This window comes from Lepidochelys olivacea (assembly GCF_965140295.1).
Source record: "Lepidochelys olivacea isolate rLepOli2 genome assembly, chromosome: 8".
NCBI classification, from domain to species: Eukaryota; Metazoa; Chordata; order Testudines; family Cheloniidae; genus Lepidochelys; species Lepidochelys olivacea.
The window spans coordinates 99,266,988-99,408,801 of NC_140418.1; the positions used below are offsets into that span (position 1 = coordinate 99,266,988).

Sequence of the window (141,814 nt, forward strand, 5' to 3'; positions counted from 1 at the left end):
CCTCACCCCTGCCTCCTCACCTGGCCAGTCCTGGTATCCACTGTTCAGGCTTCCCATCCCAGCCTGTCTCTGCACAGCAGTCATTGTCCCTCCCTCCAGGCTCCTCCCAGCACCTGCCAATTCTCTCCCCACTATCAGTATCCTTGCTCAGTGAATCCCAGCCTCCCCTCCACCCCAGCTTGGCTCTCAGTCCCATTGCCTAGTCTTCTCTGACATTCCCAGCCTCCAACACCTGTCACAGTTTCCCTCCTTCCCTCCTCTCCAGGTGCAGTTTCCCAGCTCCTTGTCTCCATCTGCTCCTTTCCCTCCACCTCCACACTCTAGGTCTTGTCCCCTCTGCATTGGAGTTAGGTGGCTTCCTTCTCCGTGCTGCCTGAGTGCCACTACAAGGGGTCATTGAGAGCACATAGGCTCTTTCCTTTCATTTTTGGTGCCTGCCCAGACTAGGTGGGAGTTGCAGTTGCAGGGATGGTCCAGCTTAGTCCATGTATCCCTCGGCTGGAGCATGTCAGTCACTGTGGGGATGCTCACGTGAAGTCGATTGACCATTAGGAGTTCTGCGAAGGTAGAGCATGCCCAGTGAGGATGGACTCAAGACATTTTAGCTGCTAAAATCTAAGAAGTCACTACCAACCATGTGCAAACTAAGATTTTCAAAGTTTTATAACCATGGCTAAATTTGGACAAATTTTCACAGGCACAGCGAACAGCCCTGACGAATTCCAAGGCCCCGCTCCAAAGCATATGGACATGGGAAGTTCTCAGGGAAAAGAAAGCCAGCATTTTTTTTAATATGGGCACAACAAGGTATTTTTCCCTAACTTGTTCTCAGAAATGTCTGAATTGTTTTGGCTGAATCTTTCCAGGAACAATCAAGCTGAGGCAGACACCCACCCTAGAAAATTTCAGCCCAAATGGTTAAAATTTGCCAAAGTTATAAGCAACTGAAAATAGAGTCTTATAATGGGAAGTGTTGGGCAACCTTAATAATAAATAGTATTAACAGCCCCACCTTTAATAAACCTTCTCTTCCAGTGTTTGGGAGGACTGTTCACGATGACCACACCAACTCAGGGACAGTCTCATTCAGTGAGCTGGGGGGGGGGGGGAGTTAAAATAAACAAACAAAAGGAACAATAATGAGTTTTGTCACCTAAAAACCATCTAACAAGCGTGGCATGAGCAACACTTCCCCTGCTGCTGGTGTCACCCTGACTTCAGCTTCTTTTGTCCACAGAATAGGTACAAACACTGCAGGCTCACACACACTGTCCTGCCAACATCTCTCACCTCGAGGGACTACTCTAAGCTATATATTCCTTAGTTAACTTGCTGAGACTGCTAACAGGATTGGCCCTGACTCAGCAGTCCATCCCTGTTGAGCAAAGCACTAAATCACATGCTTGAGAGCTTTACTCAACAGGGATGGATGTAAGCATGTGCTGGAGTAGGAGGGGGAGATTTTCAAAGGCACAAATGAGGCAAAAGAGACTCCAGAAACCTGGGTAAATGTAAATGGAGGAGCAAAGGTCCAGTCAGCTCCCATCTCCCCTTGGCTGACCAATAGAAGGCAGAGAACCTCTGGAGGAGGCGGGGCCAGTCCCTGCACTTCTGGGCATGTGCTCCCCTTGCATTCTGAGTCTGCCTTCCACACTGCCCTCCAATCAAGTTTCCCTGCTGTTGAAATGGACACTTCCCATTAGATGCCCCTTAGTGACGATCTGTGAGCATCACTGAAGCTCTCCCACCCTGGAATATTAGGTGTTGACATGGGATAATCTTAGAGAGGTCCAGAAGGAACTAGACTGAATCCTCCATTCATTTGCTTTTACAGAAATGCTCTCTATCTAAATTAATTTTTGATTCCCGGAAAACTGATGCACCCAACAATAACTGCATTTGCTTTGAGCCACTTTCAGATTTCAGTCAGATTTATTTATTCAGCCATTTTATTTTCTTTGGGAAAAATTGCAGAATACTCTCACTCTCTGCACTTTAGGAGTCCACAGATGGTCACCACTTTCCTTTTAGAAACATCCCATGGGGACAAATTCACTCTCCCAAGTGCAGGGATAACTATCCAGCTCTAGTCACTGCAGTTTCATTAAGTTTTATATTTAACTTTCTCCAAACACCTGGGACCAGAAGGAGTAGATTAGCGTCACAGAGCTGGAACACTACATTGAATTACCTTGTTGGTTTATCTGGTCCTAATAGCAAGAAAAATCCCGGTGCTATAGTTAAGGGTCTGTCAGCTTTTCCATTATCAACCCCCTTATTCTCAAGTGCTTATAAGTTAGCTGTAAAATTTTTTCCACTGCCCAAAACTCAGTTTATAACATAGCACAGACCTATATTTCATATTTTTATATTGAAAACAGAGACAGTTTGGTCATTTTAAACTATATAAGTACAAAAGTGTTAAAGATTTCCCAGCTGTAGACACTGAACAACCAGTTTTTGGTGTTTTAATTTTTTTTAAACTCGTAGCTGATAAGATCTCATTACTTTTGGCGTTTTAATAGGGACCATATTGTGATTTGAAAATCTAACTCTGCAAGCACATATTTTCGAAGATACATAAATATGACCGCTTCTAATGCAGCCTCGCAAATTATTGTGAAAACTTACCAGGCCAGACACAAAATCTGTTTGCCTGCCTTTTAAGATGCTTCTTGTGATAAACATCTAAGGACATTTTACTCACCCATCAAAAATAAAAAACCCAGCTCTGCCCAGGTGATTGTACAAGAAGCAATTTGCAAGGCTTTTGTAATGGATTCCTCCTTTATGGTCCATTAGTCAAATACTAAAAGATAAATTAGGCTGGTCCCATGGGAGTATTTGGGGATCTGGCCTGTTGTGAATAGAGCAAGAAGGATGAATGCAATGTCTATGGTAAGGAGGGAATATCATCAGTAGGCACAGCCACGTACTGAGCAACTCTCCACATGCTAGTGATTCTCAGGCAATGTTTAAAACCCAGTGAACCAGGTATGTGCCTCTGAGGGACAAAGGGCTCCCATGAGGGAGGAAGTACCAAACAATTCTCCAAATAAAAGTCAACTAACCAATTCACTAATAAATCTAACCTAAGCTAGACTGAAGTCAGCAAGAGGCACACGTTGTCAATCCAGACACAAGCCGAGGCAGTTGAGAAGGAACTGAGGGCCTGATATAGCCTCAGTGTGGAATGCGAGATTGTCTAGGGTGCCTGCGTGGGCTGAATGGAAACTGCAAATGAAAATCTCCACTCGAAGGCACGTGGCGTGAAGCGGAGCACCCATAGGGACACTACTCGAAGAACCACCCTTGTTATTCCAGGCCTATACCTCCTGACAGAACTCCGTCAGCACATCTCAGTCCAGACCTGCACCTCTCATAGCATTCCTGCTCGGAGACTCCACGCAGAGCTTAGCTCTGCCAGGGCAGCACTGTGCAGCACCTGTTATCATTCCAGCCAAGGTCCAGGGAGCTGGTGAAGATGGGCCAAGACATACTCAGGTTGGGGGAAGGAGAAGATGACTCGAGCTGCTGACTGTTGACAGAGAATGAAGAAGGCAGGACTGAGGAGCTGGGAGAGAAGGTGATAGTAGTCCAAGCAAGGGGGAATTCCTAGGGTTTGGCAGAGGGGATAGAGAGGAAGGGGCCATTTGAGGAATGCTTGGGTGGGAGAAGCAACAAGATTTGGCAAGAGCCTGGGAAAGGTGGGACAGGAACTGTGACATCCTGGCACTGCCTTATTCACCACTGTCATATAATTAGGATACGTTTTGCACAAAGTTTGCCTTGTGAGGTATCATTCTAAAAGTCTTGATCTGCTAGATAGTAATATCTCGTTGGATTGTATGTGCTATCGTCGTATGTATGTTACTAAAACGTTGTGAGACTGAAAACAACCCACAAACAGCCTTTCAGGTACAACAGTAAAAAGGTCAAACAATGTTAATGGCTTATTGAGGAAATGCACAATATGACCCCAGGAACTAGGTACAATCGAAACCTCTCACTATACAATGGGAACTGTTTGACCCAAGTCACAGCAAAAGAGCTTTCCAGCAAGTGGGAAGAAGATATAAAAGGGGGAAATGACATCATGATGGTACCTCACTCTCCCTACAACAGCACACCTGGAAACATCTGAGGAAGAAAGACTGAACTGGGGGAAGTGATGGTCCCAGGCTAAAGGGATTTCTAGCCTGTGTATGAAAACCCGGGAAACCCAAGCTGCAAAACAAAGGCAGCTTGTGCCTTAAGAGTCTGCCAACCTGTTTATCACTCAGGGTTAGAATTTGCTAATTCATATCCTACCTATCTAGTATGTGAAGTTCAGTTTGAGGTTTTATTTATTTACTAGGTAATCTGCTTTGGTCTGTTTGTTATCACTTATTTAAAATCTACCCTTTTGTCATTAATAAACTTATTTTATGTTTTAATCCAAACTAGTGCGCGTTTGACTAAGGTGTCTGGGGAAAATCTCAGCCTGGTTACTACAAGTGTGCATGGTCCTCTTCCCGTAGAGGCGACCGGCTATTAAACCGATATAGTAGCCAGATTTGACCATGGCAGGACAGTACTGCTCTGGGGTCCTAGACTGGGAGTTAGAGGGCCTGCATGTAACTGCAGCTGGGTGTGTCCCTACCTGCGTGAATCCTGGTGAAAGTGCAAGTTTGGAGGGCTCTGTAGCATCACAGCAGTACAGTGAGAGAGGATCCAGGCTGGCGGTTCAGGGGCTCAGTGGTACCCCAGTTCCAGGTGGAACCTGTCACAGGAAGATTCAGAGAGAGCCCCTCCTCCATTGAGAGTCTGAGTGGCAGGGAGGGTAGCAGCCGTGAGGGAGAGGGGAGAAGTTCAGTGTTTGCTGTGTTTAGTTTATGAAAATAGAAGGAGAACTCATTGGCCAAATAGGGCACAAGCCAGTTACTTGACAGAAAAGGGAAGGGGGCAGAAGGGGGAAAAGTTATCCTGTTCCTCTCAGCTCTTTACCCAAAGGGAAAGGAGCACCAATTAGAACAAGCCTTCTTCAGGGACAGCATTACTGATTGAACCAGACACTCTCATGACCCTCCGTTCCTGATCAGGCTGCAAGACAGTGTGATCTGGACTTTGAAGGGCAGAGGGGGTGACAGCACCCATTGGAGCTAGTTCTTTTAATCCTTATTGGCACTATACCTTCTATTGGGTTGTTTTTTTTCCCCCCCATTTTCACTGAGCTCCTCTGTATTTCTTGGCATGGAAAGAAAATATTGGGCCCAATCTTCTGGCACTTCTGACTTCAGAGAACTTGTCGCCTGTTGGTTCACGCTGCCCACTAGTCCCACAGCCCATCACTTCCCTCTTGTGTCTCAATGACATACTAGAGTAACGTTGAGAAATGCAAGTTTGTACTGCACAGGTAAGATACTCAAGGGCCTGCCCGGCTTCTGCAAGTCACGTCCACTGTCTACTCCTCGCCTTTTGGCTGCCTTCATTCAGATCAGCCAGGCTCTCTGGTTTCTCCCCGTTCCTGTCCCAGCAATACTGCTGGACTTAGGCATGTGTTCACAAGAGACTGGATCCCTCTAGCCTTCAGCTGCTTGGCATCTGTAGCTCTCTCCCCTGGAGATAGGATCCAATTGGATGTGGGACTTACTTTCTCAGAGGCTGCTCTTCTTGGGGGATGAGGTCACCTTGGCCAGCCAAATCTTTTGGAGGCATGATTTCATAGGTAACCAATGAATTCCCTCTGGTACTGTCGGACTTGGCCTCCCCTTACCCCGCTACAATTCCATCGCCATGGTAGGACTCAATTCTCACTTTCCTTGTAATGATGCTGGCAAGAGAAAAAGCCCAAAGCGGTATGAAAGAGCCCGTGGCCCAACTACTGGAGTTTCATCTGTATTCCATATGCCCTCTTTTGGCAGGCTTCCCACCAACTTATTTGGCCTACTCAGTGATGGCTGGAAGCAGGTGACTTGGCAACTTTAGCTGATAGGACAAGATCTGATGTTTATGTCTGCAAACCTGCCTGGAGCAGCGGTGATAGCTTGGTACCCACACACATCATAATAGCATTGATGCTTGGGCTCAGGATCGAGGCTGTTGTAGGTCTGTAGTAGTTTTTTGTTTGTTTTTTAATTCCTATTTTTGTCTTCGATGGTCACAATTTTTTAACAGTCTTGCAGGCATTCATTTGATTCCATTCTTTCTAGGAATTCACAGACAAGCGGTAACTCTGATGCTACATTTCTCAAATGCGAACATAATTTGCCAGGGTAAGGTGTGTAACAGGGGCTTTAACATGTAAGTCACACAAAAATAGTATGCCCCGAGGAAACCTTTTCAGGTACATGAAGGGATAGAGATAGGTTAAAGAGAATGTGCGGGGAGTAGACCCTATGACGATGGTGGATGCACATACTGTACACAATTCCAGCTAGCAATGGCCTTGATGGTATTATTACATACATAGGTTTTGTGATCAGTCATGTTATACCTAGCTGTATATAGGTTTTGAATCAGTGCACATCATCAGAATGAAATAGTAACCATTGAGTGCGCCAATGCATTTTCTTGATGCACCATTTCTCTGATTTTTAAAGGCTTTTACATTTCAGTGAAACTTCACTGACGTAGCTACAATTTTCAGAATGCTGCAAATTGCAACTTGTAGGGGAAGCATGCATCTTGTGTGTGTTTATGGGGATCAGATTAAGGGTTCATTTAGTGGGATCTCAGAGCGCCAAGACATTACAAGATCAGGTGTGTAGGGTAGTTGTTTTCTGTGAGATCCAAACCTCTCATGTGCACCTAGGTGTTTTATTGGCATATATCCCAAAGGACAAGAGAACAGCTCTCAGGACAATGAGATATATTGACAAAAATTGAGTCAAGATATGCACCTAAATTCAAGAGATCAGACTAGGCCCTTCAATACCACATCTAGTTCCATTACACATACAATTATGAGCTCAGCTTAAAAAAAACAAACAAACAGTATCTAGAACAATGAAGCCTCCAGTGTAAAAGAAGAATAAAAAAAGAACTAAGCTGCATTACCGTCAAAATGGTAAAGATAGTTTTGTCCATGGAGAGAATTTCTAATCAAGGCAACAGTAGCTCCTGCTGTTCATTTTTCACCTCTGTGCAGAACAGTGTTTGTTAATGAAATAATCGCCAAACAATTGCCATATCTGCCAAATTCTCAAAATTGTTGTTAGGGCTAACAACAAAAGTGTTTTGTGTGATTGTTTGTACTAAAAACTTAGAACACCTGGTCCAAAGCACTGGAGCCTTCAAAGGACTAAAATTAATGATTTTGTTCCGTTCAAATGGAAGAGATATGAAACATCAGACAATCTGCATTGTGAGATACAAGTGTTATTGCAAATGCACCACTATAAAAAAACTGCTAAAACTGGCTCACAGATGGACAAAGTTGTTATTGTTTTCATGATCTTTTACAATGTGTTTGCAGGTTTCCACAGCCTTGTTTAAATTCAAGCAAGGACCTTTTTGCACCAACTTTGCAGGATTTCATTTGTGAGTTGCACATTTAATCCTCCATGGCAGATGGTGATGAGTGGGAGTACCGCTGTATATTTGTAACAGATTCCTTATCGTGCAAAAATTAATTAAATGCTTCTTGTGCTGCCTTCAAAATCAGAATTGTATTGTTTATAAAAAGTTAATTCTTGCATATAATTTTGTGAGGACTTATGCAATGTAAACAAAATATAAAGATGGTGACATATGAGTACTTCTTTAATGCAAATAGATAGTAGTAACTAAATTCAGTCCTTTCACACTGTAAAGCGAATGATCCTGTACATTTAAAATTCACTTGAAAATTTTAAAAAGTCACATTTTGGACTTCAGTGTTAGTTTCCCCAGATGTTGCTATGAAAAACGATAGTAAAGCAGTTAATCGGTGTCATTCAGACTTGTCACGTTTTCCTTTAGCAGATTTCTTTTATCAAGAATTAATTTTTTTTTAATTTATAATTTACTTTCTGTACATTGGCCACATTCATTTGAAAGTTTTGGAGGGTTTTGGAGTAAGAGAATTTTACCTTTGATTCTTACTAATTCGATCAGTCTTGTGCCTTTGTGAATGCTCCTGGAAATTCTCCCTACACACTAATGACCACTTAAAACTGATGTTCCTTCCACACACCCTGTACTTGTTTCATTGGAGAACAACAAACTTGGAACAATTATGTGCACTCCGAACAAGTTGCAAATCTTTAAGCCACCCCCTCCAATTCCAAAGGTGGGGAAAAATATATTCTCGGTAGAAATGTTAACATGAAGGTCTCTTGGCATGACAACAGAACACGTACATTATGTGATAAAACGTTTACTATGACAGTATTGCACAGTATTTTGAAAAATGACCTAAACACACATGAACAAGCAAAGTGACTGTACGTAGCTAGTCTTGCGTGAGCATAATGTTCTGTGGGCCAAATTTAAGTCACTCAAGCACACTACGTGACCCAGCTGGGGACGGAGCAATGGAACTCCACAGGCAGAGATATGTATGGGGTGAAGTGGGTTATCTTCCATTTTCAGGAAGACACGTGATGATTTATCTAACCTGGCCCTCAAAAATACGACCACAGGCATCTTTTCAGTGAACTCCTCAGTATGATATCTAGGTGCCAAATAGAAGAATTAAAAATCTGTTGTCCATCCAGGTACAAGTTATCTTCTGTGCTCCTCCTCCAGTGAAGATGGTGTTTCACTGGTTTTCATGGGGGTGGGGAGGAAAGGGGAAGGCAGGTGGCGGGTTTGTTTACTGCTGCCTTTGTTGCGGCGGGGGGGGGGGAAGCTTTTGCAAAGAGGTGTATCCTGCATTGTGTTCTGAAGAGGCAAGATAGGAAACCCATCCAGTGGCAGAGAATTTTGCTTGAGGGCCATACATCAAGAACACCATATTCCCATCTCTTGAGAGATTTATAATAGCTATCGTTGTCCTTGTTGACTTTGGTATGATGCACAGGCAGAGATGCCCCTCTCAGGTAGTCAGGCCCAATTCACGAAGGGTTTTGAGGATGAGCACTAGATCTTCAGTGGGTATGGTATTGAACAGGATGCCAGGGCAATGCATGGAGGACCAAAAGGGATATGTTGCATCTGCCTCTTCCACTCAAGAGAGAGGATGCTGGGTTGATCAGGCAGCGAGACAAGGGTAATCAGAAATGAAATGTTGGATGCTTGGGCCATTTCTTACACATAATGCACTCAAAACAAAGGGAGCGCTGCATTCAGTCTGCACCCAGTGTGAAGAGCTGAGAGGATTGTCCAGTTGTTAAACACAGGACTGGAGTCAAGGGTCCTAAGTTCTATCCCTGTTTCTACCACTGATTACTGTGTGATCTTGGAGAATTCTAACCTTTCTGGGCCTCACTGTTCTCATCTCTGAAGTGAGATGAATACCTAGCTACCTTCACAGAGATGTTAGGAAGCTTAGTCAGTCAGCTGTAAAATGCTTTGAGAGCCTTGGGTTAAAGGTACTACAGAGGGGTGCAAAACATTATTTTTAAAACAGAAGGGTGGAGCTTTGTCCAATACGGCACATGAAACCAATTTTACTGGTGAGAGCTAGTGCTAAGCAGGGATTAATTTATTTTAAGCTAGTGCCACCCCTCAGCTCTAAACTCAAAGTGCTTTGCCTTACACATTTGGGAAAACAAAAACAAAACACCTTTTGCTGCATTTCTCCATGGGTAAGTAGCAGCAGATCAGTCAAGATGCGTAATAACATGCCAGCATTTTGAGATGAGAATGGGGTTCTTTGAATGAATGGTTATTTTGGTTTTGCTAGTGATTCCCACCCTCTCTTTCTTTCTGGACAGTATCTACCAGCATCCAATATAAGCAGTATTTCTTTCTTTTCTTTCTTTTTTTTTTTTTTAAAGAAAGCTTTTAGTTGCTACCAAGAAGGAAGAGCTAATTCACAGTCTATAATATTTAAAGGGGGGAAACAGAGTGAAACAGACTAAGAGTGAAATCCTGGCCCCATTCAAGTCAATGGCAAAACTCCCACGGACTTCAATAGAGCTAGGATTTCACCTTAACGCTAAGAACGCACAACAGATTCTTGGTCTCATTACTTTCCTGACCGTATAATATAAGCATACAAAGCAGAGAGCACATAAGGTTTGGGGTGGGGGGAGAGAGGTCATGAAAGCAATAGACAGAATGTTACAAAAGTACTTTATTACTAACACTATTACCTGTGTATTTTTTTTAAACTGAAATTTCAATTTTAGCTCAAATGGAAAAGGTCTGTACCACTGTAGTATGAAAAATTCTTCCTACCTTTTTAAGAACTTCAGTTTCAAAGTAAAATGGCAGCATTACAAAATGCTGTAGGAATTTGCTACTCTGGATTATATATTAGGATATGTGACATCCGAGAGTATTTAAACTATTTGATGCTGTGAAGCTGTTAAGAGGTTTTTTAGCAACTAACCTTTAAACAGAGCAAAACAATAACATTTACATTCTACTATATAATGCTCAGGTTAATTTAAGGATGAATCATGCAGACTGTATATTTAAAAACAATCTCATTCCATGGCCTGAAATTAATTATTCTAACCAACATAGTAATTCAATCATAAAAACATGAGTTTATTATTAGTGAAGCAGCTGAAGAACTGCATAGTCCATCCAACTGGTTGATACATTTTTTTCTGTACTCGGTTATGAAATGCAGTGTTGCAATTTTACAAGGTACATATTTTCAATTAGCGAGAGAATGTTACAGAACACAAACATGGAGTGAATATTTGTATTTAATGGAATTTAAACCAATAAGTCAACTGAAAGAGAGATCACCTCTGGCTTCAAAATGTCGTGAAAAAAATCAAATTTTGAATGAATGTGGTAATATATACATTTTAGAGCCATACAGCAGATATGTATACTTCATACTGTATGACATTCATTGCATATCCATGTCAAAAAGAAAAGTCAAACTAACTGATGGCTTAAAATTTGTATAATAATTAAAGTATTTAATATTTTTGCTTAATTTTGATATTGACTGAGTTAATACTTCCATTGTGTAAAAACATTGTGTACATTAAAAAAAATCACACTCAAACAAATTTAAAAAATATTTAAGTACAATTACTCTGCTGCAGTTGATGTTAGTGAAACCAACTCAATTTGGCCAAGCTAAGGTTTTGGTAGAAAAACATATGAACAATGAATATGCTTCAACTGTTTTGTTTAGTACCTTAGGATCTCCCTTAAAGAACTTTCTGCTGCAATTAGACTGTAATATCTCCCTGCTTTATTGTGTGGCTGTGGTTACTAAAACATCTGAACACGTTTAAAAATCTGGAAAGTCCATAGCCATTCTACACACTTTCATTTATTGTCTGGACAATTAAAGTACAAATAATTCAAACACAACAAGGTTATTAAAAAAACATTTACAATACTTTCCCTCAGAAATGATCTAAACTAGCAAGGTTAACATGAAGTCATTCATTATAACTAAAGTATACGACTGCCTGGTCCTAAGAAAGTTTTTTTTTTTAAATTATTATTCAGCTAGTAAAACACATTGTAGAGAAAAGATTCTGACATGCCTTCCCCACTAATGCTTAGCAAATGCATCAAAACCTTCCCAGCAAACTGCGCTCATTCATAGCAGATGATGTATAAAGGCTTCCCTGAACATTGAATGAGTGTTCTTTAGAACTAAAATCTTTTAAAAGTAAAAAAACTGATAAAATTATGATGCTGCCTTTGCTTTAGTTTTATCTGTCTACTACAAAAGTTTGCCTCTTCAGTGTGGAAAAAAACAATACTTAATCTACGTGCAGTTAGTGGGTATAGCATGGAAAAAATGCACAAAATAAGCACAAGTTATAAATAACCATAACGTTTTATTACCATTAAGACTAAACTTGTATTGAAAAGATTTTATATAACAAGACAAGAAAAGCAATAGCAAATTTAACTATCAACTAGATTATGCATAGCGAGTAACTGTTTCTAGTACTCAGGGAAGAGCATGACCCTTTTTTGTTTTAAATATATAACCGTACAAAGCACAAACATACTAAAATGATCAGTGCACTGGACATGGGAGAGCACCCCCTCAGTCATTTTGTTCCCTTAGCTCTGTTTTCCCCAATCTGAATTACATTAAAATAAAGACCCAGTTGTTTTCTTTTCTACTGTGCAGTAAGAAAAAATATTCACAACAAACATGACAATATATCAAACAATATTTCTACACAAGTTACCTTGATACCTCTGTCACTTAAGTATCATAAGAAAACATTTTAAGACATATACAAACAAAACTAGCAAAGTGTTACAACTTATAATAAATTAACAAAAAGAAAAATAACTTTTTATATATATATTTATATTATATATACACATACACACACAACAAAATGACACAATAATATGCTTCTTCCCATAGTTTAAGTAAACAAATAAGTAGACTAGCCAAACTAGCTATATTTGATTTTGGCCATATGCATCACATCGGCAATTAAATAAATAAGTGTTTCAAGCAACATAAACAGTGTTCCAAATGTGCCAACACAGCCCAATTATATCAGCATGGGCTATAAAGTGAATTTGAAAATTCTTAACAAATTTTAAGCAAATTATTTTTTCTAAACACATTACATTTAACTATGATACTAAGATATGTAAATAATTCTGTAGCACCTACTGCTCAAACCAAGGAAGTTTTTGATCAAAACAATTATTTTTTTTAAACTTTTGTTCTGCTGATATCCCATACTGATGACTTAAAGAAAAACTGTCTTGCAATTCATCTCCTTGCTTTTGGGTTTTGACTGTGGGTAACTGTGTGCCTGGGAAGAACACTCTCCCGTACTGTATTTAATATTTTTATTACATGCTATGAAAAGATACGAAGATCATCTGTTTGTAACCCATCCTTCAAAAAACAATCTACTAATCCAGTTTAAAACACACGTCTTGATCTCTAAAAAGTTACCAGTGCAGTATGAACATGACAAAGTTGTCAATTTCCCCTAAATTAGCCAGTCAAAATATTTTTTCTCAAATCCAGATTCTCTTGTAAAAATTCTTTATATTTTATAAAAATAGATTTTTCTTGAAACCCATTTTCAGCAAAGAGACCACCTCTTTGGCAACATTGTTAATGTTATTTAAATTGTTCTGTCATCAGGTATCCCCCTTTTACCCCATTCCCTAACAGAAGACTGTTTAGTTCACATGATATAAAAGAAAAAAGGAAAAATAAAAAAGGTTGCAAAAGTATGTGGTTTTTGTTGTTGTTGTTTTTTATTTTGCAATTTTTATTGTTCCTCTTTAATTTATATGGGGGGTTTACCAATCTGATTGGATCAACATTTGAAAAAAAAAGAAAAATCTTTTTTCTTTCTTTTAATCCCATTAGTTTGTAAAAATTGCTTTTGTTTTTTATTTTTTTCAAATGAGTGAATGGTCATCTTAAAAAGAGCCACCTTCAAGGAAGGTAGTAAAACTAGCTGGCCGGGTAAAAATCCCTGCACATTGTTATCTATGTATATTATATTCAACAACGACAGCTATGAAAGAACATTCAATGCATCAAAGGTTTTTTTTGTTTTTGTTTTTTTCTAAGCATTATAAAATCCTTTCCTGTTCATCACAGGATATCCAATGTTTTAATACTTAGGCAACACTGGCTTATAAAGTCCATGGTTGAATATAAGCCTTGCAGAGTTTTTGTTTGTTCGTATATATATTTATATATATATATATATATGTTTTAGTAAGTAAAGATATGAAATTCAGGATTTGTGGGTTTTGTTGGTTTTAAAGGAAACTTGCAATACTCTGTCTCCTAAACGGTATCCATTAAGGCTGGCAATTGCCATGGCAGCTTCATCATAGTTGGTCATAGTGACAAAGCCAAATCCCTTGCACTTGTTGGTGTTGAAATCGCGGATCACCTTGACGTTATTAACTGCTCCGAAGGGGCCAAAGAGCTGCCACAGCACACTTTCATCTGAGTCGGGAGACAAATTGTAGACAAAGATGCACCATCCAGTCCCAGTGTGGCCAGGAATATTCATTCCAACAAGGCTCGTCATCCCATCAATTGTGATCGGGGAAAACCTACCAAATAAAAAGAGGGGGCTATTCTAGACATAGCGCTTAGCACAAATTACACGGAACTGAGACTTAAAATAAAGCTCATTAAGGTTTCATGATCCAATCCTTGAGATGTAAACTATATGTCCATCTTTGCTCTCAGTTACACAGGTGCCAGTAACACCCACTGAAATGAATGGCAGCTGCGAACAATGTAAGAGATGAGAACTGGGCACAATCACATTTCCCTTCCACAATAAGTTCTAGTTTGCAGTGTCTGAGGTCTAATAAAGGGAATTCTTAAGGAACACCTAAATAAGCATGGGTCAAATCTTGCAGTGCTAATTAGGGGAATTCCACTGAATGAGTAAGAAATGCAGCATTTGGCCTGACATTTCTATCAACAAAACAACCCAGCTAAAGGATATGGATACAACTGCAAAGTTACCAATGATTTAACACTTTACATCCTACCAGACCCTCATGGAAAAATGGATCTCTTAGGGATTGGTTTTAAATGTGAATATGAAACATTGTCAAATTTCAGCAATATCTCTGCATTCAGCCTCTTTATATATCCTAAACGCATTTGAGAGATTTTTAAATGGAAAACAGGAAGTTTTGTCTGTTTCTAGTATACAGACTTTTATTCAAATATATTTTAAAAAATTCATTGTTAGTAACGTTATCTTAAAAATGTCTGTACATATCAATGAGCATGTGTGTAGTAATTGTAAAGCAGGAAAAACCAGTGCCTGAAAACGTTTGGTTAGATCATTCCCTTTAACAGTTGATAAAACATCATTTTTGAGGCTATCATCAATGGGTTACATTTAAAGTAACTTACATGTAAGAAAAGTCTTGCTAAAAATCATATTTCTACACTGAATTTTAAAGTAGGCATCCTCACTGAATTAATTCCTATACTGAATAATTCTTACCTTTGTTTTGCAATGCAGATGTACAGACTACAACCTCTTAAAAAATTTGTAATAATATTTATAATATTTTTAGATGCATTTAGTGAATAGAACTCCTTAACATTACTCTACTGTAAGTGGAAGTGAACAGACCATACAAGGAATTTTACAGTGTGTTGATTGCTTATCTTCTATGTGGAATTACACTTAGAGTCTTGATTGCCCTTTGACGTACATCCAGAACGCTTCCGGATATTGCACCTAAATTGAGAATATCACTCAATTTTTTCTACAGCCTGCAAACACTTATGCAAATCAGCAACTTTATTCACACGCATAACAGCTTGGAGGACTGGGCCCTCTGAGTCATATGCAGGCTTGCAAAAGTGTTCAGGGTTGCAGTAAGTCTGCTCTTGTTGATGTCATTGCAAACAATTCCCACTGAATTCCACTTTTGAAAAATCCCACCCATAATATCTGTAATGCTTTATTTTTTTTTTTTGGGTTGGGGGGGGAATCCTTAAACTAATTATCAGACTGACACAGAACAGTTTTGTTAGCGTAGACTTCTTTGTGCATTTCCTCAGCTGGTGCAAACAGACAGCTAAAGCTGTGTGAATAACTGATTTTTCAGTTTGCTAACAGTTGATTTTGGATTGAAACCTTCAGTTCAAACAAAACCAAAACATTTAGTTTCTGATTTTTATGTTTTTAATTTTTTTTTGCATTATAAAATTAAAATAAATTTCTAAATGAAAAGTTGTTCTGAATTAAAAAATCAAAATGTTTTGCTTCAAAAATGTCTAAATGAATCATTCTGATTTTTTGGGGAAACCTTTTAGGGCTTTTTTTAAAAAAAACCAAACACTGAAGCAATTCAGCAAAATCAATAAAAATATGCCAAATGTTTCTGTCAACACAAAGCCACCATTTTCAATTAAAAAACTCCCATTTTTGTCTGAAAAATGTTGTCCAGCTCTAAACAAAGCTGGAGCTATGCCTTTTTATACCAGCTGAGAATCTGGCCCATTAGATAGTAAGTTCTCTTCTCTATAAGGGATACATTTAAACAAATTGAGGGTACAGCTAAGTACTGAACAAATTCCTTTCAGCCAGCAGAATTTGAGTGCAATTCAGAAAATGGGGTCTTGAAGTTTGCAAACTTTAACAGCCTACATAAAGGCCAGCAAATACTATTTATGCTATTATGCTTCATATGCAGTGTGTTTGTGTAAGAATGTTTGACTGTGTACTTCCATATAAATGATGTTAATAGATTGGTTATATGATGCACATACAGTTGTACAGTACTATGCTACATTTGTGGGTCTAAGGTTGCCAAATGTTTACACTATACTGTATTGCACGAGAAATACGATTATATAATTAAAAAGACCTGTGATGCACATGCACCATGAGTCAAAGTTTCATATTCAACCTTAACATTATCATGGTTTCCAAATGTTTGAGAATTCAACTGCGCAAACTTAATCTTCCCTTAATATAAATTTTTAATGGAATTTCCTATGTTTATTTTAAAACTAAAAGAGAGCTATTTAGCTAGACATCACCAGAATGCCTTCTCCTTGCACTTTCAGAGGTCCACAAGAGAGCCTCTCTCCTCCAAACCTCAGGAACCGTGCAGCTTTTACCTGCTCATGAAACCTTAACTATAGCAACTGCTTCATCCCTCACTATAATATAGGCTGATGTGGTATAAATGTTTATTGACATGAGTTTGGGATGGCGTATTATTCACTAGCGGCAAAGCCGTGAATTACTGAAGTCACCCCCAATGAATCTTTCATTCCACGCCAAATCATCGTGTATTTTGTACAGGATACATATTTTATAGCAAAACTAATCTGGGGATGTTTTGGAGACAGTTTCAGAAGTTTTTATTTATACATCGAAATAACACAGAGTTTGCAAAAGGGTAAGTACAATTCTTCAGGACTTGCAGGGAGAAGAACATAACTAACACTTTTAAGAAACTTCAATAAACACTGAAAAAAAGCTTTTGTGATGTTTAATGCCTATGTCTCATGATCTATCAGTGCTAGAGACAACAGCCTTAGAACAGCGGAAAAGAGATACCTGGCTCTCTAACGATACTAGTCTGCTTTTCCTTGTCTTGATGAGTCACAATAAATCAGAAATTAAATCTTTCGTAGTCTAGGACAGAACATGGTTTGTCCTGTACCACAGGTCAGTGTAATTCTGGGTAGGAAATTAAATATTCAGGAGAGAAAAAAAAAAATCTCGAACAGTTATTTGTAAGTGGCAGCTGTCTGAAGCTCCGAAGAGTTTTGAAATGTTACTAGCAGGACTGAAAGAGATGGATTAGTGGGTAGACTGCAGGTGAGGCAGTGAAAGGGGTATAATGAATTGCAAAACCATGCAGCGAATTTTGATTTATGTGCTGATCATGGGATACATGATTTGGGTTTTTTGGGTAGATGTAAAACATCTAATTTGAAAGGTACTTTGGCATACAAGTAACCTTATGGTGTACATACTTGCCATTAAGTTGCACAATTGCCATTGCTGAAGTAGTTAAGACTTACTCTAGTGTCCACTTCTGAACAGTTTAAAGATATACTTACCATGACATGTATGGGATGAGCTTTATAAAAGAGCACCTAGTTTTCATGAATGTGCAGGGCTGACCATTTCTGTAGATTACGGTGCTTCCTCAGCTCAGAGCGCAGGGCTATAGGTGCACAGCTCTGCATAATGTCAGGAATGAGACTATGCCCCTATAGTTCTGTAAGGTTCCCCTGTGTCGACGTGCGTTGTTAACGAAGAGGAAACACTAACATATATCAACTTTTTTTTTCAGATTGAACACGGAACACACTCATTATGGAACATGAATGTTTCAAAATCAACTGAGCTTTAATTTCAATCTGAACACACAAACCTGTCTAAATTAAAACAAACACACACAGAAACAAACCACAAGCACTAAGAAATATTTGCAACAATTGTTAAACCTGTAACAAAAGAAACTTAGGGCTGATTAAGGTGCATACAGTTACATTTTTAAAGTTAACTTTGTGGTAGGACACAGCTAGAGGAAAGGATGAGGCTATTTAATTCTATTTTCCTCTGACAATTTTCACAGTATCAGATCAGAGATCAGCAAAAACTTCAGTTTCATAGTTTTGATTCAGGAAAATATGCCATTTAGCAGCACTATTGGTGTTAGAATACTTGTAGCTGTTGCACCTAAACCATCTGAGAAGCCCACCTGTAAATAAAAGAAAAGGTGAAAAAAACCCACACACAACTTTTGAGTGTGGCCTTAAAGTAACAAAACCAACTGAAGTCCAAACTTAAAAAAAGAATTTGACATGCTGGTGGAAGAAAAGAAGGAATTAAAAAAAATAAAGTTAGTGATTTAAAAAATAAATTGTAGCACCAATCTGTGCCAACATGGACATCTGGCAATCTGTGGAATTCTAATTACCTCTTTACGCCATAGGCCATATTAAGCAAATTGTCCAGCCTGAAAAGAGAAGGAGGGTCTTTGGGTTAATGTCTCACAGATGGCAAGATCGCTCAATGGAACTATTATTAATAATGTTCCATTTTCAAAGAAGAAATGTTCAACAAGTTTTTCACACATCTAAGGAGTTCAGAAAGCAGGAACTCTCTTGAGTTTCAGACTGTATTCAAATTTCAACCATAATATTTAATGCCATTTTTAACATGCTTTGAGATTTAAGACAGGTCAACTCTCACTATATAACTAGGACTCTGGTGGCACCTTAAAGGCTAACAAATTTATTTGGGTATAAGCTTTTGTGGGTAAAAAACCACGATGCACCAGATGCATCGTGGGTTTTTTACCCATGAAAGCTTATACCCAAATAAATTTGTTAGCCTTTAAGGTGCCCCAGACTCCTTGTTGTATTTGTGGATACAGACTAACACGGCTACCCCTCTGACACTACATAGCTACATCTCAAGATTTGACTGGGTGTTAAAAATTTCCCTTTGATTTTTCATTTGTAGATTATATTAGTGTGAAATAATAACAAGTACAATACTTCAACAGTTCACCTTTCATTGCAATTAAACTTGCGAATAAAGTGTTAGAATCCAAAATTAGAGGAATAGAAACACACTGGTTATAAGCAACTCTTGCTTCCCAGTTTTACAAAACTGGTTAGACTTTTTCTTTTGTTTAGACAAATATTTAGTAATAACGATCCCCAAAACCTGTCAGCGTAAATTGCCACTGAATTTGGGAGATTAATTGTAATCTACTTTATGTTTAATACACAATATGAAAAATCCTTTATCTACATAAGGAGTCAGTGGCTTTTATACCCTTACCAAAGATGTTTTAAATATACACTTGTTTTCATATAAACCAGGGAGGTGACTGACCTTTTCTGTGCTCTTCTTTAATTCATTTAATATTTTAAAATGGCAAATGTCACAGTGAAATAAATTTAAAAGCTAATATTTATCTTAACCACGCCAGTAAGTCCAAGCATTCTTATTTAATATTTTTTAAAGAAAGACCTTTTGCTGAAAATGCTAGGTTGCCTAAATGATATTATACATCATCAAAATAACAGAGAGAACCCAGTACTGCTAATGCTGTGTTACATATCAGATACAAGCAGTACTTTCAAAATGTAAATCATAAAACATCACACAGCATCTCAGAACTCATATCAAAGACTACACAAGGTCTCTTTATACCTTGAGCAGACATCTGAGGCTAATAATGTAATAAAACTACTGCTGAATAGAACAGTCAACTTTTGCCAGCTACCAGCCGATTCCACTCAATGTTAAACTGAAAGTTGCATCAATACCACAACAATGCTGCAGAAAAAGTAAGTTGCTAAAAAAAACCCCAACCAAACAGAAAAGTCACTTTCCATTTCAGTATCAATATAACCTTTCATTCCGTCATTCTTTTACCTAAGGCCTCATGAGATTGGATTGTATAGTTGAGATGTTTTAGTCAATATGGAATGATTATGGCTGTGTGCAGATTTTCCTGTTTACTTGCTTGGAAAGAATGTTCAATTTTACAAAGAAATTGAAGTCAATCTACAATTCCAAAATACATTTTCAACACAACCCCTACCCCAAGTCATCATAGCTGGTAGAGCTCCAGTTGTTTTGCAGATGGATAGTTACCTGAATCTCTGAGCCTGGTGGTGTAGTGGTCCAGGGTAGCGTCTGTTGGGAGACTGGTACAGCTGCGAAAGGAGTGCCTGGCTTGTCTTCTGGCTGGGGTTATTGGCGAACTTCACAGTAATTGGTTCTGTAGCACCACTAGGTTTCTGGCCATTTAGTCCCTTTATGGCTTCTTCTGCTTCTATTCTCTTATCAAAACGGATAAATCCCACACCTCGAGAGACACCTGGGAATAAAGAAAAGGCCTTGTTAAATAAAGGTTAAAAAAAAGTAAGCTTTTTTAAGCTTCAGGAGTCTTTCACATATCTAAGGAAACAAAACAACATGTTCATTTTGATCCGAGATCAGAACACATTACTTTGTGAGAAAAAAATTATTTTCCCCATCAAGGAAAAAAGCCCTGTTCTTTTAAGATCATTTACTGAACCTTTCCTCCTACATTATATTGTGATAATTGTAGCAGATGACAGACATACAAGTAGTAAATTGCTTGATACATTCCCCTTAAACATGGATTACCAGTCATTTTTAAAAGATTCTGCATTTAAAAAACACCCCCGTGCATTTGCTTCCCCTTAAAGTTACATATATAAAAAACTGTACATGTACAGTAACATCAGCATATATGTAAGATTACATTTTACATCCAAAGTCATGGCTTCTTAATGTACATCTGTACAGCTTGCTGCTTCACTATAGCCATTCTGCTTCAAAAGCATTTAAGTTTGCCATTTTCTGAAAATACTTAAATTTTAAGAAAAGTTTTTTTAACCTGTGACTTGATCAACCAGAATTCGTGAGGTGATGATGCGCCCATATTGTGAAAATAACTGTTCTAGTTCTTTCTGGGTCATCGTTTTTGGAAGGCCGCTAACATACAAGTTAGCATCTCTGATTGATGCTGAACTTGGACGGGCGTATGACACCTAGGGGATTAAAAATAAAGAATTAATACACTTTCCATGAATACATTTACCTCATACATTTAAATCAACAGATTATTTTTTGTCTTTACAATCCATAGCATTAATTTAAACAACCCTGCAATTCAGAATTTAGATGTTCTTTTAATAGCAACAAGGACTAGGAAAACGTGAGGGAAAACAAAAGGAAAGCAGGAGACAACTTGAACAAATGTAAGGATAAGGCCTCTTTAAGTGCAAGCACAAAATAGCTACTGTACAGTGGTAGATTAACTCACAACTTCCCACGCACAGTTTTGTAAATTTACCCCATGGTCTGTGGGTGTATAGATGATTTACTGTATTCAACACATAAAAATCTTTGACTGTACCTAGCATTCTGAGGTTCCAATGTGTTTTGTTTTAAGCATATGAAACAGATCAGGTTAGTTGCAGAGAGATCTTTTATGCTATATCTCTTTGCATTTTCCTTCTAAACTGGCAACATCTTCCCTTGCTGAATTATAATGTACTGGTGAAATCAGGCTAAACAAACATCTACTTTGGGAACCGTAAACAGCATATCCCCCCCCCATCTTCTTATCTGCCATTTTATTTCAAAAAGTCCCTTGCAATGTAAGCCTGAAACCAGACTGTGTAAAAATATTATGACCAAATAAGCAAAAATCCAGTTGATGCATTACATATGTATTGTGAAAAAATTATTACACCAGATTTCTGTTACGGGTTTAACTTTTTTCTACCAAAATGCAAACACAACCCAAATAGAATTTCAAATGGGTTTACATCTGCACCACGCTCATAAGCAAAACTTAACCGTTATTGTATTCAGAATTCATTTTTTATTTTAAAAGAAAAACACACTCTTAAAAACAATCTACATCTTAGGCTAACAAAAGCACTCCCTGATAAAGGTGTTTCTTGCATGGCTAATATGAAATAAAGATTGTGAAGAGATTTATTTTACAGCACATTTGAAACACTGTTCGCTTTAACTTTCTGAACAATTTTAATTTAGTCTAATGCAATATATTTCAATCTACACAGCTCTAAATTCCTACTGTCTACACATACAGTATATGCAGGTAGGCAGGGGAGGGGAGGTCCAGTCACGAATATAATGCATTAAGCAAGCCTGTCTCCCTCTTCCCAACACAAATGATAGATGTCTTTATGTGCTCCACACCTAAAAATAGATGTTGACTCAACACAGAAAAGTACGTGAATGACTAATATTTGCTTCCACAGCCTTTTGCATGTAACAGGAGACAAACTCTCGACTGATTTTACATTGTAAAGTTTTTGGTGACTTTTAAAAAAAACCCAAACTCACGTGTTTGTACATGACTTTTGTTAAAACTCACGTTAAACAATAAGACTAAAGGGAAATGGATGAAAAGGAAGGAAAATGCTGGAAAAGAGTGTAGCTAAAACATTTACACCCAAGATGGCAGGCACAGACAATGATATACCAAGGCACTGGCACAAATATCCAGTCTAACGGTATTCAAATATCAAATGAATGTGTATCAAAGCAGTAAAGAACATTATAGGTGGGATTTCAGTAAGTGCCCCCATGACTTCAGAGCTTGAGTCCCATGGACTTTCAATGGGTCAAGTGCTCCTAAGTCACTTACAGGCCTTGCAAACCCCCACCCTGGGTGTTTAGTGAGGCGCTGAGAGTACAGTCCATGTAGCTCAGCGCTCCTTCATGTAATTCCTACGTGATGCCTGGTGGTTTGGTGGAGAGGTCCTAGGATTTCGTAGACTGGCCTTTCATCTGTGGAGAACACAGTTAAAAACCTTGTCTTAGATCATACATGAGTTTGGTGGTTTCTTATTCTCAGTTTATGCATAATCACAAAACCGCCACACATTTTGGAGCAAGTTGTGGGATAACTGGAAGGCACTGCTTAAGGCGGATCCAGGATTAGAATAGCAGGGGTGTCACATGCTAACTGTGGAGTGCACTTACAGGGCAACATCTGTGAGATTTCACAGCACTTGTTCACACTACGCCAGCCTCCAGCTGGTATGATTAACCTCCGTTTTCAAGAGAAATAAACTAAGTCTTGGCATAAAATCCTGGCTCCACTGAAGTCAATGAGAGTTTGCCACTGACTTCAATGGGGCCAGGATTTCACCCTGAATTTTCAGAAAGAATCTATCACCTCAAAACAATTTTCTATAAACATCCTATCTTAATAAGGGCACTGTCAAGGGCACCACTCTAAAGCTACCCTTTGGAAAAATCTATTTGCTCCTAAAAACGGAGAACTGCAAGACACACAAAATTCTTGGGCAAACTGCCAAATCCAGGTCCTGGGTTTCTTCACTTTAGCACATTCAGCAACCCAGTGCCTTATTCTACCCTGAGCAGAAAAGGTATACAGATAGAGGAAAATATCACTTTTTGGGGCACTGAAAGACTGGGATTCTTGAAGATTTTAATACTTTGCTCTGTTCTTGTGAGCCATGCAGACAGGCAAAGTGGGTGGAGAGAGAGAGAGTGAACTTTGCACAATCTCTCTCTCTCTCACACACAAACACATCCACCCACACCGCATGTAAACCACATCATTAACTGAGATCTAATTTTAGTTCCACCTGCCTTAAAACAGTCAGGCTACAGAGGATACTGGGCAGTGAGCTGCCAAAGGATAGTCAGCTATCCTCAATCTCCAACACATAGGGTTCTGAATGTGAGAGGGACACAAGGCTAGTGAAGGCTATTTCTTCTCTTCAGTCTTTTCCCGACTTCCCTCCCAGGTCAATCAAGTACAAATCCATTCATTAGACAGACCCACCCTCTTAAGTTATTGTTCAATTAGTAGTGGGCACCCACGTTTTTATAAGGGGTTACAGGAAAAAATCCCATCACTTCACTGTGCTGTAAAGGGGTTAGAACAGTTATTATGGAGATGTGCCAAAACAGGCTCCCATTTTGTTACTGAACATTGCAGAACACTCAGAAAATGTGTCGCATGAATTCTTTATATTTACACTTATCTCCCATTAGGAACCTTAGTTTGCTTTTACCAGCATGAGGGATCTGAAACACAAAAGACTAGTTAAAAAAGAAAAAAAAATCCTTACTACTGCAAGTTCATATTAATGATTGTGAACAGGACAACTGCTAAGAGAAAGGGTGGTCCATGCACTTTAAAGCTTGGAAGTGGAGGGCTGTTCCACTCTATCAGATCATTTTCAAGCTGCTTAGGTCAAATAGCCAAGGGAGACAATGTGATATCGATGGATTTGTTTTATGGCTCACCAGTCTCCAATGTTAATTTGCATACGTATACACAAAATAATTATGGAGAAAATATTTTTGCTAGACTACTGCCAATCACACAAGAAATAAAATGCAACTTGTTCAAAGGACTGTCTCTTCATTAGACAACCTTCAGTTCTTAAGAGACTGCCTCAAATCCTCTCTAAGGATTATGGGACAATTGCTGGCTCCATCCATTTTGTGCTGCTCAGTGCTTTGTGACTCTGTGTTTGTCAAATGACACCACTGTACTCGGTGTTGGATCAATGTACTTCTCTACTCAAGCCACTTAAGAATGGAGTAATTTGCTGCAGTCTCTCTTTGCCAAGTGTGCAGTACAAACAACATGCCTCAGAGTTACGTGTTCCAGAATTTCATGTCCTCCATGGATGAAATTACGTAATATTTTCAGTCCACTGGCACAGAAAAATCTTCATGTTCAACAGGAAGAATAATTCCTCCTATTTCCTCATAGCCCTCAAGACCCTTAAGAATAAACTGATACAATCTAGTCTTCCTATTACACAGACCCTAACAAAAGCAGTAAAGGTGGTGTGAACTTGTCCCATTCCTCTCAACAAGGCCAGAACTCTGACGCTTAAGAGCAACAATTTAAATGCTGACAACCATTTCACTGCTGATACACTCAGTTAATGTGTCTATCCAGTTATTGGACATAAAGTCCATCATATTCTCATTATTTGTTCATCTGAAAGGCTGTTCTCCAGAAATAAGACTAGACAGTTTAAATTAACAAAATTACAGAATAGCCTCAGACTTCTTTTCCCCATTTGGTCTTTTAGAGGAACTTGTTCCTCTTGCACCGCAATAATGTTCCTTGTCATAACACAGTGGTTTGGAGTACACCAGCTCATCTCTATCTGGCTGTAAAAGCTGCTTTAAGTGACATAAGGTGCTCACTTCTTGTCAGAAATTAGTGCACTGCCTCTTGCACTGTTCCCAGTCACTGCTAGCTTGGAGCTCATGAGACTAGTGTTGAACATTTAACCTGTGAATGTCACATGTACAAATGCCCTAAGACCACAGGAACAGCTCTTATAGCACTGATTGTTCAAATACCTGAGACATAGCTATAATCTTTGTAAGTTAAGGTGCAAGCAATGTTTACTGTGTTACCAGCTTCTATGACTCTCAGTGCAGCCCTGGGATTTTGTAGACTGTCTGTGAAATGTGGTCTAGTGACAAAGACAGTTCACTCTATAATGACCTTATTAACAATTCTGAAAGATTCTACTTGTCCATTAGACGGATACCTAGGGAGGAAGGATGGTCTTCTGTTCAAATCATTAGACTGGGATTCCAAAAATCTGGGTTCAATTCTTGGCTCTGCCACAGATTTTCTGTGTGCCCTTGGGCAAGTCACTTAACCTTTTTTGTCCCTCCGCTCTCTATCTGTTAAAACGGGGACAATACTTCTCCTTGACCAACCACCATCTTATGTATTAGATTGTAAGCATTCTGATCGCAATTGTCCTTTATTAGGCATATGTCCAGCACAACAGGGTCCGATTTGGCTGAGGCATCAACCTGCTACTGGAATACTACACCATGCCCACTCTCCCAAAAAATCCCGCTAGTAGACCCCACTGGAATAAAAAAATAAATGAACACTTGGTACTCAGTCCATGTATTTTGTTTGTAGATCTCAAAGTGCTTTAAAAAGGTAAAAAGAAAAGGAGTACTGGGGGCACCTTAGAGACTAACAAATTTATTTGAGCATAAGCTTTCGTGAGCTACAATGCACTTTATCATATTCATTACTATCCACTTTCCCTTATTTCCATTTGTTACAATATTTTTTTATAGCTGCCTTCACTTCCCCTCTAAATCACATTTTTTTTTAAACCATTATGGCCTCCTTGTTGATTATGGGATTTTGGGCATCTCCTAAGGTGTTCTTAAATGATTGCCAATTATCATTCAATATAATTTCTTCATCCCAGCTGATTTGGCTCATAATTGTTTTCCACTTTGTGAAACTGGCCCTATTAAAGCGCCAACTATAAATATTGTTCTGGACTTTATTCTGGTTGCATATTATAAAAGTGATGGAGTCAGGATCACTTGAACCTAAGCTACCATTAGTTTTAATTCTGTGATCAGTTTCTCTTTATCTATCTTTAAAGAATTTCCCCATGTTGGCTGCAACACTTTTTAAGTTAGGAAATTGTCATATATAATGTTTAGAAATTCCAAGGAACAGAATCCTTGCCTCCACATTTCCAGTTGCATGCTCTAACTCTTGCAAAATCCAGATTTGTGAAAATACCCTGCAGAAAAAAAAAACCCCTACTGATTTGGCCAAATTCCTTGCATGTTTGTGTCATTCCTGTCCAAGAGCCAGAGCATCATCATCCCATAAGACTACTCTTTTTTCCTTGGGGTCTGAGTTGTTTTACACTTGGCATTTCAATGCAGCTTTATTGAGATTAATTATGATTATAGATAAGAAAGAAGGGTCTGTCCCATCACTTCAGGGAGGCTATCCATAGATAATGACCAGGCAGCACTCTGGGAAACATCAAGAGCAGTGCTAAGAGAAATAATTGCTCATGATGCGTCGAATGGAAAGGACTCCTTGGCAAAAGTGAAGCAGTTAGGAAGTAAGAGATCTCAATTAGAGCAGATGCACAAAACTGAGAGATAAAGACTCTCTGGTGCATGTTGAATGCAGCGAAGCCAAATTAGAATCTTCATGAACGTAAGCACTGAAAAGGTCCCTTTCGTTATAGCGACAATGCTACTATGGGCAGAAAGAAGGGTGAAAGAGAATGTTAATGAGCATCACAAAGTCCAGAAGGTTAGACAGACAGAGCCTTCTCTCAAAGACCAAAAAAACAGTAAGTAAGTTAGTAAGTTTTCTGAGATCTGCAGTATCTTTAAAGTTTTTTGTCTGAGATTTTATCACCATGGTTTTACAATCATAGCAGAAAGTCTCTCTTTTATGACTAATACTCATCTGCTACACAATGGAAAAAAATACATTTAATTTTAAAAGGAACAGGTGGGGAAAAGCTATCCGCCAAGTCTGCAGCCTGTAATCTGAATTTTCATAAAGAGAAACCAACAAACGCCCATTCATTCCCTTATCCCTCCCAATACTTATAAAGCTTTTCTGGGGTTGGGGAGGAAGAAGTAGGGTGTCTGAGTGCAGCTAAATGTACTCAACAGATTGGTTAAATGCACCTTAGGTGCTGTCACCCTATTTCAGAATGAAACGCCATCATTATTAAGAGAGCGTCAATTGGTATGTTCAACCACCACTTTCCAAGGGAGCACCCTGCTGCAATTATCTATGCTTTTGTCACCTGGAGGTTAGATTACCACCATGTGCTCTACATGGGGATTATATATTGAGACCATGTGGAAACTGGAGCTAGTGCAAAATGGAAGCACCCACTTATTTAGCAAAGCATCATGCAGAAGGCACACATCATCAGCACACTGTAATTAGCATCACCAGGCTGCCAATACATTTCTGGCTGGAGTTCGCTATGTTGGTTTTAACCCATCAAGCTCTAAATGGTTTGGGACCTGGTAACATGAGGGACCTCCTTTCTCCTTGTAACATACTGCTGCAGCTATGACAAGAAGCCCACCCTCAATCTGAAGGGGATTGGGTGCTGCTGGCAGAGCATTTGTGGCTTTGTAAATCCTTGGTCTGCCTGAGTCATCATTTGTTAACCTTTTGGGCATGCTTCATAGCCAACTTTTTCTCTTCAGCATGACTGGGTGTGAAGGGGATTGGGGACTGCTATTATTAGCTTGCCTTGCAGTAAGGTACAGGCAGGTCTGAGTGTGCAAGTGATTTTAAAATCTGGCATGGTGAAAAAAACTAACACAAATACATTAACATTTTAAAGTAATGCTGCCACATTCGCTGTAGAGAAACACAACAGTAAAGTAGCTAATCAATCTTTCTGGTCTTTGCCAATGTTTTATTCTATGTGTTTTAAGTTAACATCATCACCATCATCATCAACACCCCCAGTCCCGGGGACCTACACAAAACAGAGTTTAGCAATAGTAAACATTTCTAACACTAGAAAGTATTAAATATCAGCACATGTATACTGCACTATTAACTTTATTTTCAAAAAGCTTGAAATTGTAGTAACTTGAGATGCACAAAAAGCCTTTGACCACACTGAATGGTTTTGGGTGTTGAATCTGTCTCTAAGCACAGACGTTTAAAACTGGATTATACTGGCAGGAATCAGGAATTTAGGCCAGGCTGGTTCTTTATGTTAGCTCAAATTTTGCCTATTTGTCAGGACCTCCCCCTGCACCTCTTCTATTTGTTCTCATGAGATAGCACACTGCTTACTTCTGCCAGGGAGGGAGGAAATCTATTTCTCTCAAGGTAGGGCAACGGAAAGTGAATAGGACTGTGCGTTCGGTAGACAATACTTTTCTTTTGATTTCAAACCTCCCTTCAACGTTCTGTATCCCCTCCTTATTCTAATGCCCTTAAACATAACGTTCAGATCTTCTGAATCATTTGAGAACATTATGAAACACTTCCTCCACATCATCTTAAATGTTATGCATTTTATTCAGTGCTCAGGAGTTTAAGCAATCTGTAGGTTATGCAGAGTACATCTAGCTTCCTTTCTGATATTTCATTCAACTTCTAGCCAATCTTCAACATTAGCAGTGACCTTTACAAGTAGGCTTCCATTGCACTTTCTTGGATGGACAAAATTAATCTTTTTAAAATGGATACCATCTCCAACAGATGGATTTGTTTCAAACACGAGACATATCTTCATTAACCCAAAAGTGTTTTGTGGAACTACATAGAAGTTTTCACTGCAACTATATATAATGTCCCCTCCCTCACAAAATGATGACAATAATATAAAAGAGCTTTGTTGAAATATGCAATATGATTAGCTGAATAGGATTACCGCTCATAAAATCATCTACACCTAAATACATGAATATACATGCACATCCATTATCTGGACTCTTCCCCTGGAACAGATATTCTGCTAAACAATCTCCTCTAAGCTTTGTTTATAAAGGACATTGAACAAAACCTTTAAATATGAATATTTTAGCTCTTATTGATAAAAGGGATTACTTATAATACCACCAAAAGATTAAAGACAAAAATCTAAATCTTCAATTAATATATTCTGTACATTTGACAGCAGATTGTGCATAGTCAGTTTTGTTGATTCCCCTGCAGAGTCAAAAATTTCTCTTGTTTACATGGGTCTCTCATAAGTATCAGGTGAGAGAAGAACATTAAAAAAAACCAGCCAAAAAATTCAACTGTAAATCCATAAACATGAGAAGACTGGGATATAAGGACAGGTGTAGTACCTGAACTAATTTTGATTCTTTTTTTAAAGGACTAAATTTCAATTTGTTAGTACTTCATTAAACACAAGATTTAAAGCCAAAAATTTAAAAAACAAATTAAAAGAAAAACAACCCCCTCCCAGAGCCTGAGGTCCACCTGGAATTCTGTGCAGACGGCTGGATCTGTAACTTTTCTTGTGTGTACAATGTTTTTGCACTTGAACTTCTACCTTTGCTTTTAAAAATGACCCTGTTCAGGGTCAGATTGTTTCCCAGCCTTACACAGCTATGCAGGGGCAAGAGGATGAGTGAAAACACTATTCAGCCACATACTCCTAGATAGCCTCCCCTGACCTTGGTTCTGGGTGTAGGAGCACAGGAGGCTGTACAAGGACAAAATCTGTGTTTGGTAAAGAGGAAGAGATAATAAAGGAAACGTCTTCCCTGGGGAGGTGTCCAGCTACATTCCACACCTTACATTGCCACTGACCGAAGGCTCAACCTGGCCCTAAATAGGTCAGATTACATGATAATGACCCTCTCTTGGCCTTAAAAAAATACAATCAAATCTATGACACAATCTGCAAAAGTAATCAGTACTTTTGTTTTAAATTTTATGCTACTGTTTAATTAAATCAAATTAATTTTCCAGTCTGCAAAGGAACTGTGTATTAAAAAAGGAATTTTTAAGTACCGATTGCATTATTAAAGATCTGCAAATGGCACCGAGAGCATTAGTTAGGTGCGTTTATATTTTTGTGCATTAATCCAATATATAAATAAAAAGAATAAATATAATAAAAACAAACAAAAGTGATCCTGTTGTAAGCGGTGGCACAATGTGAAATGGGGAGTGGGATGGAAGGGACAGTGGAACAAAGTAAAGTCGTCTAAAACTTTATTGAATATGATTTGCTGCGGCTTTGCAAGAGTATTTGGATTCCAAGATGGAATTCAGAGGTAGTTTCCTCCAATATAGTTAACTGTCATGGGAGTTGGAGAGGATACTGAAAATATATTCTTCACACCTCAACAACTTCAACTTTGTGAAGCCTCCAAACTGTTCTACACTTGGAAGAAAGGGCCTATTTAAGAGAATTAATAAACACAGTAATAGGATAGGTTTACCATGGACTTAAAAGGGTTTGTGGGGACGGGGCGGGAAGTTTAATAAAAGGCCATTTTGCTACTTCAAACACTCTTTGGGTGCATTTTATTTGCAATAGATACAATTCCAAGCTGTATTCAAACTGCCCAAAAAGTATGCATCCCTTATTGTGTGTTATTGCTTGTATGATATTGTTACAGTCAACAAAGTGTGGACATTAAAAAATAAGGCTCCTTTAGATTAATTCGGGCGTCTTTGTTAATACCTATTTAAAATGTGTATTTTGAAGACTGTACATGTTCTACTAATCCTTGTAAAATGTATACAACTCCTATGCATATAAAACTGACTTGTTTCCTTGTTTGGTATTAAATTTTAACTGCTTTCAAAATTCCAACAGAATTTCACTTGTGAAATCAAAGTAATTAATAACTTATTTATAAGCAAAAAAGAAACCAAAAACCAGTAAACTGTTTCCATACAATTTTAATATGTATTTTAAAAAACTTATATTAAAGAAACACTGTTCCAGAAATGTGTGGTGTACCAAGTTCCTCCTAAAACAAACTTTTACTGCAGAAGTTGTAACTCCTTAGAAGGACACATAAATAAAATAACTGTGAATTTAAACTATTTAAGAAAAGTCAGAAAAGCATAACAAATTAAGTAGTTTCATGAAACATGGAAAAATTAAAAACATTCTTTTGCAGTTGACATTCCCCAACAGCACAGGAAACTCAAATACAACAGCACAGTTCTTCCTCAGGAGAACCAGAAAGTGAAAGCGATTAAAAATAGAAATTTAACTAAAAAAAAGAGTTTAGCTAGTTGGGACAAAGTGTCTAATATGCAAGTAGTAAATGCACAGCATTAAAAGTAGGAAGTAAACTAGATGTTGATTTAGTTGGGGATTGGTCCTGCTTTGAGCAGCGGGTTGGACTAGATGACCTCCTGAGGTCCCTTCCAACCCTGATATTCTATGATTATTTGAGTTTTAAATCTAAGGCATTTAGAAAACTGGTAAGAACATGTTTTTTTAAAATTATGATATTTATCTTGTCAGTGTCCCTTTAAGATAAATGTAGAGAGCAACCTGCAGCTCAACTTTATAAGTGGAATGAATAAATTGCTGAATCTCAGCATTAAATTTCAATCTGCTGCAGTTGATAAGAATAGTTTTATTGTTTTACTTTACAAATTTGGATAAATTAAATAAATACAAACCTTAACTACATAAAAACCTGTTGTAAGGATTTTGGTACATGGTACAAATACATACATGTGTGATGGTCTTGCTCCTGCAAGATGAATTTTGGAAAGAATATTTTATATATAATCTCAATAATTAGTCTCTTGTTCTCTTAAAGCTCAACATTTTTGCTTGTGATTGATTAACTGAGCAGATCCAGAGGCTACATGTCTGAAATCAGAGATACACTAAAAAATTCTACAGTGCAAAAATTTGCTCGGACCACTGAGGAAACCAGGGAGAAACTAATGGCATGTTTGCATAACAAACTGGGTGGCTTCTACTTGATCTCTAGTCCCTTTGGGGGAACGTGAATCAAACAAAGAACAGTGACACTGGAAGAATAACCCTTGAAAGAGAGTACTGTGGAAGTGAGCTGTAGCTCACGAAAGCTCATGCTCAAATAAATTGGTTAGTCTCTAAGGTGCCACAAGTCCTCCTTTTCTTTTTGCGAATACAGACTAACATGGCTGTTACTCTGAAACCTGTTTTTGAAAATGGCACTTAACTGGGAAGAAGTGTATCTTGATTAGAGGATGCCTTTTATGAACTGAATGTTTGATAATCACATGCCAAATTAATTGTAATTAACACAACATGTGTTGTGGTCATTTATGAATGATACAACTGTATATTACACCTTTGTTCTATGGATTTTTATGGGTTATGTTCTCTCAATGGCTGTTTTATCCTAACTTCAAATCCCATTACAACGCTTTAGAAAGCTTGACAAGGGTTTCCCCGCCCCCAATAAATAAAAATAGTAGCAGTTTGAAAGAAAAAAAGATTCCATCTGCCATACATCCTTTGTTTTAAGGAACTGCTAGTTAGCTGTGCCCTTTACATTAAAATACTAATGAGATTTCCAAAAACTGTCTTAACTACTTACTGCTCTTCCTAAATTTAGCAAAAGGCTCTTTGTATTCTCTTACCTTTATGGTTTTGGTCTGGAGTCTGAGTCCATTTAAAGTGTTAATGGCTTTCTCTGCATCCTTTGGATCAATATAGTTAACAAATCCATACCCTAAACTCTGCCCTGTTGAAACATAAGAAACAAAACAAAACAAAAAAGGACTCAGTATCTTTTCAGCACATGAATGACTTCCAAATGTGGAATCAAAATTCTCTTCTCCTGTTTGTTTTCACCACACTTCCACCTAGACTCTCTACATACAGCAGGGTGTCAGTTTTTCACCATTCCATTCTGTGGAAACTAACAGAAAATTTTTAAATAGCCACTCCAATGTACATACCTAAAAGGGAGAAGAAAAAAAAAAAGCCAAAAAAATGCTTTTCTACAAGTTATCTGAAAAGCATGTAACGTGTTGATATCAATGGAATTAGATAAACACAATTAATAGCTTTGTGTTGAGTTTGTAACAAACTAGAGGATCAGCTGTTCAAGCAACATGGTTCCCATTTAAAATGAAATAAAAATAAATGCTCCTCATGCCATTGTTTATAGAGTCTGTCTGGTTTTCATAATGTGAAAGTTCAGAAGCCTCATATTTTACCAGATCCCTCCAAAACACATTGATCAGTTGGTTGTAAAATCAACTTAAACTTTCTATATTGTGTTATTGACTTGTGACTGGCAATGCAGAACTGAAAAGAAAGGACAGACTATCACGTGCCAGGATAAGCTCTTACATTATGTTTTCTTTAGTATGTTGGTGATGCCGGCAAAGACAATACGGTACAACTGCTGCTGCATCCGGATGGCAGGAGCACATTTTAGCAGCCAAATCATTTCAACAGCTTCTGTTTTACTGGTAATGTCTGTGTTTATGTTTGTAGTAGGAGGAGGAGACCTGGTTTAACAACTCGGTTTAGTAACATGGAGCTAGTGATGTACTATTATTAACGCTATACATATACACATACAGCAAGGACAACTAAGTGTCTGCAATGGAGTAGGATAACATAACCAAAAGCTACGCCAAAAAATATTAGACCTTTCTCCCAATGATTTTACAATATGAATGTTAACAGAACACGAAAGACAACAGCAACACACAAGCAGATTTTGCACTCAGGCTTTCAAATTCCTCGGTCTTATGTGCCATATTTAAATTATTTTGGATATTTGGAAAATGCAATGATTTGTTGTATTTTTTTTAAAACCACAGACATTTACTGGGCATGTAGAGATAACAAGGGTTAAAAAAAAATTCTCAGGAGGCAGGCATTTTCTTGAATCTTACCCACTGTTATATACTTTAATGAATTTGGAAAATGCTAGGTCCAAATCCTACCTGCACATGGGGTCCAATGTGCAGAGGAATCATCCTGATTCTGCTCAAGAGGGGTAAGAGGAAGAAAGGTTGTGAAAAGCCCACACAGGGAGAGAGAGAGAGAGATAACAGACTGTGAAAACTGTACCCCACAAAAGCTTATGCCCAAATAAATTTGTTAGCCTCTAAGGTGCCACAAGGACCTCTTGTTATTTTTGCTGATACAGACTAACACGGCTACCACTCTAAAACCTGTACTCCATATGGGCTCTCACTGTAATAATGCAGAAGTAGCTACCCAGCTCCTTCTCACACACCTGCATGGAGAAAGCAGAGGTCACAAAGCATCCTGCACACGAGGACCTATGCCCTAGTCTGGTGGAGGGATTCCATCTCTGCTACATAAAAACCTTGTTACTTTGTCGCAGAGAGAAAGCGCATTTGGCCTACTGAATTTGGGGAGGAAAAAAAAAACAACCCAAGAAATGTTGTGTTGCATAATCCATATATAATAAGAGTTCCTCGGTCTTCTAAAAATCAGATCAAGGTGCTCAATTTTTAAGGCTTACACAGATATTGCAGCACACCTTTAAAAACCCACAGAAATGCTTTATTTCACAGCTACAATGACCACATACAGTGTTACAGACAGGAAATTGCTATTTTAAATTACATACATCAAGGGAGCGCTTCCATTCACTAAGACTAGAAGTACAAGCACAAAACACACCCATTCTTCCTGAATGGCTAAATTCATCTCAACAAATATATCTCAACCCCAGTTAGCCTGCATTAACCAAAAGTTAAACTGAGCAAAGAACCAGAAGCATAAATAGCATAAGAAATACTTTTGATGTCACCTCTCCCCACTGTTTTGTGTCTACCTAAGGCAGCGGTTCAACTGTGGGTCAGGACCCCAAAGTGAGTCAGGACCCAATTTTAATGGAGTCAGCAGGGACAGCATTAGACTTGCTAGGACTCAGGGCTGAAGCAGAAGCCCAAGCTCTCCCACTGCCCACCCGGGACGGTGGGCCTCGGCCCGCTCTCCCACACCCAGGGTGGTGGGGCTCAGGCTTTGGCCCACGCAGGTAGTAACTTTGTTGTCAGAAGAGGGTTGTCAGAAGAGGGTACAATGAAGTTTGAGAACCCCTGACCTAAGGTATTTATATGTACCCCATTGCAGCTGTAGGTGGGCCCCTCCCAATCTTTAATATGTTTGCCCTCAATACCTCTGGTAAGTGGGGAATGCACTGTGGGGCAGGGACAGTCTTTGCGTTGTGTGTTTGTACAGTGCCTAGCACCATAGGGTCCTGTTCCAGGGCTGGGGCTCGTAAATGCTATCGCAATACAAATAAATACAACAACAACAACAAATATCTAGCTCTTATACAGCACCTTTCATTGGTAGAGCTCAATAAAATAATTAGTATTTCACACATGGGGAACTGTCTGATGCAGAGAGAGAATAAGGTCCAGATTTTCAAAGGTATTAAGGTGTTCCTCTGCTCAGCACTGTGAGGCCTAAGTGACTTGGATAGCTAAGTTCCATTCTCAAAAGAGACAAGCTTTTAGATCCAGATCCTAAAAGGTATTTAGGCACCTAAGTCTAATTAAAGTCAATGGGATTTAGGCTCCTAGGTGCCTAAGTCACTTTTGAAAATGGGACTTAGCTGTCTAAGTCACTTAAGCATTGCAACATATAACATAGCTATCTATCTTGATATCTATGGATACGTTTAAGAATCTGGCCCCGAATGACTTGCCCAGAGTCACACAGGGCATAAGAACAGCCATACCAGGTCAGACCAAAGGTCCATCTGACCCAGAATCCTGTCTTCTGACAGTGGCTAAAGCCAGGTGCTTCAGAGGAAATGAACAGAACAGGTCATCATCAAGTGGTCCATCCCATTGCCCATTCCCAGCTTCTTGCAAACAGAGGCTAGGGACACTTCAGACCATGGTTTTGCATCCATGTGCATCCTGGCTAATAGCCATTGACGGACCTATCCTCCATGAACTTACCTCATTCTTTTTTGAACCCTCTTATTGTCTTGGCCTTCACAACATCCTCTGGCAAAGAGTTCCACAGATTGACTGTGCATGGTGTGAAAAAACACTTTCTTTTGTTTGTTTTAAACCTGTTGCCTAGTAATTTCATTTGGTGACTCCTAGGTCTTGTGTTATGAGAAGGAGTAAATAACACTTCCTTATTTACTTTCTCCACACCAGTCATGATTTCATAGATCTCTATCATATCCCCCATTAGTCATCTCTTTTCCAAGCTGAAAAGTCCCAGTCTTATTAATCTCTCCTCACACGGAAGCTGTTCCAGACCCCTAATCATTTTTGTTGCCTTCTTCTGTATCTTTTCCAATTCCAATAGATCTTTTTAGAGTTATGGCAACCAGCTCTGCATGCAGTATTCAAGATGTGGGCGTACCATTAATTTATATAGAGGCAATGTGATATTTTCTGCCTTATTATCTATCCCTTTCCTAATGATTCCAGACCTGAAGAAGAGCTCTGTGTGGCTCAAAAGCTTATCTCTCTCACCAACAGAAGTTGGACCAACAAAAAAATATTACCTCATTTCTCAGAGACATTTGCATAGATACCTTTTTAAGGAAGAGAATATAGATAAAAGGAACCTAAAAGGAACTTTGGGGAGGGCAGAGAGTGACATAAGACAGCTGACACAAGAGGAGAACAACACTGACCTGGAAACAAAGCTTCTCATGTCCCCCCATTCCTTTCTCTGGAGTTCCTTAGTTACATCATTAAGGTTACTTTGCACTGGCCATCTGCCATCCTCCACACAAAAAGATATCTACATGGATGTTTCCTTTACAGTGGAAGGAGGCAATTCACAAGAGCAAAATTACTCCTTTGCATGTTTGCATAATCTGGTTCAAAGAACAAAATTCCTCAAAAGAAATGATTGATAATGCATGTATAAAAGCTAATCATAAACTTCTATTCCTAAGCTACTGATGGTGTTTTTTAATCACATGTATGCTAATTCCTACATTAGCGGTATTATATTGTATAAAATTTCTCATAGAAAGAAAAATCTAAGTTGACCTATTCAGCATTCTAAACACTTAATTTCAGGGAGTCCAAAAAAGGAAAAATACTGCTTTACTATGAAATGAACCATTAAAACTCAACCCACCACAATCTTGATGCAGTTGTTTCAATTACCAAATTTTTGTTGCTGCATTCTGCCATATGATTTAGCAGTCTATACTTTATATCAATGATGTTGAAGGGAAAAAAAATTCTACCTCAGTCAACAGAATGCAGGCCAATAGAGTCAAAAGGAAAAATCGACAGAAAAATAATTTTGTGAAAACCTATGCTTGGTCATATGAGATTTCTAGCAGACACTGTAAACTTTTAGTATACTAAACATTCACAGCTAAGAACCAAAAAAATGGAACAAATCATGCTAAATATAAATTCTTTTCAAACTACTCTCAGTAGCAATAAATCTCATGACAATAAAAATAGATTCTAGATTCATGTGCACTGCAAATGGATACTGGAGGAGGGGAAGAGGATTTGTTCTAAACCATGGCCAAGAAATATGAGCTTTCATTTAATTTGATCCTATCTTTTTATTGCATGTTCTGAAAAGGAAACCATTTCTTAGGCCCTGATCCGGCAACAGATAGCCTGCAGTTGGGCATCTCAGTGGGGTTCCGCACAGGCAGTCCATTCACACATGACACATACAGCACCAGCTTAAATTGAGAGTCTTGTTTTCTGTACTTTGGAATCCACCAATTCATTAGACATCACAATTAGGTGGGGCTAGCATGTTATATTTCTAGATCTTCGTACTACTACTATTCCTGCTTGTTGTTCTCTCTCCCCGCCCCACCTTCACCTTCCAGTTTCTAGTGCAGCCATTCCTCAAAGCAAAACAAAAGAAGACAACGTCCTCTGAGCCAAGCTGGGCCTCTTCAGATTGGCATCCCGCATGCTGGATGCTCTTTTGAAACCCACATGTGAAGAAATCAGACTTTCTTTGGTCTTCAACGTGTGAGTAGCATTAAGCCAAAAATGTATGCCCCACCCTTTTTTTTTTTTAAAATAAAGGGAATTTCATCACATTCACAAAGAGTGCTAGGTTGTCTGCACTGGACACTAGAACCCTTTAGTTATTCACAAGACCAGGTATAGTATGGATACTAGTAATGCCCGGTTCCCTACACCACATCTTCCCTGTATCTCCCCCCATCTAGAGGTGAGACACTAACTGAAATCCATGGCTGTTCTCCCGAAATCGTCAATGTGAAAGCCAACTGGTGTCCATTACTTCGGCACTATTCTTGCAATGCAGTATCTCCCCTTCAGTAACTGGACCAAGACTACTAACCCGTTTTACATCAGCCACCGAACAGTCATCAGATGGTAACCACATTCAGGCACATGTCACCTGGGGGATTTAAAGAGACCCCCTACAGATGAAATGCTGTACATCACACATTGCTCGATTTCTTAAATCCAATCACTGCCCCCTGCCTCTGTACTTAATCCTGTGATATTTAGTGAAGGATTTGTTGCCAAACTTAAGTTCAACTTGCTTCCCTATTAGGCCAGCTGAGATGATGCCAATTATACCAGCTTCCATTGGTCCCTGTTACATTTTCAAACAAACACTTTCGTGCTTTCTCCCAGGCTACCCCTTATGCTTTGGAGGAACTCCCCATAAACATCTACAAAGCTACCTCACTAGCCTCCTTCAAATTCTCCTATGCCAGGATACCTACAAAAAACTTGATAACGGTTAAGCTTCTGGTATTCCGACAAAACTGTGTCATGCTGACCAATGTTGTCTCACTGTACTACCCTGTCAGTGTCCATTTGTTGTCTTTTGCCTTATCTTTAGATTGTAAGCTCTTTGGGGTAGGGACCCATCTTTTTGTTGGGTTTGTACAGCACCCAGCACAATGGGGTTCAGGTCCATGGTTAAGGCCCTTTGGTATTATAGTAATATAATTAGACAATCTGAACAAGAGCAATGGATCTTTCCACACACAGGAGGAAATCATTAATATAGTCCACAGCATTATCTTTCAAACTCAGGTCTGGTCTCCAAGTGGAAGCAGCAAACTCACCCGGGAAATGCAGAGGCAAGTTTAGGAAAAATAAAAAAAAAAAAAAAAAAAAAAGTATTCCTCTCCTCCATACCATTTTTGATTAATAGTTATCACTTACAAATCAGCAAAGGCAGAACATTTTTTGCATTGTCTACAGACTGTTCTGCTTTTTACCACATCCTAACGAAAGCCAGCAAGCAAACAAGAAAAATCATGAAATAGCCCTCTCAACATGTTTAAAAGTAGCTTGCAAAATGCCATATTTTTTTCTCTTAACAAAAATTAAGAGCAGCTAGGGCACTAGCTCCCTTTAAAACACCAGCAATACAAGAGACCAAATTATATTTAGCATTCCATCCTTCTGGATATCCAGTGCTTGAGAAACCCAACATATTTCTAGAGGATTTTAAACACATTCCTGTTTTTTCTAATTATTATTCTTTTTAAAAGATCAGCTTACTTTAGGGGGATGTGGAAAGAAGAGGGAGGCACAGGGAAAAATTAGGAATGGCAAAGAATGATCTTATCTCATTCGAAAACACTGTATTTTGGGGGAGACGACGCAGGATTCACAGAAGGTTACATGGATACTACAGGTTTCAGAGTAGCAGCCGTGTTAGTCTGTATTCGCAAAAAGAAAAGGAGTCCTAGTGGCACCTTAGAGACTAACCAATTTGTTTGAGCATGAGCTTTTGTGAGCTAGATGTATCCGATGAAGTGAGCTGTAGCTCACGAAAGCTCATGCTCAAACAAATTGGTTAGTCTCGAAGGTGCCACAAGTACTCCTTTTCTTTTTATGGACACTACAGAGATGGACACATTCAAAATGCACAGACACAGATGTGCTGACAAGTTCTTCATCATTTCAGTTGCCATGAGAGTTCCCCAAAAGCGAAACTGACTGCAATCACATAAAAAGGAGAGGGAAGCCATGGAGAGGAGATTCAGACCAAGGGAAGAGAAGAATTAAGCATAAGTCTTAATTTAGGCAACCACAAAGAAGAAGCAAATATGAAGAGTAGAGGCCCTTCAATGTAAGTTTTATGAATGGAACTTCTTCAAGTTTCAACTAGTCAATAGTGGGGCTTTTAACAAGCTCTGGCCTAGGCCTCATTCCAGATTTTTCACAAGGAAATCCTGGATACCAAAATTTTTCAGTCTACAGTCTCATACACCCCCCCCCCCCCCAAAAAAGAGAGGCCAGGGGGGTGGGGGGGAGGAACCATCTACCCTGAGGAAGATGGCAGTGAGTTCTGCAAGGTTCTTGTCCTAAAGGTCAGTTAAGTAGCATTCAGTGCTCCAAACTGTCAAAGACAAACCAGGAAAAATATCTAGCACCAGAAAAAAGCCTTGCAAGTTTACCTTCAAGTAGGATCAGCAGAAAAAACTACATTTATTTAAGCCAGCTGGGCAGAATGAGAATGCCTTTCATCCTGTTTTGCTTCAGCTCTAAGAGGAGCTTTGAGAAAGGAAGTAGGGTTCTACAAAAAGTCAAACAAATACGCACATCGCTGTTGAGTCTCATGAGCAACAGGTCCAGAAAAGTCAGCCTTTACTTTGGTATCAGCTGATGGAAGAACATCTCAGTAGGCATTTCACAGGGTGCAGGATCTTATATTAAGCCATCCCTCACCAAACTTTCACATAAGTATTTACTTATGGTTTATTGGTCAGATGGCCTCCATGAGTGGTTATACCTACAGAAAGAGGAAGAAGCCTACTGACTCTTTCATAATCTTAAGTGTCCCCTTCCTACAAAGACACTGTCCATATTCTTTTTCAGATTAATCTTTGGAGGTGAGAAAACCTCCTGTTTAGTCCACTTGTCCTCTGTATTCTTGCTGCTAAAATGTGCCCATTTTCACAGTAACTTGTTACGCCATCTGTCTTTACATCCCTTTCACAGAAGGGCAGAGGAAGCTGCTGTAATCCAAAGAATCTGTACTGAAAGAAGAGTATGGAAACACAATGCTAACAAGATCAGAAAATTAAGATAAGCCCCTCACTGCCATAAGCCAATATAATCGGACTGTGAAGGTCACTACTTGTCTTGTACCAGATGTAGCTTTCTAACACAGTGTCTAATTACCCTACAGGCTATTTAAAATAGACGTGAACTGCTTCAGAGTAAACAGAAGTTTGTTTAGGGAACCTGCTGCTTGCCCAAGAATGGAGAGACAGCCCGTTTGTACTACAGTCCAGCTGTCACATCTGCTAAAATTTAGCAAGCATTTTCAGGGTTATTCTCAAACCAAAAGGGGGAGAGAGATAAACTGTGAATAGTTTGGGTCCCTGACAAAGAAACAAATGTATTTTTGATGGGCACAGAATGGTACCTCCTGAAAGAACAGGCCACAGGAAATAGTCCAGTACTACTGATGCAATAACTATGCTCCATTTTGAAAGTGACTTGTAAGTGTTCACATATCTCAGATGTTACAGAAGGCAGGTTGGGCCCAAGCAGAGTAAATCCCAACCAACCTTCTCTGAAATAGAGAACCCTTATAGTTTATAGAGACACAGTGCCAGAGCCACCAAGCTAAAGTATTTTAGACCCTCTTAATATGCAGGCTCTTACAAGATGCAGTGTGCTCTAAACCAGGGGAACAGCAAGCTTTTGCTAGCTAAGCTGCAAGGACCCTTCCGGTGTCCAAGAAATGCTGAACCCTCTCTCCTGCAGATTGCAGTACAGCTACAATTCAAGAGCACTGCTTATTGCTGGTTAAAATGTAGATGCTAGTAACAAAAGTCGTAAACTAGAAAGGGAGGGTCTTACAGGTCAGGGATACCTGGGATTTTCAGGTAAAACAAATATGCTGCTCCCCACTCTCCCCTCCCACAAAAGCCACTAATTGTCTGGGAACATCAAAACTAAACTTAAGGGGAAGCTCACAGTTTAAGACCACATCTAGCTGGGAGCTTCAGTAAGGCACCAGTGTTTAAAACACAAACACGCTGACATAAAATACTGCTCAGAAGGGATGGTATCCCTCAGAAAATTCTCCCGTAGAGGCGCTGAAGCCCTGCAATTAGAATGGCAAAGGTTGCATTCTCCCATAAGAAATCTCACAGAAAGTGAATTTCTAGCACTATCTAAACTCTAGTAATGCCAGAGGGAATCTGATAAAAGCTCATCTGTGCAGGAGAAAGAGCTGGGTAGGGAGACTGGTCCAAAACTGTGAAACGAACTATCATAGGAACTAAGGACCATCACAAACCTCAAGACCTCTCTTTCCAAGTGCAAGGCGCATTCCTTCTCTAATATCATACACAAACTGCTGTGTGTTTAAAAACAAAACCCTACCAAACAAGAGACACTAAACAGGTCGCAACTGTCCCCCCATGGTACATATTTTAGTGCAATTGTTTAATGCACTGCTGAAAAGTGCTCAGATAGTATGACAATGAGGGAGGTACAAGAAGCTGTACAAAAACAGATGAAAAAAGAAAGATCAGAAAGTAAAAAGACTAGTTCAAAAACTCAGAAGATATCCTATAATCCCACGTGAAACAAATGTTTAAGACTCACCAGGTCAAAACCACCTCATGAGTTTTAGAGTCTCATGGAGCCTCACGCAGGGAATAACTAGGCCTTGAATATGGTGGCCCTAGATCAGGGGTGGGCAAACCTTTTGGTCTGAGGGCCACATCGGGGAATAGAAATTCTATGGTGGGCCAAGAATGCTCACAAAATTGGGGTTGGGGTGCGGGAGGGGGTGAGGGCTCTGGGGTGGGGCTGGGGATGAGAAGTTTGGGGTGTAGGAGGGTGTTCTGGGCTTTGACCGAGGGGTTCGGAAGGGGATCAGAGCTGGGCAGGGGTGCAGGTTCTGGCTGGGCGTGCGGGCTATGTGGTGGGGATGGGGATGAAAGGCTTGGGGTGCAGGAGGGTACTCTGTGCTGGGATCGAGGAGTTTGGAGAGCGGAAGGGGGACCTAGGCTGGGGCAGAGGATTGAGGCATGGGGAGAGTCTCAGGGGTGCAGGCTCCGAGCGACATTTACCTCAAGCGGCTCCCAGAAGCAGTGGCATGTCCCTTCTTTGCTCCTAGGCATGGAGCGGCCCCCGACACTCAGAGCGGGGCCATGCCGTGGCTTCCGGGAGCCATGTGGTGAGGCCCCTGCCCCGGCTGGAGTCGGGCCGAGCCATGTGGCGCAGTCCCAGAGCCCTGGCGGGACCACCGGAGCAGGGCCAAGCCGCATGGTGTAGCCCCCGACCCGGTGCCCCAGCGGGAGCTTGCGGGCCAACTTAAAACAGCCCGCGGGCCGTAGTTTGCCCACCCCACCCTAGACGAAGAGCTAAAAGAAAAAGATCATCCATTCAAAGCTGCATTAGGCTATAAAACCTGGCTTTCATAAACTACAGCAGGGAGATTACAACAACAATTGCTTTGTTCGCCTTCGTATTTTTGACACAATGTTTTAATGTATGATAATAGCTTTTAGTGGCTTGAATTGCAAAGATGTTAGGCCCTGGCAGCGCCCAGTGAATTCAAATGGAAGTTGAATATGCTCCGTGCCTTTGAAACTCAGGCTATAGCTTTATACTGCACAATGCTTTTCATCCTGAAGTATCACAGAACATCTATGAAATGAAGCAAACCAACATACAAAATGGGCCTGATGTTCAAAAGCACTCAGGGCTTGTCTACATTACCCACTGGATCGACGGGCAGCGATTGATCCAGCGGGGGGTCGATTTATCCCGTCTAGCCTAGACATGATAAATCGACTGGACGTGCACAAGTCCATGGGGCCGGACGAGTTGCATCCGAGAGTGCTGAAGGAATTGGCGGCTGTGATTGCAGAGCCATTGGCCATTATCTTTGAAAACTCGTGGCGAACCGGGGAAGTCCCGGATGACTGGAAAAAGGCTAATGTAGTGCCAATCTTTAAAAAAGGGAAGGAGGAGGATCCTGGGAACTACAGGCCAGTCAGCCTCACCTCAGTCCCTGGAAAAATCATGGAGCAGGTCCTCAAAGAATCAATCCTGAAGCACTTGCATGAGAGGAAAGTGATCAGGAACAGCCAGCATGGATTCACCAAGGGAAGGTCATGCCTGACTAATCTAATTGCCTTTTATGATGAGATTACTGGTTCTGTGGATGAAGGGAAAGCAGTGGATGTATTGTTTCTTGACTTTAGCAAAGCTTTTGACACGGTCTCCCCCAGTATTCTTGTCAGCAAGTTAAGGAAGTATGGGCTGGATGAATGCACTATAAGGTGGGTAGAAAGCTGGCTAGATTGTCGGGCTCAACGGGTAGTGATCAATGGCTCCATGTCTAGTTGGCAGCCGGTATCAAGTGGAGTGCCCCAAGGGTCGGTTTTGTTCAATATCTTCATAAATGATCTGGAGGATGGTGTGGATTGCACTCTCAGCAAATTTGCGGATGATACTAAACTGGGAGGAGTGGTAGATACGCTGGAGGGGAGGGATAGGATACAGAAGGACCTAGACAAATTGGAGGATTGGGCCAAAAGAAATCTGATGAGGTTCAATAAGGATAAGTGTAGGGTCCTGCACTTAGGATGGAAGAATCCAATGCACCGCTACAGACTAGGGACCGAATGGCTAGGCAGCAGTTCTGCGGAAAAGGACCTAGGGGTGACAGTGGACGAGAAGCTGGATATGAGTCAGCAGTGTGCCCTTGTTGCCAAGAAGGCCAATGGCATTTTGGGATGTATAAGTAGGGGCATAGCCAGCAGATCGAGGGACGTGATCGTTCCCCTCTATTCGACATTGGTGAGGCCTCATCTGGAGTACTGTGTCCAGTTTTGGGCCCCACACTACAAGAAGGATGTGGAAAAATTGGAAAGAGTCCAGCGGAGGGCAACAAAAATGATTAGGGGTCTAGAACACATGACTTATGAGGAGAGGCTGAGGGAGCTGGGATTGTTTAGCCTGCAGAAGAGAAGAATGAGGGGGGATTTGATAGCTGCTTTCAACTACCTGAAAGGGGGTTCCAAAGAGGATGGCTCTAGACTGTTCTCAATGGTAGCAGATGACAGAACGAGGAGTAATGGTCTCAAGTTGCAGTGGGGGAGGTTTAGATTGGATATTAGGAAAAACTTTTTCACTAAGAGGGTGGTGAAACACTGGAATGCGTTACCTAGGGAGGTGGTAGAATCTCCTTCCTTAGAGGTTTTTAAGGTCAGGCTTGACAAAGCCCTGGCTGGGATGATTTAACTGGGAATTGGTCCTGCTTCGAGCAGGGGGTTGGACTAGATGACCTTCAGGGGTCCCTTCCAACCCTGATATTCTATGATTCTATGACTGCCAAGTGCTCTCCCGTCGACTCTGGTACTCCACCGGAACGAGCGGCGTAGGCAGAGTCGACGCGGGAGCGTCAGCCAGCGACTTAACTTCATTGTCTTAATGAAGACACCACGGTAAGGAGAGCTAAGTACATCGACTTCAGCTACGTTATTCACGTAACTGAAGTTGCATAATTTAGATCGATTCACTCCCCCCACTCCCCGGGGTAGACCAGGCTTCACTGCTGACCAGTTTTGGAAATCTCACCCAGTATGTACAGGGAGCACACAACTGAAACAGGGGCACCAGAGCGAGGTGGTGGGATGGTGGAGAGTAGCGAGAAGGGGCGGAGTCTCGGTGGGAAGAGGTTGTACGGGAGTAGGGCTGCAGGGAGAAGGGGTGGCACGAGGGTGGGGTCCTGGGGAGAAGTGATGATGCGGGAAGTAGGGTCACATTTCAGGTGCCGATGGCCCCCCACTTTTAGGAACCTTCTGCAGCTCCTGAATTGAAATACAACAACTTCAAGAATGAAACGCACAGTGACCAAGACATAGCACAATCATTCAAAAGAGGAAATGAAGACTAGGGTGTCCAAATGGAAGTGCAAGGAAAGATTACTTTAGTTGGAATTTAACTAGGACACCAATTACAACATCCCTACTTTTGCAGAAAGCGTCCCATGGTCTTTTAGTGACCTTGAGTATTTGGGATTTCTATTTTACATCATATCTGAAATAAGTATGGCGCTGTAAGAACGGACGTGACTGTGTGTGATTACTGCATCAGTTAAGACTCGGAATATTCTGAATGCAGAGCTCAAAGAAGAGAGGTGTAGGTTGGAAGCGGTTGCAGCCAAGTTGGTTGGAGACTGAACCTATCTATTTCTAGGGTACCTATAGGCTCCCACTATTTTAGTGCCACACAATCTTTGGTGCATTAATCCTTACAAACACGCTTGTGAGGTAGAGAAGTACTATAATCCCCATTTCACAGATGGAGAACCGAGACCAAGAGATTCTATCACTTGCCCAAAATCAGGGAACTGAACCCTCATCTTCCAAGTGTCAGGCCAACACCCAAACCATTGACAAGTTGACGTTTTCAATGGAAAAAAACCACCTTTTTCTGACCAGTTGTAATCTGAGGTCAGTGTGTCTGATTTTGATTTTCACTACTGCCTCCTTACATCTCTCTGGCAGGTAAAGGGACTTTAAAAGTGGGTGTAAAATTTCCCTTTTACCTTGCCACAGCAGTGTAAATGAGCATCTAGCTCAGTATAGTTAAATTAAAAGGCACAACTGACAGACTGAATTTTGGAAGTCTTAACCTTTAAATTCCTTCTCATAACAATGTCCCCCAATCTGGAGATAGAAATACTGTACCAAGATTGGACAGAGCTCTTTTCTGCAACCCTCTAGACACCTGGCACTTTAAAGGAAGACAGGCATCACTAGCATACCTGAAACACATTTTAGAAAGTGAAAGAAATTAACACAAACAAAAACAGGAATGCCCAATTTAAGATTTGTGCTCCCCACAATGCTTTAAAATGTTTTATTTTGCTAATTTTTTTTCTCTTTCCCTCTCACTGACATTGTCCCAATGATCTGAGTCAATAATTAAAATCAATGATACACTAAGAAAAACCCTCATATGAGGTGGTTCTATAAGGGCTACAAAAGGACTATACGTATGAGAGAATTTGGAGTCCATTTCTTGAGGAAATATATGGATTTCCTCCCCACCCCCCGCCCTTTGTATTTAGTTCTCTCTCCCCTCTCTTTCTTTTTTTCCTTATTTTTTCCCTACCTCCTTGTAAGAAGTATGGGGTCCTGTGGACTGGTGGATTTGGTGGAAAGAACAGTTTTTTCAAGAACAGAATTGTGCTACAGCTGTCCACAAAAATCCACTGACCTGGAGTAATGCACAATTGGGACAGAAATCCCCATGAGTTATTACTTCTGTCCACTGCAGTGAATCTGACACAGAAGAAAAGCCAAACACAAAGGGACACAAATTCGTAACAGAGGTAGAAATAAAATAAGATTCAGCATGGAAAGATGAAAACCAATACACTGGGGGAAAATACTCATTCTCTCTCACACACGAGGAGATAAAATGGGAAGCAATGATGCTAAAAGACCAATAATGGGGGCAAAGCACATATCAAATTACACAAGTTTGCCACATGCAGTAGCTGCCCTCCTAGTCTCCACCTCAAAGGGGGCTGCATACACAACTGCATCACATCCTAGAGCAAGGAGGTGACAGCTCCCTTTCTCTACAGCTTTGGCCCAGCGAGGCCTAGAATAGTGCACTAATTTTGGGACATGAGGAAAATACTGACAAACTGGAGGCAGATTTCAGAAAACAGCAATGGATCTGACCAGGGGACTTGAGAATGACTTATGGGGCAAGACAAAAGGAGCCAAATATTTAAGTATTAAAATACACTGCAGATGTGCTAAGCGATGACTAAGAGGAGGCATAACAGCCTGCAAATATCTGAAGTGTGTAAAACCAAGCAGGGAGACGAATCATTTAGTGAGATATCTGTTGGTATAACCACAGGAAATGGGATGAAATTAAGAAAGGTGAAAAAAATAACAGGCTAAATTCCAAGAGAAAGACTTTCTGACAGCCATAACTGTTAGGCTATGGAACAGCCTCCCAAGGGAAGTGGGGCAAGCTTCGTCAGGGGGGACACTGCCTCCTCTGGATTCCCAAAGCTCAACACGGAAGGCAGAATTCATCGAACACCTTCAGCTTATTAAGGTGAATAATATGACACTGAACCCTCAGTTGTGATCACATCACTGCACCAATCAAGATGGAGGGAAACCTGGAGGCTGCACACAGAACGCAGACTTGATTTTGAGCTTTCATCGGCCATATCTTGCTCAAGTAACTAATAAGATTAGTGTATATAATTTACAGATACATGGACTGCACTGGACATAGGGTAAATTTTTTCAAAGTCTTCTACAACAAGAAGGGACTTAAGAGCATTTGGGAACCCAAATCCCATTTGCTAATGGGACTTAGGGCTTGTCTACATGGTGGGGTAATGCTTACTATGGGGGTGTGATTTCTAAAGAGCACTAACATGTTCCTTATAAATTGGTCTGCACGGACTCTGCAGGTGCACATGGCATATTTCCTACTGCGCTTTTAATGTAGTGCTGTTGAAACAGTATTACATTAAAGCACACTAGGGAATCTTTAGTGTGCATCAGCAGAGTCTACATGGGCCGATCAATGCACAACATATTAATGCTCTTCAGAAATCACTCCCCCACAATGGTAAGCATTACCACCATGTTGATAAGACCTCAGATTCTTAAGTCACTTCAGGCTTTCTTGACAATTTTATCCAGAGTCAAAGTTTACAAAAAACCAATTACTCTAGTGATTAAATGATATGTGCACTGTTATTCAAGAGAAAAGAAAAAGGCATAGGGGTAACTAAACCAGGTGAGTGATACAAGTTCAATCACTGCATTGTCCCTAATGACTGATCAAGGAATTGTACTGGCAGGGCTCAGCAGAAACACTGCCTTGAGAAATATTCTGCCTGATCTACAGAATAGGTATTTTTGCTGGAACGCCAAGAATGCATTCTGTCACGCAAGGAGAACAGGTAAGGAGAAGAATCACCAGAAGAGAGGTAGTCACCTCAGACCATTATATGTTGCAGTGGTGGCAGTGACACTTGCATTCAGAACCACATAAAAGTAGTGGAAAAAGAAGAAAATATTCTTTTACAAAGAAAGGATTGCTACACAGTATAACAAAATATTCTAGTAACCATGTCTCAAATCTGCTTGCTTGCTAATTAAAAAACCTAGTGCTTTTGTCATTGAATTATTGCATTCGGCTACATTAATGCAATGCTCCCTGTACCCAAACATCCTGTGTCAAACAACAACGGAAACGAGAAAAAGAAAAACAATCCAACACTGAGAAATTTCAGAGTAATTCTGAGCAATGACTCAGAATACCTATTCTGTTTCACAAACAGCCCACTAATTAAACTCTCTTATGAGCTCTATTAACCAGTTTTTCCAATGCACAGAGGAAAAATCATTTATTATAGACCGGAATACAAAATTTAATATTAACAACACAATCTGTATCTGCAGTATTTTAATCTGATCAACCCAAACATAAATACAAGCTGTAAACTGACATCTAAGAAGGTTCATCTGTAGTAGCTAGGTTTATGTAGGTTACTTAACACAGCATCTGGCAAGACACTGAAAGGTGATGCTGACTTTATCATACGTACATATTCCAAAATAAGTTTATCTATAAAATCTCACCATCCATAGAAGGGTAGACTACAATGAGCCTTAATTTACAAATACAATGGCCTGTCTAAGCTTTAAAAACAGCAGTACTTTTTCAATCTTCATGAACTGTGAAAGAAAAGGGACTACCATAGTGTTTCAAGTATTTATACTTGTTAGTAGTTAATACTCTTTAACACAGGAGTTCTCAGGACAAATTTTTTGGTGGCCACACTGGTGGCTGCTTTCACATTTTTTCCTAAAACACTTAAATTGCTTTAGGAAAACAAAATGAATACGGACACATACCTATTTAAATCATTGTAATTTATTTATAGCTAGCTGATAAGTCTGTTGTGAAAAGTGATATTAACAAGCATACAAGTATGCTTTTCACAGCAGACTTACTCAGCCCTGTCAAGCATGGGGACAAATTAAGCTCGGGGGGGGGGCGGGGGGGGGAAGGGTCAGGGGGAGGCAGCAGGGGCTAGGGGCAATGGGGGTGGGTGGGGGGCTGGAGCCCAAAGCCCTGTAGCCCGAAGCCCTGTAGCCAGATCCTGCCGCCCTGTTGTCCCACCACCGCAGGGTTGCTGAAGCCCAGAGCCTAAACCCCACCACCCCTGGAAAGGTGGGGAACTCACTGGCTGCCTGGTCCTCCAACATTGTGCCCCAGGTGTCTCCACAGGAGGAGCAGGGCCAAACCACTGCTGGTGGCCCAGGCAACAACCCCAAGGTGGTGCATCCAGGATTTACAGGGAGGGGCAGCTACTTTGCCTGTCCCCTGCCCATAACAGCCCAGGAGGCTGCGGCCACAAGAAAAGCCCCTGGTGGCCGCATGTGGCCACGGTCGCCGCATTTAAGAAACGCTGCTTTAACATACTGTGTAATGGAAGAAAACGGAAACATGCTAAAGCAGGGAAATGTTGCCAGCTCATTGTCCACATGTACTAAACTAACTAGGTCTATCACTGATATGTATGGATAATTTCAGTGGAAAGTCAACCACTTCTCATTAATTCTACCTCTGTCTAACATGCAGGATTCAAAGTGATACTTTCAGCAAGTTTATTAAAAACGTCTTCAAAGAAGAAATTCTACCTAACAGCAGCAGCAACAACAAAATTCCCATCCCATTCTCCTTAGACCCGGAATGACAGATTTGTTACCTTCAACTGTGCTCTTTTGCAACACGTTTTCCTGCTGGTTACTATCACATTTGTACCGCATTTGGGTATTCAACTGAAGACATACCCAATGGCCAGCACTGCAGACCCCAAGATAAAAGCAGCTGGCTGAAAAAGATGTTCCCTTTCACAACATTAACTTAAAAGAAGTTATCCAGTTTAATTTGTGTTTTATTTTCCTACTTTTGGCCCCAATTCAGCAAGGTATTTATACAGGGTTATGATTCCAATCTACCACGAAGCAAAAAGGCAAACAATCTGTGAGTCAAGCCCTATATATAAAGTTCCAGTCTGACCAATTCTTATTAGAAAGACAGGATTCAGGGATAGAAAGAAGTTTAAAAAGGTAGAGATATGGGAAAGAGAGACACATGGATAAATGGAAGTGAGGAGGCAGGTGCATGTAGGATTGGAGAAAAAAGGACTATGAATAAAAGAATTACCAGGGAATAATTTTTCCTTGGCATATGTCCCTCTTCTTCCATTGTGCCAATAGGGAGAGTCAGGATAGCCGAAAGATGTAACAAATAGTACCCTGAGGAGGAGGGCTTGCCTTGCTTACAACCCCAGGATATGGTCAGCTCCAGCTGATGGCACTTTATACATATGTGGAGACCACACAGACACTTTCTATGCCTGGGAAGTAGGTGCATCAGCCCTCTCTACCTAGGAAACTGTGACCCCTCCGGTAGAGTGACAAATGACCAGCTGGGGTGCTGGCGCTCGGCTTGCTTGTAGCAGAGTATGACGCAGCTCTTCAACCATCCGTTTTTGCGGCAGCCTCGAAACAGACAAACTAGCAAACTTTTCCAAACTCTTGTGACCACACACTGAATTCCCGTAATAATGAGAGAGCTCAATTCTCTCCCCCATCTGGTGGCTGTTTCATGGCTGAGGAGACAGTAGCTTGAAAGGGACTTCCAGGGGGTCAAATGGGAGACCCAGGAGCATTAACAAAAAATAGTAATCAGTGACTGATCCCATTAAAGGGGAAGTCTGTTCAGTATTTGTTCAGACCAGGATGCACTTGTCAAGGAGCAGGGATACCCATGTCTGACTAAGAAGATGGTCTGAAACGTATGATAATGCGCTCTCTCTCTCTGATCCTGTGACGATAAATTCTCCTGGGCTGAAATGGATCGCAAGAGACTGGCATCTGTGGCTAGAGAAACTGGGAAATGGGGGGGAAGTAAAGAGAGAGACACTGTGATGGGGCTAAGTGGGAGCACTAGGTAATGGGGGGATAGGGTGTTGGTGAGGGAGAAAGATCTACAGAGGTAACACATACGGTAGTATCTGGGCAAAAGGGAGGCACATCGGGGCTTACGGTGGAGAGAGGTTTAACGAATCAGATCCACAATGGCTGCGAAGTAGCCTAAAAGATGAAGAATCGTCTCTGTCTGGCGCGAAGGAGAGAGCCAGGACTTGAGACCGAATCCAATAGAGACTGAAGCCTGTTCTGAGAGGAGGGCTGTGACCATTCTGGAATCCAGGCTTATTTAAAGGTGCAGAAGGGTCTGAGAGAGAAGCGGATGGGACTTGGCCTGAATGATTATGAAACCATGGGATGCCAAGTATCGCAGTACTCTGTCCCGTGATCATTCCACCCGAGGAGCACAGAGCACCTGAATCAGGATGTCACTGAGATAGAGCTGCAGATGTTTCCATCAGAGCCACCAAGATCTTCAGGTGGTGATCACAGAGGGTGAAGCAGAGAAAGTGCCAGTGGACTGGGTGGTTGGACTCATCAAAGGCAGGCATGACAAAAATCTAATTGAGGGCACCCTTCTAAAGAGTGAAGAAAATGGACCCAGGTGGTTAGAGATGTGCAGGTTTAGGAGATGGGGGTAAGAGATGGGGCAGAAGTTCCTCCTCTTCACAGGCTTGTGCACAAGGAAGTAACAGGATTAAAATTTAACCCTTCTTTATCGAGAGAGAGAGAAAGCAAATGCTCCCCTTGTCCAGAAAGTCCAGAGTTTCACAGCACAGGCCTTAAACTTCTGACGTTTCCCAGCACCAAAGGGTTGGAAGAAAGCATTTGGACCTGGGAAGATGTCAATGCAGTGACAGTGGAACCCTGTTGAAATGATGAAGCCGGCCTCTCTCTGTAGCAGAAGATGGAAATTGGGCTGGCTTGATCTGGTCAGGCTCAAACAGAGTAATGCTGTCATCCTTGAGGAGGAGAAAATTTGAGGGATGGGGGCATCAGGGGGCCCATTCTGAAGAGACAGGCTATTTGTAGGCACTGGGACTTCCAAGAAATCTGCGGGGCACAGAGAGGAGACCTGGGGATATCTACTACCATAGGCAACAGATCCCAGCTCCCTGATGGTTTCCTCAAGCTGGTAACTCCCAGAGGCCCAGACGGAAGGAAGTCTGGTAGGGCTCCCTATGGGTGCAGAGAAAGTGTGTCAGCTCTTCAGGGAGATGTGTGGAGGAGAGGCGGCTGTGGTGTTGGCAGGAAGGAAAGCTGATGGGAAGTGGGAGCATTTCAGTGTCAGCCACGCTGTTTTTGTGCTGCTGGTTGTGCAAGCTGCTTGGGATAAGCACCAGGGACAGAAGCAGGGGTGCAGTTCAGCTGAGTCAGTTGCTGGGATGGATGGAGGATAGGAGGTCTCTAGCATGGCAGACAGTGCCCCACTGCAGCAAGCGGAGGATGAATGCTGGGCAATGTAGCCTTGGAGCCTCAAAAGGTGGCAGATTTCTTGGTATGCTGTCTATTGCTGCCCCTCCCCCTTGAACCCAAGTCTCATTTGGAAGCACGGGACTCAAGAGAGAGACTGCAGCTCCACTGCTTTTCTGGGAATCTTTTCTGTCCCTTTCCCCCTCTCTGTCCTTATCTTTCTATCCTCAGCTTTGGGCTTAGAAGGGAAGAAAAGAAGAAGGGTTAGGGAGAGGAAAAAATTAGGCATGGAAGGCCATGCAAAGGAAAAAAATATGGGAAAGAAGACGGTAGACTGGGGTCATGACAGATTCTTTGCCTTCTTGTTTCCTGATAGGTGGAGCCATATAATTCTGCATGTCCTATTTGTAGGACGGAAAAGAGGGCCATAAGACACAGATTTATTTCATTCGGTAGATACAATGGAAAACCCCTTAAAAGTAACATTAGACCTGGGAAGCAAGTTTTCAGAGGCACAGGTCTGTACTTAGTTGTTGACCTACACTATTATTGCCAATCCTTCCTAATTAGAGATGATGATCGGCAGGTGGGGTTGTTTACGCAAAACAAACAGTTATTACATAAAGAATAAGGTACACAAGCATTATAGGTATTTAAAACACTTCAAAACAATCTCAGTTTGAACCTGCCAAAGTTAATTACGAAGGTCTTTCACAGCACAAGTGTCAGGCTTTCCTATTTCCCCTCTCCCTTGCCCCAACATCTCTTTTCAAATTTAAAGCCATGGATCTTTTCCTATAGTCAACAAATCAAAATTCTTTTGTTCGCCTGTGTAGAATATGCATAAGACTACTGCAGTGAGGCGATAAAGAAAATGACGGATGCAAATGTGACCGTTTTTCCTCTGCATTCAGAAGAGACATCAAGCCATACCAAAAACATTTTAGAAATTCAGCACTATGATGCTGATTGCTATTTTTTCCCCTCAAAGCTAATGAATACACTTCAGATACTTAACGCAAATGTTTATTTAGATAATCAATATTTGGAGATTTTCTTGGATATGCAGCAGTGAGACTAGGTTTATCTATGCTCAAGGACAGAATGCACTTGGGGAAATACAGATATAAAAAGGAAATAAATAGGGCACCAAATTAAGAACAACATATCTGAAAGAAGGTTGCTAGTATCATTCAGTATCACACATTCAGAGGTTTAAAAAATAATGCTGTTTTTAGATAAAATGGATAATCCAAATTGTATCTCCACTATTAATATGTTAAATATGTTTTGTAACATTTTAATATTTTGACATACTACTACAGCATTTCTGACTCAGGAATTACTCCCAGAACCAAGATGTTTTAGAACAAAAATTAGAGCATGTTCTGTACTCCATTTGATCCACTGTAATAATTTTCCTTGTTCAGTCCTAACAGATAATATTTTATACTTCAAACCTAGCCTTTTGTCCTTCTGGGCACATCTGAGTTTTAGCTGAAGTTTGCATGCATTCTTTTTAATCATTGTTTCATTCACTGCATTTCAACTGCTGACACACAAACATAAAACTAACATTTAGAGAAATAGCCATAGCGACAGGACTAATCTACCAGTCACCTCACCAAAATTGAGCTAATTCACTTTATCTGGAAACAAATCCTGAATTAACGGACTCTGGCAGAGTAGTCACTCTGCTCTCCACAATAATGAAGTTCTTCTTTTTCAACAAATATTAATCAACCCAGAGTCCTGTGTTTTCAACAAAGCCACATATAGAAAAATTAAATGTTACATTTTTCAACGGAAGTGCAATCTGGCCTATTTGGGAGGAACTCTCTCTGACCTTTAAAAAACAAAAACAAAGAACCCAACCAAACCATCATTCGAGGATTGTTAGCTAATTATGTAATCACTTCCCATTGTGGTGGCACAAAGTTTCTTCTCTTTTGAATGACCACTGGGTTTTAGCGATATTGTGACCTGTACTAAGGCGCACTGGAACATAGCCATTGCCATACTGAATCAGATTAGTCTGTCCAATCCAGTATCCTGTCTCTAAACAGTGCCCAGAATCAGATGCTTCAGAAAAAGGTGGGGAAAAAACCCAAAAACAAACCCATAATGGATGAAAATGGAATAACCTTAATGGAGTTTCCTTCGTAAATCCTGTCAGTAGCTGACTTATGCCATGAAGCATGAGAGTTTATATCCTTTCTAAACAATTTTTAAAATATTATCTAATATAATCCCTATGTAATATAATCCCATATACCTAATGTACTTAAAATAGGTCATATACTGCTGGAACTGGTAATCTCAAAAGGGAAGACATTTTTTTAAATGTAACCACTGTTTTAGCTATACAAAGTCTTAAAAATAGTTTATATGCAAATTAGGGTTTCAGTTGTTTAGGATCAGATAAATATAACTAATTGTGAAGCACAGTACTGAATTATCCGCATTTAGCTCACGTATCTTTTTTCTTCCAGGATTGAACATTTGAGACAGTCTTTTTTCAAAGTGTTCTAGAGAAAATTGAAATAAAGGGCCCAAGACTACAAGCTCTGTGCTTGCATAACTTTTAGTCAATAAGTTACTCCTGGGAGAATTCTGTACCAAAAAATAAAAAATTCTCCATATTTTATTTGTCAAAATTGATTTCAATTATTTTGGTAATTTATTTCAAAACACCTGTCAGCAAGTATGTCTAACAATACAGGCAACAAAAAAGATTCCCCCAGGAGTAGAATTGAAGAAACTCCTATGATCACCCAGTTCATTTTTCTGTTATACTGTTGTCAGGCACCTCAGTGTGGGTGTGTTACACATGTCAGTTGGGTACATCTTGGGGGAAAAAGTCTGCTTTACCGGTCTTTTAGTCAATTCTTGTGTTTTCACAGTGCCCCCATAGGGTTAAAATATTTCAAGTTCCCAAATAGAGGCCACTACTGGGGGAAGGGAAAATACAAGTTGGGGTGGGGGCGTACTAGAGGGGTGTGTTTGCACTGGGAGGAGGTATTTGGGGGGTGCTGGAGGGGGCTGCACTTGGTCCCCACGGCCCAGACACCTGCAACCCCTTCCCTGCAGAGCCCAGCCGCAGGCATCGCTCTGTGAAGCTTTGTTACTGTCACACTGGACAGAGACCACCGGTACCCGCTGATAGTGGGTGGTGGCACAATTTAAAGGTTCATCTGCCCCCGGAACAGTTCATGTCATGCCCTCCTCGCCCCAAGTCTCCCCTCCCAGAAACCAGTGGCCCCTCCCTGCAGCTCACAGCTGTTGCTCCTGCCTCTCCCTACAGGGCGTAGCTCGCCAGCTCCAGTAGCTGCTGCACAGGGAGGAGATCTGGCCACACCATGTAACCGAGCAGGGCTGGCAAACCCGGAAACTGCAGGTGCACTTCGAGCTGGAAGCGCCGATTCTGCAGGGAAAAATTTAACTCTGCGCAGAACCTTAATTCTAAATTCTGTATTGTGCAGTAGTGCAAAATTCCTTCAGGAGTAAAGTATTCCACCTGCAGCTCCTGGAATCAGACCCCAAATAAACAGGAGGAGGAAAGACACCAGATTCAGATATCAATAATTGTACAATCTCTTTCCCCATGAATAAAGAGAAATATCTTTCTCCATGATAAAGCAGCATATTTTTACCATTCTAGATAAATATGTCTAAATAACTTAACTGAGTGCTTTCACCGCAAAAATCAAGGCTTTAGTATAAAAATACTGAATTTTTCATTAATAAAACAAAAAGCTCCCATTACCTGTTTCTAGCAATATTATTCTAAGTACAGGCTTCACCATGGTATCGTTTTCTACCTGCATGCACTCTATTACCTAAAAGATCTTTCCTGCCATAACTTTAAATACTATTTTTGGTACTGCTTTATAGCTTTACATTTTGGGGTGTGATTTTTGTTCTTTTCTTTTTTTTTTTTTTAAACTTCTTCAAAATTTCCCCTGTTCTCAAGATGCACATTGTGACCCCTTGCCAACCTACTCTACCATTCACCAAACCCTCCAATTAAGTTACTTAAAGTTTGAACATCCTCAGCTGCAGGTGGGCATGGTGAACTGGAAGAAGAATACTTTACTAGGAAATGACCTAGTAGAGTCTCCTTATTATCACCTGCTTATTATACCTCAGAAACTTCTCCCCTGCAGAAGAATCACCATTATGTAACACTTCTATATCTAGTTTCCCTCCTTTCTATTTCCCAGGCTCTCTGTTGCAATTTAACGCCAGCTAAAGGCTTCTGCTCTTGTGGCATCAGGACTCCTGATGAAGGCCCCAGCTAGGGCTTTCAGAAGTGATTAGTGATTCTGGGTGCTGGATTCAAACTGAAAAACTCTGAAGGGGCCCAATTTGGAAAGTGTCAAACACCCCCTCTATAAAAACCAAGCCTTATTAAGACATCACCAGTTGCACACCAAAAAATTTAAGCATCCAAAACTACTAGTCATTAAATAAAATCTAAACCCACCACTTCAACCACACACTGTGTTCCTCTTGTGTGTGCTGGTGAGTCACTAGCAAAACAGATGGCCAAGAAAAAGAAACAGCCACACCTGCTTGTCTATGGAGTAATCACCTCAATAGCGCCAGCCTCCTCTTCTCCTTGCCTTAAAGGCTTTTTAATGCATGCTTTATTATCAGGTTTCTCATTGTTTTAGTGCCTATGGGAAAGACCTGGAAAGGAGCAGCATTGCTTGCAACAAGGTTTACTCCTGAACCTTACAATGACACAGTACACACAATGCACAATTGGAAATTGTTTACACACACACACACACAATTGGAAATTGCTTCCAATTTCCTCATGTAGATAACTTTGGGGCAATTTGATCAGAGCCTTTTGCTTCTTTCCTCCCCTCCATGTCGTGGAAGGTGAGACAAGGAGAGCGGAGATTTTAAGGCCCATAATTTCCAGCTAGGATAGTAGAAGGTACACCCAATAACCAGTCTCTAACCATATGCAGATTGGAGCCTACTTCAGTGCTTTCACTCAATGGCTGGCACATTCTTTCTTTTCACTTGAACCATCAAGAGGTCAGTGGTTAAGACTCTTCCTGAACTGAAATCTTACAGCAACACTAGACAGATCCCAGTCTCTACCTCTAGTGCACATTAATAATCAGACATCAAATGACATGTGGCAACCTTTACACTTTGTTCACAGAGTTGGGTACAAATTTAAAAAATGGCGGCAGAGTGGGGTGGGGATGAACTTTCCTCACTAGATTATTCCTGATTGGACATCTGATTTCAAGATATAAAACAGGACTATTCAAACTCTGTTGTATGCTCCATGTTTTACACACAGCAATCCTGTAACACACTAGCATTCTACTCCGTAAAGTGTCTGGATCATTATGAGATTTTAACAAAACAAAATGTACAACTTGAAAATCACTTTTGAAATTTCTCTACACATTAACAAAATAATAAATCTATAAACACCAGAAATATAGTTATAAAAAAAAAAAAAGACGACAAACTGCCTTGGCCCAAAAGTTCAGCTTCTGATTTGGCACTGTGAGGGGTGGCGGGGGGGCTCTATTGTACATGTATAGAAGATTCTAAAGAGGTGTTTGCGGGTTTTTTCCCCCTTAAATAACAAGCATTATCTGAGTCACCAGTAATAACCAATTTGGGTTGCCTCATATAAGATTTTTCTTAGGGATGCTACATAGACTGGACCTTTCTGTTAGTATCTAGACCTATATTGGTTAACGCTGTCCCTTCAAAATCCCCTTTCGAATTCAGGGCCTGCTCCTGTTCCATTTAAGGAAATGAGAGCTTTGCCACGGACTTCATTTGGAGATAGATCAAATAAAAATATGAACCTACAATTTGATGTAATTTAGCCTAATTTTTAAGCACTGAGTTTCAAAGTCATCTAAAGCAGTACCTTTCCCCTGAAAGGCCAGCTCCTTTCACATACTTCTCTCTTTTTTCCCTTCTTTCTTTATCCTCCCGCACCCTAAGGTGCATGCATATGGCGTCCACCAGTTTCCATCATTTATTTTGGTCTGGTGCTCGTTTGGTACAGGATTTTGAGTGTCATGTTGATAGATTTAGCTTCTTTCTCTATTGTGCTACACAACGTTTCTGTAGGTCACCCTCATTTTCTCTTTCCAGTTGGTGTCCATTTTCTCTTTCCATGGAAGTCACATAGGTGGCATCCTTCTACTGTGTCCTAAATATGTTTATCATCGTCTTTTTTCTGTGTTTGATGGTTTAAATTGGTGTGCTCCACTTAGATTTTCTGTTGTTGCAATAAACTGTTTCCAATAGACTGAAAATCTTCTACTGGCATTCACTTTGGAATGAGCTGATTTTATCAATTGCTGTTGTGTATTTCCATGAGTCCGCTCTACAAAGGAGGACAGTCACAATGCTTGCGTTAAATGTTCATACTTTTGTATCAGTGCAGATCATGCTATTTTTCCAAATCTTTTCAAGTTTATAAAAGTTGTTTGCTGCTTTTGATATTTGTTGCTTACCATCTAGCATGGTGTCACTACCACAGCACATCTTGGTCCCTAGATGTGTACAATGACTTACTCCTTCCAGTGTTTTTCCATCTACCCCGATGGTTGCTTTTGGAACGTTGATAGCCATATAGTTCGTCATTCTCTTGTTGATGAACAAACTAATTTGTTTTGCAATGTCTGTCAAAGGCTGGGTCTTTTCTTCCATCACGTAATATGTTGAACTGAGCACAATAATGTCATCAGCAAAAACAAGGTAATCCAATTTCCCTTTATCATTTGTCCATAAAATTCCTTTGTTGCCTTCTGTGGTTATTTTCCTCATGATGCAGTCAATGACCAGTGCAAACAACAGTGGGGACATAACACACCCTTGCCTTACCCCAGCTGTCACTGCAAATCATTGGATGACGTTATCATCTCTGACAGCACATTCAGCATCATATAGGTCATTGATGATTCTAGTTATTTTTGTTGTTATTCCATAATATGCCCTTTTTTCCCCCACAGACTGTCTCACTTACATTAGCCTTCTGGAAAGCTATACAATTTATTAAAAGAGTTGTTTGTTACTGTGCACATTGTTCTATTTATAAGAGCAACAGGACTGGCTACATAATCTGAATGGTCTAAAACCTGCTTGTGTTCCCCACTAAGTTGGCAATCTATTTCATATACTGCTGTTCCAAAATGTTTGTGCTATTTAGTCTCCTCACTCAAGTCCCTTCTTTTTCATTTTTGGAAAGCAGCTGATTAAACCTGAACAACTGGATTGTTGGACGAAATATGCTGTAGCTATGAAATGGTACAGCAGGGACCAGTTTCACTGTTAATTTAAAATGCTAGAATTAATTAGGTAGTGCAAATGAAGAAATTAATAAGCACACTTTATAACCACAAGTTCTGCTTTTATTAAAACTCCCTGCCAAATGATGGCAAATATCTTTGGTCTTTTTGTCTTTCCCGGTCTCATTTCCTTACATTCTCTGCAACTAAAATACATTTTTCAGTTGAACCTCTCCCCCATAATTAAAATGTGTGCCTGAGTTGTATCTCCACTTTCAAATCATTAGCATCTTTTTAAAAAGCTACTGTATATCCTGCCTGTTCAGAAAAGCTACCAAACAAAACTGAAGTTCACAATTTTGGTTTTGAATACCAAATTAAAGGCTGTCTTGGAACCTGTCATTCCTGTTCAATTGAGTTCAGTGTACTACCAAATTAGCATTTTTTCCCGGTAATAAAGGCGTATGCTTGTTTAAACACATGCCTTTCCTAAGCAAATGGTAACATCATGAATTAGTTTTCTTAAAAAGCTTATGACTGCTCCAGAAGACCTGTATGAAGACTGTGAACAGATTATTATTATTATTATTGTTAACATACAGTAACTTTAATCCCTATTAAAATAATGGCGTAACAGTCCTGAATATAAATTCTCTCAAGGGGATCTTGTATGTTTAACTGACTTTGTTTAGCTCTGAACTCGTTGCAAAAAATATTTTGGGAGTCTAAATATTATCCTACTAAAGTCTGTGCATTTCCTTAACAAGGTGGGGAAAACTAGATAATTTGCCCAGTTAAATGTTCACCCTCCTATTTGAGATTTTCTAATATGATTTTGCCAGTCTAACAATTTTAGATCACATTTGAAATATGCCCTTCTATTTTTCTGAAAGCACTTGTTTAAAAATTCCTTAACCGCAACTTTAATTCAAAATTTGGATTTACTTTATTGTCGAGCTCAAATTTTGCTTTTACTTTATAATCGACGTTTTATTTTATCAGCAAGGAGAAAGCAATTTATTGTATATGAAAGAGGTCCCCATTCTTCACAGAAACTGTGCCAGTTTTTGTTAAAATGACTCACTTATCAGTCCCTACTTTCTATAGTACACCTTGTATATATTTTTGTTATTTATTCACTGACAAAACAAAGAATTATCCACCACAAAAGATGGATTTTCTGAACAAAAATATGTAAAAATCCACAAGCAGATTGAACATGAACTGTTTCAGAGCTTTGCTTAAGTCCACAAGCATGTCAAGAGAATTTACTGTGCACTGTAGTTAATTTTATTCCGCAGTACATCTTCAAAAAATTATGGTGCCTGATGTTAATAATAAAATAAAGCAGATAATCATTGAAAAGGCAGACATTCTGACAAGCTCTCACTCCTAAAAAGAAAAGGAGTACTTGTGGCACCTTAGAGACTAACCAATTTATTTGAGCATGAGCTTTTGTGAGCTACAGCTCACTTCATCGGATTCATATTCTCTGTGTATAAATAAAGTCTGCTGCAGTTTCCACGGCATGCATCCGATGAAGTGAGCTGTAGCTCACGAAAGCTCATGCTCAAATAAATTGGTTAGTCTCTAAGGTGCCACAAGTACTCCTTTTCTTTTTGCGAATACAGACTAACACGGCTGTTACTCTGACTCCTAAAAAGAACACTCACAGAACAAACTTGAAAGATATTTCAGCCTTGATTTTTATTCATTCGTATTTCACTGCTGAATACATGGGCCAAGGGTTGATCACACTTGTTAACTGGGTCTGTAGTATGAGTCTGGTCTTGTCTTTTTAGTTGTTTATGCTCATCTTGATGAAAACAACAACTGTGTGTGCTGGTGAGCCTTTGGTGGGGGGGGGGGACGGGACACGACACACTTCTGGTCTAGTGCTGTGTAGAATGACCAGAGGCCAATACCCACAATTTAGACATAGTTTGAGGAGTCTTGTTTTTGCATTTAACAAACATTCTAATCCCTAGTACTCCGCAGGCTTCAACGTTAAGTGGCCTGGAGAAATGTGACTGAAGTAGGTGGAGGGAAGGAGTGAAGTGGTCTTCCAGTCTTCTTGCTGGACACAGGGAGAGAAGACCAGCAGATAAAACTGCATGTCAGATTCCCCACTATTCTATTTGCTCCGAGGACTTTCTGATGTAGGGGAACCAGGTTGACATGTGGTGGCAGCTGTTTGGTGGCATGGTGAATTCAAGATGAAGGGAAAATAAAAACTCAGAAGAAACCATCAGGGTTTTCTATCAGCATAATCAAAGTGAACAAGAAGAAAGAGAGTACTTGTGGCACCTTAGAGACTAACCAATTTATTTGAGCATAAGCTTTCGTGAGCTACAGCTCACTTCATCGGATGCATTCAAGTACCAAGTACTCCTTTTCTTTTTGCGAATACAGACTAACATGGCTGCTACTCTGAAAAGTGAACAAGGTAATTCTGAGAAAAATTGAGTCTCCAAGAACCAAAGTCCATTCCCCAAACTTCAAACCACTGGGACTCTGGAATAGAGAGAAATTATCTGGTATAAAAATTTCAGAGGTGCCTAAGTTATTTGAGGCCCTAAGTTCTATTTTCACAGTTAGAAGCCTACTGAATTCCATGAGGCTTTGGAACCTAAGTGCATATATCAGTTTGGAGAATGGGACGGAGTCTGTAAATCACTTAGGCACTTTTGAAAATTTTACTCCAATCTTAATTTTTGGAAAACTGGTTGCCCATAAATCATTTCAGAAAGAATGATCCAATTCATACTGAAAGAAAATTTCTAGGGGGACAACCACCCAGAAGCATATCCGAAACTAGTACACGCATCTACTATTGAGACAGAATCCTTCAGATAGCATGAAACCAAGAGGAAACAGTACACACAGAAAAGAAAGTAAAGACTAAGACAACATCCAGGGTTTTCATCCTGCGAAAGAAACAACAGGTGGCATTTTTGTACCCATCTAAACTCAGGATTACGTTTAGAGAAAAACATCACTAATTTTGAGATGTCTAGAAAGCTAAAAATATGCGGTAGCTATTGAAAAATTGGATTTTTCATGATCAAAATCCAGACTGGAAGCACGAGACTCTAGTGGCACTTAATTTAAAAGTTATACTTGTTTGTCTGCTCACATCTAACACACTTGAAGTTACCTGTAATTTTAGTTCCTTAGATTGGAAAGAAAAACACAATAGTTTTGTAACTAATTAACAGCTGTGCTAGCAAATATCGAGAGAAATATATTCTAGTACAGTGTTAGGTTGCTGTACCATGAATGCAGCTCTGCTCTTAAGAAAAACACTTTGAACATTCCACAATCTAAATAAAGCACAAGCAAAGGCAACTCACTGACTCCTTTTTAATCCTCTTCCTCACACTCCTGAAGCTGTCTCCCAATCAGGATGTACTGAGGTAGATACATAAAAACCAATGTGCAAAAGAGAGTTCTGATTAACTACATTTTTGAGAATGCAATTTTCTTCAGGGCTACTGCCATTTATTATGTGCCTCAGTTTAAATTTGAACTTTGTTATATGGCAAAAAGGAAATAAAAGGAAGTGCTTTTAAATGTGAAATGATAAGTGGATCATACTAATACTGTCAGAGAATAGGCTATGTGAGTGCTAGAGCAACACTGTTTGTCTATATCCTCATTCTCATGATAAAACCAGAGTATTCATTTTGAGAAGAGAGAATTATATCCCATTTTCTACCCACAGCCCTCTATGTGTATGTTCTATGGGGGAAAAGCTCTTGCCCTTTTGGGAACCCTTCCTTTTCCAAGACTGTCAACCCTTTGCTACAGTTAAGGAAATGTGGTAAGAGCATCTGTAGTTACTTAGGGGCAGATCCTGCACAGGTTTACTTAGAACATGTATACGTGTAGAGCTCGCTCGTGCCTGGCTGCGGTATGCAGTACAGCAGAAAAGGAGTTCAGAAACCTGCAAATGGCTGAATATCACTCACACAGATCCTTGCGTAACCAATACCCTGCTATGAGCAGGGCGTGAGGGAACATGATGTTCCAGGACAGTACAGAGTCTGGCGGTGACTGCAATCTCCACATATGTATGCTACATCATGAACTATGATATTGGTGATGCACCAAACAGCAGCAGAAACTTCAGCCACTCCTCCTTTAGAGTGGGAGTAATAAAGCCACAGAGCCTTCACAAGCAGCCATAAAAGATGATGGTTCATCCCACTGCCTTTTTAAATATAGGATGTATTCCAGAGTATGACGATGGCTGCAGTTCTGCAGCAAAGACGGACAACAGAGCAGGTATTTCCTCACCTGTTCATGCTTCTCCTATGGGTGGACATGCACATTTCTTTTCTCTTTGATACAGACCTAGACTATAATGACGGGTTTATTTCTGAAATTTCTGCAGATAATCCTATCAACAGATTTTATTCCACGAGAAAAAGGGCTAAGACGAGGTAAGAGTATCGGAGAACAAAGCTATAAACAAGACCCAATCATCAAAAAAAAAAAAAAAAAACCACACAGCACAGGTTTTAGACTATCCTTTTTAAAGTTAGGAAAAAATAAATAAAAATGAAGGAGGACTAGGGAAGGAAATGGCATCAAATGGGCTGTGAACCTGTACAAAAGGCCCCTCCCAATTATGTTTTATAAATATATTATGAATTTTTCAGAAATCCTAGTTACTCTTTTTCTAGCTCTTTATGTGGCTTGGAACACAACTGGCTTCTCCTGAAATCTGTATATATTTCTACAGTAGACATCACTGAAGACTGAAGGTTTACCACCTGCAGGAAGTTTATTGGGGTACTGGCAATATTTCCCATTCTGGGAATATGCAGTAAAGGTAATTATTGTGGTGTCCACTGTATGTACTTAGGCACAACTCAACAAATCTATGAATATTTTAAAGACACCGAAGTTGTGTTGCCCAAAGGATTACATAAAGTAGAAGTGCGTATTTAAGCCAATGTCAAAAATATTTAAGAGCATACCTGTAATTTTGTCTCTCACAAGTTTGCAGGATTCTATTTCACCAATGCTCCCAAAGAGACTCCTGAATTCCTCCTGTGTCATATTCTGGGGTAAATAGTTGACTATGAGGTTCGTTTTGCTGTCATCTGTGGCAGCCCCTGTCTGCATGGGGGAAGGACAGTTTCTACTGTTGCTGGAGGGTCCATTGGTCGTATTGGAGGTAGGGCCATTCGACACCTGAGGCTCCATGGTGCTAATTATCTAAATAAAAAAAAAAAAACTGCCTGAAGTTTCACATACAATTGCTATTTTTAAAGATACTTACACATCAATGAGTAGGTAGCTTTCATGGCCAATTCAGACACTTTAACAAAAAAGAAAAAGAAAAAGAAAAAAAGAAAAAAAAGAAAAAAAAGACATGGGCTTGATTCCTCTGTTATTGTTGTAAAGTAGGTCATGCTAGTCTTTGGCTGTGAGCATATACTAAGAAGCAGTGGGAAAAAAAACCCTCCATTTTTTTGGTTAATGCAAAGCTAATTTCTGTTTTCATCACACAACCATTTTGATAAATGTATATTTAAGCATGAATTTAATTATAATTTAATGTAATAATCATGATTAAAATTACAGTTCCATTAAAGCAAAAGAGGTAAATATATAGGTCTATATTGAAAAGGTAAAATATATTGCCTATTTAATAACTGTATCACAAAGTGTGACACCAAATTAAGTGGGAGCTTTTAATCTGCAAATAGCTGTCGTTTGGATCACCTTCGAGTAATAACCCTCTGATCACACAAGACACACCTTTTACTGGCTCCAATAATTACTTTTATTCTCCAGTAATATTTTTCACTAGTGGACTAACTCTTCTTTACAGCACAAGACCCTAACCCTGAACCTTCATGGATGTGAGTATTATAGTGTTTGCTGTAATTGCAAAGGACCTTTTGGATTCTACCAGAGCCATTACTTTCAAATGGCTCACAGGGTAGGAATAGAGATAAAAATCAAAACACCTCTCCATCTTGAAATTTAAGGCCATACTTTTCAAAAAACAGATTCAAATGGTCTTTTTTTAATTACAAAGTAAGAGTCCAGTCTTGCAAACACTGATGCATCTGAGCTGCCAGTGGTACTAAACACACAACTGAAATGTATGTATGCATTTGCAGGATCAAGGTCTAATAATGCAAGAGCTTTTCATCTGGAAGCTCCATTAACTTTAACTTCAATATAACTGTACCAGTGCAATCCCAGGTATTGATGAGGAAAGCCAGGATTTGCACTGGTGGACACTACCTTAATAGGGGTAAACTCTACCAGTGCAAACTGTGTCTTTCTCTGTCTACTCAAGGGGTTGCACTGGTGCAGCTAAGCAGATGGCTGTAATTGTGGAAAATCTCCAGTGTAGGCAAGGTCTCTGTTTATTAAAGACAGCATCAGATATTCAGTGATATAAAGTACTATCAAGCAGGAGAGACTCCCACTAATGGAGGGCAAGGAAGTTTAAATGATAAAGGAAAAATCCAAGAGAGACTTAGATACCATACAGTTTGAACCCTGTGTCGATCTGATCCTATAATTACAATAATTACCTAAGACTTAATTTTGCTTTCTTTCTTTAAAGTCAGTAAAGTACATATTGTGACAAGATAGATTTAATAATTCCCTACAAAACCTTGGAGGGGGAAACAAAGTATTCTAAACTAGACTGACACCAGGCGAACTAATGTTTTCTACTTGATTTAAATTAAGGAAGCACTAGAAATAACCAAACCAAAATGATTGTGAATTTATGTGTTTCAGTATTGTTTCTGATACCTCACCTATGAAATATCCCCTTTGTTTATAACTGGACATTACAAATAGCCATTCAAAACTGTTTAAGTATTTGGCACAGCAAGTAACAGCAACTTTGTTTAACAGTTTTCAACGAATGAAGACCTTTCAGAATGGCTAACAAAAAGGCACAGCAAATATATGAAATAGAACTATTTGGAAAGTAAAATCAGAGTATGTAAGTAGGTGATGGCTTCATAACAATGACAACTTCTTAAAAACATCAACAGATTCCAGTCAGAACCACCACTGCCAAGTCACATGACCGTAAACTGCCCAAATCTTTAGATAACCCCATCTCTTGTTCTGCACATTTACCAACGATCAAATATGTTCCCAACTTCAATATAGATGATATCTATTTCAGATGCATATTCACTTATACATGCTATTAAAGGATTTAGAGTAAAGAGACTATGTACTCCATTCCATTTCTGTACCTCTCTAACCTTAAATCCAATACTTATTCCAGTCCCAGTAAGCTTTGCTGGTAGTCTACTGTAGAGGTGGTTATCTCTCGCTCTGGTGAACAAATGTATTCTGGAAGTTACAGCTCAATTGAGCATAATTCTTTCATCTATGTTGTATGCACATAACTGCATCAAATTGATTTAAAAAACACAATCTTGGCTCATACTTTCTACTGAGGTGCTGAGCAAACTTAACTCCTACTCAAGCCTACACAAGATGAGGGAGCTCTGCAGGATCAGGTCCAATGTTAGCATTTTAACTCAATTTTAAACATCCACAAATATTAGTGAAGTAGAGTCATCCTCTTCTGATAAAATATGTCTATTTTACATACTCGTTTTAGTGAACTATCATTTCTGCATTTTCACTGGTTAATTTCTACACTGTGCATTCTAATAGGGGTTATAATAGATTTGTGCTGTTACAAACGTTTATATCAATCACAAAATTCAAAACCCAATATTTTACCCAGTGAATAATTGAAAATTAATAAGATATATTTAGAGACTGGAAATTCTGAGTAGGTATGGTTAACTAAAGTGCTTTATGGACATATAAACCACTGCAATAGATTTAATTAAAAAAATAAGCTGAAATGTCAGATAAATTGTTTTAAGGCTTGATCCTGCGCTACTGAAGTTAATGGGAATACTACCATTGATTTGAATGAGAACAGGATCATGCTCTCAGAGCAGTATATTGAGAAGTAAAGGCTGACACTCTATTACTAGTAACAGAAGCAGGAGGCATGCTAGTTACCCTTGTTAAACATTTACCCCTTGATCTTTGATTTTAAAATCCACAAAGGATGATCACATTCAATGCTAGCTACTCTAGTGGTTACAAATGTTGCACAAAGTGTTATAATCTTTAGAATTTTATCTTCAACACCAAGCAAAATGTATAGTTCACCCTTAAGATTTTTAAAGTTACAATATAATGGTAATTATCAAGTCTGAGTCTGAGCAAATACGTTTTCCCTTGAAGATATCTTCCTCACTGCTAGTATCTCAGCATTCATTACTGTGGCATCTTAGGGCCGGATTCTCTTCTCACTTACTCTGGTTCAACTCCATTAACTTCAAAGAAATGTCTCCTCATTTTCACCAACGAAAAGGAAAATCAGGCCCAAGATTTGCTTTCTACTGAATTACTGTGATGATGTGAGTTTCTAAATGTAACTTCGTCTTCTCATTCTCTACATGAGAGATCAGGAAGAAAAAAAACCTGATGGGAACTCAAAATATTTTACCAGAAACGTTCATAACAAACATCTGAGCATACTGATTTTTCATTAAATAATTTAAGACTTTCCTTCGTGTAGAAGAGGTTTCTGAGAATTTATGTATAAAAGCAGTTATATACCAGAGAAAGCACTCCAAGTTGTTATCAGCATGAAGGGATAATGTTTACTTCGGCTATATTCTCTGACAAACCATTTTTAAAAATTTTAATTATTCATGACAACAAAAACAACAGTCCTAATACTCCTTATCAGACATACCCCCACTTAGCACTTCTAAACTCAGACATTCTGTAGGTTAGTTCTGTGTGTTACAAGCTAGCTGTAGTAGAGCTTACTATCCCTTCAATATCAAAATGTTGTTGGAACTGATTGTGTACTACTTAAAAATAAATATATTATTTATTTTAAAAATGCTCTTCATCAACCCACTTATTTCCTCTCCCTATGCTCATCACTGAAAGAAAGATGTTAACTTATTATTCACCACATCATCAACATTCTAGAAAAGGGTCTCCTGAAATTTCCTGGACACACTTTTTGCTTTCACGGTGTTTGAATTACTATAAAGGTCCTTGCACTGCATTATTATTATTTTTACCAAAGTTATCTTTTACTAGGGTAGAATCACTATGGAGATGTAGCTCATTTCCACAAATGTCTTGCAGGGAGAAGAACCATACGTTCATCTTCTCAGGTCAAAAGGTCTATTCAAATATTGACAAAATGAGTGCAAAAATACAACAGTCACTTAGCCTCAAAGTCCTCCCTCCCCACACACACTTTCCCTGAAACAATGTTTTACATAGTTATGTTTAAAACTTAAGCCACTGATGTCTAATTCAACATTTCCGATGTTTTTGTAGAATAATTTATTTAATGCAATTTAGGCAGATATTGTTGGTTTTAAAATTACACTGCAAGAGCAATTCCCCATATCTACATTCACACAAATACTGGTATTATGAAAAGGTTTTTTTTAAGGAATTAGCAGGCTGGGCCATCTCTAACAATATTATTCTCCATACACAGATTACCAAATATGTCCCTTAAAAAAACCCTGTCACTACAAAGGTGCCTTTTAAAAAAGCTGTTGGTTATAGTCCAAGATGAAGTGCCCTTTAAAGTAGATGAATCCTGGTTGGGTTTTGTTTTGTTTTTTCAACTGTGAAATGACCCTATATCCTTTGTCTCTAAATTATTCAACCAGAGCACTTTCTGTTGTAGTCTTCTGGTATGGAAAAAATTAGAGAGATATTAATTATTATATGTGCATAATATCCTATATTAATTAATAACTATATGTGCATAATATCCTGGAAAAAAAGTTAAATTATAGATACTGTATACATTTATAATTTAGAAGCCAACATTAATTTGAATATTATCTATGTAAGCCCAAGCAAAAGTTAATTTGATTTATACTAATCTTCCATGTGACCAAAACAGAATTTCAAGTTTGATTATTATTTTAGGTATATCAATCTATTTCAAATAAAGGCAAGCCTTGTCCTCAATTCAGGATGCATTGCATCAGACCCCCAGTTTCTAAAATTATTTCTTGGTGTACTACTTTTCTCAGTACGGTGATATATCATCAAACTACAGGGTATTTTAATTTGACAGGTTGCACAAAGAAATACTTTGTTGCTTGGGAAGACTGCATAAGCTCTGCCAGTGTTTTGCAAAGCACAGCTAATCACAAAGCATGGCATAAAACCCCCAAAGAACGTCAACAACAAAAAATCCACCACAGCAGCTCCTACATTCTAAATAATATTTAAGAAATACTTTTTATGAATCTTCATATAAATATTTCTAATGAATACAGTGAATTTAATCTTCCTGCTAAAATATTAGTTTCACCAATAATGCAAAGAATACCTGCATGTATAATTTAAATAAAACTATTATAATGCTTAAACAAGCTACTGGTAACTGACATTAATCTTTAGTTGTTAGTACAGTAAATATGTTACATCCATCTACCATTACAAAGAACAGTTAATGAATCATTTAGAAAACTACCCACAAACCGATTAAGACAGCCTTATCTTCCTATTGCATGCATAAACAGCCAATGGCTCAATAAATGTGAATATACATTTTACATTTACAAAATTTGTTCTCTGTAGTCTCAAAAAGAGCCCATGTGCTGAACTGAGAAGAGTGTTGCATACATACACTGAAAACTCTTTATAGTAACAAATCATTTCCTTAAAGCCCCACTCTTATCTGAATTACATGTGTACACATGCTTTTTATAGGTAACACCCTGGGAATCTGCTATACACAGCGAACGATACAATAATAGAGTTTCCAAAACTAAATATTTGTTTATAAAAGCCAAAGGGCAGTGTTTTGCAAAGATTCCACAAGCAGACTTTTCCTAAGAAAGCAAAATCTGAGAAAAATTCTAAGACTATGAAAAGTATACAGTTCATATGGACAGATTATTTCTAGCACTCAGAAGTAAAAAATATTATCCGTACATAATAAATTGTTCACAGCACCTAAATGCCAGGAAAAATGATCATGGTAAATTATACCTCATGAAGAATTCATAAGGTCTAATTTTATATTATTTCTAAGCATTCATTAATAAACAAACTCAGAACACTCACCCATAAAAGAGAATTTAGATAAATAATGCAAAACTCTTAGATAAAATAAGAGAGCACTTTAATTAGCATTGCAAGTTGTTTGCTTTACATGTGAAAACAAATGGTGCTATGGTGGAGGTCCCATAGCCATATTTAAATAAAATGTTAGTAGACGTTCACAAGGATCTCTCTTTGACACGGGATTACATCAATGTGAGCTAGGCACCTTTTCGTTCACGCAAGAGGGTCTATATGGGGCAATTAGAGTGCAACACTTTACAGTGCTCTGCAATTCACAACCCCATTGTCCAGACTGCGGCGCCATGTACACAAGTCCTTCGTGAAAAACAATTTTTTTAAAATAAATTCTCAGTATACCAACAGTGTTGACAGCAACGATTTCTGCACTGTACAAACCATGATCCTTCAAGAAGCTTTCCTCAAGTGCTGGGACCCAACTGGATTTAGCTGCTTTCAGGACTGGAGTCTTATGCCCCAAACCAACAAAGGCATACGTGCTTAACTTTACACATGAGTATTCCTACTGAAGCCAAACAGCCTATTCACAAGTGTAAAGTTAAGCATATATATGTGCAGGATCGGGGCCAAAGGCACTTACACACATGCTTAACTACACTGCCGTAAGTAGCTCCACGGATTTCAATGGGATTATTCATGGTAGTAAAAGCAAGCAGGTGCATTAAATGTTTGCAGGAATGAGGCCTTAGATTGTAAACTCTTCTGGGCCAGGATTGTGTTATACAACACATGGCACAAAATCCTTTGGGCACAACCATGATAATAAACAGTAATTAAAAGGATTTGTTTTTTCTAAAGCACAGACTGGCAAAAGTCAGAATTAAAGGCCAAATTCTACCTCTTGGATGTACACGCACACTTCCCTCACAGCTAATCTTAAGAGGAGCATGGAAAACATCTTTGTGGATCTTGAACACATACATTTTCCTCTCCTCAACACAACTGTCAAATTTCACCGTCAATTACCTTTTTACTAAAGTTTATGTACTACACAGCTAGACTTGCTATTATTTACTTAATAAATACATCATGAACATGAAATAAAAGAGGAAAACTAAGCTACAGAGCAATTCTGCCTCAAGGGATATCCAATATCCCAGAAATGAACAATTATCTAATCCTCTGTATTTTGACATACCCCCCTCCCCCACAATTTTCACATGCTTTATCTTCTCCCTCTTCCTGTAAAAGATATATTTAATGTTTACACACTCATGTTGCAGAAAGGATTAGCCTGGAAAAGAAAATGCATTAAATTGGAAGTTACTGTTACCACCATTTTATTTCACATGACAAAACCTTAGTTTCATTATAAAATTTTGTTTTCAGAGTACAGTGCAGTAGTTTTAAAATAGTATTCAAATATTTTCAGTTAGTTCACAATTACTGGGTGCCATAATTTTACTGCGCATGAAAGTCATGCTAATTGACAAAAAAAGTCAAATTCATTAATTTTAAAAGGAAAAGCTTCGTTTTAATAAAATAGTTTTCTTCTTTCTAAATGGCTAAACTTGTTTAGGACAAAAATGTTTGTAACATTAAAATGATACACAGAGATGTAGAGGGTTTGTTGGTTTTTTTACATTCCCATCATCTGTGACGCACCTACCAGTGCAAAGAAAATAAAATTTATTGGTAATACTATTTATATTACAGTAGTACCTGAGGATCTGAGATCAGAGTCTTCTCATATCCGGTGCTATACAAACAGAGAGAGACTATCCGGCCCTAAACATACAAGTAGTAGTGTGGGAGTGAAATTAAAAGTATATTATCTTTCCCCCTCATTTTGCAGAAGGGGAAACCAAAGCAGAAAGGAATTATTAAATGACCTGTCCAAGGTCATTCAGAGAGTCTGTGTCAGAGGTAGGATTTGAGACCAGATCTCCCTAGTTCCAGTCCAGTGTCTTAATCACAAGAGAATCCCTCCTCCCAGATCTTTCCCAACGATGGAACCAATGGGCCAACAAAACAATGGGCCAAATCTGGCTCTTTATCTTCAATGTTGACATCTTCAACATTTGTTCCTACTATACATTTCATTTTGTCTCGTTCCCAAAGGATACTGGCCTCTACCAGTACTCAGACTTTCCAACCCATTTAAACAGGCAAAGACTATCATAACTACCTTGTCATTAGTCAACATATTACACAACAGATGATAAACAGTCAAAGAAGCCATTCTCAAAGGATACGATACACGTCCTGCAACTATGTAGAGAGAGGATACGATACACGTCCTGCAACTATGTAGAGAGAGGATACGATACACGTCCTGCAACTATGTAGAGAAGACTATATAAGTACATCACACATTCCATATGGCTTCTACCTCTCTCCACAGAGATTTTGGGGATAGCCAAGAAGTACAAGACCATGCACCTGCTATACAATTCCACACTAGTCAGAACCCCAAGTGCTATCAGCAGCCCAACTGCCAGAGATGGGGTAAAACCATTAGCCTACTTTTCCAACCATGTGCTACACGTGCTCTGTCATGTCTGCAGCGATTTTTGAAGATATGCAGAAACCTACTGTTAAATTACAGCTTTGCCTGTGTCTGAGAATAAAGCCTTTGTTTTCTTCCAAAGCAGGATGTGACTTCTGCTGTCGCGTGACATTTAAACCTCACAGAATCTCTTTTCTTGTCCTTACGTGTCTCCATTATGCAGGATATTAATACCCATTTGCAACTTCTTCACTTCTTGATGAGGCCACAAAGAGTGTCTCCATTTTTCTAAAGTCCCAATTCTGTGTGGTTCTATTTTTAGTACTCTGCAAATGTCCAGTTTGGACTCTAGCATGAAACAACTTCTTGTACGTTTCTGAGGTTTCGTACGTTATGCAGGAAGGAATGGCTGACAAGTTATAATGGGTGACCTATCTGAACCAAAGTTAGTTACTCTTTTCACCAAGGGAATCTACTTCAGTGGTGGAAAGCAGAGTCTGACTTACCTTTTCTATTTGGACTGGTTTCACTGAAATTTGCCTTCCATCTTTCATGCCACTAAGGTCAGAGAGGGAGAATAGAGCCCTGATTTTTACTGGAATTGAGGTTTAGAAGAGATGCCACAGCTAAGTACACAGCATGGCAAAAAAGGAACCACCTAGACTGCGATAAGGGTTACACAATAACTCAGGTTAAAATCCCTTACAGGGTTCATAATAAAATGCCACAGACTATAACAAAGCTGACCTGGTTCTGTGTCAGGACACTTAACCAGTAACAATGGCTACTCTGCCCTAGAATCTAACCACTTAGTTCTCCCAGAAGGTCATGGGGCTACACACACTAAAAGTTCCCTACATTCTATCAGTTGGAACAAAGGAATCCAAGGTCGGGCTCCACTGCCCCTAAAGCAAACCTCATTCTTCTTCAATTACCCTCTCTTTCATTTTGCTAAGCTTGCATGCTGAAGTCAGGTCATGCTCTACCTAAGAGTTTTATCAGCTTTGTGATCATACCATATCACACCTCATTTCCCTCTGTTTTTTTGTGTTTAATATACTACTAGTTCTCTCAAGTTGCATCTGAAGGACAAGAAAGCTCTGGAGAAAAACCCAAAAAACAAATTGTCTCATAACCAGCAAGCCAATTTTTCCTTGATCAGGTGCTCCAAGCCACACTGTATCCTGGGATTTCCCCCTTCTTCCCCAAAAGATTATACCTGTGTTAGGCAGTGAATGCAACAAAGGGAAAAGAGGTTTCCTACTCACTATACTATTCCTCTTGATCTATCAATGAACTCTTAAAAGACTACATTAACCAGAAGTGTATTTCCAATCTGTGCTTGCTAGCAAGGTGGTAACCTCAAGTACAAAACACACCACAATAATGGCTGCGCTAGACACGAACCTGAGCAGACATAACAGTTTACCTAGCTAGACAAATAAATAAATACAAGATTGTGCTAGAGACAGAGACATAAGACAGGTCTCTACCCTGAAGTGCTTACAACCTAAAAATATACAGAGCACGGGCAAAGAAGCAGGATTATTTAATCCTTTTTTGTTTTCTTTTAGTTTTTCGATACTAAGCTCTTATGCATTTGATTCTTAATCTCTACCCCTTAGTTCAGTTTCCTATTAGTTTTTAATTAAGTTACCAACTTTTCGTATTTGTTTTATGTGTGCGTGCATGTTGCACAAGCATATGCACCTATTTACAAGTAAGTATAATGAGCCAGGTCCCCAGCTGGCAAAGACTGACAGCACCACTGTGGCCCAAGATTTTAATCGCATTTTTCCTTGTAAGAATCGTCTACTCTAAATGCTTTCCCAACCTGCAAGTTTAGACAGAGAACCCCATATTATATAGCTATATAGTTTGTGTTTCAAAAGTTTAAAGAGCTCATAGTAGCCAGAGGCCAATGAAGAACACAGGGCTCAGAAGAGAATCATAGGACTGGAAGGAATTTCCAGAGGTCATCTGGTTCAGTCCCCTGCACTCATGGCAGGACTAAGTATTGAAAAGGCCCAGATAGAAACGGCTATCTAAGTACCAGCAAGATTTGAACTTGCAATCCTTGGTTTACTAAACCAAGCTGATAAATGCTCTAACCCCTGAGCTATGGAAACAGGTCCCAAGAACCTGCTAGGTCCATGAGCATCATCTTACTAAGAACCCCTGCTGCTGGAATTAATACCATGGTGTACAAACAAAGGGTAAAATTTTCAATGGCTCTTTTGTGATTTAGGAGCTTAATTCTATTTCAGGGGGACATGGGCTTCTAAGTCACACAGGCATTTTTGAAAACATTACCCTTATGTGTTTCATCTACATGAAGGCCTGCATGATGCAGAAATTGATGGCTTATCCACACATGCACTGCACCAGTTCTGTCCAACACAGTCTAAACTTTACTTTCAACAGAGCCTTAATGAAAACATAGCAGTAACTACATCTAGAGAACCCTAGTAGACGTGTGAACTTTTTTTCCTCTTGCAGCAACAACTACTGCTTTCAGGTCTAAGAGGTGCAGACCTGGGAAAAATAGGACATGATTTGATGCAATGTAAGTCACATCTCTTCTAGCAGGAAAGTTAGCTTGTCCTCAATTGGCAGTACTCTTATTTATTCAATATTAAGAAAAACTAAGCCTATTGGATTAGTTCTAGAGTAGGAATATAATTGCTTTTAACATCCATTTATAACTCATCCATAAGACAAGGATCTCAGGACATGCTGACGTTGCTTGTGAAACTGATGGTATTTTTATGGAGAATGATTCCTGCTTCTGTAGCACACACAGGGTGCCCACATTTTAAATTTTGAATATTGCAAATAAATATTAAGTTATTGCAAAGCAAAGGGTCACATACTGATAATCAAAACTGAATATCTGAGGACTATCTGGTGGCAAAAAAACTAGAAATATCCTACCATTACATATATCCCCTACATCTAGGTTCATTCTCATGATCTATATTATGGAAGAAATATTTATATGTACACTAAATGAGAAGAATTTAAATCCACTGGACTGTGAAACACTTCAAGGAGAAGAATATTTTATTTATTTACATTTAAAAAACACACACGAAAGAAATCCTATGCTGGGCTGTAAGCAACCCAGGCATCAGTTAAAGATATATTATGCTATCCATGAAGAGACAACACTGTGGCACATACCTCCCTACCCCCTACAGCTCAGGCTAAATAATCATAATGATTCCTTCTGGCCTTAAAATCTATGATTCTACATACAGCCACCAGACAGAGAAACATGACAAGCCATATCAAAACCTCTCCTTCCTCAAATTTCCAAAGAAAATCCCACCCCCATCACCCTCTGCTCTCTCCAAATATCTCCTCAAAAAGGTGGCCTTTGCAGTACACCCTGAAGTCAAAAAAGTCAAACTATTTCAGACTATGGAGAAGAGTAAAATTTCAAAGTTGAGCAAGCCCCAGGAAAAAACAAACAAACCAAAACCTGCAGGGGAGGCTCCTTCTCTTCTACACTAAAAGGCCTCCACCAGCACTTCTGTTGATCTCAACAGCAAGAAAGAGGCAGAACCTTAGGAAGACTGGGGTCTCAAGTCATTTAGTGATTCATAGGTGAAAGGCAACATGCAAGATCTTATGTGGAAGCCAACAGGCAAGCGATGCAGTTCATAGGACACCAGCCTCGTGTTCATGGTGGGATACTCTTTTGCAACATGCTGCCGTCCCCGAGCTAACTGCAGCTTCCAAATGGATTTATGGTGTAGCTGCATGTGGAGAATATGTCAGAAGTCCAATCTAGAGGTGACAAAAGCATCAATCAAGGTGGCAAAGTCCACATCCAAGAGAAAGGGTGCAGCCAGACGCATATGGAAAAGAGTAGTCTTTCACTGCTGCCACCTGATCATCTAGAAGCAACGGGGAAGTTAATCAAACACATCCTATGTTCTGCCCACCTGCCTATCCACTTCCAACCAAAAGAAACCTGGGTGCCCCATAAAAGTGCCAATAAATAAATTAATATGTTGTTGCCATTAGGAGCAGTTTCTGCCTGGTATCACCACAGCCTAGGATATCACATCAGGAAACAACCTACTGAACACCATGATGCCATTTATCTCCAGCAGGTGGAGATGGAAAATATTTTTTTTGACAGCGACATATTTTTAACTCTATGTCAAAGAAGGCTCAAAACCAGAAAGCCAGGTTCCTTTGCTTTGGTTAACAATGTCTGTAACACTCAGCAAGACTCAAATGACTCTTCGGTCTCAGCCAGCTGGACTATTTGAAGCTGTTTACAAAGCCTGGGCTATCAGGGTATTTTATCCATGTGGGAAAAGGAAAACAAGTCATGGCAATGTGGTGGCATGGCATCACTTAAAAATATTTTCCATCATTGCCTGCTGAGGGTAAATAGCATCATACCAGCATCTAAGCTGGTGCAAAAACATTATGGAAAATTTTTGGTTCCTGAATGACTACAATAGCTGTGCATTAATGCTCCAAATGATGTTCAAAATGTTGATAAACAAATAAACCATTATAAATTTGAATACAGCAAAGATGAGTTGATGACAATTAACCCCACTTTTCCCCCCACTTTTCTTTTTTAAGTAAATGTCTTAACATGTGTATGAATATTTCCTTCAGTAGTTAGGTCATAACAAGTACTGACAATAAAATATTCTAAAAATATACTTTTTTCTTGGATTAGTGTGTTTACAGTTCAACATAAACTGTGCTCTATAAATTATCAAACACAATGTCAAATTCTGAAGTGCTCTCAGGAAATCTCTTGCTGAGTATAAGAAACTGCAGAAAATATTAAGTTTGTCCTGCCCCAGTTATTCTAAAGAAGAATAAGTTACTCTGCAAATTAAAAAGTTAGTTTCCATCACTGGTCATATTAAGAACTGCTGCAACCACTACATTAACTCTGCACTGAATTTTCCAGGACTCTCCATATCAAGCAAAGAGATCATTTCCTGGAACAGCTGTTCTTACAGTAAGGAAATTAACAGCAATATTTACACGGCATAGCTGGCACATGTACAACAGGAAGAGTTCCTAGCATTCATGAATTCTGCTAAAATGTATCTTCCCTACACACGTACTGCCAGGATCTTCATTTGGAACAAAGATATCTAAAACAATATTAAAATTGCATTTATTTATGAAATATTTGTGTATATACTGTACTTTATTATTTCTACAGTGCCATTAGAGTGCACGATGCTTTAAAAGACAGGTGCCCAAAGGTGCTTGCAGTCTATATTGGACAAAGAAGAGCAAGGAAGTTACTGATTAGCAGTAGAAAGTCAAGGATTACCAACAGCAAAAGATTAATACAAAGACAGTAATAAAAGATTTCCCCCTTACGAACAATTAATTCGGGTATCTGAAAACTTGAAATTATTTCCTATTCTGAGTGCATAATACTGTGTTAGTACTTCGCCACAATGTAGGAACTTCGTAAACATGGACTTCTTTAACTGTGACTATTATGAACATTTTAGGACCTGATCCAGAATCGCAGATGTCAATGGGAGTTTTGACATTAACATAACAGGAACAGGAGTAGGCTGCTAGTTAGTATACATCGAAGTACTGCAATTCATTAGTATTTTGACTGTGCATTTTTTTGTTTTAAATCAGAACGACTATAATCAAGTTGATTTCCAGCCTTAAACACATGAATTAGATATGATGGTTTAAAATCAAACTGCCCACTGAACAAAAATGCCCATAAACAAGAATGGCTAAAGTTTAGATATTCTTAATAAATCTAATTTACATATACTAAATAGAAGAGAAGGAGTCACTTTTCACACATGAAAAAATACATACAAGGGAAATCAGCTGTTGAGAAAGATTACTATAAAGACAATAATTCTGACGGTCACAAATTTTACTTTTGTTTTGGCATTACAGGAAAAATGTGGACTTCTGGGATTTGTACTGTCTGTATTATAATGCGGCAACACAGACAATTAATATTAAAGACTACAATTCCCAGAACTTTATATTCTGGTTGGGTGCATTACAACATGGTATTACAGGATGAGTCAGTTATAGTTAAAATTATAAACGGTGGGAACTGTAGTCTTTTGCTCCTTAAAAATACTGTAATAAAGGAAGGTTTCAGAGTAGCAGCCGTGTTAGTCTGTATTCGCAAAAAGAAAAGGAGTACTTGTGGCACCTTAGAGACTAACCAATTTATTTGAGCATGAGCTTTCGTGAGCTACACTTTCATGCATCCGATGAAGTGAGCTGTAGCTCATGAAAGCTTATGCTCAAATAAATTGGTTAGTCTCTAAAGTGCCATAAGTCCTCCTTTTCTTTGTAATAAAGGAAGTTTCTTTAGGGAAAAAAAGGACAAACTTCCTTCATCCACCATCCAGCCTTAGAAGCTTTTAAATTTCACTTGCTGCTGTAATTTACCATTATAGCTCTATTTCCTACTGCTAAGTCTTCAGAAAAAGACATCTTAAAAAGTTCAAGTCAGACTGTTGTTTTTCTTGTGCATCCTAGAAAGAAACACTTAGGGTCTTTGATTGGCTGCTTAGAAAAGCAGACTGTTCTAAATGAGTATCAACATACCATTGGCCAACGTGCAAAGCCCATGGCTGTTAAACAGTACAATTCAATTACCTGCTCCGCTAGCAAATTTCTAGGTCTCTACACAATAGGTGAGACAGGTCAACATTCTGATCAGCTGTTTCTGAGAGAGCTAACACTAACGGAAGGTATTTGAGTCTCCTTCATCATTCTACAAATTCACCAACTATGCTGTGAAACGACTGGAGTTATGGGACTTTTGCTATTGGAACTGCTCCAGAAGCATCACTGCCCACGTTCAAAATCACTTCGGTGAACAGGAAAGCTTTTTGCATAGAACTTTCTTGCATGGAACTTCAACATTCATTTGCAGCTGTTCCAAAGCAAACATATGACATAGCACTTTCTTTATTATCAAGATTTATGGGTGCTGAAATGCCACTACACTGCTACCAAGTCTTTCATGATACAGTACCACTGCATGTCCCCAGACAGTGAAAAGTGCCAGCGGCATCCTATGAAATTTTTACTAGCAATATAAACCACTTAAAATTTAAAAAACTAAAAAGAAAAAAGTACTTCTCAGGCCAAGGACATATTTTTTTTCCCATGACAGCAGAATGTCTGACACAACTGTGTGTGCCTTAGCAACAAAAGAGTACTACAGCATTTTTTATACATCTCACCACTCCAAATATTGTCAAAGCCAGCCTTGCATTTTACTGTGTAGTTGCACAGAGTTTCAAGAAAGCAACCCCCTCCCCCCCATTTAGCTGTCCGTATTTCTTCAACATTCTGTCTTTTCATCCAATTTAATTAAGGATTCCTTACTGGTTCTCAGCATTTCCTGGCTCTTATATATTACCTTCTTCACTGGGGAGAAAGTCTTCGTGCAAGACACAATCAAGGGCAGAACAATGGGTAAGAATGCCTCTCCGCTTCTTCTTTGCTTTATGGGGCCCCAAAGAAAAGATATGCATAAAAGCTCTAAAATGGCTAGGGCAAACACAGATTGTCAATACAGAAAAATAAAAATAAACCTAACAGCAGCACCACAGAGCTAATTCTTAATGAACATATGCAAATATTGTAAATGTTACAGTGAGACAGTATCAAGTGGTTATGAAAATTAAAAAGCATATTCTTATTATAATCCCAATTGAAACTACTTGGTTTCTAACACTGATGTTCCAAAGCTATTGTGAACACTGTCTGAATACTTAATTACGTAAACAACAAACAAAAGGTTTCATCTCTGGTGCTCTAAGCTATCATCCAAAACTGGTTATAATTAAAGGTGTGAACAACAAAGTAAGTAACAAACCTGCAAAGTCAAGGTTCTGAGAAATTAATGGGCATCACCGCACTGCACTAGTTCAAATTCATCACTCATTATTTCTCAGACTAGCACTGTGCAGTTTCACATGTTTGAGCCTTATTCTCTTTCCTTCAAGCCTTTCCTTCCTTTTCTAGATGGCTAATTTTAGACAATTACTGTCTGTGACACACTAAGACTCTTCCCTCCCCCCCCCCCCACTTCTTCTTCCAGTTGTAAAGCTAGTGACCTATAAAAGCCCTGTACACCTAAAATACTCCAAGATTTTAGAAAGTAAAGATGGGTCATTTGAAATAAGGGAACAAAAGAAAGCAAAAAGTATTTCAACCCCTTTTCCCCACCACCTTCCCTTTGCATCATTTCAACGGTTAAAAAACACACATACACAGTAAATACTAATTTTACTAGGACTAGACATACTGTACTTGTTGAATAGAAGCAATGTTCTGATTTTGAGTTAATACTTTAGCAAGTTAAAATATGCACCTCAGTAAAGCCTTTTAGGTTGTTTAGAAGTCAGAGGTTTATGGTAACTATGGACCTTTGCACCATATGAACGAAATGTACTATATTTTACATTTAGAGAATACCCTTTCCATTCTGGTATTTTTTACACTAGGGTGTACAAATGAGGTGTGACAATACACACACGCAAACACGCATGTATAAATACATGCACACATCTCTTTTTCCATCTATCTTGGAAACAGAGTGAGTAATAGGGGAGGAGTGACTTTCCTTTCTTACAGGGATTAGCAAATTTCGTGAAGTATGGCCTATAATCATCAAAGGTGCCAAGGCTTTTTAATGTTGACCTGCTTACAGTAAGATTGCTTGTGCCCCTTCTCCCCAAAAACCCCAATGACATTGAAAAAAAATACTGCATTGCAGTATTTGCCAGTGCATCGGAGTGTATCCAGTCAGCTGTCCCACAGACAAACAAGTGTACATTTTAACACGTCCAGGCATGTAAATTAGTTGCCTGGTGGCCACAGATTGCTGAAACGGACAAGTGGATTTGTCAAGATCTGTGCACCTCCATATACATATATATAATATTCTTTATCACTGTCCATTTCTTGCCCGGGGTGTTTGCTGAAATTTTCTGGAAGTGCCAATTACCAAGGAACACGACAAATCCCCCTACCAGAATATGGGAAGTACTAATAACTTATTTCATACACAGTCTAGAACCACTGTCCACCACAAGATAATGTTCAAGTAGTAGGACTATTATGTGCAAAAAATACCCTTCATTTAATGAACATTCCCAGCAGCATACTAACTAGGGAAGACTTGAGAATGTAATGTAACCAAGAGGACATTCCTTTAAAAAATTCCTAAGTAAAAACAAAAAATATGCAAGATTTCTGCAACAACTAGATTTTCTTCAATAGGAATCAAATATTTAACAGGACCAAGTCTAGATGGTCAAGACTATTTCACATTCATTCAAATGGAATTTTCAAACAAACACTTTGCAGTTCATTTTTAACCGTTCTTTGTCAATAACAACTGGGGTTTTCTTCATTTGAGAAAGCTCAGAAAGGTAAAATTAATAAAGATAGGAAAGCAAAGAAGGTTATCAAGCCAGTCAACTGTGGAAGAGCATATCTGTATCTAACATGGAAACCTGATTAGTAAGGTGCATAGTAATAGAAAGAATTGTAAACTGGTAGCTGGTGTTTCTCTTCCATCAACATCTGAATGTAAAATCCCCTTTTTTTAGCAAGACTACAATTTCACAAAAATGACCATGTTTAAAGACAGCTACATATTCTCCAATTTTTGTTTAAAAATAAAAGGTTTTATGTTCTATGGTTTTAGTCTTACTATTATATATCTGGAAATCTTACATGAAATTTCACTAATTTAATAGCCATTTTCCTACTTCAGGGTCTACTATGTGATCTTTCATGTGAAAGGAGAGAAGACTGACACTATCTACAGGCAGCTGAGTTCATCAATATAATCTTAAGACAAAGAAAAGAGAAAGAACAGTGGCAGAAACACGTGTCAGAAAACACATAAAAATACCATATTGAACAAAAATGTAACTGAATTAACTGCTGCCGACCCTCAAAAAATGCAGCTGTGTATGATAAAAGCCATTCTCATTTATTCTCACAACCAAATTCAGCAGCTTTAGAATCTATCATCAATGTTTTGGGTACAGAATTAAAATTTTAATCTCTTTCATACATATATTCGTGTGTATACTATATTTATATGCATGCATGCACACACACTCTTATGATTTTTCTTCCCCTACAGTGAAAAGCAGTTTTCAGAGGGTCATTCAATTACTTCCCTACAGAACAGACTGCAGCAGAAGCATTACATACGAGAGCAAATTGAAAGGGCGATTTAATTTCTCATATATTCTTTTTAAACTTCCTAATATGAACATTCTCATTTGAATTGAATGTTCTAAATAATCATGCAGGAAGAAAGGAATAAACTAAAAATCTGAAATTTTTAAAGACAGAAGGGCGTGTTCTATGCCCATGGTACGCATCTCTTGTGCCTCCTGATGTGTGACAGACTAACGCTTTCTGAGCAACCACATTTTTTTATACCTTCTACGCTACCTTCTATCACCTACAAGTCTACTATGCTTTTTAAACACTTCCGGCACCCACAACCTTGTTTAAAGATGCACTTCAGCTATTCCACATTACTGTGTGCCCTATACCATGAGAGACCATAACTAGCAAAATATATAGGTTTTCTTTAAAACCTAAAGCCAACAGACACAGCTTGAAATTGAAAGTGGATATTGTTATAGCAGGCAGAGGTGAGGATAGTGAAGAAGAGGAGTACAGCTGCATTACTTCAGGAAATTTCTGCTTTAGCGCATAAACTGCAGGATATGATGAACTCCCTGGAACTATTCTGCCATAGAACCATCTGACTATGTAAAAATACCAATATCACTTAACACAAAATCACTGCTTAGGGTAAATTCATTCTACCTACTGTTCTCATAGGGACATTTGCTGGAAAATTCTAAGAAATGATTTGCAGGCGCTATCAGCTGTGGGAGTTCACTATTATACCTCTGTCAACTTCATTCAATATAATTTACATTTTTCTAAAATACTGTCTCATAGGATTCCTCACTATTTTTTGCACGTACAATTTCACAGCAGGGGAAAAAAAAAAAAAAAGAGATAACCCTCTTTTGGAGAGAAGAAAGAACAGATGCTTAAAAATAGATTTCTACAAATCACTGTAAGCCAGAAATGTAATTAACACCTATTTATAAAGAATAATTAAAGTTGTGACTGCCACAAAGAACAGCAAAGATAATCGAGATAGCCCCTGCCTTTTTTTTTTTTTTTTTTTTTAAAAACACTGTTTGCAGTATTCCCACATGATTGCCACCTGCTCCCCCACTCAGCTTCCCCTATGCTCGTTTCCCCGGCAACCTTTCATTGGCTTTTCCTCCCAGCTATCGCTTTCAGTTCGGCTGCTCAGTCTAATCTTATTTGTTTTACACCCATCAAAACAAGCAGCTAGACAAAAGACAATCCTATAAGAATGTGAAAAGACCGTAGCTTTGTTTCCCAGTTATAATAAATATCTAAAGTGAAAGTCTGCAGAATGTTTAATTGAAACAAAACTAGCAAGAGTGATTTGAATTTTGAAGATTTTTCTCCCACTGAATAGCAGTGCTCTGTAAAATTCAAAGTCTGTGATAGTTGTATTTGATCATGCCATTTTGCACAGTCTGTAAGGAAAACATAAAGGAGGAATGAGTCGACTATTTCTTATTTCTCTGCCAAAAGAATACTCTAAAAATAGAAATACTATTTTTACATAAATGGATGGCTTTGACTTCCTTCAATATTTAAAAAACCAAAAAAAAAAAACAAAAAACCTCCAAAACACCATTCTGTTTCATGATAGTATTAGCTCATAAACAAACAAAATACCTGGTTTATACATGCAGTTACTGGATCTGGGTTTAATTGAACACTCATGTAACACAAATGACGATGAAAAGGCATGAGCTGCTGCCTGATCTGATGGTCATACAGTACAATGACACCGTGACGGTCAGCCGAGACCTTCCTTGCTTGACTGAAATGTAATGTTCAATGGAATCAGCGTGCAGTGCCATCACACTTCGACACATTAAAAATAGACAGACAGATCCTCAAAAACAAACAACGACCTGTAATTCTATTTATGACTCACAATCTGCTCTCCTGAACAAAAGAAATTCATGAGGCACACATAAGCTGTATGAAACCTATACACAGTCTCTCAGCATTCACTTACCATTTTCAAGCCATTCCACTCCATCTGTGATCACAAAGATGGACCCTTGCAGCCCTCACAGTGTCAAAAGCAAAAAGAACGTTATGTAAAAGCTGACATTCCTTCTTACAGTACTGCTGCCCAACGATGCAACAAAATCGACATATACTAGGCGCTGCAACACATACAAGCCTCCTCCTCTTTTTATGAGGTCATGACAGGAAACTCTTTGAAATACAATATGCAGCATTTACTGAAGCTCATATAAATCACTCTCAAAAACTACCATACCTGCTGCGCAGTCCACCAAAACAAAATGACCAGTCTTGAGGCTTTTTCCCCCAAGGATTCTGCTCATATTTCCAACATGTGAATGTGGAAATTAATGACCTCCCCACCCAAAACAACCCCCTCTTTTTCAGCATTTCAGTTAGCCACACACAGCCTCACATTAGAAATCAGCTCGCTCTTTATTCTGCGAGAAATCACAATGACCTTAAAAATGTCCAACTACCTCCTTTATTAAAGGATATGCAGGCATTAAATAGGAGAGAGAGAGAGAGAGAAAAGGGGGGAGAGAGAGACGGAGATACATAGTGTAGAAACAAACCAGTCATAGCAACTAAACTCACGTGAAAACAGACTCATAAAGATGCAGATTTGGGGAAATCTATGTTACATATCTATCAATTTTTATAACTACTATAAACAGATTTTAAATCTACTAATACCTACCATAACCATTCTTAATGGCAAATATAGGGTCTTGAAAAGCTTCAACTCTTCTAAAGATTTGCTATGGTTTCAGGGATTTTTTTTTTTTTTTTTAAAGATCCACAAAGCACAGTGCAGATGTTTTGTGCAGCAAAAGAATTTTAAAAAAAAAAAAAAAAAAAAAAAAAAGCGCACTCTGTTGAAGCCCCCGATTCTAGGATGCAGATAAGAACAACTGAACAGAGCCTTAGTGAAATTGGCTTGCAGCTTCTCCTTTTTACATCCATTTATGGGACCATCTGTCAGCTGAAGCCAGGATCTGATTGGCTAGGGCAACTAAAGGAGGCGTTGCAACATCAGGTGCTATTGAAATTAGCTACTGCCAGATTGACAATGTTAATGATTTGGTGACCTCTACAACAAACAGAGACCAGATTTCTGAACTGCTGCTTGTGTCTAGTAATTAAGACCCAGTTGAAAAAACAACACATACACATGTATTTTATCTCTCCCTACCCCAGAAGTACAGTAACAGTTACAGGCCATATCTACAGTTTATAAACCTCCATCATGGAGGTGCCATACCTCAGCCATGCTTCAATGACTGCAACCTCTTACCTCTTGCATGCGTGGCTTTGAGGTCTGGAGTATTTTAACCACCTTATCTTTCTCGACAGTTGCTTTCCGGAGAAATGCATATTTAATGATCTGCCTCTAGGCTTAAAGATATGACAAAAGCACTTTAATGTGCATTTTAACTGCACTTATTCTCAGGTACTATTGGTTTTAATAATCAAGCAATTTTTTTCCCTTCTGCAGTAAGAGACTTTCAAATTTATATATAGTTTTAAAGGCAGGTTTGATATTACTTGAACTTGATTATATGTCTAAAATATAACATCTTCTTACCAACACATTTTACCAGAATAAAAGTAGTATTTTATAATTATTCAGGTATCTCACTTCATTATTCGCTTGCTTTATAAGAAGGTGATAAATAAACCTGGGCATTTAAATGAAATTATTTTTCAACTGTAATAAGCAACATGCTTTAACTTTGTAATAAACACACTCACTTATCCTTCGCTTGCTTCCACAGACAAAGCACCAAACCACCGATTATAAACAGCAATATTTCACAAACTTTCCACTATGGCAACTTTATTGAAAATTCTCTTAATTAGGAAACATTTATATTCCCCCTCTTCTTCAAAAGAGAAATATTTTAGGGGTTTGTTGATTTTACACATGGCAGCCAAGATAACAAGGCATGGCATCTTGTTTTTACATCTAACCTGAGATTAATGTTTATCTAATCTAAAACTACCAATTTTTAATCTATATAATATTGATATTTAAATCATTTAGTTTTATCTTTTATATGTACTGTTAAAAGAAAATATTGTTTTAAAATGTCCAATATAATTATTAATATTTCTATTTTGGAACAGACAAAAAGGTAAAAGCTGCGGAGAACGCTAGTATGGGCCATGATACATGCTCATTTAGCTCTTCATTGCAGAAAATAAGAAATGGTTTTATGAAACATCACAAACCTCCCCCTCCCCACCAATATATAATTACCATTTTGGGGAAAGTCTTTTTTTAAAGTACAAATATTAACTCAGAATTGTTAATCTCGTAAAGGGTACTCTGTACGTTTTAAAATTTCTTTAAAACATCCACATGCACAAAAAACCCCAGCCACAGCCTAAACAAATAGTACAATGTAGGAAATATATTAACCTTTTAAATAACGTAGATACAAATGGATCATACAAGCAGAAAACACACATTAGAAAAAACATTTAAAATAAACGAACCCTTCCTACCCACGGAGTGAACACTGAATTCAATTAACATCTATTATGGATAGTTTAAATGGCTGCAGAGGATTTCTCCTATCACACAATAGTTTTAAAAACATTTGTAGCTTAGCAAAAACTAGCAAAGATTAAACTGGTTTGTAGGATAGGTTTCCTAAATAAATCTATGTAACTCAAACTGAACTACTAGAGTGAACTCACTAGCATCAAAATACTGCACAACTGGTACATCATCATATGTTCTGGTCCCAAAATACACTGAATATTAAAGTTTCATTTGTCATGCAGATTTTTACTTAAGGTCTCTTCAGGGGTTAACAAAATTGAAAAAGGGATGGAGAAATCTTTTTTTCAGCCTTTTCAACCTCAGCACACTTTGTTAGCTATAAATTAATGTTATGCATATCAAAAGATTCAGCCATTTTTCTGAAACAATAATCGCACATTGCAGTCCTAAACAATTAGCTGTTTTGCAAAACTAAAATTTCATGTACTTTGTACACTGATCACTTTAAAAAACAAAACAAAAAAACACCACCACCAAAACAAACCCCCATACCAAATCTTTCAGGGGAATACTAAAAGGAACGCACAAATGTCCTCAGAGGCCTCTCTCTAAAGACAAAGGCAGAATCCTATTGTTGAAAAAGTCAACCTTATTATCATGTTTCCAACAGTACCATTCATCTTTCAGGGTAAGTGGCTGACCACTGCATCAGAGTTGTGGCACATTTGTAAAGCATCAAATTCTCAATATAGTCTCTCAGAATCAGCCAGTAAACCTCTGAGAAAAGCCTTATTTTTATGAGAGCCTCCATCCCCACAAACAGAAACTTGTCTTAAACACCTAATCCAATACCAAAATGAAATCACAGGGCTGTTTGTCCCCCCCTCCCTTCTCTCCTTACCATAAATGAGCAGTTTCTTGACTCATTAATGACAGTTTCCCTTAAAAGAAGTGATCTCATATCACTGAGCCCCTCTACACCATGCATACATCCCAAAGGTTGCGGGTATCTTAGCATCAGTAGCCGCCAGCAAGCTCTCTCATACAGAGCCCAGATGGACTATACCAGAAGCCAATTCAGCGTTAATAACTACCTACTCTGTGCAGTTTAGAAGCCTTACGTGGCATAATGTCCTAGGCAACAGCAGCCGACTGAAACCACAAATAAAGACAACCCAATTGTCCAAAACCATTGAAAGGAAAAAAAAAATAAAGTGAAGAATGATTTTTAATCTCTTATTTTCATAAGAATAAACTGAATCCTTCATAAACATATTAAAAAAAAAAAGGAGGAAAAAACAAAACAAAACAGATGCTGCCCAGAAAAGTGACAAAATATTACCTCATTATTTAACAAAGCAGCATTAAGCGTCCTGCTGATTTCAAACATCTTGCCACAGATTTTGGTTTAAGAGAAACAGAAAGAATCCTTTGCAAGCCCTCTGTCTGCAAAGGGTTCTTCAATTTTCTTGTGCACAACAGTATAGTCAATATGTTATTTCCCTAGAGTTCGCACATTAAAACATCTAGTCAGTGAGCTGAATTTTCTCCCCTTATCACACACACAGTACACTCCTGTTATATGCACTGCTCTCTTTGCAAGATTAGCCTGCCCCAAACATGGCTGTTGTTCAAACTATTCTGTGAAGTAACAGTTCACTCTATAACCACCAGGTGGGCAGTGTGCACAGATTCAAATAACCATCTTAAAGATTTTTCTTGGAACAGTCTTTAGTTGTGGTAAAGAACCCCAAAAGAGCCCATATTTTGCATTCTTTTGTCAATCATCTGCTCCCCATAAGACAAAGAAGCAAGCCAAGAAACTTTCATTAGCAAATCATTTAAAAAAAATCTTAATTAGGAACGTAAACATCACACACAAACCTTTCATTTCGCAAAAATGAACTTAAAGAAAAAACCCAATCAGCAGAAAGGATGAAATGTACTTTACAGGGGAACACCAACAGTGGAACTGGTCTCTTTACAGACAGCAAAAACGTCGCGCGTAGGATGATAAACTGGTTCAAGTAAACATGAACACAACATTCATTTATAGTAAACATGGGGGCATGAGGGAAGTTGGAGAACAGACAGACTACAACTTCCCCAGGTAAAATACCAGATTAACATAATATTGTGATGGTAAACAAAACTAAACCAAAAGTCAGAAAACCTATTATAAACTATCAGAGCACAAGTCCAGAGAAAAATACAAGACTGATCATAGTTTTCAACAGCAATTTAAGATGACTTGGAAATGCTTACTAAATTTTCCACATCGCTATATTTCTATAAACTTAAGAATCTTCTTTTGTTATACTTTAGATCTGTTACAACAAGGAACGTTTCTACTATCATACAAAGTTATGAATTCAATACACTTCAGCAGCGCCCAGAGGCTTCAATCGATGTGGGACCCACTGCGTTAGGTGCTGTATAAACACATAATAGAATCATTGGACTGGAAGGGAATTCAAAGAGGTCTTGTAGTCCAGTCCCCTGTATTGAAGGGAGAATGAAGTATATCTAGACGATCCCTGACAGGCTTTTGTCTAACCTGCTCTTAAAAATCTCCAATGACGGAGATTCCACAATCTCCCTAGGTAATTTATTCCAGTGCTTAACAACACTGACATTTAGGAAGTTTTTCCTAAATGTCCAACCTAAACCGCCCTTGCTGCTACTAAAGCCCATTGCTTCTCCTAGCCTCAGAGGTTAACAAGAACAAACTTACCTTTCTCCACGTTGTAAGAAAATGTTATGTACTTGAAAACTGTTTTGTTCCCTCCCCCCCCCGCTCAGTCTTCTCTTCTCCAGACTAAACAAACCCAATTTTTCGATCTTCCCTCACAGGTCATGTTTTCTAGACCTTCAATAATTTTTCAGAGTAACAGCCGTGTTAGTCTGTATTCGCAAAAAGAAAAGGATGCATCCGATGAAGTGAGCGGTAGCTCACGAAAGCTTATGCTCAAATAAATTGGTTTGTCTCTAAGGTGCCACAAGTACTCCTTTTCTTTTTTCAATCATTTTTGTTGTTCTTCTCTGGACTTTCTCCAAATCGTCCACATCTTTCCCAAAATGTGGCACCCAGAAACGGACACAATACTCGAGCTGAGGCCTAACTGGTGTGTAGTACAGGGGAAGAATTACTTGTTATGTCTTGCTTACAATACTCCTGATAATACATCCCAGAATGATGTTTGCTTTTTTGAAAGTGTCACACTGTTGACTCATATTTAGCTCGTGATCCACTGTGACTCCTAGATCCCTTTCCGCAGTACTCCTTCCTAGGCAATCATTTCACATTTTGTATGTGTGCAACTGATTGTTCCTTCCTAAGTGTAATACTTCACATTTGTCCTTACTGAATGTCATCCTATTTACTTCAGACCATTTCTCTAGTTTGTCCAGATCATTTTGAATTTTAATCCTATTTTCCAAAGGACTTGCAACCCCTCTCCGCTTGGTCTTGTCAGCAAACTCAATATGTCTTTCCAGCTTGACTGTGAACCACTGATAACTACACCCTGGGAACGGTTTTCCAACCAGTTATGCACTTACCTTATAATAGTAAAGACAGTCCCTGTCCTGAAGAGCTTACAATTCATATTTTAAAGTTTAAAGCAGATATTGGTGGTGTGGGGAAGAATGAAAAACAAAAAGAAATCACACAATAGTGTTATTTAATATGGACCAGAACTGAATCCCACTGAAATCCCATTGCAACTGGCTCCAGTGGGAGCAGGACCTAATAAGGTTATTTACTGAAAGTAAAGGTCATGTTATTTTCCATTTGTTCTATTTTATTAAAATGTGACAAACCATATGAACGTGTGATTTGGACTTGTCAAATACATAGTATTACCTACACTACTGTATTGTTTCATACATGGATGTCTCCATGAATACTTTGCATTGGGTTAAAATAATTTTTATTATATATATAATACACACACACGATATTCTGTTTTGCCTGTTAAATAATACTAAGTGATGCAGTTATGATTTAACCTTCTTGAATATATTAATTTTCCACCCCACTTTTTATATGGGGAAGAAAAGTTATTTCCATCCGTTTCTGGATGTATGAAATGAGCTTATTTTCTCACTCACCGTATGTCTTGATTATTAATTAAAAATGTCACTTCTTTTCTAACACTGAAATGTAATAATTTAGTAAATAAAATATTCTCGGCTTGCTGATCTTGGAGATAATATATGTAAGGGTTTCAGGACTTATTTTTTACTTGCAGGTAACTTCAGTATTTTGATTAAATCAAAGGAATGGCTGGTAAACAGAAATATTTTATAAAATGTATTTAAAAAAACAAAAGAAAGAAAAAAAACAAACAAAAAGGACCTGAAGCACATTTTTAAAGGACCTTTCCTCCTACTACCCTGAGGCAAATTCAACCAATCAATAAGAAACCATTGACATACCACCATCTGCCAAGCTGCAGAGAAATGTGGCTAGAACAGACCTCTTATGGAGCACAAGTAGTCTCATTTTCAGTCTATTAGGAAAGCACCAGAGCTTTCATGTGCAAGGACACAAAAGTCCAACCCAGACTCTCTTCACACCAGTTTGAGTACATTGCTACAGAATTCTAGCATTTATGCTGTGTGAGTTTTCAAGCTAATCATCAAAGCAAGGGGGGTGGGGGGGGGGAATCAGCAACAGTCTATTCTAGTGCAGCGTAAAAATAAAGAATTCGGTGAATTCTATCCTAATATGATTATAGCAGTATTTAAGTGGTTTGCTGTCTGTGAACTACAACCTGGCATTTTCAACTGACTCTTCCTTTTCCACTCTTCTACAGAGGACTAGGTAGGCAAGCTTAGAAGTATATGAATTGTTTTCTAGGCTATTTCTATTATAACCATATAAAAGCAAAGATTTATTTGGGATCTAAGGATATTAATTTGTTTCTGGGGGATAGAAGGAAGGTGGAGTAGAGAGAGGAGGTTGAACAATGGACTTGGAAAAGGAGATACATAATGCAAGCACTAAGGTTTGCCCTATGCTGTCACTGACAACTCAAATGGATACATGCACTGAATCATGAAAAACACAATCACAGATGACAAAATTTTAACAAAATCTGCACTACAGGATCAGGACAGGTACCCCATTCTCTTCCAAATCCAAATATAAAAAGACAAAATAAACATGTTCAAAGGAGATGGAAACTTATATATCACACACACACACACACACTCAGAGGAGACAGGCCTGCCTATTTTAAAAGTCATCTGCAAAGTTTTAAGAAAGCTTGAAAAAAGCGAGCATGCAAATGACAAATGGTGAAAGCCATCAGATTGAGTATAAAACTAAAAGCCTCAATCTCAATGGTATCTAACCCAAAATGTGATTCCAAAAAAAGTCAGTCTACATTAAGAACACAACACTTAGAGCTTGTGGGGAAGGGGGAAACGTCTAAAAAAAACCCCATGTCTAAAAAGGACACTTACATATATAACAGAACCATGAATAGGTTTAGTGCAACATCCAAAAACTTTCAAACTGTCAATTTGGAGGGAAAAATGAATAGTCAGGCAACAATTACAAAATAACAAATAGGCTGAGTAAAAAAGCAAGCAACACATACAACAGTGAGATTTTTAAAAATTATGGTTAAACAAACCATTAATGTACAGTATAGAACTGTATAAGAAGATAGTGTAATTTAACTACTGAATGGTTTAAATAAATAACGGATTGCCCTCTGGAAACTAAGTAGAGAGCTAGGTGATCAAAAACAATGCACTAGGCAATGCTAAAATGGTTTTCAGGTAAATTGTTCTATAAGGTTATGGAATTCATATGTATTTAAGGTAAACTGAGGAATTCACATGTATTTAAGAAGGCTGAGAAATTTAGGGTTGGTCTAATTGGTATAACTACACCACGTATTAAAAAGAGAAGCTTTTGGGATCATCTAAAATAGGATACATTGTAGGATTCTTGGCTGAGAGAAGAAGAAGCAGTAGGCAAAAGAGAGTAAGATTGTATTGGAAGATAAGGAAATAAGCTGGTTTGGCAGTTTTGTTTGTTTTATCTGCACACTCTGCTATGTAAGAAGCCATTATTGCCTCTCATTCTACCGCTAACTGTGGACAGCTGTGCAAGCTCTGATAGTGATGGAACGTTCCATCAGGTGCACTGTGATTTCTCTTAACGTGTGTGTGTGTGTGTGTGAGAAATATCCTAGGACTCCCGCTGGAAGTCCAGTTTCTTTTTAGCTGTGGATACAGAGCTACCTGATTCAGAAGGTTCTGAATGTAATGATATCCAACCAAAAAAACCCCACAATCCTATATAAATACGACACTAAATTAAGCATTTAGCCACACAAAACTGAAGAGATTCACTTACCAGTTCCCACAGAAATCACAACTCAGCTTCTTTGTACATATGGAGCATTTAGCTTACTGTGCTGGGTGTTCATGTTATTCAAGAGATGTATGTAATTTGGACCCTTTACAGCAGAGGTGGGCAAACTACGGCCAGCAGACTGTCCTGCCTGGCCCCTGAGCTCCCGGGTGGAGAGGCTAGCCCCCAACCCCTCCCCTGCTGTCCTTCCTCCCCCCCCCGCCCAGCCTCAGTGTGCTGCACCGCCAGCGCTCTGGCCTGCCACTCCTGTCGGCGTGGTTGCAAGCTCCTGCTGCTCTGAGCAGCATGGTAAGGGGGTGGGGAGCAGAGGGTTTGGATAAGGGGCAGGAGGTCCCGGGGAAAGTCAGGGAACAGGGGGCAGTTGGATAGGCATGGGCAGGGATGTGGATGGGGCAGTTGGGGCAGGGAAGATTGGCTAGGGGGTGGGAGTCCCAGGGGGGCAGTTGGGGCAGGGGGGTGGATAAGGTCGGGGCAGTCAGGGGACAGGGGAAGTTGGATGGGGCGGAGGTTCGGGGGGGGTGTCAGGGGATGGGGAACCTGGGGTATTGGATAGGCATGGGAGTCCCGGGGGGGGGTGTCTGGGGGCAGGGGTGTGGATAGGGGTCAGGAGAGTCAGGGGACAGTGGGGGTTGGACAGGGGGCGGGGTCCCCGGGGGCAGCTAGGATGGATCACCAGGGATGCTTTACCAACATCAGTATGGGCTGATCAGGGAAGGTGCATGACACGTGCATCTTTAAGAACATAAAAGACTGCTCAAAAAGATGCAAGGAAGGACTTTCTTTCTTGACCAGATTACCATTGGGAATATTGAATTGCCGATAGTGATCCTAGACAACTCAGCCTACCCCCCCCCCCCCCCACGGCTCATGAAGCCGTACACCAGTCAGCTCGATGGCACAAAGGAGCACTTCAACTACAGACTCAGCAGGTGCAGAATGACAGCAGAATGTGCCTTTGGTCACTGAACAAAAGAACTGCCATACCAGGTCAGATCATCTGGCATAGATCCATCTAGCTCATCTTCCAACAGTGGCCAATATCAGGTGCCCCAGAGGCAATGAACAGAATGGATAATCATCAAATGATCCATCTCATTGCCCATTCCGACCTTCTGGCAAACAGAGGCTAGGGTCATCATCCGTGTCCATCCTGGTTAACAGCCATTGATAGACCTATCATCCATAACTTATCCAGTTATTTATTGAACCCTGTTATAGTCTTGGCCTTCACAACATCCTCTGGCAAAGAGTTCCACAGGTTGACTGTGGGTTGTGTAAAAAACAAAACAAAAAAACCCCCACTTCCTTTGGTTTGTTTTAAATCTGCTGCCTATTAATTTCATTTGGTAACCCTTAGTTCTTGGGTTATGAGAAGGAGTAAGTAACACTGGCATTGTTTATTTACAAGATTGGATCTCAGTGAGCAAAATAGCTCAATGGTTATAGGTGCCTGCTATGTCCTGCATGGCATCTGTGAAGCAAAGGGGGAAACGTTTCCCCCAGCTGTGGAGGTAGAGCAGCTGTCTGCTGAATTTGAACAGCCAGATAGAAGGGCTATTAGAAGAGCTATATGGCTCAGGGAGGCTTTGAAAGACCTTTTTAATAGTGAGCCAGAACAGTGTGTGTTGCTGTAATACAATCTGCATGGCCTCTCTCTTTTGTGGCCTGGAATTAATCTTGCAGTGATTACTGTGTATGTAGGAATCTAACATCGTCAATGCACCTATTAATATTGTTTTTGAATGGTGTTATGGGTTCTGTGACACAGCGCAGTAACAGGAAATTGATTGCTGTCAGACCTGTTCATTGCCAGCCAGCATAAATTATGAACTAAGAAAGATGAACTATGTTCCAAAAAATAGAATTTTATTCCGTAACATGAACCAGCAAATAAAAAAAATTCAGAACTTAATAAAACTTAATAAATTAACCGAACAGAACTTTTGAAGAGGAAAGAACAGTCATTTCCATTTCAGGTACACATACGGTGATCTGTGAGACACGGTTGGTATATGTGAAGCTGTTATTTTCTGCAATGTCCCCTTGGAGGAGTGATAAGAGTAGTGCACTGACCCCTCATGCCATGTGGGATGTTGGGTGGTGGTAGGTATAGCGAGATCCCGATATGGGCTGGAGACGGAGGCGAGCATAGGATTGTTGAACCTACAGGTCCACCAGAGTCTGTAGCATCTCTGTTTGCTGTCTGAGAAGCGCAAGCAACTCCTGCGGCACGCCCCTCTCCTTTTCCTTTCTCCTCTAAGCTAGACCATGTTGTCTGCAAGGGTGATTCTTCAAGCCCTGGGCTCGTTCCCTGATGCAGCAATGGCTTGCAGGATCTCCTGGAACAAGTCATCCTGAGACCCTTCTTTCTTCTCCTTGTCTGGCTCAAGAGTTCCATGAGTGTGAAGAGGGAAATTCTGAAGGCCGCTATGATGGTTTGGATCACAGAAAACCCCTTGGGAACTGCCAACTGATGTGCAGAGACTACCCCAGAGCCTGTTTCCCCTGGCAGCTTGGGACTTCAGTGCCCTGCATGGTTTGAGCCAGACATGCTAGCCTGCTGCAAACCCAGACCCAGGTCTGAACCATGTCCCCTAAAAGCTGCAGGGTTAAATGAAAACAGCTTAAGAAGTGTTCCTGTCTCTAACACTCAGATGCCCAGCTCCCAATGGGGTCCAAACCCCAAATACATCCATAATACTCATAAACTGTTAGCCCTCTATGACACTGATAGAGAGATATGCACTGCTGTTTGCCCCTCCCCCGGTATTAATGCATACTCTGGGTTAATTAATTAAGTAAAAAAGTAAAAGGTGATTTTATTAAATACAAAGAATAGGATTTAAGTAGTTCCAAGTAAAACAGACAGAACAAAGTAAATTACCAAACAAAATAAAACACGCAAATCTAAACCTAATACAGTAAGACAATGGTTACAGATGAACTCTCACCCTCAGAGATGTTCCAGTAAAATTCTTTTTCAGACTAGGCTCCTTCTAGTCTGGGTCCAACAATCACTCATACCCCCGTGGTTACTGTCCTTTGTTCCACTTTCCTTCAGGTATCCTTTGGGGGGTGGAGAGACTATCCCTTGAGCCAGCTGAAGACAAAATGGAGGGGTCTCCCAGGGGTTTAAATAGACTCTCTTGTTGGGGGACACCCTCTCTCCCCCTGTGTAGAATCCAGCTACAAAATGGAGTTTTGGAGTCACATGTCCATGCATGAATCAGAACTTACAGGTAGCAGCCATTGTTCACATGCTACCTTAAACGTCCTCAAGTAGACTTCTTATGTGGATTGGAGTCTTCCAAGATCCATTGTCCATTAAGTGTTTCTTGATTGGGCACTTAACTTGCAAATTCCTTTCTAAAGAAGCTGACCAAATGCCTTACTAAGGCTACTTAAAATCAAACAAGTACACAGCCAATATTCATAACTTTGAATACAAAAATGATACATGCATACAAATAGGATGAATATATTCAGTAGATCATAACCTTTGCAGAGATATGTTACATGGCATATGGAGCATAAAACATATTCCAGTTATGTCATATTTACATTCATAAGCATATTTCCATAAAGCATTAGGAGGTGCAACATCACAGCCACAATGCAGCAGCTGCAGACACAACACACAGAGCTACCACTGTCAGTGTATTCACGAGAGAAACTGAAACGTAAGATACTGAACTCACTCCCCTTGATCCCCAAAAGTTGTAAGCACTACAGTCTCTCTTCTGCTTGGGACTGATAGAGCACAGTGCCAGTTCGCAGGGCTTTAAAGCAAAGGGGCAACTTCCTGCTTACTTGACCCACCTTGCGTCAACCTGTGTCATGTAGACCAGGCCTCAGTCATATTGCTTGTTCTGTATGTCTGATATGCATTTAATACATTTTATTAAAGCACGCATTCAAAAGGAAACACAGGAAAACAAGAAGTAACTGATATAACTAGCCAAGTTAAATATTGCAATGAGACATATACATTCTTCCACTTCCTAACGATTTAACCTTAGTATTACAAGTAAACAACATTTTTATATTTTCAATTCCATGGGGTTTTTTTCCCTTTTAAATCTAGAGCTATTGAAGCTTGGATTCACCAGCAGACATTGTAAATGACACACTTTGCCATTCCAGGATTTATAAGCAGAATGAACTCTGCCAGTGGAGAAAGCTAAAAACTTTCTATATAGATGTTAATATACCATAGCAAGCACTGCTGCTTCTACTGTTGGCAAAGTACCTATAGTACACAAAATGAAAAAAAGTGTTCACAGGTTAATCACTGAATTGTTTTAATGTATCTGCTTGTAAATAACTAAATGAACTAGTCATCAAAGAAATCTAGACTACTAGAAAGATTCACATGCAAAGTTCAGTCATTTTTAATCTGTTCTTGTCTGAGCAAATGGTTTTCTTGAAGTGTGAAAAGTTCCTCTGCCCCAAACTTACCAAACTCAACAGCAGCTTAAGAGATTTGGCCTATACTTTCCCCAAAAATTCATCTTTGGGCTCAGAACAAGAATGGAAATGTCAGCTGACCTAAAGTGATAAATTAGTACTATAGAATACCTAAACCAAGAAATCTTAGTAATGAGGAGAAAGCTGAAGACTGAAAATGGGGACTAATGTGCTTTTGTTTACAAGATGTAACAAGGTGATCAAGAAAATATTCCAATGGAAAATGCTGGAAGGAAAGAAACAGGATGTCCAGCAGCAGGATACCAGAATACATCAGAACAGAGGGACAAAACAGAAATCAGAAGAGATTGTCATGCAGTGTGCAAATGGCTGGCAAGGCCACATCTTCAGTACAGGAAGGATACTGGAAGAGACACAGAACAGAATAATAAGGAGGATAATATGCCTCAGGAACTATATAACTATGAATATCCTGGAAAATTAATAATGCTTAGTACTTATATAGCATGTTTTATTTATATTCATATATTTTGTGTCTACTGTCATGAAATCTCATAATTGTATATTAAAGAACAGCTCACAGCCACATCTGTGTCAACCCCATCATTGACTCAATTAAAAAAAAAAATCATCACTGTGTACCCTAAAAACGAATGCAAGTCATTCTACAGTAGTGAAAAAATAGAAGTTTATAAATGGCCTAATTGCACAAGTAAGCTTTACACTGTGCCTCAATGTGCACCAATCTTATTGAAAAGCACTCTACAAGTATCAATTAAATAATAAAGGGTATTGGGTGGATTATGTACAATTTACAGATGGACAAATAATGGTAGAGATTGAGAGAGTTGTCCCAGGTTGCAGAAGATCAGTGTCACAGGCTAGATTAGAATTCAGGAGTCAGATACTCCCACTCCTGTGAACTAACCATATCTCCCTCCCCCAGTTTTTCACAGATCAGATTCCATAAATGCAGCAGCATGATTGAGATTTTCACAGGAAACAAAACAGAGATGGCAAATTATGGCAAATCCCAGGTACTTCTAGTGAACTTTCAAGATCCATATCTGAAGGGTACAAGTCTTCCAGTCTAACAACATAAGACATTCCACCAGTTCTATGACTACTCACATTGATTGGAGGGCCTCCATCTTGAACTGGGTGAGTTGATTTAAACACTTGAAGTTAAGCCCTGGTATTGTGCTTTCCCCCACTTTCGTTATCTTTTTGAAAATCTTGAAACAGAGATGGTAAATTGCTCTTTCCTCCTTAAGTGGGTAAGCAAGTGCTCCAAGGTGAGAGAAAGTATTGCCTTTTCAGAGGACAGGAAGGACCAGATTATGTACAGTAGTCTTGACCTATGATGGACAGCATCATAGAAGATTATGGTTGGAAGAAACTTCAGGAGGTCATCTAGTCCAACCCCCTGCTCAAAACAGGACCAACACTAACAAAATCATCCCAGCCAGGGCTTTGTCAAGGCCTTAAAAACCTCTAAGGAAGGAGATTCCACCACCTCCCTAGGTAACCCATTCCAGTGCTTCAACACCCTTCTAGTGAAACAGTTTTTCCTAATATCCAATCTAGACCTCCTCCACTGCAACTTGAGACCATTGCTTCTTGTTCGGTCATCTGCTACCACTGAGAACAGCCGAGCTCCATCCTCTTTGGAACCCCCCTTCAGGTAGTTGAAAGCTGCTATCAAATCCCACCTCACTCTTCTCTTCTGCAGACTAAACAAGCCCAGTTCCCTCAGCCTTTCCTCATAAGTCATTTGCCCCAGCCCCCTAATCATTTTCACTGCCCTCCGCTGGACTCTTTCCAATTTGTCCACATCCTTTCTGTAGTGGGGGGGGGCCCAAAACTGGACGCAATACTCCAGATGTGGCCTCAACAGTCCCGAATAGAGGGGAATAATCACATCCACCAAGCAGAGGAGACCTCCTCCTGCTCATTCAGGAGTAAGGGGCCTCTTCTCCAGAGAGAAAAAGACCTCTCTTTCAGAAGCTGTCCTAGATCTGGTGGAGCATTTATAGCATTTGATGGAATGTAAACATTGCTTGAGGTAACAAAATCTGAAGAGCTTAAGATGGAATTTGCCTGGGGACCTACCAAGGAAATCATGTACTAGGAGCTCTTGCTCAAGAATATTCTAGGTTTCTCTGGTTCTCAAATGGGACTGAGGCCCTGGTATTTACCACATGAAGTGCGTGATCTAGGTTACATCAAGGGGCACCTCCTTGAAGAAAGCAAATCTTTAAATGAAGTTTGGAGCCAAAAATCTCCAGACCAGGGAGGCGAACAGCAGGAAATGGCAAGCCTTGCCTGTCTTAATGATATTCTATATGTCAACAGCCTCCACGACAGCAACGAAAAGAAAGTGGATTACCAAGAGAACAAGGTCTAATATTGTCCTCATCTCTCTCAACTGTTAGTTATAACAATTTACGTTCCTCTTAAGGTCTTGGATCCATGGAAGTGACAGCTAGTAGAAGGAAGAAAGAATTGAAGGCAAGGCTAAGGCCCTTCAGTGCTGCCTTGTATTGCATCCTCAAAGTAAAATCTAGATGGTTTAGGTTGATCTCTACAGAGCAGCTCTAGTAATAGCTGGGTTTGTCTTGAAGGATGCAAGCTGCTTTCCCACCTTTTCAAAAACGAGGCTGTGTGGCTTATTATCAAAGGTTCCCTCACAATCATGATTTTGTTTTAAAATGAGCTGCTTGGATTCTGGAACACAATTCTCAGCAAATTCCGCAGCTGCAAAACAGCAGGAGCCCCAAATATAAATTAGTTCCACTATAACTTATGACTGTCCAAGGCAACAATCATATCAAAATAGCTACGCTGAAAAACTGGAAGGCGGTGGCTAGTGGCTGGATAGGTTAAGCATCTCTCATTCCATTGCTGGAATGCATTTATATTCTTTCTGGCAATTTTCCTGAAGTTTTATAGGGATTCCCCAATGCAACAACAAGCAATCTTTCTTTTAATAGTATCACTGGATGCTTTCGAACTTGTGCCTAGACATACTCTGATCTGTTCAGATAAAGCTTAATTGTACTTCCGACATTTTTAAAGATCCCTTATTGAACACTCACCTAACAAACTAGAAGAGCTCTATTTTTAACATTGTTCCAAAGATATGCAATGGAACCTAAAAATATTACAGTGCATGAGGTGAAAATACACTTTTTAAAATGTGTTTCATGGGAGAGCCAGTAACAGCTGTTGGCCTACCAAGTAAAGAAAATTTATATTTTAAAAAACCTTTAATATTAAGAGGAGATGTTAGCCTGTTTTTAAAATTTCCATAAGCATAGGGCTGTCTTAACGGTAGAAATTATCCTACAGCACTTTTCAGAGAAAAACTTTCAGTGTTGGTGCCCCAGCAAAATTCCAATGAATGTACTTATTCTCTTCCCTCTCAGTTCTTCCCTGAAATTGAAACTGCATAGGGTATCTTTTACCTTCTGTCCTACAGTGTCAAGCAGTATGACTGTGCACTATACAACAGTGCGCTTTAGCAGCTAACATGGAAATTTCAGTTTGTGAAGTGGTTTGGGACCTTTTGGATTAAAGGCATCATATAAATGTAAAATGCAATCAAAATATTAACCAATAATTTCCACTGACATTGCTGGGGACTACTGAGGACTCAACACTTCGAAAATCATGCCACTTATTTAGGAGTCTAAATTCAAGCATTTTTTTTTTAAAATATGGACCTATGTACTGAAAATGGAAGTGTGAAAGTTTCCAAAGTGTGTGCCTCTTCCTTCTGCCCAAGAAGCTCACATTACCCTGACAGAATAATCTCTAAAAACACCATCAACCCTTAATCCACTTAGTTAAAGCCCTCGATAAAACCGCAGAACCCCTTCACATCCTCAAATACAACGAAATAAGAGATTGCTTTTATGGAAAGATTGTGAGTGTTCAAGAGGCCTCTTTCCCGAGCATATCTTCTTTGCCCACCAACAAAGAAATAATCTGCCCCCCAAAACCAGCCCACCATAAGGGTCATCCTCCAGGGCTGCAGAGCTAACGAGAGGGCTCATGCCACACATGATCCCCGTTGCAGATTTAACAGAGGAAGAGGGGTGCCAGTGAGGAGAATGGGAAGTGGATGTGATTGCAGAGCCATTGGCCATTATCTCTGAAAACTCGTGGCGATCAGGGGAGGTCCCGGATAATTGGAAAAAGGCAAATATAGTGCCCATCTTTTAAAAAAGGGAAGGAGAACCCAGAGAACTAGAGACTGGTTAGCCTCACCTCAGTCCCCGGAAAAAGCATGGAGCAGGTCCTCAAGGAAACCATTTTGAAGCACTTGGAGGAGAGGAAGGTGATCAGGAACAGTCAACATGGATTCACCAAGGGCAAGTCATACCTGACCAAGCTGACTGCCTTCCATGATGAGATAACTGGCTCTGTGGATGTGGGGAAAGCAGTGGACGGGATATATCTTGACTTTAGCAAAGCTTTTAATATAGTCTTCCACAGTATTCTTGCCGGTTTTGTTCAACATCTTTATTAATGATAAAAGGAGTACTTGTGGCACCTTAGAGACTAACCAATTTATCTGAGCATAAGCTTTCGTGAGCTACAGCTCACTTCATCGGATGCATACTGTGGAAAGTACACGAGATCTTTCTATACACACAAAGCATGAAAAAATGGGTGTTTACCACTACAAAAGGTTTTCTCTCCCCCCACCCCACTCTCGTGCTGGTAATAGCTTATCTAAAGTGATCACTCTCCTTATAATGTGTATGATAATCAAGTTGGGCCATTTCCAGCACAGATCCAGGTTTTCACCCCCCCCTCCCCCGCACAAACCCACTCTCCTGTTGGTAATAGCTTATGGGGGGGGGGTGAAAACCTGGATCTGTGCTGGAAATGGCCCAACTTGATTATCATACACATTATAAGGAGAGTGATCACTTTAGATAAGCTATTACCAGCACGAGAGTGGGGTGGGGGGAGAGAAAACCTTTTGTAGTGGTAAACACCCATTTTTTCATGCTTTGTGTGTATAGAAAGATCTCGTGTACTTTCCACAGTATGCATCCGATGAAGTGAGCTGTAGCTCACGAAAGCTTATGCTCAGATAAATTGGTTAGTCTCTAAGGTGCCACAAGGACTCCTTTTCTTTTTGCAAATACAGACTAACACGGCTGTTACTCTGAAACCTGCCTTTATTAATGATCTGGATGATGGTGTGGATTGCACCCTCAGCAAGTTTGCAGATGACACTAAGATGGGGGAGAGATAGATATGCTGGAGAGTAGCGATAGGGTCCAGAGTGACCTAGACAAATTGGAGGATTGGGCCAAAAGAAATCCAATGAGGTTCAACAAGGACAAGTGCAGAGTCCTGCACTTAGGACAGAAGGATCCCATGCACTGCTACAGGCTGGGGACCGACTGGCTACGCAGCAATTCTACAGAAAAGGACCCGGGGATTACAGTGGATGAGAAGTTGGATATGAGTTAGCAGTGTGTCCTTGTTGGCAAGAAGGCGAACGGCATATTGGGCTGCATTAGTAGAAGCACTGCCAGAAGATCAAGGGAAGTGATTATTTCCCTCTATTCGGCACTGGTGAGGCCACATCTGGAGTACCATGTCCAGTTTTGGGCCTTCCACTACAGAAAGGATGTGTACAAATTGGAGAGAGTCCAGTGGAAGGCAACAAAAATGATTAAGGGGCTGGGGCACATCACTTATGCGGAGATGCTGAGGGAACTGGGCTTGTTTAGTCTGCAGAAGAGAAGAGTGAGGTGGGATTTGATAGCAGCTTTCAACTACCTGAAGGGGGGTTCCAAAGAGGATGGTGCTCGGCTGTTCTCAATGGTAGCAGATGACAGAACAAGGAGCAATGGTCTACAAGTTGCAGTGGGGGAGGTCTAGGTTGGATATTAGGAAACACTATTTCACTAGGAGGGTGGTGAAGCTCTGGAATGGGTTACCTATGGAGATGGTGGAATCTCAAAGCTTAGAGGTTTTTAAGGCCAGTCTTGACAACGCCCTGGCTGGGATGATTTAGTTGGTGTTGGTCCTGCTTTGAGGTCTCTTTCAACCTTACTCTTCTATGATTCTGACATCCCCAATGGCACACTCATCCTAAACTGCATTTTTGGCTCTCTTATGTTGGGTTGAAATGGACAGAGAGAGGAGGCTTCAGTGGGAAGAGGCTGCAGAAGAAACAGCCTACACAGAGCAGCAGGAGAATCAGGGGAATGTAAATTAGTGTGAAAGCCACCTTTGCACATCACCTGGACTTTCACTGTGAAATTCTAACTGAGGATTGGGCCCAGTATTTCAAGTTCCTTCCTAATGTCTAGTTTGTACCTCAATGTGTCCTCATCAGAAGAACAGGTTCTAAAACACAGAGGAAAACCATTTCCTCTCTTAAATGAGTGTCTGAAATTTCAACAGGAAAGAAACCAGAGTCTGCAGGCAGGATTACTCTGTCCCTGTGAAAAGCTTTACAGGAAAGGGTTTCAAACTTCCCTTCATCTTGCTGGGTGATGTGACTGTAAATAAGAGTATCAACAGAATGGATAGGGAGGAGGGAATCATAAAACCAACAAGAAAAGCTTAAAAAGTGAAAGGCATAACTGCGCAGACAGGAAAAAGAGCCTTTCACCGAGGACAGGAGGTGAAGAAACTTGATTTTAGAGAACATGGATGGTAGGAGGACAATAATCTGTACAGCCTTAATTAATCTCTGAAAGCATTTAGTGGATGATTAACATCTTGAAACCCCCCTCCCCAGCCCCAACACTTGGGGGGGAGGGGAAGAGACCATCTAAAAGTCTCGATAGAATTTTTTTTAAAAAAAAGACCCATAAAACATCCTACACAGAGCTCCTGCATTTACTTTTTGATCTGATTTTTAAATGTAGCAATGGATGTTATGTTAATCACCCTGATTCACATTTCTACTTCCTTCAGAAATTTACTCATTAACTAGACCATCTGTGTAAGGGGAGTGGCGGGGTGTGTTCTATGCTGTCACAGCATACAAGGTCAGAGCATAAAAGGGGGGTGGGGAAGAATAGAGAGGGGAAGCCTGGCTATTAGCTTCCTTCCCTTCTGCTACCAGAAGAAGATATCTGGGCCAGGCAGTGAGTTTCTCACCCCTACAGTCACCCTGCCAGCTGTGGGACATGTGGACGGACAGCAAGTTCTCTCCCTTTAAGGTCCTGCTGATGAAGTGGAAACCTGGCTGGCCTGAGAGTTAAGGTGCATCTACACTGTATGCTTCTTTCGGCAGTATGTAGCATACATACTTGTGTAGCCCACCAGCAGCGCAGACAGTGAGGCACAGCTTAGGAGAGTAAAGTAATGCCCAAAGGTTGTGGGCTACACAGCTCTCTTTTTGCCCAAGTTGTGCCTCTCAATCAACACTGCTATTTTTAACAGTGTAGTGTCCTGCTGCAGGAGCCTTTATCCATCGCAGGAAGACTCCAGCAGCGAAGAAAGGCTCTGGAGGAGGGGAGGCAGTGTGGAAAGGCTCTGCCAGCTCCCTGCTGCAGAGAAACTCTGGCAGAATGGAAAGGCTCCAACCAGTGAGAGGCTGAAGCCTTTCCCTGCTGTCTCTCCTCTGCCAGAGCCTTTCACTGACACACACAGCTACACACCATCATGTGGACACAGCATGCGTTTCACTGTGGCATGTAACTACACATAGCCTTACTGTTGAGTCAGCATACGATGGTGGGAAAATAGGACGGATTGGAGAAAGAAGAGATGTCGAGTCATTTAAAAGAATAAAGGCAATTTCCATTGCCTGTGAAGTCTATCTGATGGACTGGAGCTCTCTAGCACGGCATGAAGTCTCACTCTACATAGGCAGGATTTATTGCTGCTGAACTTCTCACTCAGCCTTTGGCAGTGTTATACAAGACACTGACAGAAATACTATTTCACCTCTCCATAAACCCATGTTTTAAAGGCTACCTGCATATAATATTACACAATCCTGCAACTTTAGAATAATGCTCTGAACCCAGATGACCTGTGTAAGAGGAGCATTCAGAACATTACTAACTTGAAAAATACTTTTTTTTTTTTTTTTTTTTTAAATCTCTGAAGCTGCAAGGTCATTCACTGATCTCATATGAGTAAAGAGGCACCACCAATCAAATTACTCCAAAGGTTTTGGCACTGACTCTTCCAAATTCACTAGCCTTGAGCTTCCTCACAACAGAGCAAATTAGGAAAGTATGGCATTGACTCTCCTTGTACCAAGATTTAGGCCTCTCCTGACCAACCAGCGAAATACACTTACTCTCACAGCAAGGTCTTTGAGAACCCGTGAAGGGCCACAAACTTGAATTTATTTCTGTCTGTATATCCAGGGGGTGCTTTTTGCTACCATTAGGCTAACTGTATTACGGAAGAAATGAAGAGGGGTCTTGGAGCATGTCATAATAATATCACTTTTCAGTTATCTACGGCCTTTCATCCAGTGTTCTCAAACACTCCACAGGCAAGAGTTCTGCATCTTATAAACAACTCAACTGGGACACAGAGGATCAGAAAATTACACAAGTCTAAGGGCTAGTCTACACTGGCAGCGCTTTAACGTGGCTTGTGTGGTCACGGCACAGTGCCTCTCCCACCTCAACGAAAGGTACGGCTCCCAGTGCTGGTGCATTGTTTACACTGGCGCTTTACAGCACTGAAACTTGCTGTGCTCAGGGGGGTGTTTTTTCACACCCCTGAGCGAGAAAGTTGCAGCGCTGTAAATTGTCAGTGTAGACAAGCCCCAAGTACCTGAAGGAACCATCAAATCAGATACATAAGTACTAAGAGATGTTCAGTGGGGCATACGAGGGTTAATGGGAATTGGTGGTCTGATTCCCTTAGGCTCCTTTGAAAGTCCCACCCTAAAATCACATCAATTGAATCAGGCTTTACAAACATCAGGCCCCCTTAAGGCTTTATCAGCACTGAGTGTTTTCCTGGTTTAGTCATCAGTTAGCTATAACAACAAACCTCTTGTGTGGATGCAGTTAAAAAGCACTCATACCAATAGAGTTTATACCAGTATAAACGCATCTACATGTGGGCTTCCATTGGCATAGCTATGTTGGTTAAAAAACAGGGTGGATAAAAATCAATGATTGTTTTGATAAAAAGGTTTTTGAGGAAAAAAACCTATCTAAAGATAGTTTAATTAAGATACATTATAGCTCAAAGATATCTCATCATGGAATAAGGATTATAAATTCTAATTCTAGAGCATGAGACAATATATTCATGTAATGTTTAAGAAAAGTTTTGTAAATGAGTTCCAATAGTTCATGGATTAGGGACCCAATCTTATGGGGTTCCAGGGCCCTTCTGTATAAATCATTTAGGTTTCTATCTTTGACTACCAAAGTAGTCAGTTTGACTCAGTGCTCAGTCTAGAAGATACCATCAGAGATGTTTAGTTTTGCAGGTCTCAAACTGTGGATGTGTTTCTCCAGAAGTAACATGCTTGTTAACAGCAAAAATGTTTTTAAATAAATAATATATAGAGGTGAGAAATAACAGACCTTAACTCTATTATCCCTCTGCAAATTTGTGTACACAGAGTCAATCCCTTACCTCTCTCTAAAAGTTCAAAGTTTCAAAAATTTCAATGAATAGAAGATTGTTGGGGGTGGAACAGATCTGGACAACAGAAGAAGTCTGGAAATAAATGTGAGAAGTGAGGGACATATGCTTGTTTTTTTATAATATTATATGTTTGCTGTTGAAAAAAAAATCCAGAATACTTAACATTGTTGTTTTATTTAACTAAAACAATTTAAACGTCTGTCTGGTGATGTTCTCCTCCTAATACAGCATGGCAAGAAAATCCTCCAAATATTAATGATTAATCTGTTGGAGATATTTATGAAGTCATTGGGAGGTGAACTGTCTGCTTCAATTACGTTTGGTAAATGAAATAACCAAACAATCATTCATTTTCTGATATAGCTGTAAAACTGATCTGAAAAGTTTTCCGTATAAATCACTGTTTAAAAATGTATAGTGTGTACCTTCTAAGGTTATAACAACTAACAAGAATGTACTTTTATGTAGAAAACCATAATTAAATTGAGTCTTCCTCACTAGTGATTTAAATCAAATCCACCACCTTAAACAAAGAAAAAAAAATTACGCCCCTAACTGACATAGCGATGCAAGTAAAACTTAAGTGTAGAACAGTCTTAAGTGACTTGTTCAAGGTCCCGAAGAGAATCTGGGAAAAAGCTAGGAACAGAACCCAAGAATCCTGACTGTTAGTCCTATGGTCTAATCTCTATTTTCTCCCTTTTAACTTGGCAAACAAATATTTTTCACCCTTTTAATCGAACGCAGAATGTATATGGCCTTGTATTTGCTTCCCTTCTAGTATACTGGCAATAATGTCAGCACAGCTCTGAGAATAATACTGTTAATTAACTACTGTTGCTACATAATCAGCAGAGAGAAAACAAGAGTGCAAAATATAGTTTTTGTTTATTTTGCCTTTTTCTTTTCAGTGTCAAGGTAGTGTATTAAAACAGAACAAATCTGAAAATGAACAGTCACAACCCCCAAATCACCAGCTTATACCAAATTTAAAATCACATCAGGGTACTGAAGTGCTCACATCATTATTTTTTCTAATTCTAAAGAAGTACTGATGTGGTCTTTTAAAAACTTTTTATCTTTTAAAAATAAATTTATTCTTTCAACAAGACTACAGACACTTTTGGAATTTCACAAACCTGCATCAATTATGTGAATAAGCAACTGTAATATTTTGTAACAGTCACCTTTTGGTAATGGGGCACCAAGCCTGACTCAAAGTAATGCTCTTTATACTACATAATATACAGTGACTTTCAGCATGATTTTCCTTCTTTCAAGAGATTAAAAAAATGTTCTATTTGATTTCATGTTACATCAGCAACAAACAGGTTTTGGGGAATAAATAGACAAAAAATAGGTTACAAACAACAAATATATTTGTTTAGATCCTCCACTGTAGCCCTCTTTCCCCACCAAAGAAAAATAAAACCCAAAACCAAACCACTGAAGAAACCCGAGAAACTCACTAGCATTTTGGTCTGGTTTTAAGCACTCAGCAATTTAAAGTCAATCTATGACTAGCTGTAGTAGGTCATAGTAGAACATTAAACGTCTGTTTGTTGAGCTATCGTTTTCAAAGAGTCTCTTTTACTGGCACCTGGAAACAGAACATGTATAAGGCTGATCATCATTTCCTTTAAACCCAAAGGAAAACTACCATGCAAGATCTCAGAGAAAGATCAGTGCTGTATTAAGGCAGCATTTTTCTAAATGCTAAATAGGTAGACCATAATTATCAAATACATCTCAACTTTTAATTAGAAATTGTAAGAGAAAATCAGCAAGAGCTATTTTAAAAAAACCATTGGCGTACATCCAGTACTTTCTAAGAAAAATAATTCTGGATCCGTTCTATGAAGGACACAGGCTAATTGTAAGCGATCAGGAAGTTCTTTGGTCAGTATTAGTTTTTAATCATCATTTTCTAGCTTGCTGGTTAAATCCTCAGGTTTTTTCTTTGTTTTTTGTTAAAAGTGGGTTTCTTCCATTGCAAAATCATTTAAAGATACGGCAGAACCAAAGAGAATTGCCCGTAAGTTTAACTTTATGTGATAACATGAAAATTATGCCTTCTTGTGACTAACTTCCTTTTATACAGCCATCCTTCTGTGCTGAACAGGATTACTCTATTATGATGTATATAATTATAATACCCTTAACATACTGAATGGGTCCATATTTACTACTGATTAGATGTAAAGATATCAGCATCTGTCAGTACTGAATTCTGCAAGATGTTTTACCATTATCCAGGTAGCTAGGACAGCTTAGAAAGCAGACAAAGTTTCACACAGGTTTACTGTTGGGAATGTACTTCCCCTAAGATTGAAAGGCAGGCACAGCTAACAGGACTTCAACTGTGAAAATTAAAAGAGTTTTACTTCTCCCACCCACATTTCCACATGGATACATTCACATTCGAAATACCTTTGCTGCTCTTCAAAACTGTCCCCATGTCAATTGTTTGTAGAGTATAACAATTCATACTGATGGAAACTCAAACAGAAAAAAATAAATAGCAGAAACAATCTAAAATTATTTAGAAAAATACACTATGGACTTTATTCTATAAGGGGGACATGAAGCGCTATTTCCTCCTCCTTTGACTGCCAGCTGTAATAGCCCCAGAAGTCAGAGTGGGAGAGAAGGGAAAGCTCCACATACAATATCTGGATGCTACTGCCAAAATGATCAGCAGTGAAATAGTTAACTTAAATGTCAACATTTTTATCTTCAGACTTCAGCATCAGCACCCCATTGAGCAAAACTGGTAAAGCTGATATGTCTCTCACATCTATTGTTTCTATCTAGATGAAGATTTGCTATAGCCTTCATCTGGAAAGTCATCTCTGCAACCACAAGGGCCAGACACAACTTTTAAGACTACCATCTTAAATTTAGGAGACGCTGAAGGATTCCCCAAAAAAGTTTTGGTTCAGTATGCTGCCACATACCAGCACAATCTGAGCCCTGAGCTAGCAAGAGCAACAGTGACTATGTCACAGGTTTCACGAGGCTGCAGAGTTCATACTCAGGCCCTTCCTGCGAAGAGTGGGAGAATCAGGCTTTGAAGCCAGTTACCCTTCACAAAGGTCATACAAAATAGGAGCAGAGCTGCCATTTTGTTGTTTTGGAATTATTTACCCTCAACAGTCCTTTTGCATTTACTTCTCATGAGGGATACACAAGTGAGTTATCTCCCCCAAAACAAAGAAATGACACACACAGATCAAGAGTCCTATTTACTCCCAGAACAGCCGGGAGACAATCGGCCATAGCTCTTCCATCTCCAAGTTTGAATTCCCTAACAGCCCCAAACAATGGTGGTTCTCTGTATACATTTCCTCCCGGCTCCCAAAGTAAGACAGGTCCCAGGACCAGTAGCAGCATTTTTGGTTCCTTTGCAAAGACATCAGATTGGTGACACCCCTCCACCCCCAAGGTTTACAAACCAGTTAGGCAGATCCTTTGGCGCAGACATACCTTCTTCCTCCCCACCCAGGCTCTCATGAAAACTCATACTGTTTAAACCAGCTCTGTAGCCATAGGTTTAACTTGAAATTCTACTTGGGTTCTAGCTTCTAAATTTGAGATATTGCTCTTCCAGCACTTAGTAATAAACTTATAAAATTTCCTTTCTAGCATTTGGTTAAAAAATGTTAACTGAATGCCCAAGAATCCTTGAAATGTAAATAAAAATGGAAGTACATAAGCTCAGTTCCTTGCTACCAACACCAAATCTGGGGCTGGCGACGAGTGTAAAACACCCACACCACCATCATCCAGGGGAGCATTCATACCTCCTCATGAATGGAAAGACCTCCCCACTACCAAAGCCAGATACTCATTTTGCATTTAGGCAATGTTTTTCTAATGTTTTTCATGGAGTAAATGCTTGCTTCTGTGCAAAGGACTTTTCAGGTATGTTGGCAACAAGAAGAAAGCCAAGGAAAGTGTGGGCCCCTTACTGAATGAGGGAGGCAACCTAGTGACAGAGGATGTGGAAAAAGCTAACGTACTCAATGCTTTTTTTGCCTCTGTTTTCACTAACAAGGTCAGCTCCCAGACTGCTGCGCTGGGCATCACAAAATGGGGAAGAGATGGCCAGCCCTCTGTGGAGATAGAGGTGGTTAGGGACTATTTAGAAAAGCTGGACGTGCACAAGTCCATGGGGCAGGACGAGTTGCATCCGCGAGTGCTGAAGGAATTGGCGGCTGTGATTGCAGAGCCATTGGCCATTATCTTTGAAAACTCGTGGCAAACGGGGGAAGTCCCAGATGTCTGGAAAAAGGCTAATGTAGTGCCAATCTTTAAAAAAGGGAAGAAGGAGGATCCTGGGAACTACAGGCCAGTCAGCCTCACCTCAGTCCCTGGAAAAATCATGGAGCAGGTCCTCAAAGAATCAATCCTGAAGCACTTGCATGAGAGGAAAGTGATCAGGAACAGCCAGCATGGATTCACCAAGGGAAGGTCATGCCTGACTAATCTAATCGCCTTTTATGATGAGATTACTGGTTCTGTGGATGAAGGGAAAGCAGTGGATGTATTGTTTCTTGACTTTAGCAAAGCTTTTGACACGGTCTCCCACAGTATTCTTGTCAGCAAGTTACGGAAGTATGGGCTGGATGAATGCACTATAAGGTGGGTAGAAAGCTGGCTAGATTGTCAGGCTCAACGGGTAGTGATCAATGGCTCCATGTCTAGTTGGCAGCCGGTATCAAGTGGAGTGCCCCAAGGGTCGGTCCTGGGGCCGGTTTTGTTCAATATCTTCATAAATGATCTGGAGGATGGTGTGGATTGCACTCTCAGCAAATTTGCAGATGATACTAAACTAGGAGGAGTGGTAGATACGCTGGAGGGGAGGGATAGGATACAGAAGGACCTAGACAAATTGGAGGATTGGGCCAAAAGAAATCTGATGAGGTTCAATAAGGATAAGTGCAGGATCCTGCACTTAGGACGGAAAAACCCAATGCACAGCTACAGACTAGGGACCGAATGGCTAGGCAGCAGTTCTGCGGAAAAGGACCTAGGGGTGACAGTGGACGAGAAGCTGGATATGAGTCAGCAGTGTGCCCTTGTTGCCAAGAAGGCCAATGGCATTTTGGGATGTATAAGTAGGGGCATAGCGAGCAGATCGAGGGACGTGATCGTTCCCCTCTATTTGACATTGGTGAGGCCTCATCTGGAGTACTGTGTCCAGTTTTGGGCCCCACACTACAAGAAGGATGTGGATAAATTGGAAAGAGTCCAGCGAAGGGCAGCAAAAATGATTAGGGGTCTGGAACACATGACTTATGAGGAGAGGCTGAGGGAGCTGGGATTGTTTAGCCTGCAGAAGAGAAGAATGAGGGGGGATTTGATAGCTGCTTTCAACTACCTGAAAGGGGGTTCCAAAGAGGATGGCTCTAGACTGTTCTCAATGGTAGCAGATGACAGAACGAGGAGTAATGGTCTCAAGTTGCAGTGGGGAAGGTTTAGATTGGATATTAGGAAAAACTTTTTCACTAAGAGGGTGGTGAAACACTGGAATGCGTTACCTAGGGAGGTGGTAGAATCTCCTTCCTTAGAGGTTTTTAAGGTCAGGCTTGACAAAGCCCTGGCTGGGATTTAACTGGGAATTGGTCCTGCTTTAACTGGGAATTGGTCCTGCTTCGAGCAGGGGGTTGGACTAGATGACCTTCTGGGGTCCCTTCCAACCCTGATATTCTATGATTCTATGATTCCTCTGAATAGCAAATAAGTTTCACAATCGAACTGATTTTTTTTTTTAAGTGTCACAAATTATTTTGGTATGATCTTTCCTTATCTGTTCCCGAAACACCTCAGAGTATTATCAATGAATTAAATGTGATAACTTTCTAACATCTTCAAACATTACCTACTTTAAAAATCTAATTTACTTTTCTCTATTTATGCTTACTTCGCTGTTCTGCATTTCACTCAGCTTGTACAGTAAAAGCAGACTGTCAATTTCATTTGATTTTCATACACACTGTGAGGAGAGTGGTCACTTTGGATAAGCTATTACCAGCAGGAGAGTGAGTTTGTGTGTGTGGTTTTTGGACGGGGGTGGGGAGGTGAGAAAACCTGGATTTGTGCTGGAAATGGCCCAACTTGATGATCACTTTAGATAAGCTATTACCAGGAGAGTGGGGTGGGAGGAGGTATTGTTTCATGGTCTCTGTGTATATAATGTCTTCTGCAGTTTCCACAGTATGCATCCGATGAAGTGAGCTGTAGCTCACGAAAGCTCATGCTCAAATAAATTGGTTAGTCTCTAAGGTGCCACAAGTACTCCTCTTCTTTTTGTCAATTTCATTGTTGCTTTGAGTCTGTTGCATGCTATGCTTCTCATTTACTAGCACAGTGTTCTTGCACTTAAGATTCCAACAATGCAAGGGAACAAACCATAAAAATTAAAAAATGGAAGGAAATATTTTTTAATTTTACAAAAATCAACATCTTAATTTGCTCTCCCTCGCCTCTTTTCAAACAAAAAGGCTACATTTTGGCCCAAAATTGAATAGCCAGTATGTAATAAATCAGCGGTTCTCAAACTTCATTACAAACTCACTTGACCCCCTTCTGACAACAAAAATTACTATACGACCCCAGGATGGGAAACCAAAGACCAAGCCTACCGGAGCTCTGCCGCCCCGGGCACAGGGGAGGGAGGGCAAAGCTGAAGCCCAAGGTCTTCTGCCCTGGGCAGGGGGCATGTAACCTTTGCCCTGGGCAGTGGGGCTTGGGCTTCGGCCCCTGGCCCCAGCAAGGCTAACACCAGCCTTGGCAGCCCCATTAAAATGAGCTTGTGACCCACTTGGGGGTCCCAACCCACAGTTTGAGAACCCCTGTCTGAAATATTATGTGGTCTTCCATATAATATAGAAAGATAACACAGAAACCTCAATAAGGCCTCAGAGTGAGGACTGACCAACTTAATCAACAAACACTGGAATAAGAAATGTGTGCTCCCTGCTAAGATATCAAACATGAATTCTGCCATCATGTGCAGCTCTACTCAAAGTTTCCACAGTCAGTAAGTGAATAGTGGTGTGCCCAGATCCACCTGAAGAAAAGCTCTGTGAAACTCAAAAGCTTGTCTCTTTCATCAACAGAAGCTGGTCCACTAAAAGGTACTACCTTATTCTCCTTGTCCCCCTTGAAGTTAAACCCAAAGTTAAAAGAAAAACCTTCCCATTGAAAATGATCTTTCAGACTTAACAACACAAAGGACTAGAGACAAGTCTGAATCCTCCAAAAAAACATGAATGGGCTTAACTTGAAGAATTTTAGCTCACAGGAATTATTCCTGTGTAAGAGTTTATTAGATCAGAGTCTAAATTAAGAAAATGGCTGAACTGATATTCCTGACTGATGGAAAAAGGGTAACGGATGGATCGGGTGGCTGAGATCACCGTCCTGTCAGCAAAATTCTCTTCCACATACATTCTTGGAACAAGTGGACTACTACAAAACATGGTGGGACAAGAAAAAAGAAGTAACCCAGAGGCTCCAGCAATTAAATTCAATGTTCCCTTAACCTTTTTTTTAAGCTCATCAGTGCTCTGGCAAACAAGTCTTTGCAGGCAGAAGCAGAGAGCACCTGCTGTAGCCCTTCTGCTTTCCCCTCCCTTTGTCCTGCCTCTTCCAGAAAGGGGCATGAAGGCCAGGAGAGTTGGGGGGAAAGTTTCCTGAAGAAACTAGTTTTTAAAGTCACAAGAGGGATTCCTGCAGAGGTGGGAAGCCAGCTGTAAGGTGGGGGTGCGTGGGTGGAGAAGGGGGGTTGGCACATTCTCCTCCCCTAAAGGGGGGTGGGGGTTCAAACTGCACAGGCTTTCAAAACACATACCCGCCCCCCAAATGAATATTCTTTTAAAAAAATCCCCCCACCCCAGTATCTACGTGGGAGGGCGTTAGTCGATGAATACAGATGCCCCCCCTTTCTCCCCACCCAGATGGGACTAGGTTGCGGGGTGCTCGCGGCACGGGCCACCCGTAGAGCCCGGGGGGGGGCGTTACCTGGCTTTTCAGACGCATTTTCGGGAGACTGGCGTGAGCGGGAGGGCAGGAGGGTCGGGGATGGCTCTCGAAGGGCGCACGTGGCTCCGCGGCCGGCGGCGGCGCGAGCTTCCGAAGCCGCGGGGCCACACGTTGCCACGCGCTGGGCCCTGTCTGCGGCGGGGCGTGGAACGCCACGGAACGTTCGCAGAGAGCGCGTGGACCCGGGGCGGGCGAAGGAGCGCGCCCAAACCCAGCGCGAGGTTCCGGCGCCTGCCTGCCTGGGGAGGGGCAGAGCGAGGCCGGCCTCCGAGTGTCGGAGAGAGCGTGGCCCGGGCAATCTCCCCCGTCGTCTCTGTTAACAGTGGGTCCCTCCCAAGGGCTCCCCTTCCCACCCCACCTCTCCAGCATGGGGTTTGAATGATCCTTTGCCAGACACATGGCTAGATAGTTTCCTGGCGGTTTGCACGCGTGGGTGAGGGAATCGCCTCCGACCTCAGGGAAAAGGAGAAAAACAAACCCTGGAGGCGGGTGTGGGCCCTCCTGAAGGCGGGAGGCGGAAATGCTGAGAAAATGTTTACCAGGAAGACTCTCTGGGGACCATTTCTCAGATTTGTGGCAGTTCTATTAAAAAAAAAATGATGGTTTTATTTCATATGCGTAAGGTGGCTAGTTAACAGGGAAGGTGGAGTCAGTGGGCAGAACAGCGGATGAAGAGAATTTTCCCCAGTCGACATCAATGTAGAGTAACTGCCCTTGGTTCAGGGGAGTAGTTAGCACTGAAAACTGGTAAATGTACACATGGAGAGATTGCACAGGCTCCCTCCCTACCACACAAAGCTGACACCACACTTGAACCTCTGTTCAAGCCCTGTCTTAAGGGCACACTTTTATTCTTCTAACACAATGCTATTTTCCTAACCAAAGCAGGCTGCCGGGGACCCAGAGGCCTTTCCCCTTGCTCTAGGGCTTGCCACAGGAGGCTGCTTCCCATCACCCCCTCCAACTGAGCTTGCTCAGCCCTTTATAGGAATCACCTGATCCTATTCCCAACTAAGTCTGATACTCAAGGGGGACTGGCTAGTCCTAGGCCCATTGGCTCTTGAGAGGGCAGATCACCCTGTTACAATACTCCACAGTTAGAGTGTCTATTCGTATTTTTATTCTATGCTACCGAAGTGCCTTAAAATTTCTAAACAAAAACCAACAAAACCATACCCTGCATAGGATCATATTTTCTCTCTCTGACCTGTATTTGAAGAGACTTCCCTTTAGTGCCTAATGTGCTGTAAGGATCTACTAAGAAGCATTTGAGTAAGTTAAAAAGCCAGTTTTCAAGCAATGCTCAAGGAAAGGAGGAGACACTGTGACACAAATGTATGATCTTATGCCACAAATAGTACATTGTGGGAAGCTTTCCTATACATGCAAGCTTTGCCTTATATTTTTCATGCAGTCATTTTTATTCTTACCATCTGAGTAAATTCAGCACATATTGAAGAGGATACACCACCACTGAAAACAGTTCTTACAACAAGGCTGAATTTGGCTTACAATTTCAACAGGCAGAAATGATGTTATACATGACATACACAGTACACAAATGCAGTAAGTGTAGTAAGATGTACATGTTTAGCAACTTGTTCATAAGGAGCCTGATTAAAGAACAACAAAACCCCTGCCAGTCTTCATATTAAAATAGAATGTCTCCATACAGTTAAAAGTTTATGATGTGGCATACATAGTATGCTTTCCACCATAAAGTGAGGAGTGTTTAAAGCCCTAGTTTCTCAAGCCTTTTGAAGATCTACATGTAACCTCCAAATAGTAGTTTGATCTCTTCATGTGAGAAGGGTGGTGGAATATACACTTGATTACGCTCTTTGATTTCACAGTTCTTTGTGTATTAGTGTAGTTGTAGGAGGGGTTATCAGAGCCAGATTGTTCCCTATAGACTATGCATACATGCAGGCTCGAACACATGCACGATTCCACATCACGTTGGCACTGAATTACACTCACTACTGAAGACTGGATCAAGATCCATCTGTTTTGGATATTAGCATAGAAACAGTTTGTTTGGCTAAATCTATTAGTTTGGTCAAAATACTCCCTGTTTTAGAGATTTGACATCACAAACATAGAGAAATTGTGATACACTTTGTCTAGAAAATGGAAGAATACTTCAGGGTGGCATCCCCAGTAATGCACAAATTATTCTAACCTGTGGATATATGAAATGTGATTATCGGGGCAGAATTTAGCCCAAGTTAACACATATTTTTGTTTTGTGGCAGTAAGTCTGACCTTTTCAATACACTTTAGTATTTTATTGTTATAACTACCTTATACAGCCATACAGAGAATAAATACTAAAATATTTCTTTCTGATCTGAAGTTGTTTGGCCATACTTGTGGATGCATTGATTTTTTTTCTTGTGCATTTTGGCAGCCAGATTTATGGAAATCCTTCCCAACCTTTAGCCTCTATAACTTTCTTTTGAAGGGGGACTGATACTTTTAAAAATTGAGAAGTCCAACCTCAAATAACAGCCACAAGAAGGACATCAATCCATTACATGATTAGGCATCAGCCAATTAGACAACAGCTTTTCTAAAATCAGTTTACATTCAAGTCCTCTCACGTTTCATGTTTTTATTGATAGTATATTGAGTTTGCATTGTTCAACATTTAATTGTTTTCCCTGGATTTATAAGGTCTCTTGAAAATCATTAAAAAACTCCACATAATACCCCAAAACTATGTTTAGTCCTTTACAGTTCTTACTGATTCTGTTTGCAGCAAACTATTTCTGTCAATAATTTACAAAAGGTTGACAGTGTTATACAACCAAGCAGCATTCTACAGAGAAATGCATTCAGTTGATCATATCATTTTAAATCTATATGGTATTACATACTAAATTTATTACATATACTGAAAATCTTAGATTATTCTTTACTATCTAAAAAACAAGTATTTCTCAAAATTATGTTAACATTATAGAAAAGAGAATGCTAATATAAATGCTGTTCAATTACAGAAATGCAAATTTTAACTAATATATTTCTTCTGACTAAATACTATTAGTGAACAGTTTGGAAATTCACTATTTAAGATTTATTTACTCTCATAATCCTATAATGTGACTTTGTATCTTATTTACATAACAAAAAACAGCAACAATGAAAATATTTTCTTAAATGAGAAATAGAGTGAAAACTTACATTCCTCCTTCAGAAAACAAGTCCTGTATTGAATGGTAATGAAAGTCCAAAATCTACTATGAAGTCCAAAATCAGTAGCAAAGGATTTGGGTGATCATTGTGCACCTGAATTCGAAAGGCACCTGTGTTTCTTTGTCTATATACGTTCGTCTCTACCTGAGCATTTAATTTGCTTTACTCCTCCCACAGTCCGCCCCATTTCTTTGTCTAAGCTGAGCAATCGAACAATACCATCTATATGGTATCAGAAATCTGGACTGAATGAAAACGGTGTGATTTACTACCAATAACTGGCTTACCTGTCTCACAATTGAAACCTTATAGTAAAGTATGAAATTTTGCTGATACCATCATCTGATAGAGCAGGAAGATTAGATAGTGAGTTTGAAATTTCATGGTGCTATTAGAGCACAATGAACAAATTATATATTCAAAATATACCCCAAATCATTATGTCATTTATGCATACCACACAATTTTAGTGTGAATAGGAATGCAATCTAAAAAAACTATTTGGGTGTGTTTTAAGCAAAAAAGAGAGATTACTGTACAAGTTTAAGGCAAGCTTGGAAGCTCAATACAATTCTTGTCTTTGGAACTGTGAGCTATAAACTATACATACATCAAATATTTTAGGGACTTCAATAGTGAACTTTAATTCTTTTACAGACAAAACTCCCACAGAAGCCAATGGACAAAGAGTGGAACTATGAGTGTGAAGCTCAAGTGGTCTATTATAGTAGTGGAACTCAGAATTATGTGTCGTTTCACTCACAAAGATTTTCTTTTATTGCATTTTACTTATTTGTTGGGTAATGCAAGATTTAAAAAATACATGAAATCTAAAGGAACACATTTCATTTTAAGGTAAGATTGGTTTTAGATTTGTTGTTACAGAAGAAAAATCTTCTAAATGTTATCTACGTGTAGTGTTTGATTTCGCGACTGCAGCTCATTGTTAAGTTGGTGGACTTGTGTCATGATTAGGGCTGGTCCAAATTTTTCTGTGTGCCATGAACATTTTTGTCTAAAATTCTAATCTCAAATTTCAACAAAAAAAGGGGGCAAAGTGTCACAATTTTCCTCCTCACATATTTTGTTCAACTCTGACCATGAGAATGGTTGACTATCATATAGCTGGTTTTAGTTATCATTATGTGTTTTTATTTTTGTAAAGCACCATAGAAATATTTAATCATAATTTAGCCAACTATCAAATGTCAACAAGAGCAAGGAGATGTAAACTGAGTGGATCCCATTGAGTGATTTGTCCCTAAGGGTCCTGCTGGTTTCAGTTGGACTCAGAATAGTAGGAGTGATGAGGAGATAAATAAAACACTTATTTCACCAAGTAGGTAATTTTCTCATAGCTTTGTCTTAAATCTAGAGGACCAGCATTCAGCAGTCCTTCAGCATTCCGAGGCAAATATTCAATATTTGTATTATATACAACATACCGATGGAAAAGCAGCATTTAGAAATTCGTCCAATTAGGAACAGCACATCCAAGCCCCCTTGAACACTGGGAAAGTCTGGATCCATCTCCTGGGTGCTGATTGGCCCGATTTCTAGTAGTAATACTGTATCTCTGTTTTTCATATAACTATTTTCCCCTATATTTTCAAAATGATGCACAGATATTTTACCGAGTCAGTAGGAGTTGTGCAGTTGCTTTTTCACACAGTTCATTGGATATTTAAGGTAAAGTCCTAATCTCATTTTTGGATTTATGAATGTTTATCTTGGCTTAGGCATTTATCTGCTAAGGATTTTGACCTATATTCTACACTTCTGGTGATCTGTAGATGCGCATGAGCCTATAATGGCATATTAGAATGGGTTGGCCATGTTCATATTTACACACAGACTTCATATATGGTCTCTTTTCAATCAATATTCACATATATAAGTTAAATAAGTACTTAATGTGCACTATGTACGGAGGACAAACTGAAAAACTCTCTTAGCATCCTGCTGAAACCAAACAGTACTTAATTAGGGACAGCTTAAAAGATCAGCTCTCACAACCACACAAAGAAATTGAAATGATTTTGAGCCAGTCTGTCCTCAGTTACATTGTTACACTAGTGGGTTTTGTTCATCTGTTTTAAAACTTTTTCACTGGATTTCCTTCTTTTTGTAATTTATTTTGGTTAGCCTTCCACTGCTAATCCCTACACCGTTTCTTGGTCTCATTCCTAACTTTGCATTTCAAGAAATGGAACATGAACAAGGATAGTTAGGAATTTTTGTATGATTCATTTTCTACATTCTTTGTTTCCATCAATGGCTATTAGCCAGGATGAGCAGGAATGGTGTTCCTAGCCTCTGTTTTGCAGAGGCTGGGAATAAGCGACAGGGGATAGATCACTTGATGATTACCTGTTCTGTTCATTCCCTCTGGGACACCTGGCACTGGCCACTGTTGGAAGACAGGGTACTGGGCTAGATGAACCTTTGCTGTGACCCAGTAGGGCCATTCTTATGTTCTTTTTATGTTCTTATGTTCCTAATTGGTCCCACTTATTGGATACTAGAGCTAGCCTTAGATGCAAGCAATATATGCAATTGCTTGACACCCCCTCTGATTCTGAAATGATTCAGTAGATTATGGGTCCACCTGGTCTCTCTGTCCAATGAAGACAAGAAATGAATTTATTTATCTGTTTGTCAGAAACTGGGAATGGGCAACGGGGATGGATCACTTAATGATTACCTGTTCTGTTCATTCCCTCAGGGCCCCTGGCATTGGCAAATGTCGGAAGACAGGATACTGAGCTAGATGGACCTTTGGCCTGACCCAGTGTGGCCTTTCTTATTTTCTTCTGAAACTCAGTGCTTGATTATTTTCCCCACTCTGGGGACTTTGGGGACCCATTCTTGCTTGCATTTTTCAAACCATAACATTGGCCCCTGAATGTAATCATGATCCTTCAGTTTTTCACAGGAATTTTATTGCGCCATTCTACAAAAAGAGGATCATCTTTGGTGTCCAGATTGAAAGTCACAATATTAGAGTCTCCACAGAATCATTCCATTTCAAATTCTGTTCTGCTAAGATACCTGAGCCTGTGGCATATTTGTTGTGGACTAGATTAACCAGTCTTCTAACTCAGCAGCCATTGATGTGAGAGTTCTCACCGCCAAGTTGGTTTCTTCAATCTTTTATGAGTTCCTTTAAAATTTTTTTGCAGGTTCTGTTCAGTTTATCTTGTGCTTATTCCAGATACATTCACCCCACCCAAGCATCCATATTATCTATCCTCTAGTTGGGGCCGTCCTTAGGATTTATGGGGCCCTACGTAGTATTATTAAAATGATGCCCTTATGAGACACTGAAGGCGGTCCCCAGCCGGTGCTGCTGACCCCAGTGTGTCAAGGGGGCACAGCCACCACTCCCACCCGTGGACCCCTAAAACCTCCTTCATTGCTGACACACACACAGCTTCGTATGCAGCAGATGCTGCAGCAGTGGCTCAAGGCAGGCTTTGAACTGTTACATGGGGGCTGCATCTTGCCAGAGCCCACAGCCCTCCTGCAGCCCCTAGCCACTTGTGGCTCACCACGAGCATTTTGACAGGAAGTACCAAGAAGTAATAACAACAACAATAATACAATTGTGTGTGTGCATGTGTGTGTATGAGAGAGAGCCAGTGTGTGTGAAAGAGACAGACAGTGTGGGTTGCTGGGGAGATGAACTTTCTGAAGCTTGATACAAGCTTCCCCATCTCCTTGGAATGTGTGGGAGAAGGAGATTCTGAGCTGGGCTGCTTGGACAACATTGCAGGAGCAAAGAGCCAGAGAATGGACCCAGGTATCCGAAGACCATAGTTGGAAAACAAAGATCCCTGAATATAATCGTTGATGAATTTTTCATCAATAAGTATTTTCAACTATGAACCATAAATGTGTGTGTTTGTGTGAGGGTGGAAAAGCTGGGAATTAAGGATGTTTTGTGGTAATAGAATACTTTTAAAGTAGCTGAGGAATGTAGAGATTGCCATGAAATATAAGGTGTTTTGCTGCAGAATATGGTCCCAATGTGCTGTTGAGTGTACAGGGCACTGATCACAATGTTGCTTCTGAGATATAAGGGTTGGGAAGTCATGTTATTTTATTTTTCTCAGCATCACTCCACACCTTCAGATGCATTATGACATGTAGAGGGATAGGCTGGCAAAGTCTACAATATAAAAGGTTGTCATGTGCTTTTCTTCAGTACACTAGATTGTGAGTAGAGTCCAAGAGGAAGACACTCAACTTTTATTTTTTTTTTATGTGGTTAGTGATTTGACCCTGTCACTACAGGAATCATCTCCTTATAGATTTTTCAGTCCTGGTTCATAAAGGATGCTATTACTCCCTACCTGGAACTGGGAAATTTCTCTAAGATCATAGACAGCTTGAGGACCACTGGACTTTTACAATTACAGATCACAATTTTTCCTTTGTGGCATTTACAGTACTGAACTATTGTGATGAGAACTATGGAAATGTCTCTAAATAAGCAAAATGCTTTTAACATCTTTTGTTTTTACAATGATGAGGATGGAAGTTTCTGGTACAATACAGTATAATGGTTCTATTTAATAAAAATATAAATCCACTAATATGCAGTTAGGATCAGAAAAGTGCTTGTTTATGTGGAAATGGCACCTACTTTCTTAATTGTATCTTTCTAGGTGTCTTTGATTCATATCTGATTACATTAATGACTAAATGTTTTGCTCTATGGAACAGCACATGCTGCTATAGAAGAGTAAAGTGGATTTTAGTTCCCCAACGCATCATCAACACAGTTATGTTCTGACTTTAGAATCATTATTTACAGAGGAGGATGTAAGAATTTTAGTTTTAACTCACAGTCCTGTGCAGAAACGACGAGGAGTCCTTGTGGCACCTTAGAGACTAACACATTTATTTGGGCATAAGCTTTCTTGGACTAGAACCCACTTCCTCCGATGCATGGAGTGGAAAATACAAGAGTGGGTATAAATACACAGCACATGAAAAGATGGGAGTTGCCTTACCAAGTGGGAGGTCAGTCTAACGAGACTATTCAATTAACAGTAGAATACCAAGGGAGGAAAAATAACTTTTGTAGTGGCAATGAGAGTGGCCCATTTCAAACAGTTGACAAGAAGGTGTGAGTAACAGTAGGGGGAAATTAGGTTTAGGTTTCCCCCATACTAATTTCCCCTTACTGTTACTCACACCTTCTTGTCAACTGCTTGAAATGGGCCACTCTGATTACCACTACAAAAGTTATTTTTCCTCCCTTCGTGTCCTACTATTAATTGAATTGTCTCATTAGACTGACCTCCCACTTGGTAAGCCAGCTCCCATCTTTTCATGTATTTATACCTGCTACTGTATTTTCCACTCCATGCATCTGATGAAGTGGTTCTAGCCCACAAAAATTTATGCCCCAATAAATTTGTTAGTCTCTGGTGCCACAAGGACTCCTTTTTGTTTTTGCTGATACAGACTAAACACGGCTATCACTCTGAAACCAGTCCTGTGCAGTGAGTTTCAAAGAAGCCAACTGTGATCCAATTTCTATTGAATTTCAATAGGAGTATGGTGCCTAACACCAAAGGACAAGTCTACACTAGGGAAAAAGGTATGTTTTTAGGGGTATGCAAAGGATATTTGGAACAGATATGGCTTGAATGATTAATAACTAATAATTCCTTCTGGTCCACAAAACAAAACAAAAATAGAAAAGCTATCCACCTCTGTTTATCCCAAAATAGGATCCAGCTATAAAAACAATAAGAAAATGGTTCACATCATGTGAGACACATTGACTAAGGACCCACAAATCAGCCAAGGTTGGGCATTCCCCTCCTCATGGAGAGAAACTAAAATGGCTAAATGAGGGTATTGTGAATCACCTAGGCAAGAATCTCTCATAGTTTGCATATGTATAAATCTCTCCCGCCCAACCCAGCTAAAAAGAACTCCAAGAAATCTGAGCCACATAGTTTCACCTCAAATTATAAATTACACATTGTTTCCTTGTAAATCATATACACTGGAATAGTCTCTTTCACCCCAAATTAGAATCTGCACATTTGTTTGCCCTGTGAGTCAGATCTACATCCTAATGTACATGAAAAATGACTCCTGTTTTAGTAGGAGACGAGATGGGTGAGGTAACTTCCAGTGAAAGGTATTACCTCACCCACCTTGTCTCTCTCAGATGCTGGGACCAACACAGCTACAAGAACACTGCAAACAACAGTGGGTAGGAGTGGTGACATGGTTGACTGGGAAAAAATGAGTTTATGAACAGAAAAGAAAATTATAAAAGAAAATTAACAAATTACAAAAAGATATGCAATCTGATTTATTGGGCAGATGTTTGTACATGAAAAACATATGCAATGTAAAAACATATTAGGATTTACTTATAAGATTAATTAGCTAATACAAAAGCTATAGAGTATAAAACACTGTTAAAGCTATACCAGGAAAGAAATATTAAGGTTAGGGAACAATGGGCTGATTCATACCAAGAACTCTAGACACCAACTCCTATTGTTCAGCATACTACGCGGGATTTATTTTACTCCTCCCGGAACAGCTTCACATCATCTGTAAGCTACTATTCAAGGCATGAGGAACATCAGGGCATCTTTATAAGTCTTTCAGCTAGCCCCACTTAGTCTTATTCTGGGGGAAAGTTGTTGATTAATTATCTAGAATTAACAATCCTGAGACTAAAGGTTTAATTTAATTTTTTTAAAACACATACTGTATGTGATATTTCAATGAATTTCTTGCTGGTGGCCAAGAACTGTGTTGCAATATGCCGGAAATCCAAACATCCTCCCACACCTAAAGTCTTGCTGACAGATTTACAATGACTTCTTCTTATAAAATCAGAGGGAAAACCAGAGAATTCTGCTTAATCTGGGAATCTCATTTCATTTGCAACACACTAGAAAGTCACATTCCTGTCTGAAAATTATGTAGTTACAGGTAAGATATAAGCTTACTATAAATGAAAGACTAGAGAGAAAAGAATCTATTTTTGTAAATGTACACTTGTCTGCCCTTTGTGTGTAGTCAGTTTCACTGTTCTATACATTTATGCCTTGCTCAACCACAGAGGGACTTAGGAACTTTTAGGTGCCTAGAAAATCACTGGAACAACAATGGGATCACAAAGTCTGAGTTAGGTGCCTAGACTTCCTATACACTGGATGGGAAGAGACAGACAGCAAAGAATAGGAACCACAAAAGCCAGCATGGTAGGCAAGAAGCTACCTCATCATGCAAAGCGGGGAATTAAACAGGGGTCTCCTATATCTCAAGTGAATATCTTAGCCACTGTACCAAAGGTTATAAGGGAGAGCACTCTCCTTTGAGCGTTCATACTAGATTAGGCCCTATGGGGAAGACTGGCATCAATCCCTCTGCCTTTCTGCTCCTGGTTTGAAGATCAGGCTGGGGCATAGGGATGAGATAGGTGTCCAGATGCCTAGAGTGAGGGAGAAGTATGTACTCTCAGAGGCAGAAATATAGGCTTTCAGAGAACTTTTACAGTGAAAATTTAGGTGCCAAGTGAGTTTAGGTGCCTTCAGGATTAGGCGGCAGCCAAACGGGCATTTTGTGGATCACTGTGGGTACATCTACACAAGGATAAAAGCCCCGCGGCATGGCCATGGCTGTCCCGGGTCAGCTGACTCAAGCTGGGGGCGGGGAATAAAAATTGCTGTGTAGATGTTAGGGCTTGTGCTGCAGCCTAGCTCTGGGATCCTCCGTCCTTACAGGGTCCCACAGCTCGGCTCAAGCCTGTCACTGAACATCTACATAGCAATTTTTCAGCCCTGGAGCCCGAGCCCCATGAGCCTGAGTCAGCTGATCCAGGCCAATTGTGTTTTTTTTTATTCCCGTGTAGACATTGCCAGTGGTACCTAAAACTGGGACTTGGGCACCTATGTCCCTTTGTGGATCAGGCTCTTAGGCCTGGAAAATTATTGGCACTCTACAAAGGTGTAGGGGTCTGCGCTACTGGAACCTGATGCAGGTGTTTTTAAAAACCCATATCGGGCTTTGTAAGAGGTGATCTATTAGAAACTAGATTTTTTTAAAAAACATCAGATTGACAGGGTCCTTTAATTACTAGACATTGATTGATTTCATCTCTTTTATGTCACAGTGAATCATATTAAGATCAATAATGTTTCTCTCTAAAGATGTGAAAAAAATTCTACTATCATTTGTTTGCCTAACAGATTGCCCATCACCAATAGTGCTTCTGTTTAGTATATTATATTTTATTCACATGTTTAATTAACTAATAGCTGATCTCACTGTAAGGTCTTGATCCTCCTTACATTTGTTCTTTCATCCTGTATAGTCTTTTGGTTGTGTCGTGCTTTTGAAGTTGTCTTTTTCTTTGAAATTGTTCTTTTAACTTTTGAATCTAAAATGCAATAAATGAAATTATTAAAAAGTTAAAAATTATTGCAAAATGTTTAAGGTTTGAGTACATTTATATACCTAGCGCTCGGTATGACATTTTGTTAAAAGATACAGCTTTAAAAAAATTCATATTTTTGAAGCTAGATTTTCCACCTGAATTGTTGTAGACATTTGTTCTTTGAGAAAATGGTGTCTACTTTAAAAGGATATTTTAAAAAAATAGGATTTGAGTATATTTATATACCATGGCTCAGTATATACCCAACTCACAGAACTGAAGTCGCTTGAGGGACTGTGATGGGGTGCCCACCCCACACTTGCCCTGAAGGGGTTAATGGAGGACTGATGGGCCAATTAACCTATTATGCTACACGCTGGAAGCATTAATGCTGAGAGGAAAGCCCTAATTAGGGGAAGCTCACCTGTGAAGGAACAGACACAACTTCCATAAAGCCAGGGAGCTGAAAGCAAAAAGAGGCTGTAGGGAACTTATTTGTAGTCAGTGGCTAGGAAAAGGGAGAGGTGTTTGGGGCTATAGAGGCAGGTAGCCTACCATTACTCCCAGGGAGGAGGGAGTTGTGAGGCTGACAAACCCAGAGAAGGGGAGACATCCAGAAGGTATGGAAGAGGCTCAGGGAAAGGCAGCAAAGTCCAAGAGGGAATGGATCTTGGCTGCTGAGTAGAGGGTCTCTGAGCTGGAGCCCAGAGTAGAGAGTGGGCCCAGGTTCCCCTACAAGCCACTAGGGAGGAAACAAATGTAGTTTCCTGGCCAGAGGGTCAGGTCATGAAGTGGGAGCACCCTGAGTTGCAGAGACTGTGGAGAGAGAGCAGCAGGATGAGCAGTGAGCAGCACAAGGGGCATTGGGCCTGGAAAGAGCTAATACCCAAGAGCAGCCAGAAGGAAGAGGCCCTAGCGGTGAATGAACCCTGTGATAGGGCCATTGTTGGAAATTACAGCAAATGTACTTTAGTTTCTGTACTGTCAACAAAACCATTTTATAAAACAAATGTAGGTCTCAGTATGGTTCACATTAAAACCAGAAGAGCTTTCACGGGCTTCAGCTGGAGTAGGACACTTTGAGAGAGGAGATTTGTGTACCCTAAAGATGAGCCTGGAGGGTCCTCCATGGACAGAGATCTCCCTCTCCAAACAGAAGGGTGGGAGTATCAGGTACATCTGTAAGCCTATTTTTCTGGTCCCCGTATCCTACAGAGAAATATTAATGTGTTCAGGGATCCATGAGCGGGGAGGGGATTGTGAGCAGGTAGGTTTGGATGAGTGAAGGAGTAGGCAGGGCTGTGGTGGAGACGGCACCCATTACTCCATCACTCAAGGGACAAGCAAGAGAAAAGTTAAAATAGCAGAGGCTCCTTTGCTCTGGGGAGCTGCCAACTGGAATGACCGTGGCAACACGGTTCCAGTGAAAATGTGCTGCCAGGGACTGAGGGCAGAGTCACAGTGTCCCATAGCTGATGCAGCAGCTCAGGGTCTCCACAGAGACGGCCCTTTACCCCTGCGATCTCTGGGGGTTTGGAGGTGGACCCCTCAGCTCTATCCTGTTGGAATAATTCTGAGGAAACTCTACAAGGTGAGCCTGGCAGAGTTTCTGGATGCCTGTGTGGATATTTCTGCATAGAGGTTTGATGTGTCCTCTAATTTGTTTCAGTTTCATAAACCACATCAAAATATATCTATATGTGTCTTTTAAATCAAGTTTACTTGTTTTAAAGGGATCTTGTCAACTAATTTAAGGTAAAACAAAATATGACCTCCCAGGCTCAGATTCCTCAAGATTCTGTGCTCACAGAAGTCAATGGGAGTGAGGGTGCTGAGAACTTCAGAAGAATGGGCTCATAATTTAATGAGAAATGAGCTCCAGTCTGGTGTTGCATGCTGGGGTGTAATCCTCTCTTTTCTGGCTGGTTCTGCTGCTGTCAGTTGCTTAATCAACACTGAATGGCTGTCAAGTTTCAAGCACTAAAGAAAAGTGGTTAGATTGTTTTAAACAATGCCACTTTGACCTCAGGAACATATTACTTAAAGAATGGCATAATTGACTTTTTTGAATAGACAGAATATTTGTTCTTGCTGCTTTTGTCCTATAATGGCATGGATTATAAACCTTATATCCCAGTCATGCAGGCAAAACTTTATATTACTTTAGACCTGCTGTTTAATTAGCTTTTAGAATTGGACATTGTTTATACACCCAATAAATGTTGCCGGAGTAAAGATTTCCCCTCAACAAAATCACCAGATTATAGTAAATGGTTTTTGTGAAGGCCTTAATTAATGGGCATATGTTCTTGTTTTAAATCCTGCCCACTTTGTAAAACTGAAGTGCACTCCTTCACTTACTAGGTCACTAGTTGGCTGTATGTGCTTATTTTAAAAGGCTGTAAATATGGAAAGGAAAGATGGTCCAGATGTTAGGGACTAGACTGTGACATTGACACTCTGGGTTCAATTCCTGGCTCTGCCACAGGCTGCCTGTGTGACCCTTGGCAAGTTACTTAAATGAGTCTCTGTACCTCAGGTTTTCCATTTGTGAAATAGGGGTGATGCTAATACTACTTTGCCTCACGAAGATATTGTGAGGATAAACACATGAAAGCCTGTGAGGTGCTCAAATACTACAGTAATACCAATACTGTATTTATAAGTATCTAAAATATACATGATAGAACAGGGGTCGGCAACCTTTCAGAAGTGGTGTGCCGAGTCTTCATTTATTCACTCTAATTTAAGGTTTTGCGTGCGAGTAATACCTTTTAACATTTTTAGAAGGTCTCTTTCTATAAGTCGTTAATATATAACTAAACTATTGTTGTATGTAAAGTAAATAAGGTTTTTTAAAATGTTTAAGAAGCTTAATTTAAAATGAAATTAAAATGCAGAGCCCCCCCGGACTGGTGGCCAGGACCCGGGCAGTGTGAGTGCCACTGAAAATCAGCTTGCGTGCTGCCTTTGGCACACGTGCCACAGGTTGCCTACCCCTGCTATAGAATGTTATTTTCAAGGGAGACCACTGATGCCCTCCGGAAGGGTTGTTCAGAGTATGATATTGTAACTTACAGAAAAGATGAATAATCAGAAATGGGATATGATATTAGACAGTACTGGTATTATGGGGCAAGTCACAGCTGTGATTCTATAGTTAAGGTTTTAGGAGTTTTTACTTCTAAGGTCCTTATTCTGGAGCTGCTGCTTCTTCTGTGGAACTATCTACAGGGACTCTTTTTAAGCCCTATTTTAGACCCCCTTCTAATAGAATAGATACAAGTCAACTTCCTTTGTCTGGTTTTGTGATGTTCATTGTACATCTACAACATAAGCTACGTTATTAATCATCTCAAAAGTGATAATGCAACATTATGCAGAAAATGTGAGGAAAGGGATGTGAAACTACAAACAGAAATATTCCCTCACACCAATCATAGTGGGTTTGTTGATTAAGCCAAAACATTAGTTCATCTGTGTTTTACCATATATCTTCATTTAGAAGTCACTCTTAATTAGTAAATACATTTTTATCATGTTGTTTTACTATCCAATCTATAGGGGGGAGTACTTTTACTTCGATATGGGTGTCCTCATTTTGAAGTCATTCTTGATTTCAAGCTGTATTGGGAAATAATTAAACTTAATACATTATGTGGCTTCTAATCAAATATATATGGTAGTTTCCTTACAGGACAAATGTAAGGATTTTCCACAGCTACTAACCTATTGCAAGGGCAGGAGTGGGTGCGGGGGGTGTTTGTGTAATGATTGCTGGTTGTGAAGCGTTAGAATGTAAAGAGATATTTTGGATGCAAACTTTTAATAAGATACATGATCAGTCACTTTTACCACAGACTCGGCCCTCAGGAGGAGGGGAGCTACGGGTGGAAATATGCCATACTGAATACACATTTGTCAGCAATGCCAGTTGAAAAAGGGAGAATAATTTTGGTAATCACAATGCTTTAAATTTAAAATATAAATTATAAGTATGACATTAGCTAGACAAAATATTTATATTGAAGAGAGGCATGGAATGCACTTTATGTACTGAAACATTCAAACAGATTTAAAAAATAAATGTGAACTTTACTCTTGATACAATGACTTTGTAATCATATTAGACTAAGAACCTTTGGACCAAGTACCCCTGTGATTTTAAAAAATTGGATCACATTCAGTACACGTAGTTTACATTGATGTAAAGTTATTTCATTCAACAATGTGCACTCTTCTTTTCTTCAGTGAAAAAAAGATAGCTTACCACGTGCAAGCTAACATGTGGCAACTAAAACAAGGTACAATCCTAGAGAAGATAGGCCATTGTAATTTTAACATGTTAGCAATTCAGGGTAAACCCCAGGCTCCCCTCTACTGTTTTTTTTCGACCTGTTAACTTGTAAAAACTTCAAACTGCTTTGTCTTCACTAGGATTTTAGCATGTGTTAGTTAACACCTGGTAAGAAGACATCTTTCTGCCCAGTGTGGATGCACCCTTAGAGTCCATTGCTGTTTTAAAGTAAAGTCCTGCTATAATTTTACTGAGTGTCGAACAGTGATTTACTTCACCTTTTATGGTACCACTGGAATTTAAAGAAATATTAATTACAAATAAAAACATAAATTTGTTTGTATTAGAAATTATACATAGGTCTTAAGCCTATTATGAGTTGCCTTTTTCCCAGAACAACTACTTTTCAGTTATAGGGCCAGTAATCAGTTTTTCAGGACAACAATCAATGGTTAAGGCAACACTAGATCCTGGTCACCTTCTTAAAATGTTCACTGAGCTGCATCTTTAAGGACTTTTACTCAACAGATGAAAGGCTAGAAAGAATGTAGAAGGTAGGAGGAAAATTTAGGCTTCATGCAATCTGAAAATACAGTGCATGAAAACAAATACATAAGACACAGTCTTGAAACCTACAGTAACAATGTATAAAGATTCTAGGATGCTGAAAAGATAGTGTAAAGAAAATCAATGTAAAGCGCACACAAAATATATTTTTACTTCATTTTCTTATTAAGCACGGTGGTCATAGTCACTGCTTCCATGACAGGCTTGCAATCATATGGGGCTCTTGAAACATCTGAATGGCGCTTTTTTTTTAAAAAAATTAGTACAATTAGTAACTACCTCGTAACTGCAGGCCCTTTTACCAGCGAGGCGCCCTGGGTACTGGGGATTCCCTGAAGCCACAGAATCTACTGGTACCCTGGCTGGCCCTGAATGGTATAAAACATTTTTTCTAGGTTAGCGTACATTTTATGTTTGAAATTCCTAAACTGTCTTGACCCATATGTTCAAATCCCAGCAGAGCTGACTCAGCCCTTTATCTTTCCCAGATAGATAAAGTGCAGTTTTATTGTGTGAAGGGGTTATTCTCCAAGAATTTAAAAAACAAGGTTCTTTATGTCCTGCAAAGGTATAAAACATTCTTGTTTGTAAAGCAGAGATTTACTTCAGTGTCTTTAGGGAAAATTTCCTCTGTCCACAGTGCTGACTTCACCCCAGAGATTCTTCCTTTTCTGTACAGTATGGATGAGATTCATAGACTCTTTTCATAAGCCCACACTGTGGTCTACCTTGTGAAAGCTTTGCACTGCTCCCACAGAAACCCCTGTTTCAGGAGCAGGCTGGAGGAGGAAGGTAGTGTGACCAGGGTGGTCCTGTGTCCTGGCAATCCCCTGCTTCGAGTTTCATAGGGGCTATGGCAGTGGGAAGCACAAGTTAGCCTGACCCAGGGACCAAACCAGCCTCCTCAGTTCTGTAGTCACAAGTTGCTTCAACACTGCACCCGTGCTGTGGGTAATTTGCCCCATGTCTGTAATTTCTCAACTGGGTAGCTTCAGTCTGATATTTGCTCTATATAACTATACAATATTTACGCCCACAGGACCATTTTTATGAAGAACAAATATTTCAAAAATATTCTTAATGTGGAATTAAAACCTGTTGTATGTTTGGGTACAACTTGATCCAAGTTTTGCAGGCACCCTGTCTCAAATTTCATATCAGTTGCCTTAGCACAGCTTTTGATTTATTCTAAAGCTACGTACACTGTGAGGGAAGACATGGCTTGACCTTCCCAGACTTGCTACATTTTGATTTTTTCCAGGACTAATAACAGAATAAATCCATGAGGTGATGTTGTGCAGAGCACCTAATGGTGTGCTAGATGCATTACAGAGCACACAGCAAATACTGTCCCAACACAAGGCACTTATAATCTCATTTTAAACATCATAAAACCAATTAGAATAATAAATAGTAGTGAAAGAGAAATAGGAAGGATGAGGGTTACAATAGTAAGAGTATGAGGTTACTTAGGTACATTGTGTGTATGTCTTAATGGCACGACTGCTTAATTTTTCTACATTACACCTCTCTTTGAATTTTTCCACTGGCTCCCCCTTCTTTTCGGCATCAAGTTCACATTGCTTGTCGTCACCTTCAAGTACATAACTTTATGCCTGCCTACTAACCTAGTCTCTTATCATCTTGCATGCCACCCGCTTTGCTCCATCCTTGATGTCCCATTCATCTGCTTGTCTTTGAAGCGTCTTTATGACTTTTTCCTCATCACACCCTATCCAGGGTCCGCAAAACTAGTCCATTAAGCTGCTACTCGTACAAATCCAACCTTAAAGGTCAGCTGCAAATGATTTTTTAAAAATTGAGTTTTTGCCTCTTTTGTGATGTATTAAAAAGTCTCTTTTTTAACCTCAGGAATGTCAAATTTGATCTTTCTTGATTATGCTGGAAAAACTCTGGAGATCCTCAATATCATGTGTATCATGGGTAGTCACACCGTAAGTGAATGGGTAGTGATTGAATCTGTAACACAAAATACCCTCTCTCAGAAATGTTCTTAGTCATTTGAGTTACACAGGTATTAATAAAAACAAAACCCAAAGCATTTTAAGCAGCCTGATCAAAAATCCCTTTTCCTCTCAGCTTTTCAGTCTCTTCAATCTTCTGACGTTTTTTCTTTTTTGTCTGTCACCACATAGCTTTGTGAGATGGACAAAAATGGAAAATGTAATGTTTAAAATACAAGGAGGGTCTCCTGCTACCAGTACTAAAACATCCTTGGAATTTCTAAATATTATAGATGACAATTTTCTACCTCAAAAAGTGTTGCATCCAACGCGGGGAATTCTATATTAGACCTGGTCTTGACAGATAAAGAGGCATTGATCACAGACCTACAAGTTAGTGGTAGCTTATTATAGAATAATAGAATAAGTGATCATGATTTGATCATGTTTGTTATGTGCAAACACAATAAAGTCTGACTAGTAATATATCTACTTAGTGCTTTAAAAGTGCCATTTTCCCAAAATTGAAAACAACTATGAGCCAAATCAGTTGGCAGAAAAAAATTTAAACAGAAAAATGTGAATGATAATTGTAAATTTGTATAAACATTTTCCTAGATGCCCCAAAAAACCACACTTGAGAAAAAAGGCCATACTGGTTTAAAAAATTAGCCCGGCTTAAAGTGGAAATAAGTGTAGCTATAACAAAAACAAACAAACAAAACCCCCCAAAACAAATGGAAACAACAACAAGTTTGTAGTAATGAATATAAATCAGAAGCTAGGAATTGCAGATAATCAATAAGGGAAGGAAGAGGACATAAGGAGACATCTATGGCCAACAGAGTTAAGGACAATAAGAAGGAGGTGTTTTTAAAATAAATTAGGAACAAAAAGAATCCCAAGACTGGTGCTGATTCACTACTAGATAGAAATGGTGGAATTGTCAATTATGTAGAAAAAGTAGTGTTCAGTAAATATTGGTTATGTATTTGGGGGGAAAACATATGATGATGTCTGATGATGATGATAATGAAACACTTTACATTCCAATAGCACTTCAGAAGGATGTTAAACAGCGGCTACTAATGTTAGACATTTTAAAATCAGCAAGTCTGGATAACTCGCAGCCAAGAGTTTTACAAGAGCTGGCCAAGAGCTCACTGGATAGTTAATGCTGACTTTCAAGAATTCTTGAACACTGGGGAAAGTTCCAGAAAACTGCAAAGAAGGTAATATTGTGCAAGTAGTTAGAGAGGGTAAACAGGATGACCCAGTCAATTATTTGCCTATCAGCCTAACACTGATCCCAGCAAAATAATGGAATGGCTTATATAGGACTGATTTAATAAAGAATTAAAAGAGAGGAATATAATTTATGCTAATCAACCTGGGCTGACGTGACTAGGATCCTGTCAAAGTAAGTTGATACATGTTTTGATGAAATTTAAAGTTTATTTGATAAAGGTAATAGTATTGGTGTAATATACTTAGACTTCTGTAAGTCATTTAACTTGTTACCTCACAACAGCTTGATTAAGAAACTAGAACAATTCAAAATCAAAAGGCACACATTAAACGAATTAAAAACTGGCTAACAGGTCTCAGAATGTAATTGCAAATAGAGAATCAAGTAGGTATCTTTCTAGTGGGATTTGTTTTCGGAACTATCCTATTTTAATTTTTTTTTTTGCAGTCAATGACCTACATAAAATAATTATAAAATAATCATTGATAAAGTTTTCAGATGACATGAAGTTTGAAGCAATGGTAAATAATGAGGAGATAAAATCACCAATACACAGTGATCTGGATGACTTGGTAAACTGGGAGCAAGCAAATAATGTACTTTTACAGGGGCCAAGTGTAAAGTTATATAACTAGGACTAAAGAATGCAGGCCGTACTTACAGGATGGTGGACTCTCTCCTAGGAGGCAGTGACCCTGAAAAGGATTTGAGGGTCTTGGTGGATAATCACCTGAAAACCTAATTTTCCCCATACTAATTTCCCCTTACTGTTACTCACACCTTCTTGTCAACTGTTTGAAATGGGCCACTCTCATTATCACTACAAAAGTTATTTTTCCTCCCTTGGTATCCTACTGTTAATTGAATTGTCTCGTTAGACTTACCTCCCACGTGGTAAGGCAACTCCCATCTTTTCATGTGCTGTGTATTTATACCTGCTACTGTATTTTCCACTCCATGCATCTGATGAAGTGGGTTCTAGCCCACGAAAGCTTATGCCAAAATAAATTTGTTAGTCTCTAAGGTGCCACAAGGACTCCTCGTTGTTTTTGCTGATATAGACTAACATGGCTACCACTCTGAAACCTGTCACCTGAACATAAACTCCCAGTGCAGTGCTGTGGCCACAAGGGCTAATGCAATCCCTGGATGTTTTTTTAAACAGGGGAATCTCAAGTAGAAATAGATTATTTTACCTCTGTGTTTGGCATGGGGAAATTGCTACTAGAATATTGTGTCCAGTTCTGATGTCAACATTTCAGAAACGATATTGATAAATTGGAGAGGGTCAAGGGGAGAATGATTCAAGGACTGGAAAACATGCTTTCTAGTGACAGACTCAAGAAGCTTAATCTGTTTAGTTTAACGAAGTCTATAAACCCCTACATGGGGAACAAAAATTTGATGATGGGCTCTTTAATCTAACAGACAAAGGTATAAAAAATCCAGCGGCTGGAAGTTGAAGCTTGACAAACTCAGACTGGAAATAATATGTAAATTTTTAACATTGAGGGTAATTAACCATTGGAACAATTTACCAAGGGCTGTGGTGGATTCTCCCTCACTAGATATTTTTAAATCAAGACTGATATTTTTCTAAAAGACATGCACTAATTCTAACAGGCATTAGTTCAGGGAAATCCTATGGTGTGCTTTATGCAGTAGGTCAGACTAGATGATCAGTAGTCCTGTCTGGCCTCAGAATCTATGGCAAACAACTTTTGAAACATACTCTTCAGGTCTTTTTAGTACATTGCAAAGGAGCACGAAAAATGTAATGAGCCCATATTTGTCCTTTCCAAATGACCTTTAAAATACAGCGAGACAAAGTGGGTGAGGGAATCTTTTATTGGACCAATTTCTATTGGTGAAAGAGAGAAGCTTTTGAGTTAGAGAGAGCTTCTTCAGATATGGGAAAGGTAAGGTACTCAGAGGCCATGTCTACACTTACAAGCTTACAGCAGCACAGCTGTTCTGATACAGCTGTGCCACTGTAACAGAGCTCGTGTAGCCGCATTATGTCAATGGGAGACAGCTCTCCTGTCTACATAATAAAACCAGCTCCACGAGTGGCGATAGCTATGTCGGCGAGAGAGCATTTCCCACCGACATAGCGCTGTGCACGAGTGCTTATGTCAGCAAAACTTATGTCGCTCAGGGGGATGGTTTTTTTCCCCACACGCCTGAGCAACAAAGGTTTTGCCGACATAAGTGCTAGTGTAAACCTGGCCTCTGTGTCACAGTTAAATACAAAGTGAAACAGATTGTTTAACATAAGTAGTTAACACATGTTCAGAAACCATTCAAGATGAAGTGACACCACTGTAGTCACAGGACAAAAAAAAGGTGGGGGGGAGAATTAGTGGGTTACAGATTAAGACCATGGTTTTTAGTGTCAAGCAAAGTTATGAGTTTAAGCTTGTCTTTTGAAGTTGTTATACAAGTTTCCTTTGAGGACAAAGGACTGAGAGGTCAGATATGGAGCAACAGTTTTGTGAAAACTGTTTGCTCACAGTTGATGTGTTGGGTTTTTTTTTAAATTATTTTCGGTGTGAGTTCATTTGAGAGCATAATGATTGTCTTGTCTCACCCACATAGTAGATATTGGGGCATTTAGTGCACTGGATATGGTACCACATTGTGATAGGCATATGTAGGACCCAGGGATCTTGAACTTGAAGTAAAGAGAGAACAAATGAAGAGATGAGTGATGTGATCAGAGCCACAAGTGAGGAAGATAATCTTTGTGCAGCTTTAGGACAAACAGAGGAGGACTATTTGTGCATATCAGGGAGCCCAGACAGAACGACGTTGCAGTAGCCCAAGCAGGAGATGATCAGGGTGTGGATAAGTGTTTTAACTGTTGAGACAGAAAGGGTCAGATTTTTGGAGTGTCATACAGCAAAACATGAGAAGACCTGGTAACAACCTGGATGAATAAGGAGAAAAAGAGAGGAAATCAGAGAGGACCTCAAGGTTGCAAATTGGAGGGGCTAGGAGAATGGAGAAATTTTAGGAAAAAAAAATGTTTGTCCATGTTCAACTTGAGTTGCTGGTGGGTCATACAGGAAAGTATGTCAGATACAATTTGACATGTAGATTGGGTAGAGGAAGCCAAGACTGGTGCAGAAAATTAGACATGAGAATCATTGGCATAGGGATGTAGCTGAATTTGTGGAAGAAGGAAGTCATCTAAGGGTGAGGTGTTCAGGAAGAAGAGGATGGGACAATAGACAGAGAAACCTAAGAGTCACAGAGAGAAAAGGAGGGTGCTGGAGGAGGAACCACCAAAACACATGCTGAAACAGTAATTGGAGCAATATAAAGAGAACCAAGAGAGGGCAGGGTCACAAAACCCAAGGGGAAGGATAGCATGATGGAGGAGGGAATGGCTGACAGTATTCAAAATCAAGTGATCATTGGTGAGGATGGTTTCATTGGACCATAGAGAACACACACCAGATTGGAAGGAATCCATAAGAGGAGTTAGTGAGAAGAAGTCAAAACAATGTTCATAAAAGCACTTGCAGGAAGACATCCTTTAGCCTACCTACAGTTTCAGGCTTGCAGCATTTTAAGGCTCGCTTACTAAATCTAAGGAGGCAGGGACAGCCACACTCTCACAAGTTCTACCTCCTGTGCTTGCAATATGTTAACTGCCATATGGTCAGTCTCACCTGTAAGGTCTTGAGGGGTATTTGTGTGTGTGTGTGTGTGGGGAATCCACAAATAAGCCTCCCTTCTCAGGCTTACTTGCTTGCTTGAGACACACATTGTCAGTCTGCACTTGCTGTACCTTATGGGGAACACAGACATAACAAGCACCTCCTCAGTGAGGGCTTCATCATTGTAATTTGTCACAGATTAAGTTTCAGCTGCTGGGGTTGAGAGGGCACATGCACACACAAGCCCTCCTGCCTTGAAAGGACATCACTGTGACTACCAGATGATCAGACGTACCTGCTGGGTTTGGGGCACATTCAGGGCACACACATGAAACAAGCACCTCCCCTCTGCTCAGAAAGTGCCTCACTATGGAATGCTACAGGAGTCAGGCTCTCTTAGGTCAGGCTAGAGATCTGGAAGGTGAGGGGCCACGTGCGCGCGAACCCCACCCCCCTTTCCTTAGGGCTGCACCACTGTAATTGCTACACAGTCAAAATCACATGGTGAGTGGCAAGGAGGAACACACACACACACATATATATATAATCAGCCCCTCCTCCCCTGAGGCTGCCTCCCTGTAATTGCCACATAGACTCACCTGCTGGTGTGTGTGGGGGAAACACAG

At 39.7% G+C, this 141,814-nt stretch overlaps 1 protein-coding gene across 8 annotated transcripts; it reads right to left on the reverse strand.

Moving 5' to 3' along the window:
• Window positions 1–11,039: 11,039 nt before the first annotated feature.
• ELAVL4 (ELAV like RNA binding protein 4) lies at window positions 11,040–117,967 on the reverse strand. Of its 8 annotated transcripts, none has more exons than XM_084637208.1 (7): window positions 90,686–90,748; window positions 66,016–66,256; window positions 32,995–33,098; window positions 20,950–21,103; window positions 20,178–20,403; window positions 18,484–18,522; window positions 11,044–14,115 (listed from the first exon to the last, which is right to left on the reverse strand). In XM_084637208.1, the coding sequence occupies exons 1-7, from the start codon at window positions 90,731–90,733 to the stop codon at window positions 13,788–13,790; spliced, it is 1,140 nt and encodes a 379-aa protein (XP_084493334.1). In that variant the 5' UTR covers window positions 90,734–90,748; the 3' UTR covers window positions 11,044–13,787. The 8 variants fall into 8 exon arrangements, with proteins under 8 accessions (XP_084493332.1, XP_084493334.1, XP_084493331.1 ...); XM_084637205.1 differs by lacking the exon at window positions 90,686–90,748 and adding an exon at window positions 90,245–90,380; XM_084637207.1 differs by lacking the exon at window positions 90,686–90,748 and adding an exon at window positions 86,469–86,531.
• Window positions 117,968–141,814: the final 23,847 nt, after the last annotated feature.

Bases quoted from the DNA above. Each gene is read 5' to 3' on its own strand.
- ELAVL4 (XM_084637205.1), bottom strand. From the start codon at position 90,361: ATGCTAAGATACCCGCAACCTTTGGGATGTATGCATGGTGTAGAGGGG. The intron at 33,099-66,015 runs GTATGCTCTTAA...ATGTTTCAACAG, and splicing joins TGTGAGAGACAAAATTACAG to GGCAGAGTTTAGGGTATGGA. The intron at 14,116-18,483 runs GTAATTAGAATT...TTTATTTGGTAG, and splicing joins ATGGCCTATGGCGTAAAGAG to GTTTTCCCCGATCACAATTG.